Raw genomic sequence first — 143,492 nt, forward strand, 5'->3', positions numbered from 1 at the left:
GATGCCGGACGACTTGCACCCACCTCAACGAAACCTAGTTCAATCATCCGGTTCATGTAAGCTTCATTGCTCTACCTTGTCGGTGACCCATCATCGAAGATTCAACAGTTTTGACAAGCTGAATTTAGAGACCCATCTCGTCTGGAGTTGCATTGAAGGCCGGTGAGCTCTAAGCAACAAGAACAATACTGGTGACAGAACTGTGACCTCCACAAACTGCATTTTCCACCATTGAGCTTCAACTACCAAACCAAGAAGCTCACAGCAAACAACAACCCGAATTCTGGCGATTCAGTCCGGCAAGATTCACATTCACCCAGTTCAGTCCGGCAAGCTTCACATTCACTCAGTTCAGCGTGCTCCAACTTAGCTTCATCTACATTAACAACAGAGAGATTGAAATCGATAACGTCCACGCAAGCTCCACCATCTACATGCACTACCACTGGTGACCAAACTAGTGAGCCTCAAAGATGAGCCAACAGTGTTCTTCATTGAAGAATCATTCTGGCTGGAGTTACATATGAGACCCATTTCTGACGTACTCCACTTCAGATCAGCGAGTTGCACTTAAAGACTCGACAATTTCGATGATCTTCAGTTAGACCCAAAAGCTACTTCAACACTATTAGCTTCAGCGAGCTTCGTTCAACAATTCGGCGAACTTCAGTCGTGAATTGTAGTGACCAAAAGCTTCAATCTGGTGACAATCAGTTCGGTGAGCTTCAATCTTAACATTCAATCATTGCTTCTTCACGAAATCAACAATAATCGAAGCCTTTATCAGCAATGAGATTTTTATCAGCCTTAATACTCTTAATTAGGCTAGTAGTTTCCCCGGCCTCATGGTTGTCTTCATCATTTATCGATGATAAAATCCGATCGTCAAGTTCTACTCCTTGATTTGAATAAGGAAATTGGACATTTTAAGCTATAATTTCATTTTTTTTTTGCCGCTGGCCTTCGTTTCCCTTTAGTTTGTGAAGGCCGATTCTTCAACGGAGAAATTAACGGAGGAAAAAAAAAAAGAATTGAAGCAGACATGCATGGAGGGAGGGAAAAAGAGAGAGAGAGACACACACAAATTGGGTTTAGGGTGGGGGTCCTTCTGTGCACAAATGGTGAGGGCCTTTTATGCACAAATGGTTGTGCACAGAAGGACCTTGTGACACTGAAAACACTTAACCCATATATATAACATTGTATTTTCAGTGTCACATTATCTTTTATGTAATCAAGCATAATAAAGTGCCTCAAATTCAATAGACGATCTACATTCCCATTAATCCAGTTTCTCACAAATATAATGCTCACATAAAAAACGTAAAGCAAATGCCAAGGAAATGACAAATAAAAAGGGATTAATTTGCACATAAAATATTTATACTATTATATTTTAATCGAAAACGGTAAAAGTTGACCTAATATGAATACTTTGAAATCGAAAATTTAGAATATATTTTTTTTTCAAAAGACAAGTCTTTCATTATTTATTTATTTATTTTTTTTACAAATATTGGCATGTGTTTTATAAATATAGAGCTTAAAAACATCACTTAAAACATATAAAATTTAAATGTAAATATATATTAAGTGATAAACAATTAAACATAGGTTTCACACTTTTACTTAAAATAAATTTAAATGTAAATAAAATTTAAATTAATATTACAGATCTAACTCATCTTTTTTGGAACTGGAGTTTACTTAGGGCAAGGACATGCACTACGCTCTATACCCACATATTCTTTTGAAGGGCCTGCAGTTTAATTTGTCCCTCCCAACTATTAAAAAATATTGCAAGTTGCAACATCTCAAAGGAATAACATTTTTAATAGTTAAAGGGCAAATTGCAATAAGTGGGAATTTAAAACTTACAAAAACTTTGTACTATTTTACAAGAATTTTTTATTTTTTTTTTAAAAAAGGAGGGATCAATTCAATTGTCTTTTTCAATCAGTCCAAGAAGATGACATTATCTAATTTCGTTTGCTTCGACAAGCAATATTTTATTGTTGGCGACAAGCGGCAATTTTGTTGATGGCCACTGATGAGTCAGACCGCTTCACACAATATATATTCATTACTCGTACTTTCATTGTCATCTCAATCTGTGATTTGCAGACGAGCGATATGGCCGATACTTTGCTTCCCACCGAAATGGCTCCTTCCAAATCTGCTCAAGAATTGTTCATCAATGGTGATGAACCACCCCCTCGCTACATAGTTAAGGAAAGCAATTTTGGGTCTATAGATTCTTCTCCTCCATTAGCTCCAATTCCAACCATAGACGTCAGTCTCCTCTTGCCCTCATCATCACCTTCTTCCATTCAAGAACTGGACAAACTAAGATCAGCTCTCAGCTCATGGGGTTGCTTTCAGGTTTTCATTTCTTCATAATTTCTAGAAAATTTTCAATTTTATTGTATTTTACTACTTTGGTATTGATTAATTTTCAAGTTCATTGTGTTTTTCTACTTGGGTACTGATTATTTTTCAATTTTACAATTTTCATTGTGTTTTGCTACATGGGTAGTGATTAGTTTTCAATTTTTTTGTGTTTTGCTACTTGGGTCTTGATTATTTTTCAATTTCATTGTGCTTTGCTACATGGGTAATGATTAGTTTTCAATTTTATTGTGTTTTGCTACTTGGGTCTTGATTATTTTTCAATTTCATTGTGTTTTGCTACATGGGTAGTGATTAGTTTTCAACTTTGTTGTGTTTTGCTACCTGGGTCTTGATTATTTTTGAATTTCATTTTGTTTTGCTACATTGGTAATGATTAGTTTTCAATTTTATTGTGTTTTGCTACTTGGGTACTGATTTTTCTCTCTATATATTCTTGTGATTCTCTGAACTCTGATGATATTTGTTAGGCAATAGGCCATGGAATATCAGATTCATTATTTGACAGAGTGCGTGAAGTTGCCAAACAGTTCTTTGAACTTCCTGTGGAAGAGAAAAAGAAGTACTCTAGAGCAGATGATGAAGGTGAAGGATGGGGAGGTGACTTGATTGTTTCAAGAAAACAAGTTCTAGACTGGTCGGACCGCTTAGTTCTTAAAGTACTCCCTGAAGATGAGAGAAAGCTCAATAAATGGCCACAATATCCAACTGATTTTAGGTACTTCTATAAAATGTTTTATATGTATATGAAAATTTTGATAAAATAGCTTACTTTATTATGTAATTGGTTTAGTTATGAGTTATTTTGAAGACTTGTATTGATAGATGAGGATTGGTATATGTTGTTGCAGTGAGGTTTTACATGATTATGCTTTGAAGGTGAAGTGTGTTTTAGATATTCTCTTTAAGGCCATTGCAAAGTCATTGAATTTGGAAGAGAATATCTTCTTGAACCAGTTTGGAGAGCGGGCATCTTTGATCAGTAGATTTAACTTCTACCCACCTTGTCCAAGACCTGATCAAGTTCTTGGTCTCAAGCCTCATTCAGATAAATCAGGGATGACAGTTCTACTGCAGGACAAAGAGGTGGAAGGTCTTCATGTTCTCAAGGATGATCAATGGTTCAAAGTCCCCATAATTCCCCACGCCCTTGTGGTTAATGTGGGCGATCAAATGCAGGTACAATTTTTTGTCTCAGTGGTCAAATGGAGCTTTGCTGCAACTCATTTACCTAATTTTGGCATGTTAAAATTCATTTAAGGAATGTCACTATTAGATTACCATTAGGCCACTTATGAATCTTGATTAACGTTTGTGTGCCTATGCTTGTAATGGAGGTGTGAGGAGGGGAAATCAACACATTAACATTACAGTTCTTTTTCCATAATTGTTGTGAGTTAATTTATACTAAAGTAGTATAGCTTTGGAAGAAAATTTAAAGCTAAAATTCTTAACTAGTTTTATATCGACGCTTGCAGATAATGAGTAATGGAATTATCAAGAGCCCGGTGCACAGAGCAGTAACAAACCCTGAGAAGCTGAGGATTTCTGTGTCTGTATCTAATGAGGCAGAAGAAGAAAGAGAGATTGGACCAGCAGATGGCTTGATGGATGAGAAAAGGCCTAGGTTGTATAGAAATGTGAAAAACTATGCTGCAATCAACTTTGAATGCTTTCAGTTGGGGAAGGTAGCAATTGATACTGTCAAGGTCTAGTTCATGCAGAATGATGTTGAAATTTGAAGTTCTATGAGAATTGTAGTTCTTTTATAAGGAATAAATCTGCACAAAACTGCAGCGTTTTGCGTAATGCTGCAAAAGCGCGGTGTTTTGATGTGGCTGTGTTAGAAAAACTGAATATTGACATGGTTAGAAGTGTTGTGTATTAAAGTGCTGCTGTTTTTAGTACTTGTGTAAAAATATTGTTTGAAATTGTGAGTTTAATGTGGATTCTGTTCTATGTCTGTCTAGATAAATCCTTCGATCAACTGAAATAACTTGGAATTTTGCATGTTATACTAATAATTATAAGCTGATTAGAGAATTTCAGTAGTCTTTTAACCTACTTAAATCTGTTTGTCTTGCTGGACTTGAACTCTCATCTAAGAGCTCGATGAGATATCACTGACACTAAGTGCCCATTTGGCATGCGCTTTGTTTTTGGCATTTTGTTTTTTACTAAAAAAAAAAAATAGTGTTTTTGCTGTAGAAGCGTTTTTGAAAAAAAATTAGAAACACGTTTGGGAACGATGTTTTAGGCTTTTTGTTTTTGGCCCCTGTTGCACTGTTTTGGTTTTGGGTCATGAACAGTTGTCAAAATAAGAAAAAACAATTTTTTTGGTGTTTTGGTTTTGGGCCACTGTTCACGAAGTGTTTTAGCAAGGAGTAAAATAAAATAAGGTCGCACCAAATATGTTTTTGCTATCAAAATTGACACTGTAGCATTCTAAAAACAAAAACAACAGAAAAACGCATGCCAAACGGGGCCTAAGGGCCACAACCTTGAACTCTCACCTCCCATTTTTGTAAATATGTGTTGAAAAGGGGAAATTCTAAAGTATGTAGATGGGTTGAGGTTGAAGTTCCTATCATTCCTCCTGCACTTGGTGTCAAGTTGTCAACCTATAAAATGTGAAGACGAGGGGAATGGACGGAAATCAGGTGGACCATATGGCTGGGCAGTGATCTCAAGCCATCCCACACACAGATGAAGACGGACCAAGGATAGGGGCTGGGCCACTGCACATAAAACCCATTCAAAAGAAGTTTGATCTTTTCAAATGGGTCATCAATGGTCAAAAGACTCAAAACCCATTGGACAAACCAGCCTGCCACATCATCTGACGATACATGCCAAGCTTCAATTTTATTATTATTATTTTTTTCGGATTAAGTAAATACTCACACAACTATAAAATTGCTCACTGTGAAACTCGAACTCTACTCTTCACAAGCTGGGCTATGTGCCACGCTTCACTGGAGAAGAAAATTTGGAAAGTTTTCTTTTTTTAAAGAAACCCCTCTAAAAACACAGGCTTCCAAGGAAGAAGAAGATGCCTTGGACCATACACAACAACACTACCTTAATTTATAACCTAGTGTAATTCTTAGCTTAAGCTGGATGGAATTGAGTTCTGGAAGCCAATACAGGAACATCGTTATAATTTTTATTTATGTCACGTATGTAAATGAATCAATCTACACTAAAATTCATTGCTTGAAGAAAGTAATAAAAAACTGAATTTTGTAGTTGTTGGTATACATAAATGCATGTAGTAGATATTGAGTAATAATAGAATATACGAATGTTATGTAGAAGTAGAACAGTGAAACCCTAACCTACCAAATAAATAAATAAAACAGTGAAAAAATATGCTGCTACAACTTATAAAGCTTTCAGAAAGGTTAGTAGTTTATCCAGGTCTTATTTGATTCTCACTCAGCAGGAATCAAAGTTTCTTAACGTATCAGAAAGATTAAAGAAGACTCAATTTTTGGCCACAACATTTAAAGGGTTTTAGGTACCAATCAAATAGTACTTAATAAAAACGGAACACTGTCTCAGCAAAATGAGAAATTTATCGTAGTACATCATGTCTGTCTCACTTCTATTGGTGGAAATTACAGTTATTGGTATGTCTCCTTCCTTCCTCATTGTCCAAACAACTCAATAAACTTCAATCTGCTTTCAGCTCATGGGGTTGCTTTCAGGACAAATTCAGAGAACCTTTTCATCAAAGACTTACTTGCGGTCTTTTAAGAGCATGAATCCAGAATGCATTTTATCATCTGGTGTTCGCATAAATCTAAAGAATAATGTAGAAAAAATGGCAGAGAAGAGAACAACAACAATATTAGTAAAGATTAGTGAACTTTCACAAAAAATGAGCACACTTTATTTCATTTCAAAGAAAGATCACAAGAAGAAAATAACAAAACGTACAGAATGGAGTATTTGTACTTGCTATGGATGTACTCATTTAAATTGATAAAGTCAGTAGAACAGGCCAGAATACAACAAATGGAGTGGGGGAGGGGCGAAGAGAGAGAAGAAAAAGAAAAGAAAAGAAAACTACAAAATTGATGACTAAGAAGTCATAATACCACAACTACAGGAGAGTAAATGGACTTCTGTACTGCAGCACCGGAATGTCTTCTTGATCATTGGTTCCCTTTAACCAGCTACATCAAGTTATAAATGCATCGACGGATCTTCACGGAGCTTTAGACCAAATAATAAAACCTGTTCAATCAAAGGTGTAATATTAACTAAGATAATTTTATAAAAATCTAGGACATAAATGTACTCAAATGTATACAAATGAACTAATAATCCCTGATGTTTCATTTTAAGGCAAACATGTGTGCGCGCGCGAGAGAGAGAGAGAGAGAGAGAGGAGGGGGAGGGGGGATGGTGGTGTAATCACTCTCATGTGGCCAGCAAGTTTCAGTGCTTGTGTGTGTCTTGATGGAAGTTTACAGTTAATTTCTCCACAAGTATGATTATTTACTTTGGAGGATCTCATAGTAGTCCACTAGCCCAGTTAGAAATTGCTCTGTCCCAAGGAACTAGGAAACTACATTTGAAATCATAAACTCTATTAAAATGTTAACAGCATGCACCAACACACACGCCAACACAGACAACATCACAGCATTTATGCAAGGTTACAAGAACAATCAAACGGATTAAAAACTGTCAATTTGCATGACTTTGAACAATTCCTAGTCAAGCTCAGACAGCTGGACGCAATGCAACATTCGCATCACCGATGGAGCACTTCTAGTATGTGGTAAAGTAGGTCTCCGTCATTATGATGATTTTGTAGTTCAAGCCACTAAAACAATAAATCCGGTCACAAATAGAAGTTGCAGACCCTCAGAGGATAGAAAAGAGAAGCAATTGATGAGAGTATAACTAAAATTTAACATGTCATATATTCTGTTTTAGTTTTACTACTTCTTAGGCCACTTGATTCCAATGTGATTGTATTAAACCAAAAAACAAAACAATAATACAACACAACTAGAGGGCACACCCTCATAGTACAATGTTACTTGAATAGGCCCATTTCCAAAAGCCAAGAAGAATGAAAAATAACACGCAAAAGTGGCTAGCAGTCTCATCTAGACTAGTCTCAATGCCACAGGGTTACCCTCTCCTGCACTTAAACAGGAAGAAAACATTGTCACGATAGAAATACAAAGTTCCAATTAATCATTCACCCAATCTTGGATATCAGTGAGATGCACAACCCCAATTTCAAACACTTCCAAGCAAATCATTCTAGCCACCTGAGCAATTGAAGTAGCTTCACCTTGATACAAATTAAGGGCCTGTTTGGTTGCTGTTTTACTTCAGGTGTTTTTGTTGCAGGGCTTCATTTCAGGCCCAAAACATGTTTCGTAGCTATTGTTTTGTTTTAAACAGTACTAAAACATTGTTTTAAACAGTACTAAATTTGGGCCCAAAAGTGAAACACCAAAATGGTGCTTTTTGTTGTTTCAATACTGTAGCCCAATAAAAAACACTGTAGCGGAAGAACTAAGTTGTGTCTAACATTGTAGCGGAGGAAGTAACTTTAAAAGGCATTTGCAACATTTGGCCCGATTTTTTCTCTCTCCTCTGAAACCCTAGACGTCTGGCGATTTGGGAGGCGACGAAAAGGAATCGCGATATTGTGGGTAAGAGTACTCTCTCTTCTATTTCTCTCCTGTTTAAAGACCTTTCCTTTGTTGTTTCCTTTGATGTTGCTTTACTTTAAAGTGGATCTGACAGATCTGTTGAATTACATGGTGCGCGATGCTTTTCTGGATTTATTTGTGTTCTTGAGGGTTTCTGAAAACCGATAGGAGTTTTAGACCCAATTACCCATTTCATCATTCTTCGTCCACATCTGTTCCTTCAAAGAATTTTCAATTGCTAGGGCTTTGTTTCAGAGAACGCACGTTCGATTGGGTTCGACATCTTCATGGTACTAATTGAATCCTTCTTCAATCTCATTTTGGGTTGACTCTTGGATCTCATCCATCTATTATTTCTTTCCTATGTTTTTTTTTTATTTATCTTTTGGTGGTTAATTTTGATGTAAAATATGATTACATATTTTCAGGGTTTCAAAATTGCCTAAAGGCCCAACAATTGAAGTGAGAAATTACAGAATCTGGTTCTTATCATCTGAATCATTGAGGGAAGTTTCCATCTCACCCATCTGTTCTTAGTTTTTTTATTTTATTTTTGCTGTCCTGTCATTTTTATTTTTATATGTTTTAATATCTTCAAGTCTCTGTCATGTCATTTTTATTTTTATTTTTTTGTTATCAACACTTTATTTACTCTCTTTTTTAACTCGCTATATTTGTTAGATGGATTACAAATTTGGCTTCATCGTATGTTGTTATAATAAGTGAGTTTTAGGAAATTTTTAATTTTGTTCCTAAACTCATAGGAGAGATTAATCCTATTGCATTTAATCTGAGTAGATTATCAACTTTGTCGCAATTTGAGACTTGATAATAGATACTGTGACTAGTCTGTGAGGCTTAGCCGAAAATTGTATCTTGTGTTGGTGGGTTTTTGTTTTTAGGGCTGTTGAGGATGAATTGACCTTCAAGTTTTTGAGATGTGCATCATTCATATTTGTTTTTCTAGTAATAATCTGCTTGCTTTCAATTTTACTGAGTTGTATCTTGTTTATTGCGAACTTAATCTTTTAATTTGTGACGAAGTGGTAATTAAATTGGAAATTGTACTGATCGAATTGTTTTCTTGGTTGAAAATTGTAGATTCATATTTTAAATTGCTAAGTTTCTCATTTAAAGTCTACTGGTCATATATTTATATAAATCTGTGAGTCTTTTTACATGGTTTTCGTATTCTTCTAGAAATTTCTTGGCATTTCCTAAGCATTGAATACAATTCATTTTGAAAATCAGTGAGTCTTTAATTTATGTAACATTGATATTCAAGGTCATACCTAGTCCTTTCGTATTGTTCATGTTTCTAGAGTATGATTTCCTCCTTTTAATGAACTATAGTAAGAATGTAATTGCTTTAGTACATTGCCGTGAATTCCCCATCTCCAGTAAAGGGACAAAAGTATATATTTAACATTATATATGCTCCTTTAACTTACATTAATTATCCATTATAAAGGTGACCTTTGAAGTGGGCATATATGCCAATGAAACTAATTTTAATCAATTAAATAAAGAACTTGCTGATTGTTTGATCAACGTACTTAGGTGCTTCATTCAGAATACTTGGTTTTCGCTTGATGGCTGATTAGCAATCAATTGAAAGTGAATATGAAGATTCATGTGTGCGTATCACAAATAGATGTGAAAGTTACTTCTTGTTAATTGAAGCTTGCCAGAAAGACAATTATGTTTTCTCCAAATTTTGTTTATACTGATCTTACTTGTGTAAATTAATGAGTTGCAGTAATTTGGAAGGGGTTGTAACTTGTAAGCATTAGCTTGTAATTGTGTATACCATGCGTATCTTAATTTGTTTCTTTAATAATGTGGCATATACCGATGTTTATCTTTGTATCTTTAATAATGTAACTTCTAAACTTAAAATGTTTTTGTTGATGGTCTTATTGTAATTGATTATTTGTTTGATCACAATAGGTATACTGATAAGAGTGACAGCTTCAACTTTGGTGTTATATTGGGTGTTCTGTTAACTGGTAGAGACCCAATGGATCCATTCTTTGAGGGAGCAGTCACTGGGGGAAGTTTCGGACAGTGGCTTCGGCATCTGCAACAAGAAGGGGAGGCCCGAGAAGCATTAGATAGAAGTATCTTTGGGGAAGAAGTAGAAGAAGATGAGATGCTGATGGCAGTGAGATGATGTGTGCTGTTATGAAGATGACGTGTCCTACTATTGAAGCTTGTTCCATGGAAGTGAAATTTGTGTTTTTTGAAGTATGTCTCCTGTAAGATCTTTTGAGTTTTTCTGATACCTTCCTAACAGTTAAGGAAAACATAAGGAAACATCTTTTTATTTGTTAAGCATCTTTTTCTTCGTTTTTGGATCCTATTGTTGAAATTTGTAAACAATGAAGTGAATTGTGTTTGAACTTTGAATTATATCTCCTTTTTAATTTAATCTACTGTTTAATTTGTTCTCAATTTCTTTATCATTTTTCCTAATATAGAAGAATGAGTATGATTTGAGAAGCTTCCATTCTAGCAGGGTGCTTTTTTTATATTTTATTTTTATTTTTATTTTTTATTTTTATTTTTTATGTTATGACTCCTTGATAGATGTTTTGTGAAGTTTGACTCCAAATAGATGGATTAGAAATGAAAAAGGTGATCTTAATATCTAGATCATAAGAATACAGTAAAAAGATGGAAATTTACATGTCATCAAGACTCAAGTTGATGCCAAAACATTGGTCTCGGGATGGAAAAAAATAGGAATTTTGTAGTGCAATTATTAGAACTAACATTCTACATTTTCGCTGAAGCAGTTGCTTCTGTAATTACACTTTGGTTATATATATATATGTTTGTGTGTTCAAATTTCAATATATTTATTAAAAATATATAGACTATTTATATAGAAATAAATTTATAAATAAAATTTTAATTTATAAAAATAAATTAAAAACAATGATAACCAAACATGTTTTTTGTTTCTGTTTTATTTTTTTTTACAATAGTTGGAATTACCAAACATGTTTTGTTTTCAAAATTCTTGAAATGCATGGCTTACCAAACATGTTTTTCATGTTTCTGTTTCCGACATTTCCATAGCAAAACATCGTTCCCAAACGTGCTTCCGATTTTTGCCAAAACACTCCAATAGTAAAAACACTGTTTCTGTTTTAGCCAAAAATAAAAAGCCTAAAGCGAAACGCATGCCAAACGTGCCCTAAGATTTCTAGCCAATCAATTGATTTGATCATCAAGTCTATTTTTTAATAAGGACACTCAACAAACTCCTAATTAATGCTTAGGAATAATTAAAATTTTATTTAAAAGCAAATAATGTGATAAGTGCTTCATCTTTTATAGGAGGAAACATGTTTCATCTTTTATAGGAGGAAACATGTTTCTTTAAAGATAACTCACCTGGTATGGACACATCATCCCCCAGTTAATTTTTTTATTTTTATTTTAAAAAGGACAATTTCCATATAGTAAAAAGGCTTCTCAAGACTTACGAATAATATAATGTGATCCCAATCTTTACTTCCAAATCCTTCCTCACAAATACTGGGTCCTCTGACAAGAAAGAGACTTTCTCTAGGATTTTCTCTACGCCTTTTCATCTCACCCTTGTCAACAACACCATCTTTACAACATTTTTACCCCCTCATGGAACTTGAGATTCTCCAAGGTTTCCATAGACCACTCTTTAAAGACATTGAAAATAGGGTAAAGTGCAAAAAAACCCCTTGAACTATTGATCAATTAGCAACAAACTTCCCTGAACTACAAAAGTTGCAAAAAACCCCCTTGAACTATACATTTTTGTTGCAAATAGCCCAATCCGGTAATGCAACGGTTGAATCTCACCGTCAAAACACAAAACTTTAAATTAAAGACTATACTGACCTTATAAATACGAAAGAACACTAATGCCCCAATTTGTGACCTTTGGATCCAAACACCCAATCAACTCATAATTGAGAATTACCTTTCAAAAATAAAAAAATAAAAAAACTTATAATTGAGAATTTGAGACACTCCCAAACACCCAGTAACCTAATTTCTCAAAATCCCTGAAACCCTCTAATCCCTCTCTCTGTGTGTCTGTGTGTGTGTGTGTGTATATATAGTCTATCAGTTAGAATATATAATGGTCCCTCCGCCTGTGTATATAAATATATTCTCTCTGTCTCTCTCTCTCTCTCTATATATATATATATGTATGGTGCAATGCCGCTTGGAACAAAGGCTATATCTGATTTGTTCTTGATCTCGGACAATTCAAAGAACAAAGGCTATGAAATTAATGGTCTGATTCACACTGCCGTGGCCGCCACCAAACTTGCCAATGGAAGCAAAATCACATGGTCGGAGAGGAAAGAAATATAAATAGATCATCAGAAACAAAGTCCTATATTTACATATCAACATACAAAAAGAAATTGGAAAAAAAAAATAATAATAATAATAATAACTAGATGATTGTGAGTAAGTATGGTGGATTTATAAATTATTTTACTTTTTTTTATTTGTCCATCTATTAATGTACAAAAGAGGAACTTTAGAGAGAGAGAGAGAGAGAGAGAGAGAGTTGGTTGAGAGGTGATAGAGGTGGAGAACAGGTGTTTGCTGTTGACAGTGGAGATGAGTGTGTCATTATGTAGGAGAGATGGAACAGTTGTGGAATGATTTGGATTGAAGAGAGAGATTTGAGTGAATGAACACCACCAGTTTTCAAACAAATTAGGTGCAAAATTAGGTGCAAACTGATGGAGATGGGTGTGAGAAAAGAAGACGAAGAATAGTGTGTGTAACATTGGGTGCTAAACAAAGTACAAAAGAAAAGAAAAAGGTTGGATGAGTTGTCACGTTCTTATTGGTTGTTCAGATTTCTTCCTTGCACATCATCATTTTAAGTGGATAACTGTCAAACCCACGCCGTTTTGATTAGGGGTAAAAGAGTCTTTTAGCATTTCCGGTAATGGGAGTTGACCGGAATGTCCTTGATTGCAACAAATTAATAGTTCGAAGGGGGTTTGTTGTAGTTCAGGGGGGTTTGTTGCAAAACGCTAATAGTTGAAGGGGGGTTTTGCACTTTACCCTTGAAAATATTCAAACAAGAGAGTTGTCTCAGAGATCAAAAAGGTCTCTCTCAAAAACATTGAATAATCCCTTTTATTATAAGTTTAGTTAATGGTCCACATCCAGGATAGTTAAAACTATTTCATAGATAAAAAGATTAACAAAATAGCTCCTAAGGGAGTGCAACACTACAGATATGGAGCCAGAGGCAGAGAAGCCACATAGAAGAGCCATATTCTCATCTCTCCTCCAAAAAAGGAAAATGATATGTAGTCCGACAGTTGGACTAATCCGACTGTTTTATGCGAGTTGGGGAGATGCGTCAGACTTTCGGATGTTGTATTTGTATCACGACTCTCCACGACTCTCCAAAAATTAACAAAAGAATAAGACTTTCTAGAACCAAAAGTACAGGGTGCTTAATATCATATATTACGATTGCGGGATCAGTAATTCTAAGCACTCAAAAGAACGCTTATTCCACTCCTTCCAAAGACTCCACGAAAGACGCAATCTGCCACTTAAAGAAATAATTTGGCCTTCCTGGGCATGCCACACCTCGTTTGACTACTTAAACCTCAAGCACTTTGTTGGGAACTGCTTAATGAACCCTTAAAGGGAGACAAGAAAATCCCCCAACTCCCTAAGCGTTAGGCAAAACAAAAAAAAATGATGCATTGCTTTCTTAAGATCCTTCATGGGTTTTTTAAGCCATTCGATCAATTTATTTTTATGATCAAATCTTCAAAAAAAAAAAAAGCTACCAAAACCTACACTAGAATACTCTTCTTTGTCAATTCTGCACAATCAATTTATGCTATTGTAATCACACACACTTTGCTCTCCTTTTTTTCTTTTCTTTTTATTTTTCGTTTTTATTTATTTATTTATTTATTATTATTATTATTATTATTTTTTATACGTACTATTTGTCTCTCTCTCTCTCTCTCTCTCTCTTTTTTTCATCCCAAAAACATAATTCTTAGCCCTAGGATATCCTATATCCTTTTAGCTTCTACTTAACAACCCAAAGTCCAAACCCACGATTAGGTGAACAATTTGATGGATGTCTAGAGATATTTAATTTATAGAGGAAACAAAGGAACCTTTATTTATTTATAACTTGGAGTTCACAGTAGAAGTTTTATTTTTCTTTTTTCTTTTTTCCCCTAATAAATGGATTATGTTCTCATCCTCCATTTAGAAATCAGTTTATTCTAGATCAGCAAACTTCCACAGCGAGAGCTTTTGTCCTTTCTTGTGCACCACCGTAGTTCTAAAAAAAGTTTCTATCAAATCTTTACATAACAGAGGCACATCAAACATCTTTTAAAAAAAAAAAATCATCATCACATATCACCACCACCACCACGACGAACCCCATGCTCCATTATAGTTTTTGTTGTTTTCAGAAAAACTAGAGAAAATCAGTTTTCTTTGTCATTGTTTTTTGCTGTATCTACCACAAAGCATACATTTAGTCCGTCTATATTATCTAAATTATATTAAAATAACTGTGATTGACATGAAAATGAAATAAAAAATAACATATGCTTGATTAAGAATGTTCAACATGAGACCATTTCATTTATGATTCTCAAAGAGTGGATAATTAACCAAAATACCAATTCAAGCGTTAGTCCATCAAATAACAATTACAGTAAGCCCAATTAAAAATTAAACCTATGAATAGATAGTAAAAAGAAAAATAACTAAACAGTCAGTGAATAATATCAGGATCATATTTACTAAATTTGATTTCAAGTTTTTATATTCATGCAGCAGAAAATAAGCATAGGTTTAAATAGCGATTAAAACCACAATTAAATAACAAAATACGAACCCACATGTCTTACCAGATATAAAGAATCTAGTTGGTCTCTGATTTCAGAGTTTCTGAAGGAGGCGGCAATGCAGCACCATTATGTGGCAACTTCGACAGCACAGGTCTCTCTCCGGAGAAATCCAACCCCTCTGCCTTCCCAAACAATTGTTTCCTCAGAACTTCATGCAAATGCCCAAACAATTCCTTCTTCAGTGACTCAAACGCCAAATCCAGCCTCTCCAACTGCTCCATTGCATTCTTATTATACATAAACAACCCATAATACAAATCAAAGCTGTCACTTGCTGTATTTTCGACCAAATTCAACAGAGTCTCATACCCTTTTGTGTTAATTGGAGTAGCATCCAACCTCAACTTCTCCAGAATCCTCCCCATTGTGTGTGTGATAAATTGCGACCCAGCAGCATGCCGGTCGTGCTCTGCACATAACATCTCCACCATCCTACAACCTTCTTTTGCAAAAATTTCAAGAAATCTGTCACACCTCGAAACCCTAGACTCCTCATCCCCAACCCTAACCCTATCATACACAAATGGAAGCCCAGTCCAACCATCCTTTCCACTCTCGGGTCCAAACATAGGATGTGTACACAGAATATCAAAATCCACTGGCAATATTTGCATAAACAAGCTCCTAGGGAACTCTTTCACTGACAATACATCAACAAACAGTGTACTTCGCTTTAACCTCTGTAACGGCAATGAACGAAGAACATTTTCGGTTGAAATTATAGAAGTACAGACGAGGATTACCTCGGGATGTTCTTCGCAGAGATCATCCGCGTCGGAGAAGAAAGAGACGCCGAGTTTGCTGGCGATGTCGGAGTAGTCGGATCGAGAATGGGCCAGGACGGTGTGGCCTTGGCGGACTATGGTTTTGGCGAGGAATTGGCCGAAGTTGCCGAAGCCAATGATGCCGATTTTGAGCTTGGTGGATTTGGCGATGCGATCGGAGATCTGGGACTCGTAGTCGAAGGGCTGGGCGGCGTCGAGAGAGTGAATTCGGAGGCGTCGGTGAGAGGTTGAGGAGGTAAGGGGGTTGAGAGGGAGGCGATGGGGTGGAGGGGAGAGAGAGAAGCGGCGATAGGGATTTGGGAGGGAGTTGGAGGGAAGGGAGGAGCGGGAAGTAGTAGAAGGTTGGAGAGAGGAGAGAGAAAGCATATTTATATATGTGTGCGTATATATATAGATAGAGAGAGAAGCACTGGAGAAGACGACGGAGATTTGCAGCGGTGGAGTTGAAGACGGAAGAGGGAGCTTGGCGGACTTGGTGTTGCGCTGTCGGTGGTCGTAATTTGGAAGTGATTGGGAAATGAAACGTACTAGTCCGTCCTGCAGTTTTTGGTCACGTGGAGGTTTTTTGTTTTAGCATGTGGAGGTTTAATTATTACTGTAATCCGTATGGAGTATTATTATTTTCATGTTGCATTGCTGGTTTTTACTTTTCTGGGTTAGTGACAAAAAAATAAAATAAAATTCCTGGCAAAAAATTATTTGGTTGTCAATTTAAAAAAATTATTTTTTAAGAACTGAATTAAAAAATAGAGTAAAGTACACTCACACTTTCTAAAGTTTGACAAAAGGATACCTAGAAAAAATTTAGCTATTTTTTGGATAAAGACACCCCCTAAAGTTTCAAAAATGGACAAAGACACCCCTTTACATGAAAAATTAACCAAATTACCTTTTAACAGTTTAGGAGACTTTTTAATTTTACAATTTAATAAATTGGACTAATCTACTCTCATGATCAATTTATGCATAAAAAAAAAACTTTATATTGTTCATTTTTTTTTTTTTTAAATAACCCAACTTCTTAAAAATGTAAACGTCTAAATTGATTTTTTGATCCGATACATATATTTCAAATAAATTATATTTTATTATTACTTCTTTTCTTTTTTCTTTTTTATTTTTAAATTAAGATGCATCTAAAAAAATTAAATCAATCTTTTTTCCTTAAAAATAAAAAATATGGTACCAGTATAACTTTATGCATCTTAAATTATATATCAAATATTATGCATTTCCCAACATAAAAAGGGAAAAAACAATAATAACAAAACAAAGGAAAAAAAAAAAAAAAACAAAACAAAACAAAGGCACGCATAAAGTCAAGATGCATATAAAGTTATACTAGTAACTATTTTCTTTTATGTTGGAAAATGCATAATATTTGATATATAATTTAAGATGTATAAAGTTATACTAGTACCATATTTTTTATTTTTAAATAAAGGAGATTGGTTTAATTTTTTTAAATGAAAGAATTAAGCATCTTAATTTAAAAATAAAAAAGAAAAAGAAAATAAATAATAACAAAATATAATTTATTTGAAATATATGTATTGAATCAAAAAATCATTTTAGACGTCTACATTTTTAAGAAGTTAGGACAATTATAAAAAAAAAAAAAAAAAAATGTAAACAATATAAAGTTTTTTTTTTTATTCATAAATTGTTCATGAGGGTAGATTGGTTCAATTTATTAAATTATAAAATTAAAAAAGTCTCATAAAAGTTCAAAGGGTAATTTGGTTAAAAAACAAGTAAGTTTCCTCTAAGTGCTTTTTTACCGAACCTCAGGGGTGATTTATCCTAAAAAATAATATTGTACTCTATTTTCAAAAAATAAAATTAAACAGGCTCATTTTATCTACCATGTTCTAAGCCTGTAGCTCGGTTTGTTTAAAGCCCGTAGCCCACCATCATAAAGCCCAAGGTCCAGGTTCAGAATTAAAAAACTACGTACATAAGCCCAGCCCTGCCCTGCCCGTTATGCACCCTCACCCAGACAAAGCTGAAACACACTTTTATCTTTAAATGTACTTTCTTATTCCTCTCTCCCTGATCTGCTTTCTCTCTCTTTATCTTCCCCGACAATAGATCCAGTTTGAACGTTCAGATCTAGAGTTCTCTTTCACTCTATTGGACTCTCCTTCGTTTCCTGTTTCTCTCCCCACCGGCCGAAGGAACTAAGGTATGATTTCTTCTCCATTTTTATTCATGATTTTGAAACTCCAATTTCTCATTATTTTTTTTTCTTTCCCTAAAATTTTGTTTTCGTCATTTTCAGAATTTTAAAATTACTCATTTTGAATACCTGATTTGATTCGTATGATATTGGTTGTTTAGTTTCATGTGTATGGGTTAGATGGCTTTCACCTTGATCCTTGCTAACAATTGAACAACCCCATACCGAAAAATTCCTTTTGAGTTTTTTTTTTCCCCAAAATTCCTCCATTATTTCTTCTAACCCCACTTTAGATTTATTTACTAGCAGAAAAATTCGTTTTATATATTTATTTTTATTTTTGTGTGTTAAGATAAATTATAATGCCTTGGGTTGGAAGCCATTAATGATTAACCCGGTCATGCCATAGATGTGGAAGGATGGAAACTTTCTGGGTGGTTTATAGGTGTATTTATTCTATGAATAATGATAGAGGAACCGAAATATTAGCCTACCGAACCTGACAGGCCAAGCGACGTCAGATTGTTTAACGTTTAGGAGAATAAAACTTCCTCTCTCTGAGTCACTTGGAAAAAAGAAAGAAAAGAAAAATGCTGGTTGAAGATCAACGACGGGGAGGGCGTATCCCGGCCAAGACTAATTTCCCATGCCTGAGAAAAGGGAAAAACAAAACCCCTTGAAGATCGTGATAAGAGAAAGCTAAGGAAGTTGGGAAGATGCTGGATTGGGTTGAAATCATTTGTTATGTCCTGGTCCTCACCATCACTATGGGTAGAAATATAAACACAATTTTGTGAAATTTGTTCTTCAATCACTTCCATTGGTTTTTGTTTCATGATTGCATTAGCAAGCAACTAAGAAATATCTAGAGTCAAAACAATCTCACCACTCTCTATCACAAAGTTTACCCAAATGATAATTCAGAAATGTAGAATGTGTCCATGGCAAATCATCATGAATTGTCCTACAGATTATTTTGCGAATGTGGGTGATGTTGACTCTTCACTACAATTGCGAATGTGGGTGATATGGACTCTTCACTACAATTCCCTATTATTGCTATTATTCATATTTTGCTCCGGCAGGAGAAATTAGTCTTGGCTACGCCACCGCTAAACTGCCAGCGGCGGCGGTGTACGCTCTCCATCCCCTCCTCCTCCGCCGTCTCCAGTAACCTAACGCAGCAGCAGCGTTGGTTTAATGTTTAAACAAGGCTACGTCAGGTTCGGTGAAAGTTTTGGACTAATATTTTGGTTCCCTATCATTACTCTTATTCATTTATCATTTTAGGTAGATGGTGACTTTTTGGGCGGTGTACTGTAGTAATGTTTGCTTGCAACAGTATCATTTTTTTACCTTAGGTAGGTTTGGTCGGTCTTTTCCTAAAAAAATACATATTAACTTATTATTATTATTATTATTATTATTAAGGTTAAGCAAATGGCATATGTATTTACATAAGTTTGGGCTAGCCTAATAATACAAAAGATATGTAAACAAACAGTAAGGCCCATGGCCCAAACAAATGGACTGAGCTAGATATTTCGTTTCTGCCACACATTTGGGTAACTACCCACCTTAACGATTTTTATAGGAATATATTTTTAAGGTTTTGAAATTAGAAAAGAAAAAAAATGCTTAGATATATGTACAATGTTAGAATTTTACATGTCTTGTCGTATTTGATTTCTGTAGAATTTTTTTTTGATAAATCTTTTAGGGTATCAATAAATATTTTATTATAGAAAAATCTTTTTTATGGTTCCCAATAGATTCTCTACTATTTTCGATAAACCTTTTAGAGTATCAATAAATATTTTACTGTTTGAAACTGTCACATATATTATTTTGTCACACCACTCAAACACAATTGTTACACGTTAAAACATTGTCATACTACCTCAGCACTGAATCTCTTTTGACCCTCATAATCTCTTTAGTCCCTCAACAACCATCTTCTCAAAACTTACCTCTTCTGACCCATATCTGCTCCCTCAACAACCATCTTCCCCTCTACTCAACACTCATCTCTTTTGCCCTTCATCATCTGTTGACTCTGATCTTGTATGCTAGGGACAGTTGGTCCTTAATGCTTTGTTTGGTTGGAGGGATGAAAAAACGGAGAGAAGGGAGAGGGGAAGGGATGTACGAGGCATCCCTAGGAAAAGGAAAGTGTCTCTCTCATTTTTTTTTGTTTTGTTGAATGAAATAGATAGTAGAAAGGATGGATGTAGCAACACTTTTTTTTTATTTGGTTGGAAGGAAGGTAAAGAAGGTTTTATATTGTTTTTACTAATATACACATTATATAAAATTATAAAAATTATATATCCATTACAAATTAGGCAACAAGGTTAAAAATGAAAATTAAAAATTTGTTGGTTATTATACTTCTTTCTCTCTCCTATTCTCCCCAATTTTGGCCAGATAGAAAATTACAAAGGAAGGATCATCCCTCCTTGCTTCCTCCCTCTTTTCTCTTCGCTTCAACCAAATACAAAAAAACACTTCTTTTATACCCCCTCATCCATCCCTCCTTAATCCTTCCCTTTAACCAAACAAAACATAGCACAAGTCTATTTCACGATATCATCTACAACAAAAATTTCAATGGATTTCACGAAACATTCTTTTTAAGGCAAGTTTTGTAGAGAGAGGTTTCTTCTAATGAGAATTTTTAGTTTTCATTTTTTTCTCCAACTAAAAGGATAGATACTTTTGGGTTTCTATGATCATTTCATGTAAATTTTTATTATTATTATAAGAATCAAGTGTGATCACCTCTACTACCCACCTAAACTCCTTTTAGTATTAATAGATAATTATTATTTTTGTTTGTTTACATATCTGTTAGGCTGCTATTTTTTTGCCCTAGATGGAGATATAGATAGAGTGGCCTTTTTGAGGATTCTTATTGTAACATGCATCTATCTTGACTCGGATAGACCTCAAGATTTATTCTCTAGTAGGTTACCTTCTCTCTGAACAACAAAAACCCAATGCACGCGTAAATATTCAGCTATGGATTTCTTTTAAAAAATTCAGCTATGCTTCCCTATTTTTTTTGTCCTCGTTCATCAATCTACATTCTTAACTGAAATTTATGCCATGAATTTCCTCCATGAACAAGGACAAAAAAAAAAAAAATTATGCTTGGCATAAATTTTGGTCAAGAATGTAAATTGATGAACGAGGACAAAAAAAAAATGGGAAGCATAGCTGAATATTTGAAAAGAAATCCATAGCTATTTACATGTGCATTGGGTTTTTGTTGTTTAGAGGGAAGGTAACCTACTAGAGAATAAATCTTTTCGGCCATGCAAAGTCATTTGATTCAAGAAGGGGTCTATCCGACACAAGATAGATGCATGCTACGATAAGAATACCCGTAATACGAAGATTGGCAAGGCAATGTGTTGTACCATTTGAGTGAGAGAATCCCGATGAACTTGACTCGCTCGAGCAGGCCGAATTCTTTGCCTTGAAAAGGTCTGCTGTTGTTGCTGTGACAGTCGAAAACAATCACCAACTTCTTATCGCCCCCTCTTCATAGCCCCTCAAAAATAGTTTTCAACTGTGGAGGCGTATTAAATGCCACGTGCCCTGGCAAAAAGGGTAGAGAGCCCTGTTGCACATACCCTAAATGTTATGGGTTAGTTTTATAGTGCTCCTTTTTCTTTATTTATAAATTTTATTTTTTTATGTTATATTATCAAAAAAGTACTTATAAGTACTATTTTAAGTTTTAACAGTCAATAGCAGCAGACTATTGTGCTCAAACCACCATGGAGGGAGTGCCCTGGTACAAAAAAAGAATGCAGCATGTAAGCATGTAAGTTATCAACAAGCTATTTTTTATCAACAAGGAATGATGGTCTCATGGTATCAGGACATCTTCTCCATCAACTTGTCTGGACCAAGCGCTTTTGCGTCAATCTATACCTCGATTTGGTCCCGTCTTAAAATGCAAAGAACTTAACAACAAATTTGTAACAGGTCAATCCCTTCATGGCGGTTTGACTCGCAGCGGACTATTGTGCTCAAACCGCCATGAAGGGAATGCCCTGTTACAAATTTGTTGTTGAGTTCTTTGCATTTTAAGAGAGGACCAAACCGAGGTAGAGATTCACCCAAAAGCACAAGTTGATGGAGAAGATGTCCTGATACGTCAGGGTAAAGACCATCATTCCTTGTTGATAAAAAATAGCTTCTTGATAAATTACGTGCTGCATTCTTTTTTTATTTATTTGTTATTTTTTATCATTAAATAGATAACAATCAATAGCAGCGGACTATTGTGCTCAACGACCCCACTGGTGTGGCAAGGTGTTATCACCATCCTAGATTTTCTCTCTTTGCTAAATCTCATTTACTTTATCTCTCATTTCCCTTGTTGTATTTGATTTGCTATTTTGTTTGTGTCAAATGAAATGACACAGAGACATAAGGTTAGCTTAAAATTGCATATAACAGTATTTTTGTTTGCATTTGCTGATATGATTTCAACCTTCCCGGATGAATTTGATCGCAAGGGAGGATCCAAGCAATGAAGATTCGCTGATGTAACAGAATTTCTCTCCCTCCCTCTCTCTCTCTATATAGATGTTATAGCATTTACTTGAAATACTGAAAAGTGAAGGGGAAGGACAAATTAGGAATTGCAATTTCTGTGTTTGATGCCTTCTTGTGTGGATTGAACTTCACTGTCTTCCATTCTTGAAGATTTTAGTATGTCTCCTCGGGTAATAGAAGATGGAACACCCCAAACATACCTGCATACTTGATGTAATCCTTTATCATATGAACCCTCTTCTAAAATAAGTGCACTTATGGTTTCACAGTCCCTTGATTCTTAATTTTTTAAATGTTCTTTTACTGTGGTTGTCTTTGATTTTGTGCATTAGGTTGGTGAGTTTTGACAGAAAGAACCGGAGGAATTGCCCCCTTGAATATATATTTTTTATTATTACTATTATGGCCCACTATTTTTGTCATTCTGATATATATATATATATATAAATGAAATATTACCTTTGCTCCCCCTAAAATTATTTTAAAAATTCAGTGTTGCCCCCCTCCCTTGAGTTTCTGAGTTGTCCCTAGTTATCATCAGTCTCGCTTTATCAATTGTCGTTATGATGAGACAACGTCTTACTCTAATATTAGGAAGTTAGAGGATGTTGAATCTTTCGGATGTTTTCTTCTAAAAAGCACTTTACAATATGGAGTGTTATGGTAGTGGTATAATTCTCTGAACTTGGTTACTACTTACTACTAATTCACAAGTATTATATGGGTTTTTTTTTTTTTTTTTTGGTGTTGGAAACCATTGTTTTTGTTTTCTGGTATTGTGTTATTGGGGTGTAAAGAAATTTAGTTTTTTGGGCGATACAAAATTATAGATTGATGAATAGAGGAGAAATAATTGGTGATGCGTGGCATCATTATTGTAAGAACCACTGCACAAGGAAAGTCTTACTAATATTTGCATCTCCATAATGCCGTCTCTAAATAAAATTTTTCCTAGATAACACAGATACCAAGATAAATATTTCTTCTTTTTTAGTTGTTTTTTAATATACTATTTATGTTTTGATTTAAGTTTTTCAATTTGATATGGTAGTCTGAAATTTTGTTTGTCTTACGGGCCTGGCCCATTTGACCCTTGATCCATTTATGACCTACTTTTGATGGGTAAATAATGAGTTACTACGTCCATTCAAAATCGGTCCAAAACTCATCCAAACCCTCTCGATTGACACCCTAGATGTGATTACTAAATTTTAAAGGCAGGATTGTACTGTTAGCAAAGAAGTGATGTATGTGATGGTATGTCACTATTTGTATTTTTGGGGCTAATAAACTTTTGTAGAAGAGTTTTTGTTAAAAAACTTGTGGGAAGAGTAGTGCGGGCTAAATAATAATGTATTTTTGGGGCTAATAAACTTTTGTACATAATGATGTAATTCTGGGGCGAATAAACTTTTGTACAAGAGTTTTGTAAAAAACCCCATTGGGTCTGTTTAATAATTCTTTTACTTTCTTACTTTTACTTTATTCAAAAGTAAAATCAAAAGATGAAATAGAAAGTAAAATGATGTTTAATAAGAAGATTTTATTTTTAATATTTTGAAAGTGAAAAACAAAAAGTAAGTTTAATAATTTTGATTTTAATATTGCTTTTCTATTATCTTTCTCTTTCAGCGGTGGACTAAACTTGGTCTGCTCCGGGGAGCCATTATTCAATTGGGTCTCTCAACCCAGATGTAAGGTGTAAATTGGGTATTTCAACTTGCCTCTCCTCCGATATTCAATTGGGTTTGGAGACCACATGAAGACAAATAAATCTCTATGAACTCTCTCTTTCTCTCTCTCTAACACCGAATTCGTAGAGTAAAACTGTAAAAAAACAATTAGTGAACCAGAGATTCCCAAAGATCTACAAGCACTTTCTTGAATTCTGTTTAAAAAAAAAAAAAAAAAAAAAAAAGAAGCCTAGAAGAACTTGAAGGCTCAAGATTTTGTTGAGAAAACCACGTAATAATGTAGAAAAATTTCGAACCAAACAAGCAATTAATCACAAGATAGAGCTACAAACACAAAAATCGATCGAGTATTTTAATGAATCTCTACGCTAAAATGAACTCAGAGAGAATTTAGAGAGAGAGAGAGAGAGACTATTATTACAGAGAATCTCTGGTTTTCATGCATTCAAAGAACCTTCAATTTTACAAAGCACAAACTCAGAGAGAGAAAAAAGGGATTTAGAGAGAGAAAGTATGAGTGAGTTTAGAGAGAAACATATCTCGTCTCAGAGATCTCGTCCTTGTTCACTCTTGCCATGACACCAACAAACAGCAACAGAAGCAGAAACGAACACAGAGAAATTCACTTTTTAGAACCGCCATTGCCATTACACAGTCGCAGAGATCCCCTTCTTTTTCTCTCCCTAAACTATCCTTACTTTCACTCTCTAAATTGGAACCAAATAACAGATAGAGAGTGTGGGTGCAATTTCTCACACCCGAACACTTAGAGAAACAAATCAAAAGAAAATATACAAAATATTGATGAAACAATTAGCAATTTTTGAAGAGAATAACAATGATGGGAATTCGACGATCTTTCATTTTCATTCAGGCTCTATTTATAAGCTTTTTTCAGAGAATTTATATGGACCCGTTTTCTGGCTTTATTCCCAGACGTGGGTATTTATGCCTACTTATCGTGTGCATACTTTTATGGCAAGCGTTATGGACTTATGGACCTGTCGAGATTGGGCTATCCATTCGGCTTTTATGTCAAGTGAAGCTTCCTTTATTTAATTGGGCTGAATTGGCATATGTATATGGCTTCTGTTGTTGGGCTTCCAACTGATGGTGGGCTTCCGAGTGTTTTTAGTTTAGTAACGGGCTGCTCTTTTGATGCCATGTGGTGTGTTAGGATTGGTGGGGGGTTTTTTCCTCCATATTTTGCTCCCGATTCTTTTTATGAATTCGATTCATATAAGGAATTATAATTGCTTTTGGAAAGTGGAAAAGTTTTTGCGGCTATTACTGCCTGTCATTACCATTTGTACTGCTTATTTTAGGGTCTTGTGCTCGCCTTTTCGTTATCCGCCTCTCTTTGCTTATATATTGTGTTCTCGTCATTTGGGTGTCTGCACCTGTGATCTTGTTCCCGAGTTTTAGTGAGAGTCCGATTATTGCTACAACATCTCCTTTCATCCGTCGAGGTTAGTCTTTCTTTTGTTCCCTCTTTCTTACATTATGAGTTAAGAAAGTAGCGAACGAACTCAAAGTGTTCAAATGTCTAATTCTTAGTCGGGGACTGGGGCGGCGAGTCTGAGTGATTATGCCAAGGGTCCCATAATCCTCCCTGTGGATATTGTAGAAAAGAAGTCTTTTTCAATTGCTCAGTTGAGAAAGAAAAATTGCGTTCCTTCTGACGTTACTCTTAAGAAGTACAACCATGATTTGAATTTTAGTACAGGCGAGGGTTTGGAGGAAGGCAAGATGCCCTTTTCGGCTTTACATTTTCCTGCCTTTCGATTTCCCCTTAATCCTTTCTACCTTCAAGTCCTGTCGGTGTTGAATTTGGCTCCCATCCAGATTAACCCCAATTTTTTTCGCATCCTCTCATGTCTTTTTGCTTTGAATAGGGTTTGAGGTTTGACTTTGAATCTTGCCAATCTTTTGCTTTGCTATACACTTGATAAAACGAAGGGTGGAGAGGGCAGATTTCACTTTCATTCTAAGCCGGGTAAGGCTCTTTTCTCTCACCTTAACACTTCTGACAAGGAGTGGAAAGACAAAATTGTTAAAGTCGGAGGGCCGTGGCGATCTTCGTTTGCTCGAGATTTATTCGTTTGATCGAGCTTTCATGCCCTATTCGTTCTTGCACTTGATGATTCGGGTGAGTCTTCCTGTTTTGTCTGCATCATAAGGCATTTTTGCTACATTTATGGTTTCTTGGGTCACAAAACTGACTTTTTCTCTTCGAAATTTACAGATAGCCGTCTTGTTTATTTGCAGGAGAAAGTCTGGAGCGACGTTCCTTCTACTAGGGTTCTGCTCTCCTCTTCTCTTCTTGAGACAATCTATAGAGATTCTCCAATGATTGTTTGAAATCCTAAGGAGCCCATTGACCTTGAGGCTTCTAATTCCGAGGCTAGCTTTTTATTGCCTGCCCCTTTCTCTTTCTCAATCAGCGATGGAACTTCCTCCTCTAAAACCTCGTACAACTAGGAAAGAGAGGGAGGCAGCTGCCAAGTTGCTGCAGGAGAGAAAGAACATCCTTGTTGAGGCGAGTAAGCTCCCCTCATCTCAAAAACAGAAAGGGATTCAGTTAGGGATCAAACGTTATTCTACAAATGATAATTCTCCTTCGTAGCGCCCCAAATTTATGGCTGGGGCTTTCGGGGGCAAACGTGCCCTAATTCCTTGTGCTGCTGACGTTGCCGAGGGTGATTTTGCGGGGTCCACTAAAAAATGGTTCCCTGAAATGCTGAAGGCTGATGGTTTTCCTCTTATCACCATCGGCGATTCTGGGGCTAAAGACCCGAAAACGCTGATGGGTTTAGCCAGAAGGATGTGGCCGCCCAAGGACGAGATTTTGCAACAACAGATGAGTGTCGACGATCTGCTTTCTCTTGCTCCCAAATCTATAATAGAGGTAATCTTTCCGACTCCTCTTTCCTTCTTTTTTTATATATTGGTTCCTTGACAATCCTCTGTTATTTTTCCACAGAGCTCTTTCTTGATGTTTGCTCTTATGAAAAAGTTGTCAGTTGACTCCCTTCAGGCGAATCAGACTGCCGCTCTTCAAAAGAAGGTGGGTCTTTTGGAGGCTTCTCTTGCCGAAGCGAAGAAGGAGAAGATCCAGCAGCTCAAGTCAATTGAGTATTTTGACAAGAGGGCCAAGGATCTCGAAAACAAGGCGGCTGAGCTTGACTTACAGCTCGGAAAAGCGAATTCTCTTATTCAAACCTGTAAGGATGGGGGTTTGGAGATATTCAACCGCTTTTCTCAGATTGCGAACCTTCGCTACGCTAAAGGCTTTAGGCTTGGCTTTGTTCGTAGCTTCCCTCTGAAGAGAGAAATTATGGTAATGCTGATGAGCATAATGCTGAGCAGGGGCTCTTGGTTGCTAGTGAATATACTGATCCCTCAGCTAGCCCTAGAGAGAACGAGTTCACTGCTCTACTAAAGGGCGAGGTGGTTACCAAGGTTTTGCCTCCTCTCCAATATCCTTTGGGCTCTCAAGGGTTACCTACTCTGTCGTTTGATGCCGCTTCCTCTACTCTAGTTAGGGTAGAGTTGGGTGGCGCCTTTTTTTTTTTTTTTTTTTTTTTTTTTTTTTTTTTTTTTTTTTTTTTTTTTGAGGTGTAAGGTATGTCCTACCTCGTTTGTAAAAACTTCCCCCCCCCCCTCCCCCTCTTTTTTAAGGATATGAAAGTTTCTCTTGCAACTTTCGAGATCATTTTTGCTTGAGCTCCTTCTTATGATTTGATTTTGATGCATTTGTTTATTTATGTGACTGGTTTTTGTGGCCGTTCGACTTTTTTGGGCTTGACCATTTTTATGATCAAATCTGATTGGGCGTTCGGCTCTTGGGGCCTTTGCCTATTTTTGTAATCGGTTCTTGTGACTGTTCGATTTTTTGGACTTGATCAATTTTCTGACCAAGCCTGATTGGGTGTTCGCCTCTTGGGACCTTCGCCTATTTTTGCGATCGGTTCTTGTGACCGTTCGATTATTTTGGACTTGATCAATTTTTTAACCAAATCTGATCGGGTGTTCGGCACTTGGGGCCTTCGCCTATTTTTGCGATCGGTTCTTATAACCGTTCAGTTTTTTGGACTTGATCAATTTTTTGACCAAATCTGATCGGGCGTTCGACTCTTGGGGCCTTCGCCTATTTTTGCGATTGGTTCTTATGACCGTTCGACTTTTTGGACTTGATCAATTTTTTGACCAAATCTGATCTGGTGTTCGGCTCTTGGGGCCTTCACTTATTTTTGCGATCGGTTCTTGTGACCGTTCGACTTTTTGGACTTAATCAGTTTTTTTACCAAGCCTAATCCAGCGTTTGGCTCTTGGGGCCTTCGCCTATTTTTGCGATCGGTTCTTGTGATTGTTCGATTTTTTGGACTTGATCAATTTTTTTATCAAGCCTAATCGGGCGTTTAGCTCTTGGGGCCTTCGCCTATGTGTGTGTGTGTGTGTGTGTGTGTGTGTGTATGGGTCTATCCGTTAACAATGGGTCGTAACAGGTCTCCATTTTTAAGGGAGTTAACCCGTTGATATTGAAACCGAATGATTTTGTTTTATCAATGGAGAAAATATTTTTTTCCTATTCAGAGTGGGATACTGATTTTAAAGGAAATTATTTATCCCAAAAGAAAGTGGGGAAGGCTTTGAATTATGGACCCTCTGATAATGGGCTGGGACTATCCATGGGTCTCATAATTCAAGGCCTCACCCGCTGGTTTTATACCCAATGGGTCATGCTTTAATAATAAAGGAATCTTTTCCTTTTTTGTCAATGTGGGATCTTGAGTTCTAAGAATAGGAAAACATCTTTTCGTTTGAAAAAGATGTGGGGAGTGTGTAGAGACCTCTGACAGTGGGGCATTTCGATGTCGTAAATGGGTTCCCATTGTCAATGGGTCCCACACACTGATAAGTAAGTAAGTGAGTAACCTTATAAGGAAAGCTTAGAAGTTTATCTTTTAAGCGATGTGGGACATCATTTCCTGTGAGTGAAGAAGTTTTATCTTTCTATAATAAGATTAAAAAGTATGAAATGGAGACCCTTGATAGTGAGTCCCATTGTGGGTTGCCTACTATTAGGGGTCCACTCCATTGTTTTTATTTTGTGTTATTTTATTTTAAATAACGATTAGAAGTTTTGTTTTTATCCGATGTGAGACTTTCAAAAAAGACAAATGACAACATTATTTGTTCAAAAGTAAAGTACTAGAAAGCAATGTACAATTACTTTATTGAAAGTACCTTTTCAAATTCATTGCATTCCTTGGTTTGGCTATTTTGGTGCCATCCAGGTGTTGGAGTCTGTAAGCTCCTTTTCCAATCACGTATGAGATTCGGTATGAGCTTTCCCAGTTAGGTCCCAATTTGCCAACATACTTTTATGATTTCAGGAGCACCAGGTCTCCTGGATTAAAACTTCTTCCTCTGGCTCTTTTGTTGTAGTTATTTGTTATCCTCTGTTGATAGGCTGCTAGTCGAATGTCAGCCGCTTCTCTTTTCTCTTCCAAGAGATTTAGATTGCGCTCCAAGAGTTGATTATTTGACCTTTGCTCCCAGGTTAAGCTTCGGATGGTAGGTGCTACCATTTCGGTGGGAATTACGGCTTCGGTTCCGTAAGCTAAAATGAAAGGAGTCTCGCCGATGAGGCGTCTCGGAGTAGTTCTGTATGCCCATAGGACATTTGGCAATTCGTCTAACCATTTTTCCTTCTTATCCTCGAGCTTCTTTTTGATGCCGGCAAAGATTGTTGTGTTAGTTATTTCTGCTTGCCTATTACCTTGTGGGTGATATACAGCCGATTTTTTTTTTATTGACTCCGTATTTGTCGAAGAAACGCTGAGTGTGTCGATTATCCAAATTTGGTCCAATGTCCATAATGATGGATCTTGGGATTCCGAATCTACATATTAGATTGTTCCAAATGAACTTTTTCACTTGGACATTAGTTACACTGGCGTATGCTTCTGCCTCTACCCATTTGGTGAAATAATCAGTAGCCAATAGGATGTACCTTTTTTGTGACACAGCTGTAGGTAGAGGTCCTACTACGTCCATTCCCCATTGGGTGAATGGCCATGGGCTGCTCATGGTGTGCATTTTTTCTAGGGGCTGATGGACAAGAGAGGCATATCTTTGGCACTTGTAGCATCTTCGGGAATATTCTTCTGCTTCTCTTGCCATGTAGGGCCAGAAGTAGCCTTGAGTCAGAGCTTTGTGAGCTAAAGATCTGCCTTCGGAGTGATTCCCACATTCCCCTTCGTGCAGTTGTTTTAACACTTCCCTAGACTCCATAGGGGTTAGGCATTTGAGGTAGGGTCCAGAATGCAATCACCTAAAGAGCTGTCTTCCTACAATTGAGTATTTGGCAGCCTTTATTCTTAATTGTCGGGATGCTTCCTTGGAATTTGGAGTTCCCTTCTTTCAAGGTAAGCTAGTATAGGATCTATCCAACTTGGTTCCCATGGGATGACTAATACCTGCATTCTTTTTGCGATACTTGGTGTATTTAGGACATCAATGGGGATGACTCGGGTTAGTGATTCGTCTGCTATGGATGCTACGCAGGCTAGGCGATTGGCCATCGGGTTATCTTCCCTCAGGATTTGCTGAAACTCAACTGTGTCGAAGTACTTCGCTAGTTTTTCAACCTCTTCTCAGTACACACACATTCTTCTTTCTTTAGGGATATACTCTCATGTCACCTATCTGGTGATGAGTTGTGAGTCACTATAAACTCTAAGATGTTTTACTTGGAGTTTCTTGGCCAGTCTGAGCCCCGCCAATAGTGCCTCGTATTCTGCTTCATTGTTCGTGGTCGGGAATTCTAATCGGATCGACTGTTGGAGTTTGGTCCTCTAGGGAGTTCTTATTTCCAAACCTGCCTCGGCTCCGTTCTGGCTGGAGGAACCATCGACGTATAACTCCCAGCAAGGGTTTTCTGTGACTTGTTGCTCTTCTCCTAGATCAGTATCCAAGAGAAAATCAACAATCACCTGTCCCTTCTTCGCGGTGTGTGATTCGTACTGAATGTCAAAGGAGCTCAACTCAATTGCCCATTTGGTAATTTGACCTGATAGATATAGTTTACTGAAGATTGCTCTGATTGGATGCGTTGTGGGAACTATTATCTAATGAGCCTCGAAGTAATGCCGAAGCTTTCTTTTAGCGTGGACTAGGGCGAGGATGATTTTTTCTGCCATTGAGTACCTGTTTTCTACGTCAGTCATGGCCTTGCTAGAGTAGAAGACCGGGTGTTGCTTTTTTCCCACTTCTCTTGCTAGAGCCGAACTGGTCGCTGATTGAGATATTGCTAGATAAAGGTACAATGGTTCTTCGGGCTCCGGGGCAGATAAAATTGGGGGATTTGTTATGTACTCTTTGAGTTTTGCGAGAGCTTCTCGTTGCTCTGCCCTCCAAATTTCTCCTTTTCTTACTTTGATTGCATCAAAGAATGACTTGCATTTGTCTGACAACCTGGATATAAAACGGCTGAGAGCCGCTACTCTTCCAGTGAGAATTTGGACTTCTTTTATGGTTCGAGACTCTTTGCTTTGTAGCAATTTTGCCAACTGGGTGGGACTTGCCTCAATTCCCCTCTTGTTCACCAGGCAGTGGCGGATCTAAGGGGGGGCTTGAGCCCCCCCCCCCCCCCCCCCCCCCCCCCCCCAAAAAAAAAAAAAAAATTTAGTATAGGTATATTTAGCCCAATGTTTTAAAGAAGAAAAAATTAGTAGTAGTATTAGCCTCCCCAATTTTAACCCATCCAAATAAGCCCAATATCTAAGTCACAATTTTAAAACAAAGGCCCAACTAAATAGATTTAAGCCAAATAAGCCCTAAACAATCAGTAAGCCGAAGCACAGAGAACTCCTAAATTCTTAATCTTGCAGAAATTAGAGAGCTCACTTCTTCTCTCCTTCTAAAGTCTAACCCTATTTCATCTAAAATTTTCATACTCTTTAATCTTTCAATCCCCAATTCCCTCTTGTTTAATATTAAAACCCCAATTAACAATTCCTGGATTCGCCCTTGTCACCAGGTGACCGAGGAACTGGCCTGAGGATACCCCGAACGAACACTTCGATGAATTTAATATCATTTTATTTCTTCTGAGAGTATCAAACACATCCTGCAGGTGTTGCCGATGATTTTTCTTGTCTTTGTTTTTTACAACCATATCGTCTATGTAAGCTTCAACTGTTCGGCCAATCTGCTTTTCGAACATTTTGTTGATTAACCGTTGATAAGTAGCCCCTGCGTTTTTCAGTCCGAAAGGTATGACTCTATAACAGTAGGTCCCACGTTTGGTAATGAAAGAAGTCTTCTTTTCTTCCGAAGCGGTTATCGAGATCTGGTTGTAGCCTGAATAAGCATCAAGGAAAGTTAGTTTCTCATACCCAGTCATAGCGTCTACCATCTGATCAATTTTGGGAAGCGAAAAGCTATCCTTCGGGCAGGCTTTGTTCAGGTTAGTGAAGTCGATGCATACTCTCCATTTGCCATTCTTTTTCTGGACAACCACTACATTTGACAACCATTGAGGGTACTGGACTTCTCTGATAAACCCTGCTTCTAAAAGTCGGTTGACCTATTCGGCAATGATTTTGTTCCTTTCGGGGGCGAATCTTCTCTGCTTTTGTTTCATTGGGTGATGGCTCAGGTCCATGTTTAGGCTATGACAGGCTGTCCGTGGGTCAATTCCCGGTATGTCCTAGTGATTCTAAGCGAAGATATCGGCATTCTGCCTTACAACCTCTGTCAGCTCCTCCTTTTTATTGGGTGATTGGAGCGAAGTTAACTTGTACTCATCCCCTGCGACTATCTGTATGGCCTCTAGGGATTCTTCGTTCGGGTGTTCCTCTTCTGGCTCCTCCCTCTCCTTGGGGGAGGAAGAGCCCGGTAATTGCTATTTCAGCGATTGCTTGCCCTTATCAGTTGGACAAATCGTTGTGTGGTAGCATTCCTTTGTCGTTGTTTGATCCCCCCAAATATCGATGACTTCTTTACCGTTTGGGCCAAGGCACCTCATAACTTGATGTAGAGTTGATGGGACTCCTTCCATGCGGTGGATCCACCCTCGACCCATTAACAAATTGTAGGTTGGATAAATATCCACAACCACAAAGTTCTCTTTCAGGGATCTTTTAGCCGCAGTGACTGATAATGTGATTACACTTATGGGCTCCACTCTTTTGCCGTCGAATCCTACCAAGGGGTTGTTGGTGGGGCAAATTTGATCTGTGGTCAGTTTTAGCTGGTCGAAAGTCCACTTTGTTATAATGTTGGCACTACTGCCGGGATCGATCAGTACTCGTCTGACCAAGCAATTGGCCACTAGCAAGCTGATTACTAATGGGTTTTCATGTGGGTGTTGTACCCTTCTGAGGTCTCCCTCATGAAAGGAAACCTGTGTCGGAGTAGGTCTGCAACCAACAACATTGATTTCGCTAATCCTTCGTAACTTATGGGCTTGCTTGAGTTGAATCCTGTAAGAATTCTTTGGCTGCTCGTCCTCCTTCAGACGGCCATGAATCGTATTGATTTCTTGGACATGATGGTTTTCCGCCACAGTCTTCAGGGTTGTCTGGGTTCGCTCAGATTACCTTTGTTGTTGCGAGTTAACTAGGTAGTCTGCCAATTCGCTTTTGGCTATTAGTGCCTCCACTTACCTTCTCAGGCTCCTATAACCATTGGTTAAGTGACCAAAATCACTATAAAACGCACAGTGCTTACTTTGGTCTCTTTGCTCCATTGGTTGTTTGATCGGTGGTGGGATCTGAAAGATGTTTCTAGCCTTAGTCTCTTGATACAGTCTGGCCAACGTTACTTTGAATGGTGTAATTTTTTCGGCCGTTCGAGATTTCTTTTCGGGTGTTTTTCCTTCGACGCTCGGGGGCTCCCAATAGACCCTTGATGCGCTCGGTCGTTCTTTTAGCCGACTTTCCACAGTGACCAGAGTCGCCCTTTGCTGCCTGGTTACTTCATTTTTTTCGAGTCTGATGTAGTTTTGTGCTCGTAAGTTCAACTCTGACATGTTAGTCAGAGTTTTCTTCACCAGAGAGGAGTGGAAACGCGAGCCTTGCACCATGGCTATCTTGAATGCTTCTATAGCTATATCCTGATTTCAATCTGGAATACCAGAGGATTCCATGTTGAATTGAGTGAGGAAGGCTTGCAGGCCCTCTCCTTTCATCTGCCGAATCATGAAGAGACTGTCAATGGTTTTTTTTTTTTTTGTTTCTTGTTTCCGCAGTACTGGGCAAGAAACGCTACGCACAATGATTCAAAGTTTGAGATTGACTTGCATGGGCGATTTTTGAACCACTCTAGGGCTACCCCCGTTAGACTAGATGGGAATATTTTTCACATGAACGGGTCGTTGTGTGCCTCTAGAGTCATTTCCTGAGTGTAATGGTTTAAGTGCTGGAGAGGGTCTCCAATTCCATTAAATTTGATGAACTTTGGCATTATAAATTTCTTAGGTCTCGCAACCCGTTCTATCTCATCGGTAAAAGGAGTCTTCACTATTGATGCACTGAATTCCCTCGCCATGTCTTCGGGCATTTGGGCCTTCAGTCCTTTGATTCATTCGTCCATTTCCTTTCGGAGCCTAGCGATAAAGTCATTCCCTGAAGATGGTTGATCAATTGCTGGGACCTATGCTTCCTTCCTACCTGAATCAGCATCATCCGATGGATGGACCTTGGTGGCTCGAGGTCCTCCCATAGTAGAGTTTCCCAAGATGCGGGATTAACTTGTTGTATCGTTGGTATCGTTCAATGCTCCGTTGAGCTGTTGTCGTGGAACCCTCTGCTGGAGAAGAGGGTTATCAGGACTTGGCTCCAGAGGAGGATTTTCGCTCTACCGTTCGGGCGGTGGTTCGATTGGTGGATCATTCCGCCTAGCGTCTCCCCGAAGTCTTTCGTTTTCCTCGCGCAGAGTGTTGATTTGCACTGCATTGGCTTCTTGAGCCTATCTTAGTGCGTTGATCTGCTCAGTACTGGCTTCATTGGCTTGTCGAAGGACGTTAAGTTGTGCTTGCATCTCTTCACATATTTACTGCATGGTTTCTAGTTGTTGTGGTTGTGCGGCGTCTGATCCCGTTGCCATTCTGGATCAAAGTTGCATACAAGTAATAAAAAACGGATTTTTTATATTGAGTTCCCACAGATGGCGCCAAAGTGTGGGTGCAATTTCTCACACCCAAACACTTAGAGAAACAAATCAAGAGGAAATGCACAAAATATTGATGAGACAATCAACAATTTTTGAAGAGAATAACCATGATGGGAATTCGATGCTCTTTCATTCTCATTCGGACTCTATTTATAAGCTTTTTTCAGAGAATTTACATGGAGCCGTTTTCTGGCTTTATTCCCAGACTTGGGTATTTATGCCTACTGATCGTGTGCATACTTTTATTGCAAGCGTTATGGACTTATGGGTTTATCGAGATTGGGTTATCCATTTGGCGTTTATATCAAGTGAAGCTTCCTTTATTTAATTAGGTTGAAATGGCATATGCATATGGCTTCTGTTGTTGGGCTTCCGGGTGTTTTTAGTTTAGTAACAAGCTGCTCTTTTGCTGCCATGTGGTGTGTTATGATTGGTGGGGAGTTTTTCCCTCCACAGAGAGTGAATTAATAAAAAAGCAACAGAGCAAAAATGGAGTCAAAGAAGTAAAAGGAAATTCGTAGGGAGAGAGAAAGGGCGAATAAATCTGAGAGCTACAGTAAAAGGAAGTAATTCCTTGCTACAGTACAGAAAATAGAGAAAGTGAAGATTTCTCACTTTCTCTTCTCTTCACAAAATTAGAAAGTACTTCCTTAAAGCGAAAATGTAACTAAACATGATTTTCACTTTTGATTCTTATTTTAGGAATTGATAGTAGAAATCAGGAATTAATTCCTGTTACTAAACAGGCCCTTTCTGTGTTAACAAAGGGTTTTTTTTTTTTAATTTTCCAATGTATCGTAAAGGCCACTTTTGCTTCCTTATTTGGCTATTTTGACATTTATCTGTCAATGCTCTTGTATTATCATTTGGAGAGAGAAATTATTCCATTGTCTTCGTCTAATAAAATATAGATTCTACAATTAAATGTAATGAATCCGCAAAAGTGTACAAATGTTTTTTTTTTTTTTGCACAATAATTCCTGGCTAGGCTACAATTTTATGTATTTATATAATTTTACATCGTTTCTTAACCGTAGTTAGTTCTCCCTCAACTAAAGGGATAATTTGCAATAAATTGAGATTGTATTGTTATTAACAAGTAAATAAGTAAGGATGATATTTTTTTAACTTTCTGAAATTACAAGGAGGTCCTGCAAGTCTGGGTGTGCCTGTAGAAGTTAGTGGCTGGGCATTCATTATTGGGTAAAGTACATCAACACCCTTGAGGTTTGGCATAAGAATAGGTAGATGAAAGTTGTCATATTTTTGGACAATCACACCCCCTCAAGTTTGATAAAATGGACAAAGACACCCTGACAATGGTGAATTGACTTTATTACCCTTTGATATAAAAATTGACAAATAAAATTACTTAAATTCCCTTGAATCAAATAAGTTTAAATGGGTTATTGGGTAAAACCCATATGATAAATCCAACTTTTTTCTATCTTTACGCTGTGTGTGTGTGTGTATATATATATATATATATATATAGTCTGTATAGACACGCGGGCACATATTTCATGATCACCACCATAAATCAGCCCCATTGCCGCATCATCATCATCATCAATTTATCAACGGTGACGAGCAAGGGAAAAGAATTCGAAGGATGAAGGCTTGTAATTAGTGTTTATTTTAATAGAGAGAGAGTGTGATATATATATAAACCTATATATATATATTTACAAATTTTAGGGAATTATAGAGGGAGAAATGTTGGCAGTGGTTGGGGGGTGAAGGAAGAGAAGCATTTAACATGGAGAAGGATTTTGATTCAAAGCTTAGGATTCAGAATGATTCATCCAATGTTGAGAAACTACAGAGATCTAGGAGCTTTGCATTCAGGGCACCACTGGAGAATTTTACCATCCATGACTATGAATTGGGCAAAGTATATGGGGTTGGTTCTTATTCCAAGGTTAGGTTTTTTTTTTTTTTTTTTTCTCTCTCTCTCTCTGTTGTTCTTCTTTTTATTTATATTCTGTATATAGTGATTCTTTTTTGATTTTGATTGTATTAATCTGATTTGTGCTCATTATAGATTATGGTTTGTTCTGGTTTAAGAAGATTTACCTTTTAATATTTGGGGAACTTCGAAACTGTATAGTGGAGATTTGAGATTAAATTAGAATAAATGATAGAGAAGATTTGCCGTTGAAGATGGTGAGCCGCTCGACGGGCGGTGGTTGGAAGGTGTGGAGGTGGTGCCATGGCCGAAGTTTTCGGGTCTGGCTTGGGAGTGGTGGTGACTGTTGTGTGGTTGTGTGTGTATATATATATTTATATATATAGGGAGATGAAAAGGGTAATTTGGCCATTTAAGTATTTTGGCCATTTAAGTATTTTGGCCATAATTAAATTAGAATCTGTGCAGTGGAGATTTGAGATTAAATTAGAATAAATGATAGAGAAGATTTGCCGTCGAAGATGGTGAGCCACTCGACGGGCGGTGGTTGAAAGGTGTGGAATAGGTGCCATGGTCGAAGCTTTCGGGTCTGGCTTGGGAGTGTTGGTGACTGTTGTGTGGTTGTGTGTGTATATATATCTCTATATATATAGGGAGATGAAAAGGGTAATTTGGCCATTTAAGTATTTTGATATTTTATAATTAAAATTAATAAAATAGTGAAGGATAAAATGGACTTTTCACATGTTTTAAGGCTTTGTTTGGATGGCAAATTTCACAAGGGGTATGGTTGTCCAAAAATAGACAAACTTTCATCTGGGTGTCCTTTTGGTAAACCTCAGGGGTTGTCTCTGTGCTTTACCCTAAGATTTAATTGGTTTCTTACACTATCGATTAATTGAGGTAGTTGGATTTAATATATAATTAGGAAAAAAAAAACAAAAAGAGATAATTTTTTTTTTCATAGTTGGTACTCACACGCACATGCCTTCATAGAGACTTAAACCATTGACCTCTCTTTGGGAAATAAGAGTCTGATATCGTTAGGTCATTGACTCGTTAGTAAAAAAAAAAACTAAATATTTAATTATGAATTAGTTAGTCCATGACATGCCAGGATTGCAATTAGGAAAAAAGAAAAATAAAACATTTGCCATTTTTATTTTATTTTATTTTTTTATAGCATGAAAACGATATCATATATCATTTCAAAAGCACAAAGGCCAAGCCAACGACAGTACATAGGCAAAAAGTCAAGTCAGAAAGGGCATACAAATCATGAAGCAAAGCAATAAAATAAAGAACATGCTCCAAATTTGTGTACAAATCATGAAGCAAAGTAATAAAATGAAGAACAGACTTCAGATCTGTGGAGAAAATAAAGTCTAAAACTCTACAACGAAATCACCAAGGGAGAAACGCAACAAATTAGAATAACCCAAAGGTTAGGCCATCATCAAGGTAACAACTCCAAAACTAGAGCCACAAGCCTATCTGATGAATGTAGTTACTTTTGGAATGATTTGACAATTTTACCCCCTTATTTTAACAATAAAAAATTATTTTGTAAAATGACATATTTTGCCTAATCAAATATTCCCCTATTCTTTTCTCTCCTTAGACCACTCAACCTCCTACAACCAGAACCGATTATATATATATATATATATATTTTGAGAGTAGTAGTACACTCATCTTTTAACTGTAGTCTTAGAATTTAATCTTCCGGCAATTAGTTGATTGGTTTTTTCTTTTCATATTTTAAAAAACTTGCTCTTTTTTATCTTAACAAGAATGACAAAATTAGCTATGTGATTAAAAGAAACTAAATTAATTTGGCTAGACTTTTCATCTCTATTACTTGCCGTTTCTTCCCCCAAAAAAACTCCCTTCAACCATATAGAAGCTAATTAAGAGATTCGCGGTGCATGAAAAAAAAAATAATAATAAATAAAATAAAATAAAATAAACAAAAAAACAAACATTATTCTTGATACAAAATATTAGTCTATGTGAAAGTCTAGCTGATACAAAAGTCCAAGAATTTGAACGGTGAAGGAGTAATGTGAATCAATTTTCTAGGTGGGCACAACTATCATTAATTCTCCTATAAAGAAAAAATCGGGCAATTCAAAAGGTATGACATTAATTGAATATTTAATATTTTTTTAAATTTGAACGGTGAAGGAGTAATGTGAATCAATTTCCTAGGTGGACACGACTATTATTAATTTTCCTATAAAGGAAAAGTCGAGCAACTCAAAAGGTACCACATTAATTGAATATTTAATATTTTCTTAAATATTCAATGATTAAGTATTAACTTGACCGTCAGAATACACCAGTTTACAACACGCCGGTACTCTCTTTTGTCTTACCGGATACATACCCCAAGTCCAGACAAAGAACTCTAGGCATCTTGCTGTTTTGGAAACCTTCTGCTTCTTGTAAGAGAGCAAGGGAGGAATTATTAATGGGCTAACCTGGGCTATTGCCCAAGTCCAATAAAAAATAAAAATTGGGTCTACTGTTCATATAAGCCTAGAATTGAAGTATTACTCTTCCTCCTCCTATTAGCACAACTGTTCATGTGTTTATATGGGCTATATGCTGCTTCTATCCTTTTTCTTTGAACTATTCGTGTGTTTATCTTTGATTTTTCTTCCTTAAGCAAGAGTATAAATTATGTTAATTAGAAACCACAATTCAAAAAGTTTACAACTACTAGAAAGTGAAAAAACATCCAATTTTTTTTTATTCAAATTAGGGCATAAACCCATATTCCTTATAACATGAACAGTTTTATTTCAAAATCAATTAAACAAAAAAAAAAAAATTGTTGAATAGATGTTCAAGATTCAATTGGATAATTTTTTATTTTTTATTTTAATTTTTATCCGAAAAATGAATTCCAATAGGTACTTTGATGGGGTATAACCAACATGCTTTTATACTTGATTTTAAATTGAGATCTAAACTTGGTAAATTAGGTTTCTATGTCCTCTTGGATTTGATCTTCGGTAAAAATACAGTAAGACTATATTAAACACAGTATACCCTTACCATATCTCACTTTTACAAGGCAATTTTCTAATATTTTACAACTTTTATTATGGTCATTTTCAAATTTTCTCATCTTTAATTTCCCTATTTTGCAATCCTGACTCCGGTAAGAGAGATTCGTCTTCTAGTGTCTTGTGACCATTTGAATAACCAAACTGTTTCTTTAACAAAATGTAATTACACTGCAACGCACACATATTGCTCTTCCCTTATTTTTTTATAGCCATTAATATACTATTCTGAACGTATGGAAATGCTACATTAATGGATTTTCTTTCAAGAAAATCAAAATCAAAATCAAAATCAAAATCAAAATCTTTCCCTTTGCTACCGCTTTACGAATTTCTTTATTAGTATGCTTGCGTTGGGAAATATTTTTTATTTTTTATTTCAAACACCACTAGTTTGCAAATTTTTTAATTAGCCAATTAATGGGGGGTTTAGCGGGGGAAAGAAACTTCAAGTAATAGAGACGAAAAGCCTAGTCAATTTAGTTTAGTTTCCTTTCCTGTTAGTCACATATCTAGTTTTGTCATTTATTAACGTTTAGTCACGTAGCTAGTTTTGTCATTCTAAATTTCTTAAAATATAAAAAAGAAAAGCTGGTTAACTAATTAGGATAAATTAAATTTTATCAATATGTACACTGTCAATTTACACTTAGCTTTCTTGTGATCAATGACAAAAAAATATATATTGATGTAAGTAATTTTATAACTTTCAAATTTTAAATTTTATTTTCGAAAAATGTGTTTATTGTAATAAAATATAATATATATACAAAACATGATTTGCAGTCGTAATATCGGTTGCTGGTCGTGGTGTAACGGATTCGGACGAATATCAATATAAATTAGCCAATTCATAAAAATATGTAATAGTAACGAACCTTAAAAAAGCTGTTACAAACCGACTGGTCATGTTTCGAGTTACAAACTTGATATATTTAACAAGATCATATCATGTAATTTGACAAACAAAAGGAAGATTGCTAATATCGTGTACGTCTTTTCAATAGGGGTGGGCAAATAATTTGTAAATCCACGAATCCGATTCGGTTTGTGCAAATCGGATCGGATTGCTACATCCACGAATTAGTGGCGGATTCAAAAAAATCAAATCCATAACTCAGATTGAACTGTTAAAAATCCAATTTGATCCGTAAAATTTATATATATATATATATATATATATATATATATATATATATATTAAAAAAATATCTTAGTTAATTTAATTATTTAATGATAAGTTAATGTACTCTAAGGATGTATTACTTAATAATTATTTAAATATATGAATTAATATTAATAAATTAAAACTTTATGTATTGGGTTAGGGTTAAAAGATAAATAAATAATAAATAATATTACTTATAAAAATAAAAATAATAATAAATAATTTAGATAAAATTCATTCCGTCGATTTAACCCGACTCATTATTATACAAATTCGATCTGATCCGTAAAATAGTAAATAAATGGCGGATTAAATTTTTTTTTAATTCGTTAAAAATGGATTGAATTAAGATGAATGCTTAATCCGATCCATCCGATCCATGACTATCCTACTTTTCAACACGCAACTACATATAGGCCGCCTCAACCGTGTTTTTCCGCTCACCAATAAATGCATTGTACTTGGCTACCAAAACAAAGAAAGACACGTATATGACCGCCATCACTACCATCCAAGCCTTCCTTCCATTTCTAATTTTATTTCGCTTCTCTAGTAGAAGGGATTACGTGTTCCTTTCCATCCAAAACGATAAACTACCATAAGAAAGAGAAGCAGACAGACTACAGTATAACCTTCTTTACAACCCAGATTTCCACCGTACGGCTGATGCGCCAATTCAGTTGGTGTCACTACAAAAATGTTCTTATGAGCCTCTATGCAAACTCTTGTTCATTTTAATCTCTAGTACATATCTCCGTCATGGCTGATTAACGTCGACCGAACTTTATGAACAGGTCTTCCTCACAGATCTGACTTACCATACCAACTATCATCACTTCCATAAGCCGTAGATCAACACTGGTAGACCACCAGTGTTTTCCAGGTGGGTCAATGGCACCCACCTCCTTGTATCAGCGCAAAAATAATAGAAAAAAAGGAACATACATGCAAATCGAAACATATCCAGACAATGGAAGTAGTAAACATAGTTAGATCACAAGCAGTTGTGTTACTTGGAGGAAAGAATTATAAAGCTGTTCCAACTCTTCACAACATCATAATCATCATCATCATCATCTTCTTCTTCATCATCATCATCATCTTCTTCTTCATCATCATCATCATCATCCACCACATGAAACAAAATATCTCTACCTAACTCATCCTTTGACCATGTATTTATAATTGAGATAAAGTTAGAAAAGAAAATGTGGAAGAGAGGAGAGAGAGGAAATTGGGGAAAGAAATGGTCAGGCGACACATGTTGGCACGGGGTGGGGGAATTGGCGCGGCATTTTCTGCAATCTAAAAGATCTTGAAGAGCAGGCCACCGTGTGTGGCGAAAAATGGTGCAAACACAAGTGATTCAACTGCCATTAGCTTGATAAGGATGTTCAGCGATGGTCCAGAAGTGTCCTTGAGTGGATCTCCAATGGTGTCACCGATCACAGCTGCCTTGTGTGGGTCAGATCCTTTTGGACCAAGGGTCCTTGCATGGTCTGAAGCACCAGCCTGTCATCCCACAATCAATTCAAAATTAAGCCCCTATTAGAATTTAAGATATCTGATAAGATCACAAGAATAGTTGTAGGAATCAGGTTTACTACTTTACCTCAATATATTTCTTGGCATTATCCCAGGCACCACCAGTGTTGGACGCAGAGATTGCAATCTGCAAAATATAGACAAGAGCGACGTATGATCAGAGTGAGTTCTCCAATAGTATTAGATCACAGCAACAATTATTTCATTAACTAATTAAAATCAAACCAGGGAACCAACAGTTTGTCAATGACATTAAGGCCATTTTTTGGTCTACGGATTTAGTGAGAGAAGGGAAAAGGAAAAAACTATTCTCTCTCATATTATTACTCATGCTTCAACAAAGTATAAAATTCAGGGAAAGGAAAAAGGGGATTGACATTTTAAATTAAAAAATTCTCTGTACTTTCCCTTAATTTATTTTCCCCACTGTTTTCCATGGTAACCAAATAAGGAAAATTGACTTTTCCTCTAGTAAATAGTAAATACGCAAATCAAACTCAACAAAATATTTGGTTAGAGGCTGTAGAACTCGTAGGTCCTAATTGGAAATTTATCAAGCAACCGCTTCAGCATTACCTGGACACCAGAGACGAGGGATCCGGCAAGGACACCAGATAGTGTTTCCACACCAAAGAAGATGCCAACAATGAGGGGTGTAAGCATGACAAGGGCACCAGGTGGGATCATCTCTTTGATGGACGCATCTGTGGAGATCTTGACACAGGTGGCATAGTCAGGCTTGGTAGTGCCTTCCATGAGGCCAGGAATGGTGTTGAATTGCCTTCGCACTTCCTCAACCATCTTAAGAGCGGCACTCCCCACACTCTTCATTGTCATGGCAGAGAACCAATAAGGAAGCATTGCACCCACAAGCAAACCAATAAATACTTTAGGTGTCAATACATCCACCTTCGAAATTTCTGCCCTGCTAACAAAAGCACCGAAGAGGGCCAGTGACACAAGAGCTGCCGACCCAATTGCAAAGCCCTAACAACAAGAGCAGAAAAAATTTATTAGGGGTGTCCATGTTAACCATGACAACATATATACTTGACCAAAAAGAACAAAAGAGTTACAAAAAGAACTACATTTAAGAACTATATAAATATATATATGACCATTACCATATATATTATTGCACGAATAAAGGGAAAATAGATTTATATATATATATTATTACCCGAATGCGTTTTCTTCTTCAATGAGTTCTTTACTTGATCCAAGGCACACAGTTTTATTAGGCAATCTTATTAGAGCAAAGTATCTTTCAATACCAACAAAAAGAAAAAAGTAGCAGTAATATTTACTAAGCTTCAAAAAGACAACCCAACATTTATACTAAGGCTTTACTGAAAAGAGCTTCATGTCTCTCAGAAAGTATTAATGGTTACAAAACATTAACCTTATGGCACACAGCCTAAAAGGCCAAGACACAAGGTTACGGTAAAACTATTGTAGAAAAGAAAGTGGTTCCAAGTTCCAACTTGACTGAAAAGTAATTATATACCTTTCCAATAGCAGCCGTGGTGTTTCCGGCAGCATCAAGAGCATCAGTTCTCTCTCGGATTCTGTGACTCATGCCAGCCATCTCAGCAATGCCTCCAGCATTGTCACTAATGGGACCATATGCATCAATAGCCAATCCAGTAGCAATAGTGCTCAGCATACCCAAGGCGGCTACTGCAATACCATACATTGCAGCAAAACTAAAGCTAACAAAAATGCTAATGGCAATAGCAAAAATAGGAATGATAACGGATTTATATCCCAATGCAAGGCCAAAAATGACATTTGTAGCAGCTCCAGTGCGGCATGAATCAGCAACATCTTGCACAGGGCTGTTATATTGAGAAGTTAGAATTATAACTAGCAATCAATTAAGAAAAGTATATCAATGAGAACCATATATTCTGCCAAAACCAGGTACCTGTATGCATTGCTGGTGTAGTACTCGGTCACAAATCCAATAATAAGGCCAGCCCACAAACCAACAGCAACGCATAAGAACAGTTGCCTGCACTCCCCAATTAATGTCAGATACTTGGAGGGGCCATTTCAATGTCCTGTGTAAATAAAATATTTCCATTGTGTACAGAAAATGCGATATGAAAATGGATCTTCTCTGAACAATTCCCTTTTCAGTTTAATAGTGTTCTAGATAGCATTGGTACAAGGAATTCTATATACAACAATTAATAAAATTTCAGCATAGTTTTGGGACAAACTCATTCTTTTTTCCTTTTTCCTTTTTCTTTTTTCTTTTTTTATTTTTTTATCTGATCCATATGTTCTAAAGAAAGATAAATGTTTCCAAGTGCTATAAAAAACATCTCATGAACACCTGCAGATTTAATGCAAACAAAACAATCCAGAATGTAACTACTTATATAATAACTGTTTTCTGACAACACCGAGCATAAAATTTAAATCCCAAAAGAAGCAGTAATGAATAGGGCTTACCAGTTCTTAACTTCTTTCTGGAATCCAAAATTGAAGATAGTGAAGGAAGATGGAAGCGCGACCCAACTAACAACTGCAATACCAACAGTCATAAGCACAGTGGAAATAATGAGTTGCTTCTTCAATGCTGGCTCAATTTCCTTTACAGCCTTGATCTCGAAGAAATCGGTAGCAAATAAGGTAGTGAGCAAACAAACAAGAATGCCCATGGAACTGATGAGGAGAGGATAACACATTGCAGTAAAATCGTGATTGATGCCAAAAGAAGAGATGGAAGCTACAACGAGGGCAGCACAGGATGATTCCGCATATGAGCCGAAAAGATCAGACCCCATACCAGCAATGTCCCCAACATTGTCACCAACATTGTCAGCTATCACCTGGAAAAAATGGAAACAGAATTATAAAGCCCAAGAAGCAAACAACTTGAATAACCCTAAATCTCCAAAAACAATTATAGTTTACCGCTGGATTTCTGGGATCATCCTCTGGGATGTTCCTCTCAACCTTGCCCACAAGATCAGCACCAACATCAGCAGCTTTTGTATAGATACCACCACCCACTCTACCGAAGAGGGCCATGGAGGATCCACCAAGGCCATAACCAGTTATAGCCTCGAAAAGGCCTTCCCAGTCATTACCATAGTACAGCTTGAAGAGGTTGATGGCAATGTAAAGCACCAAAAGACCATTTGCAGCAAGGAGGAAACCCATTACTGCACCAGATCTAAAGGCGATGATAAAAGCCTTTCCAACACCCTTTCTGGCCTCCAAGGTGGTTCTGGCATTTGCATAGGTAGCAATCTTCATTCCAAGAAAGCCAGAAACCACTGAAGTGATACCACCAAGCAAGAAGGCTATGGTGCTGAAGAGAGCAGTGGCAAGTGCAGGCTTACACATTTTGCTACTGTCATAAGTACAAGCCTGGCTCTTTGTGCTAAAACCCTCCACAGAGCCAAGGAAAAGGAAGATCAAAATGGCAAAAGCAACCATGAAAACACCAACATACTGATATTCAGTAAAAAGGAAGGAGGTTGCTCCTGTAACATACACATATCTGTTACTAGAAAACCCCAAACCTCTCCAAGTCAATTGGAGACATAAATTAAAAACAGAGGATTAGCACAAATAAGAAAATGAAAAATTCATAAATAAGACCAAATCACGATTTCAATGAGTGTAACAAAATCCAAACTTAAACAAGTGTGTAAAGAAAAATGGTCAGTAGCTCACAAACAAATTAGTTTTACAGCATTCACACTAATAGGAATCAAATTCCATGGTATTCATTTGGCATCCAAAGAAACACAAATCACACACACAGTATGACCATTAATAATCAACAACATATACTGTTCTTGTGGTTAAGAAAGGCTCCTGGTTTCACAGATTTGTATCCTATAAGAAAGTTTGTAATAAACAAGTAAAAATAAGGCTTAAGTGACAGGATTGACACTACTGACTAGACTGCTTATGGCTTTTTTAGAATAATTAGGAGGCACCACCTAAAATCGAGTTAAGGTGTACTAAATCACCTAAAATCGAGTTAAATGTGCTTTCAAATTTTATTTGGAAAAGAGAACATTTTGGTTCTCAGAAAAAATTAATAATAACTAAAAAGCTCATCCTACTGAAGATGGAAATTTGAGTCTAAGCTTCTTCTTTTTTTCCTTGGTACTCACACACCCATGCCTCCACTGTGGCTTGAACCCCGACCTCTCTTTGAGAAGTAGGGGCTTGGTACCGCTAGGTGACCGGCCCGTTGGTAAGTCTAAGCTTTTCTTGCCTTCTGAATTAGACTTTTCCAATTTTTGGACCAAAAAAAAAAAAAAAAAGTGAACAGCTAAATAATTTGTCTAAAAGCTTTACTAGATATGATGAGAAAACTATGTGCTGGACAAACTAGTCACTTCTGTTCTAATCATAGTCCATGGTAGCTTGTAATCTTAATTCTTGCATTGACTTTCATACCATCATGTTAAGCATAACAATGGGATGTAACATTGTCTGGTGCATGATTTTGATTGTACTACCCTCCTTTTTTAAGATAGGAGCATAATGGAGTATCTAATGTTGACAACATTTTGACTGCCCACAAATTAATATTCAAGATTGAACATTAAGGGTAAAAGAAGTTTGAGGTTAAGAACAAACACAAAGAAAAAGAAAAAGAAAAAGAAAAAGAAAAAAAAAAAGGATGGATTTTGAAAAGGAAAAAACAACAATTATGGAGAGTCTTGTTATCTATGGGAGTAGACAGTCCCCAGGTTTCGTGAAATCCCACCATTTCTTTTTTCTTTTCTTTTTTTGGACCCGAAAAACCCACTACGTGCTGCATGTTCTTATGACTTTTATTTTATGTGGTAACGCCAATTTATATACACACACATATAATTATTTATATATTGATCGCAACAGGGCAATTGAATTTCACTGGTAGCCTATCAGTACCGTTAATGAGAACCAAAAAAAATCGTTTGAAACTACTGTTGTTTAAGGATGGCAGCCCCACTGGATGGTGGTTAAGCAGGCTAATAAAAAAAAAAAAATCTCAAATTGCATAAAATCACACTAAATTATCCAATTATGACAAAGAGGTAAGTTCAAAGACACAAGCCTGTGTCATCACCATACACGTGCCAATAAAAACTAAATATTAAAATTACCAACAAGAATAAAAAAAATAAGTTAAAATAACAGCAGAAATTAGATCTCAAATGAATTTCCTAAAGTAAACAAAGAAAGTTAGCAACAATAATATAAATGCTGATTATAACATATAATAAAACAACCCGTGCCGACATGTCCTACATTCCATTAACAATAAAGATAATTATTAACTAAATAGCTTCAACACGGTCTAGATTGTCCAGCTTAAACTACAATTTAACCATCAAAAATTAAAAACAAAAAATAAAAGAAGACATTCGTGTTCATACAAACAGAATTCAAGTAAAGAGCAAACAAAACAAAACAAAAAACTCTATGCCATATACAAGTTTCAAAAGCAAGCTATTATATACATTTACAAGCATAAAGTTCAATAACTCGTCAGAAACATATAACCACATAATACGTATGATACTGTATACAGTATACGGACTAACGCAACATAAAGTTCAATAATTCGTCAGAAACAAAATCAAAACCAGAGCATTACCGACGAAATGCAAAGTGACGAAATTCAGAACCAGATCTACCAAAAAAACAATCAAAAGCCTCCGAAAACAACAAGATCTAAGCTAAAAGTTTCACCTTCGGAGATAGCGTTCTGAATTTCGGCGCATTTCTGAACGACGGCGTGGTCGTTGATACCTTCCTCCTCCTCAATCAACGATTCAGTGAAGCCGTTTTTTCCGTTTCCCTCCGGTGGCTGCTTTTCCGGCGAGAGCTTCACGCGCGAGACGATTAGCCACTGGACCAGAGAGAACGCAATTCCAATGACGGCGCAAACCGGAATCACGATCTCCGTGCCGAGATCTGGTAATATCGCCGCCCCCATGGCAGAGTCGTTTTTGGTGGCGCAAAGCGGAGTCCGACGGAGTCTCACCGGAAAATCAAAACAAACGAATGGAGTGAATCGTATGTGTGTTTTTGAGTCCTCACGCTCTTTTATGGTGATATCTGAGAAATATCTATTTATATACAGAGAGAGAGCATTGATTTTTGACGGACAACAGAGCGTGTGATATTTTTTTTTTTACAGTATTATTAAAAATAGAAAAGGCAGAATTACTACTACCAAGGTAAATTCGTTGATTTCCAAGGCACTGTAACAGAAAATGTCAACAAATGGTGGAATTAATGGTAATGACAGGTCAGTTTTATAATATTTTTAAAAAAAAAAAAATAGTAATGACAGGTTGGGATAATATAATAAAGGAATGTATTTTCTCTAGGTGTTAAACATAGAAAATAATAAGTTAAACTCCTTTTAAGTCATTTCCAAAATAAATGAGCAGTTAAATTTGATTATTGGATATACCAAATATTTAGGAGGTGGCACCTAATAATAGCATTGGGGGAAAAATAGGATGAGATTTCACTTTGCATGGGACTTAAATTTTAAAAACCAAATAGACTAATTATAAAGTTGTAAAATAGACTAATTATTGATATTAATTAAATTTATAGTAATAATCACGTCAAGTCTCTTAAAACATATGTATCAAATAATTACCAATTTTTATTCATCTTTTTATTTTTTATTTTTTGAAAGTGATTTTTAAAAAATTCAAACCCCCGACTTTTAAAATGTGAGATTTCATTTTTTTTTTTTTTTTTTTTTTGTGGATAATTAACTTTAATACTGAGATAAAATTGTGTGTATTTTTTTTAATCTAAATTATGTGTAATTTAACTTTGAATATTAACTTTGTCCGTGGAATGTTAAAAATAGATCCGTAACAGATTGTCTTGTTATCAGATTATTATCCAGATTAACATCCACGTCAGGGATAAGATTAGTTTCCAATGGTGTGTATTATATATCAGGAAGCAACAAAACGTTATCGAGAATATATTAGCATACGACGCCGTATATGAAATTTTACGTGCTACAAGGAATCTTCTTTTTAGTAGAATAAAAATGGCTGAGGTGGCATATATATTCGGATAACTCTGAGAGCTTGTTTTAGACGCACATTTTGAGGGATCTGATTGATGGATAGAATTTCATTGTCATGCATTCCATGATATACCAAAACATGCATGTCATAGGTGTGGCCCACCATTATAAGGACAGTTTTGGGCAATCTGGACCTTTCATTTAATGGGGCTATGGATAGAATATCTCTGTCATGCATCGCGTGCGACACAAAAGTCATGCCCCATTCTAGGTATGGCCCACCGAGATGAGGACCTTTTCGGAATTTCAGGTCAATAATGATGGAGTAGAGTAACACAAATGACAAAGCACAGGAATTCATTTATTTGTCCTATGATAATTTCATGAATGGGAATCATTCTTAATCCATTACTTTATCATGGTCGTGAAACAATCTTCAAAATCAATATAAGAATATTGGAACCAAGTTTGAATAAAAAGGGGGGAAAAATTAAAAAGTAATAAAAACTTTTTAAAAAGAATAATGCGATAATTAACTCTAAGTGGAATTATGAATTACAGTACTCAATTAGATAGAACATACGAAAATTTAGAAAGGGGTTATTTGGAAACATAATTCTAATCCATTTTGTCACTTTTTATTTATTTGGAAATTTTTTAATATAAAATTAATGTGGTATTTCACATGTTCCAATGTAGAACTTTTTAAGGGAACATATAATTATTACATTGTTTCATTTGAAAAATATTAAAATATTTTTTAAAAAAAATTTGAATATATATACAATTTAAGTTTGAAATTTTTAAGCACTTCAAAGATATTTTTTGAAAAGAAGTGAAGAATGTTGTTTAACTTTGATAAGTGATCATTTTGGGACAAATAAAAAAGAAAAGATGGACAATTAAATTAGAGCATATTTTTTCTTTACTTATGGAGTAGAGAATTTTTTTCACCGGTTCAAAATCATAAAAAAAAAAAAAAAAAATTAATAATAATAATGCGCAAGAAATACGTGTCCACTTTTTCGTTCTTACGAAAATTTGAACCATTAACCTTTTATTTTTAAAAAATAAAAAATATCATTTGATTAGAGGCCTTAATCATTCGAGAGCAAATTCAATTATGTTGTTACATATTTTTCTAACATATACAACTTTTGGAGAAACAGAATTTCATATTGAATAAATTATTTGGGTTAGGAGAGCATAGCTACAAAAGTGAAAAGACCATAAATATCTAGGTTGGCAACAATAATTTAAGAATATTGACTGTTGACCTCAAAAGTTTGTGTGTCCACCATACATTGGATACACATGTATGATTTTTATTTTGTTTTTATCTTATAATTTTTTATGGTTAGATATTGACGAGATTATTTAACAGCTTTGGGATGTTGAAACATTTGTTGTATTTTTATGTTAATAATTGTGCTTTTCCCATAAGAACAAACAAACTGGTTGAGTGAGTGAAGAAGGTGGACTGTGACATCATTTCTGGTCCGGGTTAGTGTGGGACCCTAACCATGCTGGTTTGGTTCAACCCACACCTTTTTGTTGTGGACTTCTCAGATCTATTCTGTACCTAGCCCAGATGCGATGCAATTGGTATATTCTCAAGTCACATTTGTTGGGTTATTTCTGGGACCCTAACCATGTTGTCCCTCGTGGTCTTTCTAGTGTTTGTTTGCAATTTCAACGGATGTTTTATTATTATTATTATTTATTTATTTTAAATATAAAGGGACCTTACCCAATTGTGCAATTTGAACGCAATTACAATTTTAGTGCATTTTAAAACCCTTTTTTTTTTTTTAATTATCAATGGACATTAATCCAGTTAGCATGATCTTTGCCCTCTCATTTTGAGAAGGGAGGATGAAAGTTAATGTTGAACTTACCAAAAATAAATAAACCATATTAATTAACAGTTTTACTTTTATGACTAGGATTTAAAAAAATGAGCCAAATTTAATAACAGACATATTTGAGTACTATCAATCTTTTGTTTGCTTTAACTTTTGGTAAAAAAATATCCATAAAAAAGAAGAAATCATAGTTATTTGTACTCATTTCAAATTGAATCAATTGTTTACTTACAAACAATTACTTTATTTACTTATGAAAAAATTGAGCCAGATTTAATAACCGATAAAGACATTTTTGAGTAATACCAAGCTTGATTTCTGTAATTGGAGACTAATTAATGATTCGAAATCTAAATGATTGTTCAATAAAATATAATAGTGAGTTCTAATACTTTAGGCCCATTTGACCAAAATGTTGGACTAAAAACATCTAAGTCATTGGATGCTATAGAGACAGACTCTCTATAGCATTCAATGGCGGAGGTATTTTAAGCCCAACAATTCAGCCAGAGTGGTAGGCATAAGTATCATTTTCGATACCTAATATAAAACTTGAATCTGTTAAATTTTAGATTGATGGCTGTAATTACATGCGAAGTGTATAGCTCAGATCACTTCCCCAGGAGAGCCAAGTCCATAATATCAAACCTAAAAAATGCTTAGCATATTTTGCTAACTGGTCAAAAACACAATGCAGACTCATCCTAGAGCTCTTCAAGCCGGTCAGATGGATCAATAGGGAATAATGGAAGAAAAGCTGGGCCAGTCGTGCAAGAATGGACCTGATCAACATAGAGGGCTAAGATCCTTGCCCTAGAAAAATGCTCTTTGTTCCAAGTGTCTTTCATCAAATGCTCTTTGGACTAAACTCGAGATTTGAAAATAACTTGAGCAAATCTAACTAAACAGTTCAAGGTTCAAGACAATGTCAAACTACATTACATGGTCTAATGCCACCACAACTGCAAAAGCACATCCAAGCTAGAATAAAGAGAACATGAGTCCCCGAATGATTCTACGAACTGTACAGAAGGACAACTTACAAGAAGCAAACACAAGAACTAAAAGGTAAAACAGACCTTCTATTGGAACGGTGAGCACTTACAGCTGAATTCTCTTATGAAAGCTTACCTTGAAAGCACATCATGCACTTCACCAAACCGATGAGCAAGCGAAGAAATAGCTTCGTATGCTAGTCCTCCATTAGTCTTAGAAGCGGATTACATGAAGAAATTGCTTCGTAGGCTAGTCCTCCATAAGTCTTGCATGTAGCCTTATTATGCCCTGTTTCCTTGCAACGACTGCAAGAAACTACCTTTTTAGATGCTCCTGGTGATGTAGCCCGTTTCTTCACCACCAGCTGGCCTGATGGTGGTCGAGACGGGCAAGGAGGAAGTACATGAACAGTGTCAGAAGAAGACCCTTCTTTGTCCGCTTCTTTCTCCACTTCTTTCTCCGCAGGTTTGCTGATGCCAGGCACAGGATTTATGGACTTGGAATACGTTGAGCGGAAGCTATCGGCTGTGAAGTATCTTGAACAATAATCATATACATTCTTACCTGTATATTTGAAGACGCCAATAGCATGGTGGCAAGGTAGCCCAGCAGTCCAACCCAGGCAACTACAGTCCCATTTATCAAGATTCACAACATTAGTGGACCCATCACGAACCTCAAATAGGGTATCAGATGAGATTAGCACCTTAAGTTCACAAGCTTTAGAAATTTGTTCTTGCAGTTTTTCCTCTTTAGATGGAGCGAGTGTTGAAGACCATTTACTTGAATCCATTCGGCGAGTATTTATCAACTTCACCATCATACCAATTAGTGCTTCTATCTTCTGTATTATGGGTAATTCCCGCATTTCATCCATCAACTTTGTGTATGACTCCCCAACATTTTGTGTAATATGGTTAAAGCTCTCGCCCTTAAATGATGATTTTGTCCAATACTCTCGCTCAATTTGCAGGACCCAATCGTGAGCTTGTGAAGAAACCCGTTTTATTTGCTCAGTGTAGTGCTTAAATCTGTCGAGTCGAACTGCGTGGGCAGCAGCCACAAAAAATCCAGGTAAAGACGCCTTCCCATCTCCATGGAAAGGACCCTTCAAGTTTTTCTTGAAGCTATCTAATAGGTGGTACATAGAGTAACCATGGTAAGCATTCCCAAATACCTCGAGCACAGATTCCTTTAATCCCTTCTCTCTGTCAGAGACGAATGTTATTGATATTGAAGTTGAAACTGCAGATTTCAACTGCTCCAGAAACCAATGCCAATTATCATTGTTCTCAACATCCACTACAGCGAATGCTACAGGGAAGAAACCATCATCCCCATCCAGTGTGGTTGCTGTCAACAAAATCTCTTGAAACTTCGATTTTAGAGATGTAGCCTCAAGAAAAACAAGGGGACGACAACCATTCTGGAAACCATGTATTGAGGCATGAAATGATACAAAAAGGCGTTGAAATTTTTTTTCATCATTGACGATGAGCTTGGCAAAACTACCAGGATTTGTCTCCACCATTTTCTCACAAAAACCAGGTAACTGATCATATGCATCTTTATATGATCCCTGGAGTTGCTCCCTAGCATCTTCAATTCCACGCCATACTTGTGTGTAATTCAACTCGATTCCAAAGTCTTTGAAAATGCCATTAGCAATATCCTTGGGTTTGTGACGTGGGGAATCCCGTAACCTGTCCTTTATAATACTGACCAACCAATTTTTTGTTGGATGAACGGACTTCCAAGATTCTCCTCCACACGTGTGTGAAGTATTCAACTTCTTTATCCTAAATGATTTTGCAGCCGGGACCCAAGATGCATGAATCCTCCAAGAACAACCTTCAGTAACACATCTGCCACTCGCACGGTTAGTGTCATTCTTCTTTAACCTGTACACAAAGCGATGTGCGATAGCATATTTCTGCAATGCATCTCTAAACTCATACACACTTTTAAAGTCCTGGCCTATACCAGTAATGCCATCTTTCCATGAAGCAACTAGTTTTTCCAGTGACACATCATCAGAGATGGTGACGGTAGATGGAGTATCAAAATCCTCTCTAGAAGTTACAACATCCCATTTCTGCTCCATCTCATCAGCTAATGCAACAGTACTGTGACTTCGGCTGTTCTTCCGCGATCTTTTCTCCCCACCATCATCAGCAATGGCAACAATGGTAGGACCATTGGCACCAATTTTCCAAGAGGCAGTACGTCTTCGCTTCTTGACAGTATCTGCAGGGGTACCACTGATATCAATTTCAAGTGGGCTGTGAGCAACTGCATCAACAGCAGCAGGAGTGTGCAGAACAGCACTGAAGTCATCATCACTATCAGCAGAGGAAGGAGAAGACATTGAGTCAGGGGTAGCTGAAGGAGTAGCATCAGTAGGTGGAGGACTTGTACCAATGGCAGCACAAGAAGCAGGAGTCGCAGTGATGACGGCATCAGGTGGAGATGTAGTAGCACATGGGACAACACGTTTTACAGTCTCAGCTGGCTTTATACCACTCTCCCTGCAATTATCAGTTATATTATTGCATGCAAGCATGTAAAAAGCAAGTGGTCAGCAGCCAAGTGCTAATCCTTAAGCATGCCCCAGTAAAGAAGGAGAAGTTTTACTTTGAGGAGAGGAACATTCTTAGGGGTTCATCTGTGCTACCTTTTTCTTTATGCAAGAGTTCCTCTGTACTTGGACGTGGCATGCAGTGATTGGCAATGGGCTGGTGACAACATTGAGTAGTATATTTTTGTACAAAACAAAAGGTGGCAAGATAGCTAGATTAAAAATATGATGGTTCATGGCATTGTCTTTCAAAAAGTCCACGTTACCCCTTAAAAGTCAAAACCGTCTCTCTATAGAATTTGATGGTTCACAACATTATATTTTAGAAAGACCAAACTATCCCTTTTAGAAAAACTCTCTCTGTGTTACCTTGATTTGGGTTTTTAATAAGGTTTGCTTTATCAAATAGAGCTAATTATTGATTGTCTTTCCAATGTTACGGTTTGACCCCCTGCGTGTCTGAGGGAGATAGAGAGAGGGATTATGGTGCTGGTTTAATTTGGAAATTGCAGCACCATTGTGATAAGCCACTCCAGTTTGATGGTGAGGTCCCCCACTGCGTGTGTGCGGGAGATAGAGAGGGATTATGGTGCTGGTTTAATTTGGCAATGGCAGCACCATTATGATAAGCCACTCAAGTTTCATGGTGAGGTCTCCATGGTCATATAGTGATGTGAGAATGTAGGTAGAAGATGGGACACCAGTTTCAACTTTCAACCTCTCAGACTTCTTTATCATACTTTAGTATGGGCTAAGACGAGGAAATCTACATTAGATTAACCAGCAGAGCAGAGTAAGTGTTCTATCTGAAACTCGCCGTGAGGACCAGAAGGTGTGAGGGATGGAGAATTCAGTTTTGAAAAGCTTTGACTTTGAAAGGGGGAGAGGAGGGGGGCATTGCCTGGTGCGGAGGTATAAGTTTGGACGCACGTTTGCTTCTCAGATCAACAATTTTGTGCAAAATATTGACAATTGTGATTTCTATCTCAAGTATTTCCTCCCACCACCTCACATATGCGGGACTAGCTGGGAATAGCCTTTTTGACTTAGAAATGACATTCTAGTTTTTCAGAAACAACCGAAAATGAGCCATGGATCCATCAAATTCATCTCTAGAAATCACACAAACCAGAATAATAAAAATAATAATAAATAAAAATGAAAATGAAGGTAGGGTTATATTCCTACAAAAGCAATGAACCTAAGACAAACCTGTTGGCATATATGTTCAAGGCATCACGATCAAAACCTTCTCTTCCCATAACAAAAACATCTGCTGTTACAGAGTTTCCATGGAAATCAACCATCCTCTTAAAGTCTTTGTCATTTGATAAAGTTATGAGAGTTCGCCTGTTTCCAGGAAGGAAGTACTTAATGAACAAGGTTTTATATTCCAAGTTACACATCTCAGCCAATTTTAACTTGAGGTCAACAAACAGTGTTTCACGATTAACATTTACTGCATGTGCCTCTCCTCCAGCATATGTCAAGGACCCATCATCATTTGTCACAAACTCACCACCACACTGGCAAATTAATATAAGCTTCGCCCTTGCCATTGACAAAATCTTCAGAAGTTCCTATAAACAATCAGAGAGTTAGTTTATCCCTCTAGTCTTAATATTTTCAAATCATGTCTTTGTGGGGAAAAAAAATTGTCAAGTTGCTAAATGTAGGAATAAATAAGAAGTTTGAAATGTATTTGGGTGCAAGAAGGATGCAGCATTGAAAATGAATTTGTTCATAATGATTAACAGGGCAAGTGTAGAAATTTGGGTGCTTGAAGGATGCACCATTGAAATTGAATTTGTTCATTGTATTCTATAGGACAAGTGCACCAGTCATCTTGAAATGGACAAACGCCCTAGAACTGTACGATACAATCAGAATATGATTCGCATAAAATAACATACCGGATTTCAATCTGTTTAAACCAAAAAAGAAAGGAAACTAACAACAATAAGATTGAATACAGAACTAACATCTAACTTTATTTGCCCGAAATGACTGCCCTTAAATTTGGCCACATTCTGACACCTGACATCTTGAACGTAATTTCAATGCAATTGTCTGCAACATCTTAAACAACATTCACTCACTCAGTCTCCTATTGGAAAAAAAATCTATGCTTCCACAAAAGATCCAATTTATAAAATAAAACCCTAACCCCACCCATCCCTTGATGATGCAATGAGTGCACCAATGTGCTATCATTTTAAAAAATATATATATATTCCATCAAGCTGCCCCCGACTCCAAAAATTCTAGTTCCAAACCAACAAAAAAGTAAAGTCACGTATTATTATACGGATTAATAATTAGGGTCAAGTATTAATGAATGTCTAAATAGAAAGTCATGTATAAGAGTCTAAAGGGGCATCCGGTGTACAATTGACTAGAAGAATGCACAGAAAATAGGCATACTAAAAAGAGTGCAGCATAGAAACCCAATAAACAACATAGCAACAGGGCCCAAGAAATAAGCAGGAAACTACGTACTTACTATTTAGCAGAACCACGGGGACAGGGACGGACCCCAGTGGTGCCCAGTGGGGGCGAACACCCCCAATGAATTTTTGTTGTTTGTATTATTGCCTATAAATTATGTAAAATTTTGAATGTGCACCCACTAAAATTTTGAAATTTCAATATGTAAATCTGCCCCCACTGATATTTTTGGACGTTGACCTAATCTCAACTCCCTCTCTCTCATTTATATTTAATTTTTGTATATATAGATTTTAAAATTCTAAAACTGCCCCTTCATATTTTTAATGTTTTTATTTTTTATATACATAATTTTTGTTAGGATTATGAGTCTATAGTCGACCAAAACACATAAATGTAATTCTAGACTATGTTTATTCCGTTCAGCTTTTTAAGTGTTTAGAAGTGATGATTTGAGTCTAGAAATAAAAGTGATGGTTAGATGAACCGTGAAGTGTTTGGATGAAGCTCCTACTTCCACAACAAACAGATTCTACAACTTCATCAAAAGCAAGGGTATAAAGGTAAATTTACTTGTACAATCATCTATCACCATTTAGGAACATGCATACAAGTTTATTAATCAAGTTTCAAAGTTTTATAAACTTACTTGATCATTTACAACATAATTTGTATTATGTACGCTCAATTCTCTAAAGTCAGCTAAAACTGATAATACACTCCTAGATTGATGATGAAGACTTAGTTATACACTTATCAAATAGAAAAAAAAAATAATTACGTATCAAAATAAATTAAGACTTAGTTATACTTTGATCTAGTACGAGAATTGAACTATCGATTTATAGCAGAGGAAGCTGATCGATTGATATTCCTCTAGTAGGGTTCGATCAAAACACCCTTATATCTCGATCAATCAACCTCTCTACATATATCGATTGACAGGAGCAGAAATGGGAAAGTTTCATATACTTGGTCGCAAAATTAGAAGGCTGGAGTTGTTCAATAAGGCGCTGTTGGGAAAATGGCTTTGGAGATTTGGGGTGAGAGGAATAACCTTGGGAGGCGTGTTATTGCATGCAATTACGGGGAAGGAAATGGAAAATTGTCCTATAATTCCCTATAAATAGAGAGTTTCTGTCTAAGAACAAAACATATACATAGGCATATACAAGATAATTGGAAATGTCACGACTCTTATGTTTTTAAAGGGTAAATTTATTTGAAGTTTCTCATAATTTCAACTTTTCATGTGTTAAATTAACAGTGACCTCAGTTATTAAACAGTTTTTAAGTGGACTTGTTGTAAAATATTGTTTTGCATTTTGTCATTAACTCTAAAAAATATATATTTAATTTACTGAAAAGATTAAGAACAGGATTAATATTTTTAATTTTCATTTGTTGTCATTAGAAAATTTTCTTGTTGGCTAAAGTGAAACCCCTATTGGAGTGGAAGTATTTTATCACCAACATGTTTTGGTTTCGGAATAAATCACAGTACAACAAAAAAATATTATCTCTGCTTTGTATACACGGTAAAAAAATAAAAAAACAGAAGGATATATATTCGATTATGCATCCAAGTGATAGGTCATTGGTTCTATTAGTCAAGTCCTTGATTAATTACCCTTGAAGAGAAAACCAAACATTTATTTAGTATAGAATTATTAGATATTCCAAAGTAACATGAAAGTCCAAAGACCTAGCCTGAGAAACAAAAAGACTCCATTAAATTCAAGCCCTCAACTAAACAAAAAAAGATTTCAATCTCCCCAACTAATTAAACAATAAAAGAAGTAGCTAGCCCTTTATTTGTGCATGTTCTCAGTGCATGCCTACGCTCCATGAATACTTGGTGCTTGCACAACTTTAGCGCAATAGTCCTTAATCAATGCTGAAAATTCAGGTAGAAAGGGAAACAGTCTAGGCCAGCAACCGTCCACAATTTTAGAGATGTCCTCAAAACATTCTGTGATTAGACTGGTGAACTGGCCTTTGAGAAGAGCCTCATGAATATCTGTTATACACCCATTAATCTTTGTTATAGATGACCAGCAACTCAGTAGTTCCTTGTTTGACCATCTGGGTGGTAGTACCCCTGGACCACCATAAAACACTCTAGACTCACTCGGTGGATAGACTAGTGTTGTTGGTTCAGAAGTTGCCATGCAAGCAACCATTGAGATATATTAGCATTGAGATATATAGTTTTGCCACCATAGTTGTGTATATTCTAGCAGATTAGTAGAACTACATGTAATGTTGTAAGTGAAAGTTCTGAGAGGCTTGTGGGGAGGGGTTCTGTGTTGTGGGGGAGAGAGAGGTGGGGGTGGGATTTATAGTGAGTTCAGAGAATAACATGCAAATTAAAATCGAAACACTTGATTTTACTAAGGTTTTTTTAATTTAATTAAGATGGTATTAATTAAATGAAAGTAACAACAAATTGAAGGTTTAATTAGAATTGTAACATTTGATGTTACTAAGGTTTTTTAACTTTAATTAAGATGATGTTAATTAAATGAAAGTAACAGCAAAAAGTCTATTAAGTCATGACATGGACTAGCTCAGTAAATCAAAGTTCACAAATTCATCTTTTACAAGGACCAGTGCTATTCATGGAATTATATTATGTCGATAACTATCCCCAAAATTTTACTATACTAACAACAAAATAAGCTCCTCATGTCATATGGTTAGAGCCTTGTATTTACACATTGGTCCCTGACCCAAAAAAAAGAGAGACGATTGAGTTAGCATCTTGGTAGCCAACATAGAAGTTTTGTAAGGTGTATATGTGAACATGAGTTTTTAAAATCAAAAGTAGGGTCTAACCTTTTCTTTTTCTTTCTTTTCCCAAATGAAGGGTGTCCCCACTCATTGGAGGACAGTACTAATCCCTTCAAATACCCGCAATCATCAACCACAACACGGGTACCAGGTAAGCTTAGGACGAAGACTTGACACCCCAGGAGTTGAATGCAACACCTCTAGGTGTGTATTACCCAGTTAACCCAATAATAATAATAGTAGTAGTAGTAGTAATTAGCATTAGGGGAGTGAACCCGGATTCTCTCATGTGCCATTTCATCACGTGTCATTACATCGCTTATGCAACAATTTCACATCACTTATGCAACAACTACGTTACATTGCTTATGCAACAACTTCTTTTTCATGTATATATCAGGATCCCTTTCATGGGAGGGGGTACGGATTCCAGGGTATAATACTTGCGATGTAAAAAAGTAAAAATAAAATACTACTTATGATCTTAAAAAATAAAATAAAAAATAATGGAACTTCTGTTACTAGTCAACTCAAACCACAGCTCTAGCAGCAAAATTGACATAATCAACTTGTACAATCATCTAATCAATAACCCATGAACCAAGCATGACAGAAAATTATATGTCAAATTACATTAGTCAACAATTTTTCAAGAACCGTTATTATTAGCATTGTTCGGGCAGATTATTGAATGTGTGCATGAATCTATCTTATATCGCAAATGGCTTATGAGAGTGCGTGTAAGAGAAAAACTAAACAACTTTTGTCCCTTCAGAATTATGAACATCTTTCTAGCCAAAGGGTGAAAAGCCTGTTTTAAATTGTCAAGTTGCAAACAATTAGTTACCCCATTAACCAAACAAAATATGAAGCTTCAATCGATGAAAAGCCAGATCAATAGTAAAGATTAAAAGAAGAAAATTGAAACCTTGATTGAATAAGACAGAGATCGAAGGGACTTACCGGAAAATTTAGATGCAGGGACTTTCCGGTGGACTAGAACCCTTAGAATTGGGGGCTTTCTGAAATTAGGGGAAAGAAGAGAGTAATCGGGCAAGGGCGTGCTTGGAAAAGTAGTATTAAAAATCGGTCTAGAGTTGGAAACAATAAATATTAATAATAGCGATTTGATGTTACTAAGGTTTTATAAATTTAATTAAGATGATGTTAATTAAATGAAAGTAACAGCAAAAAGTCTATTAAGTCATGACATGGACTAGCTCAGTAAATCAAAGTCCTACAAATTCATCTTTTACAATGACCAGTGCTATTCATGGAATTATATTATGTCAATAACCATCCCCAAAATTTTACTATACTAACAACAAAATAAGCTCCGCATGTGGCATGTTTGCCATGTCTTTACGCATTTGTCCCAGACCCCAAAAAAAGAGACGATTGACGTATCTTGACAGCCAACATAAAATTTTTGTAAGGTGTACCGTGTATATATGAACATTAGTTGTTAACAACAAAGAAGGGTCTAACCTTTTCTTTTCCTTTCTTTTATTTTTTTATTTTTTTTATTTTTATCCAAATGAAAGGGTATCCACACTCATTTGAGGACAATACTAATCCCTTCTGACACCCGCAATCATCAACCACAAGGGTACCAGGTAAGCTTAGGAAGAAGACTTGACACCCCAGGAGTTGAATGCAACACCTCTAGGTTCCTATTACCAAGTTAACCCAATAGTAATAGTAATAATAATAATAATAGTAACTAAGTTAGCATTAGGGTAGTGAACCGGATACTCTCCTATGTTATTTCATCATGTGTCATTACATCGCTTATGCAACATTTCACAGCATTTATGCAACAACTGCGTTGCATCGCTTATGCAAAAACTTCTTTTTCATGATATCCGATCCCTTCCACCAGAAGGGGTCCGGTTTTCAAAGTATAGTAAAAAATTAAAATTAAATAATACCTGTAATGTTAAAAAAAAAAAATAAATAAAAAAAAATAAAAAATAAAAAACCTACAATGGAATTTCTGTAACTAATCAACTCAAACCAAACCACAGCTAAGCAGCAAAATTGACATAATCAACGTGTACGATCATCTAATCAATAACCCATGAACCAAGCACGACTAAAAACTATATGTCAAATTACATTAGCCAACAATTTTTCAAAAACCATTATTATTAAATAACATTGTTCGGGCATATTATTGAATGTGTACTTGAATCGATGTTATATCGCAAATGGCTATGAAAAGCAATATCAATAGTAAAGATTAAAGGAAGAAAATTGAAACCTTGATTGAATAAGACAGAGATTGAAGGAACTTACCGGAAATTTTTGATGCAGGGACTTTCCGGTGGACTAGAACCCTAGAATTGGGGGCTTTCTGAAATTAGGGGAAAGAAGAGAGTAATCGGCTAAATGAGAGGCAAGGGCGTGCCTGGAAAAGTAGTATAAGAAATAGGGCTAGGGTTGGAAACGACAAATATTAATAATAACAATTTGGTGGGGGTTGTTTTGTAATTTGGAGAAAATAAGAACACTCGTGTAATGAAATGCTAACTTTTATTTTTTATTTTTAAGTAGGGCAATGTGAGATCATTTTTTAAAAAATGTACACTATTATAAAAAGTGTAGTGTTTAGACCCGCTTTTTATTTTTTTCCTTATGAAGTTTTATTTTTAATTTTTATTTCTCTTCATCTTCTCTAAATGCCATTTTTAAAGCAAAAATTACTAACTTACGGAAAAAATAATAATAGTAATTAGGCAAAAAAATTAATTTTGACAAGGACATGATCATAAAATTTTGACAAGGACACGTTTCTAGGCATGTCATTACTTTACCATTATGCTACAATAAGACCAGGAATGATAAATTTATTACTTTTTATATAATAAGGATGAACATAAAAATAAAGAAATACATCCACGAAACAGGATATATATATGTTATTACATATATATTAAGTATGAACATAAATCACACACGCACAAATAAATAAATGTATATGTATGTTTTTACATATGTAAGTAATGTACTAATGATGGTGTTGTAATTTCAAAAGCAAATGGTATAATTGGAAATGAACTCTTCCTATGTTATTAAAAGGTAAATTTATTTGAAATTTCTCATAATTTCTATATTTCATGTGCATTAAATTGACTGTCACCTCAGTTATGGTTTTGAAGTGGTCTTATTGTAGTGTTTTATTTCGTTATTTTGTCTTTAATTCTAAATATTTGTCTTTAATTCTAAATATACATTTTAAAATTTACTGAAAAGATTAAGGACAGGATTAATAATTTTAATTTCATAAGAAAACTTTTTTGTTGGCTAAAGTAAAACATTTATTGGAGTGAAAGTATTTTATCACCCATATATTTTTGTTTCCAAATAAATCACAGTATAACAATTTTTTTTTATTTTTTTTGGCTCCATGTGCATAAAAAGTAGAGACCAAACATTTATTTAGTACCGAATTATTAAATATTCCAAAATAACATGAAAATTTCCCAAAGCTAGCATGAGACAAAAGGACTCTATTACCAAGTACTTTCTCGCCATAAAATTCAAGCCCTCAACTGAACAAGAAAAGATTTCAATCCTCTCAACTAATTAAACAATAGAAGAAATAGCTAACTCTTTATTTGTGCATCTTCACAAAGCATGCTTACACTCCATTAACGGTTGGCGGTGCTTGCACAACTTTAGCACAGTAATCCTTGACCAATGATGAAAATTCAGGCAGAAAGGAAGCAGTCTAGACCAGCAACTATCAACAATTTTAGAAATGTCCTCACAACATTCTGCTCCTAGACTTGTAAACTGACCTTTGAGAAGAGCCTCATGAATATCTATTATACACCCATTAATCTTTACTATAAATGACTAACAACTCACTATCTCCTTATTTGGCCATGATCTAGGTGATAGTAGCCCTGGACTATCGTAAAACGATGTAGGCTCATTCTGTGGAATGACTAATGTAGAAGTTGTCATGCAAACAAACATTGATAATATAAGCAGTGAGATATATAATTTTGCCACCACGGTTGTGTATAATATAGGAGAATAGTAGAACTACAAGTATAATTATAAGTGAAAGTTGTGAGAGGTTTGTGGAGAGGGGTTGTGTTGTGAAGTAGAGAAAGGTGGGTTTTATAGTGAATTTAGAGAGCGAGAGAGAGAAAGGTGCAATTTAGAATTGAAACGTTTAATGTTACTAAGGTTTAAAAAAATTAATTAAGACTTTTAATTAAATGAAAGTAACTACAAATTGAAGGTTTAATGAAATTTGGTGTTAACCTCCAGGGAAAAAAAAGTGTTTGAATGCAGGTTTTTACCTTAAATGCTTGAGGTAAATGGTACCAATGGTTGGCAAGAGGTATTTTTAAGGACCAGAATACATATATATATATATAAAGGAAAATTATAGAAGATTGATATTCTAACCTATTCAAAATGTGTTCACCCTTAATTGAAATACTTTGAGAAGAGAAACTCTATTTTTTTATTCACTGTTGACTAAGAATTCTTGTTAAACACCCGTTATTCCCCCAGTTATAGCATTACTCAAATAGAAATACTCCGTAGTTGCTAAACGAACCAGATTAACACAATGAAACTGAATCGGGTCCTTGACCTCCATGGACAAATTCGTAAAATCATTTACATGGAATGGTATAGTATTGAACTTAGTTACACAATTCGTCCAAAGAGGTTCCGCTCTCAAATTCTGCACAAATTCTGCATGCGAATTTGCGATTTAGGAGCGAATTCGCACAAAATCCACAAATTCAATTTTTGCAATTCGCAAATTTGTTTTTCTAATTTGTGATTTTCATACAAATTCACTTTATACAGCTAAATTTGTTAGAGTCCTAATGATATGAAACACCTATATTACCATATATGCATTTATTATTTACACTATTACTCAATATATACATTAAATACTTAAACTTCATGTGTGCCCTGATGCATGGCATTGCTATACTACCACACACACACACACACACATATATTAATTATACATGTTTGAAAATATACTACTAAAAAACTTTACAATTGGAGAATATTACAAATAAATCACGCATTTATTAGTGAGAAAAGTTAGCTTATTTATTACATTTATCATTAATGAAATAAATAATAATAAATATATAGCATATGGAATTAAAAAAATAAAAAAATATAGAATATATATATTATGACCTGATATAATTTTATTTAAACTTAATATACAGACGGTTCTGTTTTCAAAAATTTTAGACTTTGATGTTTTCGTGCTCTCACACTCACTCACACAGACACTCCTCCCGCTCTGTGTGACTTGGGTACTACTGAAATAATGGCAAGGGCGTGCATGGAAAACTAGTATTAGATTTTGGGATCGGGTTGGAAACAACATATATTAATACTAACGATTTGGAGGGGACAGTTTTGTAATTTGCAGAACTTAAAAAACACTCCATGTTATGAAATTACTGTAACTTTTCTTTTTATTATTATTATTATTTTATGCCAATATGATATATATATATATATATATATATATATATTTAAATAAAATTTTGAAAATTGTATAGTATATTGTAAAAAGTTGAGTGTTCAGACTGCCTTTATAATTTTTTTTTTTTTTCGTATGAAGCTTCTCTATTTTTTTCATCTTCTCTAATGTCAATTTTAAAGCAAAAACAAATTAATTTTAATAAGGACATGATCATAAAATTTAAATTTATAAATTTTTATACACTAAGGATGAACATAAAAAATAATAATAATAAAAAATAAACACAAACACAAACACACACGCACAAAATAACATATGGAGTATATATTTTTACATATATAATAAGGACGAATATAAAACACACACACACAAACACAATATAAATAAATAAATTGATATCTATGTTCTTACATATGTAAGTAATGGTAGTGTTGTAATTTCAGCCAATGGGACAATTGGAAATTTCATGACTCCTCTGTGTTAAAGGGTAAATTTATTTGAAATTTCTCATAATTTTGACATTTCATGTGTTTTAAATTGACAGAGACCTCTTTATTGGAAATATCATGACTCTTACTGGTTAAATTTGTATTTTATATTGACAATGACCTCACATACAGTTATGAAGTGATCTTATTGTAGTATATTATTTTATCATTTCGTCTTTAACTATGAGACATATTTTTTTTTAAAAATAAAATTTTTAAAATTGTACAATATTGTAAAATGTGGATTGTTCAGACTGCCTTTTTTTAAAAAAAAATTCCTTATGAAGCTTCTCTATTTTTTCCATCTTCTCTAATGTCAATTTTAAAGCAAAAACAAATTAATTTTGACAAGGACATGATCATAAAATTTAAATTTATAAATTTTTATACACTAGGGATGAACATAAAAATAATAATAATAATAAATAAATAACACAAACACACACAAAATTATATACGGAGTATATATTTTTACATATATATTAAGGATGAACATAAAACACACGCACACAAACACTAAATAAATAAATAAATTGATATATATGTTCTTACATATTTAAGTAATGGTAGTATTGTAATTTCAAAAGTCAATGGGACAATTGGAAATGTCATGACTCTTATGTTATTAAATGGTAAATTTATTTGAGTTTATCGTAATTTTGACATTTTATGTGTTTTAAATTGACAGTTACCTCTCGATTGGAAATGTCATCACTCCTATGTTATTACAGGGTAAATTTATTTGAGGTTTCTCATGATTTTGATATTTCACGTGTTTTATATTGACAATGACCTCACTTACAGATTTTTTTTTTTTTTTTTTTTTTTTTCAAGGTCACTTACAGTTATGAAATGATCTTATTGTAGTACAGATTTTTTTTTTTTTTTTCAAGGTCACTTACAGTTATGAAATGATCTTATTGTAATATACTATTTTATCATTTCGTCTTTAACTATAAATATATTTTTAAATTTTACTGAAAAAAGATTAAAGACAAGATTAATAAATTTAATTTTCACATGTTGTCACAACAAAACTTTCTTGTTGACTAAAGTGAAACATTTATTAGAGCAAAAGTATTTTATCACCCACAGGTTTTTGTTTCCAAATAAATCACAATATAACAAAAAATTATTTTTTGGCTTCAGGAATATAAAAAGTAGAGAGAAAAGTTTAAAAACCCAAACATTTATTTAGTATCAAATTATTAGATATTCCAAATAACATGAAAATTTCCTAAAAGCTAGCCTGAGAAACAAAAAGGCTTTATTACCAAGTACTTTCAAGCCCTCAACTAAACAAGAAAAGATTTCAATTCTCTCAACTAATTAAACAGTAGAAGAAATAGCTAGCTCTTTATTTGTGCATGTTCACAATGCATGCTTACACTCCCTTAACGGTTGTTGGTGCTTGCGCAACTTTAGCACAGTAATCCTTGATCAATGCTGAAAATTCAGGCAAAAAGGGAAACAGTCTAGGCCAGCAACTATCAACAATTTTAGAGATATCCTCACAGCATTCTGCGAGTAGACTTGTGATCTGGCCTTTGAGAATAGCTTCATGAATATCTATTAGACACTCATTAATCTTTGCTATAGATGACCAGCAACTCACTATCTCCTTATTTGGCCATGATCTAGGTGATAGTAGCTCCGAACTATCGTAAAACGATGTAGGCTCATTATGTGGAACGACTAAATTAGAAGTTGCCATGCAAACAAATATTGATAATATAAGCAATGGGATATATAATTTTGCCACCATGGTTGTGTATACTACAGGAGAATAGTAGAACAACAAGAAGTATAGTTGTGAGTGAGAGTTGTGAGAGGTTTGTGGAGAGGAGTTAAGTGTTGTGAAGGAGATAGAGGTGGGATTTATAGTGAATTTAGAGAGAGAAAAAGGTGCAATTTAGAATTGAAACTTTTGATGTTACTAAGGTTTTTAAAAATTTAATTAAGACTGTTTTAATTAAATAAAAGTAACCACAAATTGAAGGTTTAATGAAATTTGGTGTTAACCTCAGGGGAAAAAATAAAAGGTGTTTGAATGCAGGTTTTTACCTTAAATGCTTGAGGTAAATGATACCAATGGCTGGTAAGAGATATTTTTAAGTACCAGAATACACACACACACACATATATTGTTGAAGGATATTAATATTAAAGTTACACCATCTCTAATAGTTTAAGTTTTTGGAGTAGATGGTTGTTAACATGATATCAAAGTCAAATATCTCAAATTCAAACCTCACCCTCACCCTCACCCTAATTTAAAAAATTGAAAAACACGTGTAGAACCAAAAGAATGCTACACGTGATGGGGCTTGTTGAATGATATTAATTAATATTATTAAAGTTACACCCTCTCTAATAGTTGAAGGATATTAATTAATTTTGAAACTACACCCTCTCTAATAACTTAAGATTTTATAGTAGATGGTTGTTAACACACACACACACACACACACATATATATATATATAAGAGGGATTTTCAAATAAAGATCTTGATTCATGTGTAGAGACAAAAGTTATATGCATGAAAAATATGATAATCTATTTGATTAGAGATATAAAACTTAAATTAAGGTTTGAGTAAACCTTAAATCTCTCCTCTAAAGTAAATGTTAGCACTTGTTATAGATCCCTTTACTAGATGCCTCTTCCTTGGATCTTCATCTTCTTTGTAATGATCTTGCCTTTCGGAATCACCCATAAACCTTCATAAATGACCTTAGAGAGCTTAACTTGTGGGAGCCTTCATGAGATGAGAACACTAACCCTAAAATCTTAGAGAGAGAAAATATTTTCTTGTCTTCTAAAATTAATGCACAAATGCGTAACATTAAATATGCATGGACCCCATGTATATAAAGGCAAAATATTAAAAATAATAATTGAAGACAATATATTTTTCTCAATTTCTAAAATTCACGTGGTATCTCAAATCTAATGGGCCTCCAATATCAAGTTAGGTTATGAGTTAGAATCCTTTGGGCTTATTATTGTCTTGGTTACAATGAATTAATAATTGGCCCGATTCATTATACCATGGACCTAATTTAATTAATTTATAAATTAAATTCTACTCCACTAAAAGAAATTAACTGAACTCTAATTAAATAATAAATAACCTCTAAGTTAATGTTGTATTTTGACCCTTCTATGCATAATTAGTTATCGAATAAATAAAGTCATCAATACGACTACTAAATTAATATATTTATTTTGGTACCTTTGATTTTTCTGACTTGATCACAATAAAAATTTGTTTGACAAAAATAATAATTTAAATAAATAAATATGTAGAAAATCATTTTGTCTAAAACACACGAAGGCCTTCGAATTTACTTTGTGATTAACCATAATCAATACAAAACAAATACAAGTCGCAATGATGCAAATATTGAAAATATAACCCTCTAACTATTAATTACATAATTACCCAAAGTGCCGGTCTATGAATTCCGAATAATCCGCCGAATAAATTAAAGTAATTACTAATTAATAATATAGTTTATATTTCGCTCATGCTCAAGAGTCAAATGTTGATCATGACAGTAATAGGGAGCAATTGCATACGACGGCTCTCGCAATATATCTCAACCTAATGCGGATCCAGTTCAAGTCTTAGTTAATAATGAGTTCATCCATAATTACCGACTATAAACTATTTATATTCATGTATTGATAACCATTACATACATATAAATATCTCTTATAATCAAATGGACATTATTAATTCCATAATGAATAGAAACATAATACAATAAATTCACCAATTGTATAAAACATAAATATTTTAGATATATTAGGAACATATGTCATTTTAATTTAAATAGGAATTTGCTATGTCAAGACATACAAATTCCAACAATATATATAAAGGAAAATGATAGAAGATTGATATTCTAACCTATTCATAATGTGTACACCATTGATTAAAATACTTTGAGAAGAGAAACTCTATTTTTAATTCATTGTTGAATAAGAATTCTTGTTAAACGCCACCTATTAAAATCAATATAACCAACCCATTCCCTAGTTCTAGCATTTACTTCAATAAAAATACTCCATAGTTGTTAAACCGGCTAGATTAACACAATAAAACTGAATCAGGTCCTTGACCTCCATGGACAAATTCGTAAAATCATTTACCTGAATGATATCTACGAAACACAAATGATAAAGTATTGAAATGGTGGCAAGGGCGTGCTTGGAAAACTAGTTTTAGAAATTGGGCTAGGGTTGGAAACAACAAATATTAACAAGAACGATTTGGAGGGGACTGTTTTGTAATGTGGAGAAAATAACAACACCCCATGTTATGAAATACCAGTAACTTTTCTTTTTAATTTTTTTAAGTAGTGTCAATATAAGATATATTTTTGTAAAAATAAAATTTTGAAAATTGTACAGTATAATGTAAAATGTGGAGTGTTCAGACTGCCTTTTTAATTTTTTTTACCTTATGAAGCTTCTCTATTTTTTTCATCTTCCCTGATGTCAATTTTAAAGCAAAAACAAATTAATTTTGATAAGATCATAAAATTTAAATTTATAAATTTTTATACACTAAGGATGAACATAAAAAAAATTTAAAAATAAAAAACACAAACACACACATACACAAAATGATATACGGATTATATAATTTTACATATATATCTTACATATGTAAGTAATGGTAGTGTTGTTATTTCAAAAGTGAATGGGACAATTGGAAATGCCATGACTCCTATGTTGTTAAAGGGTAAATTTATTTGAAGTTTTTCATAATTTTGTCATTTCTTATATTTTAAATTGACAGTGACCTCTCTATTGGAAATGTCACGACTATGTTATTATATGGTAAATTTATTTGAGGTTTCTCGTAATTTTGATATTTCATGTGTTTTATATTGACAATGACCTCACTTATAGCTTTTTTTTTTTCAAGGTCACTTGCAGTTATGAAGTGATCTTATTGTAGTATTATTATATCATTTCGTCTATAACTATAAATATATTTTTAAATTTACTGAAAAGATTAAAAACAAGATTAATAATTTTAATTTTCACATGTTTTCACGAGAAAACTTTCTTGTTGGCTAAAGTAAAACATTTATTAGAGTCAAAGTATTTTATCACCCACATGTTTTTGTTTCCAAATAAATCACAATATAACAAAAAAAATATTTTTTGGCTTCACGTATATAAAAAGTAGGGAGAAAAGTTAAAAAACCCAAACATTTATTTAGCATCGAAATATTAGATATTCCAAAATAATATGAAATTTTCCTAAAAGCTAGCCTGAGAAACAAAAAGACCTTATTACCAAGTACTTTCAAGCCCTCCACTAAACAAGAAAAGATATCAATCCTCTCAACTAATTAAACAATAGAAGATATAGCTAGCGCACTCTTTATTTGTGCATGTTCACAATGCATGCTTACACTCCATTAATGGTTGTTGGTGCTTGTGCAACTTTAGCACAATAATCCTTGATCAATGCTGAAAATTCAGGCAAAAAAAGAAACAGTCTAGGCCAGCAACTATCAACAACTTTAGAGATGTCCTCACAACATTCTGTGACTAGACTTGTGAACTAGCCTTTGAGAACAGCTTCATGAATATTTATTATACACTCATTAATCTTTGCTATAGATGACCAACAACTCACTATCTCCTTATTTGGCCATGATCTAGGTGATAGTAACCCTGTACTACCGTAAAACAATGTAGGCGCATTCTGTGGAACAACTAATTTAGAAGTTGACATGCAAACAAACATTGATATTATAAGCAAGAAGATATATAATTTTGCCACCATGGTTGTGTATACTTTAGGAGAATAGTAGAACAACAAGAAGTATAGTTGTGAGTGAAAGTTGTGAGAGGTTTGTGGAGAGGAGTTAAGTATTGTGAAGGAGAGAGATGTGGGATTTATAGTGAATTTAGAGAGAGAAGAAGGTGCAATTTAGAATTGAAACGTTTGATGTTACTACAGTTTTTAAAAATTTAATTAAGACTATTTTAATTAAATAAAAGTAACCACAAATTGAACGTTTAATGAAATTTGGTCTTAATCTCCCCAAATGCAGGTTTTAATGTTAAATGCTTGAGGTAAATGGAACCAATGGCTGGTAATAGCTATTTTTAAGGACCATAATAATAAACACACACACATATATATATTGTTAAAGAATATTAATATTAAAGTTACACCCTCTCTAATTCCTTAAGACTTTTGGACTAGATGGTTATTAACACGGTATTAGATCCAAAGATATCAAGTTCAAACTTCACCGTCATCGTAATTAAAAAAAATTAAAAAACACTCCAAAAAAAGGCTACACATGATGGTGTGTGTTAAATGATATTAATTAATATCAAAGTTACACCCTCTCTAATAACTTAAGATTTTATAAAATACAAATGATCTAGTATTGAAATGGTGGCAAGGGCATGCTTGGAAAACTATTATTAGAAATTGGGCTAGGGTTGGAAACAAACAAATATTAACAATAATGATTTGGAGGGACTGTTTTGTAATTTGGAGAAAATAACAACACTCAATGTTATGAAATACCTGTAACTTTTCTTTTTTATTTTTTTTAAGTAGTACCAATATGAGATATATTTTTAAAAAAATAAAATTTTGAAAATTATACAGATTGTAAAATGTGGAGTGTACAGATTTGCCTTTTTAAATTTTTTTTCCTTAAGAACCTTCTCTATTTTTTTCATCTTCTCTAATGTCAATTTTAAAGCAAAAACAAATTAATTTTGACAAGGACATGATCATAGAATTTAAATTTTTAAATTTTTATACACTAAGGATGAACATAAAAAATAAAAAATAAAAAAAAAAAAAAAAAACAAACTCACACACACACACATAAAATTATATACGGAGTATATATTTTTACGTATATATTAAGGATGAACATGAAACACACACACATAAACACAAAATAAATAAATAAATTGATATATATGTTCTTACATATGTAACTGTAAGTAATGGTAGTGTTGTAATTTCAAAAGCTAATGGGACAATTAGAAATGTTATGACTCATATGTTGTTAAAGGGTTAATTTATTTGAAGTTTTTCATAATTTTGATGTTTCGTGTGTTTTAAATTGACAATGATCCCTCGATTGAAAATGTCATGACTCTTATGTTATTATGGTAAATTTATTTGAGGTTTCTAATGATTTTGATATTTCACGTATTTTATATTGACAATGACCTCACTTATAGTTTTTTTTTTTTTTCAAGGTCACTTACAGTTATGAGGTGATCTTATTATATTATATTATATTATCATTTCATCTTTAACTATAAATATATTTTTAAATTTACTGAAAAGATTAAAGACAAGATTAATAATTTTAATTTTCACATGTTTGTCACAAGAAAACTTTCTTGTTGGCTAAAGTGAAACATATATTAGAGCCAAAAGTATTTTATCACCCACATGTTTTTGTTTCCAAATAAATCACAATTTACTAAACAAAAATTATTTTTTGGCTTCATGTATATAAAAAGTAGAGAGAAAAGTTAAAAAAACTCAAACATTTATTTAGTATCAAATTATTAGATATTCCAAAATAACATGAAAATTTCCTAAAAGCTAGCCTAAGAAACAAAAAAGCTTTATTACCAAGTACTTTCAAGCCCTCAACTAAACAAGAAAAGATTTCAATTCTCTTACCTAATTAAACAGTAGATGAAATAGCTAGCTCTTTATTTGTGCATGTTCACAATGTATGCTTACATTCCCTTAACGGTTGTTGGTGCTTGCGCAACTTTAGCACAATAATCCTTGATCAATGCTGAAAATTCAGGCAAAAAGGGAAACAGTTTAGGCCAGCAACTATTAACAATTTTAGAGATATCCTCACAACATTCTCCGACTAGACTTGTGAACTGGCCTTTGAGAATAGCATCATTAATATCTATTATACACTCATTAATCTTTGCTATAGATGACCAACAACTCACTATCTCCTTTTTTGGCCATAATCTAGGTGATAGTAACTCTGGACTACCGTAAAACGATGTAGGCTCATTCTGTGGTACAACTAATTTAGAAGTTGCCATGCAAACAAATATTGATAATATAAGCAGTGGGATATATAATTTTGCCACCATGGTTATTGTCACAGGGCTAAATTACACCACGAATTTTTGCCTCTGCAATGGCACTTGGGGCCACCAAGTCTCAGCCAACACAACAACACAATACACACAATATAGAAATATAAAGAAGGCACACACAGTTTACAGGGACAAGCCCCAACCTTTGCTCATATTAAACATATTACAAAGGAACATGAGTTCGTACAAGGAACAACCAAGGCTCACACCCTCTTCTCTATTCCCTCTACAAAGCCCACCTTAGCATTATATAGGCCACTCTCAAAACCGCCCATAACTGCCCACTAAGATGATGGATGACACCCCCATCCACCTAGGGTCGTGCTGGCACCCTCTAAATGAGCCAGCACTATAATGTAGTTGACAAGCCTAACTGCTAGACTTGTTGGCATGTGCTGCTCATGCCACATAACCACAAGAAGTTAGATTCTGCATGGTGGAGGAAACCACCCTTAACCGCCTGTGTGTTGGTCCTCTCAGAATTGTGCCACATGTTTGGGAGGTTACTCAGCACTCCCCCACTTCCCATGATGAGTGGGAAGTGCTAGTAACTTCCCCCAACCAACCGAGCCCACTAAGCCACCACCTCTTGTAACCGCAAGCCATGACTTTGTGTTATCCATGCTCTAGCTACATCTGAGTCAACCCTGTGAACCTAGCCCAAGCCAAGTCCACCAATCTGCACCCACATATATATGTCTCTGAGTGCACGGCGTGCCAAGCCATGCACGCCCGTGCGCACGCTCGGGTGCACACCAAAGTGCACGCCGGCGCACACACTAGTGCCCTTCTTCGCGCACCATGTTTGTACCCTCATGCGCCCGTGGCTGTACACCCACCTGGACGCCCATGTACACGCCGAGCTAGACGCTCGCGCACACTAGGTTGGACGCCTACCCGCACGCCCACCTGCACGCCCGCACGCACGCCGTTGCACTCAGCGCGCGTGTCGGTGCACACTTATTTGCCCTTCAATATCTTGGATGCTCCCCACTTGTGCAACCATCTTGGAGTGGTGCAACACGTGCCCATGCACGTTGGCTAAGCCCTCTGAGCAAGCCATGCCATAGCCCAACCGATGCGCTCAACAGACTCCTCTCTAATATAGTCTTAAGGAAATCCAGCACTCTGACAGGAGTAAACATCACCCATGCTTGAGGAGTCATAATGGCCTTTCAGACCTTTCTCGACATCCAAATTGAGTGCCGTCTGCGCCAACCAGCTTCTATGGACTCAAGGTATCTCCCATAAAGATCCCGAGTCAAAACTCCAAGTTTCACTTTTCGCCATATTTACGAAAGTGCCACTGGGCACCCCCAGTGCACGCCGAGCATCCTTTTAAGCATCTTGTGTGCACGCTAAGCATCTTGTGCACGCTGACAACCCACTGAGCACCCTCATGGCTGTCTAATCAAAGCCAAAGTATTCCTAAGACATGGCATGGCCTTGAAATGCCCATGTCTTCCCTTGGACAACCGTCAAGGGGCTAACAAACCACCCCCACCCGAAGAAGTCGATGCCCTCATCGACTTGTCCAAGTACTCCTTTACCTGTTTCTCAAACTGCCATAATGTCACATCTCTTTCCCAACTAGCCTTTGCTTCGCTGCATCCTTTCCATTGCACCAAGTAATCAGTTCTGCGATTTTTCTTACTCTGACCCTGGGTCCGGTGAGACAAAATCTTCTCCACCTCCTTGTTAAACTGCAACCGAATAATAGGTGGGGCTCTCTTAGCCTGCTGTCTTGATGTATCTGCAGTGTCCTCATGAAAAGGCTTGAGGAAACTCACATGAAAAGTAGGATGGACCTTCAGTCTCTCAGGTAACTGTAATCTGTAAGCAACATTCCCAACTTTCTTCACAACTTCAAATGGACCATCATACTTCTGAATCAGCCCTCTGTGAACAGTCTTGCTGCTTATCTTCTTCCAAATCTGTGGAGTCAACTTCAACAGAACCTTGTCTCCCACTTAGAAGTCTAATGGCCTTCTCCCTTTATCTGCATACTTTTTCATCCTTCTCGCAGCCTTGGCAAGGCTGTCCTGTGCCTCCTCCACCATCTCTTGCATGGAACGGGCATATCGGTATGCTGCAGGACATCTTCCACATGTCCTCTGCACTGCCACCTCCTGTGGTGTGCGAGGTTGTTGCCCTGTTGCCAACTCAAAGGGACTCATTCCAGTTGCTGAAGACCTGTGCAAATTATAAGAGAATTGTGCAGTGTCTAGCAACTCCAGCCAATTTTTCTGACTTGCAGTGACATAGTGCCTCAAATATTCTTCCAATAACTGGTTCATCCTCTCAGTCTGTCCGTCAGTCTGAGGATGGTTGGCTGTGGAGAACTTCAGTTCAGAACCCATCAAGCCAAATAGCACTGTCCAGAACCTTCTCGTAAATCTGGTGTCACGATCACTAACAATATCTTCGGGCAAGCCAAAATATTTCACCACAAACTTATGAAATAAACCAGCAGCAACTTCCGCTGGGCATGCATGTGGTGCAGTAATAAAAATTGCATACTTAGAGAATCTATCTACAACCACAAAAATAGATCTCATACCTTCCACCTTGGGAAAACCAGAAATGAAGTCCATTGAAACTGACTGCCATGGACGCTCTGGTATTGGCAAAGGTTGCAGTAGCCCTGCATCCTTCTTCCTTTCATGCTTGTCTTTCTGACAGACCAAGCAAGTCTTGACATATAACTCTATGTCATCCTCCATCTTGGGCCAGTAATATGATCTGGATATCAACGCCAGCATTCTATCCACCCCTGGATGTCCAGCCCACTAAGGATCATGCATTTCCCGCATTAGTTCCCGTCTCAAACCTCCAACAGGAACATATAATCTACCTCCTCTGGCATAGAGTAGATTATCTTCAATCCAGTACTTTCTGACTTCACCATCAGTAACCTGTTGCTTTAGTTTCTGATAGGCATTGTCGGACTGAGATTGCTCTTTGATTCTGTCAAGGAAATCAGTATACACCGTTGTCAACGACGCCACATACTCCTGCACTTCTTTCCTACTCAAGGCATCAGCAACCTGATTCTGCTTTCCAGGTCTGTGAACCCACACAAAATTGAACTCCCCAAGAAACTCTTGCCAACGAGCTTGCTTTGGAGTAAGCTTTTTCTGTGTCTTGAAGTAGGTATTGGCCACATTATCAGTCACCACTGTAAACTTAGTACCCAACAGATAGTGCTTCCATGCGTCAAGACAACGTATCACTGCAGTCATCTCCTTCTCGTGAGTTGTATACCTCTGTTCAGCATCCTTAAGCTTCCTGCTTTCAAAGGCACATGGGTGTCCTTCTTGGACTAGAACCCCACCAATTGCTCTATCAGAGGCATCAGTATGCACTTCAAATGGCAAACCAAAGTCAGGCAGTCTCAAGACCGATTCTGTAGACACTGCCTGCTTAAGCATCTCAAAAGCATTCTGGCACTCCTCAGACCAAACCCACTGTTTGTCCTTCTTCAGTAAGTCCGTTAAAGGACTAACCTTCTTGGAATACCCCTTTATAAACTTTCTGCAGTAATTTGCCAACCCTAGAAAAGATCTCAACTCTGTCACTTTAGTAGGTGCAGACCAATCAAGGATGGCTTTCACCTTTCTCTCATCCATTCTGACATGGCCCTTACTGATCCAATGCCCCAAAAACATCACTTCTTGGCGACAAAACTCACACTTCTCCTTTTTGACAAATAACTGAAACTCCTTCAGTTTTGAGAAAACCAATCTCAAGTGTTTTAAGTGATCTTTCAATGACTCACTATAGACTACAATGTCATCCAAATAAACAACAACAAAGCAATCGATGTAGTCATAAAACACATTATTCATTAAGTTGCCGGGGCATTAGTTAGCCCAAACGGCATTACAAGAAATTCATAAGACCCATAACGAGTTACACATGCAGTTTTGGGTTCATCTCCTTCTGCTATACGCACCTGCCAGTAGCCTGCACGTAAATCCAGCTTAGTAAAATAGGATGCCCTTGACAACCTGTCAAATAAATCTGCGACATTGGGCACTGGGTACTTGTTCTTCACAGTCACCTTATTCAGAGCCCTATAATCCACACACATCCGCATTGAGCCATCCTGCTTCTTCTGGAACAACACTGGCGCGCCATACGGTGCCTTAGATGGTTGAATATAGCCAGACTCCAGCAACTCATCCAACTGTCTACGCAGTTCAGCCAGTTCTGAAGGCGCCATCCGGTATGGGGCCTGAGCAGGAGCCCTTGCACCCGGCTCCAACTCTATCTTATGATCAACAGCACGTCGAGGGGGCACTTGCTTAGGTAGTTCTGGTGGCATCACTTCTGCAAATTCCTCTAGAATTTCAGCAACAGAATCCAGAACTTCAACAAGCTGGTCCGGTTTGATCTCTATCATAGCTGCAAGAAAGGTAGAGTCTCCTCTCTTCAAACCTGTTTTCACTTGCAATGCAGAGATTATTTCGATGCAACCATATTTACGATCTTCCTTCTTTTGGTGCCCATAAAGAGCCACTGATGGAATAAAACATGGACAACTCCTGTCCTAAATAAAAACTCCTCCCAAATATGGCACAACTACCACTCTGGCTTTCGTAAGGAACTCAATTCCAAGAATTAGATCAAAATCATCTAAGGGAACAGCCATAAGACTAACTACGCCCTCCCAACAACCAACTTTCATAGAAGTGGTGGCCATGCCTAAAACAGGCTTGGCTTCAGAATTCACAGCTTTCATCTTATTAGCATGTGGAATTAACTTTAAATTAAAGTTACTTACTTCCCTCTGCGCAATGAAGTTATGAGTGGCCCCCGTGTCCACCATTGCCAAAACTTCCTTGCCGTTCAGTGTCACCTGAATGAACATGAGCCCTTTCAACTCCATGGACTGTTCTTCAGTAAGAGCATTCAGCATTTGCAGAGGATTAACTCGGGTTGGACCAGATTCCGAGTCTGAGTCTCCTTTTGAATCAGCAACAATAGCACTCAGCTTCTCCCTCTTGGGACAGTCCCTAACACGATGGGGACCATTGCAGATGAAACAATCGTAGTTGGGCTTAGTCCCACTACTACTCCCTTTGTTGTTGTAATCTGCCTTGGCCTTGACAAAGCCACCGCCTTTATCCTTCTTTTGATTCTTGTCCTTCTTTTTGTCCTTGAACCTAAAGGACTGGCCTTTGTCTTTCTTCCCCTCCTTGGACTTCTTCTTGTCTTGTGTAGTAGACCCAGTCATCTTGAAATCTACAAGACAATCTGCCGCTGTCATGGCAGTAGGAAGGTCCCTCACACCTTGCCTACGAAGTTCTGCCTGAGCCCATGGTTGCAATCCGGACATGAAATTGAACAGCTTGTCCTCCTCTGACATATTTCGAATGTCCAGCATCAAGGAACTAAAGTCCTTCACATAGTCACGAACGGTACCTGTGTGCTTCAATTTCTTCAGAGATTCCCTTGCAATCCATGCAGTGTTCTGAGGCAAGAACTGGTCCTTTAATTCCTTCTTGAGGGTCTCCCAAACTTCAATCCGAGGCCTACCCGCAGAAGCATCGTCCTCTGTCCGTGTGCGCCACCATAGCTTTGCATCACCAGATAGATACATGCTTGTAATGGTCACCTTCTCGCCATCAGGGATCCGAGCAGCCTTAAAGTACTGCTCCATGTCCCATAGGAAATTCTCCAACTCTTTGGCATTTCGGGTACCACTGAAAGACTTGGGATCCGGCACCTTGATCTTCTGCGAAAGAGGATCACCACCGCCTCTGGAACTCCCATGAATGGCCCTCTTCACCAAGGACACTTCATCTTCAAGGTCTTTCAGGTTCTTCTTGAAGACGTCAGTCAGTGACTCAACATCTTCAGAGATACGGGACAATTGCTCTTTGGTGGCCTGCATGAAGTCACCAAACCCATCAGGATCAGTCTTCAAGATCTCCAATTCAGAAGCCAAGTTTTCAATTCGAACAACAAGGCTCTCTGCACCATCTTGTACCTCTGTTTCTGTAGGAAAACCCACGAACTCTTCCAAATGGGAAACTCTTTCACGAGTATTACCTCCAGCCATCGTAGAACGGGGCTCTGATACCAATTGTCACAGGGCTAAATTACACCACGAATTTTTGCCTCTGCAATGGCACTTGGGGCCACCAAGTCTCAGCCAACACAACAACACAATACACACAATATAGAAATATAAAGAAGGCACACACAGTTTACAGGGACAAGCCCCAACCTTTGCTCGTATTAAACATATTACAAAGGAACATGAGTTTGTACAAGGAACAACCAAGGCTCACACCCTCTTCTCTATTCCCTCTACAAAGCCCACCTTAGCATTATATAGGCCACTCTCAAAACCGCCCATAACTGCCCACTAAGATGATGGATGACACCCCCATCCACCTAGGGTCGTGCTGGCACCCTCTAAATGAGCCAGCACTATAATGCAGTTGACAAGCCCAACTGCTAGACTTGTTGGCATGTGCTGCTCATGCCACATAACCACAAGAAGTTAGATTCTGCATGGTGGAGGAAACCATCCTTAACCGCCTGTGTGTTGGTCCTCTCAGAATTGTGCCACATGTTTGGGAGGTTACTTAGCACTCCCCCACTTCCCATGATGAGTGGGAAGTGCTAGTAACTTCCCCCAACCAACCGAGCCCACTAAGCCACCACCTCTTGTTACCGCAAGCCATGACTTTGTGTTATCCATGCTCTAGCCACATCTGAGTCAACCCTGTGAACCTAGCCCAAGCCAAGTCCACCAATCTGCACCCACATATATATGTCTCTGAGTGCACGGCGTGCCAAGCCATGCACGCCCGTGCGCACGCTCGGGTGCACACCAAAGTGCACGCCGGCGCACACACTAGTGCCCTTCTTCGCGCGCCATGTTTGTACCCTCATGCGCCCGTGGCTGTACACCCACCTGGACGCCCATGTGCACGCCGAGCTAGACGCTCGCGCACACTAGGTTGGACGCCTACCCGCGCGCCCACCTGCACGCCCGTACGCACGCCGCTACACTCCAGCGCGCGTGTCGGTGCACACTTATTTGCCCTTCAATATCTTGGATGCTCCCCACTTGTGCAACCATCTTGGAGTGGTGCAACACGTGCCCATGCACGTTGGCTAAGCCCTCTAAGCAAGCCATGCCATAGCCCAACCGATGCGCTCAACAGACTCCCCCCTAATATAGTCTTAAGGAAATCCAGCACTCTGACAGGAGTAAACATCACCCATGCTTGAGGAGTCATAATGGCCTTTCAGACCTTTCCCGACATCCAAATTGAGTGCCGTCTGCACCAACCAGCTTCTATGGACTCAAGGTATCTCCAATAAAGATCCCGAGTCAAAACTCCAAGTTTCACTTTTCGCCATATTTACGAAAGTGCCACTGGGCACCCCCAGTGCACGCCGAGCATCCTTTTAAGCATCTTGTGTGCACGCTGAGCATCTTGTGCACGCTGACAACCCACTGAGCATCCTCATGGCTATCTAATCAAAGCCAAAGTATTCCTAAGACATTGCATGGCCTTGAAATGCCCATGTCTTCCCTTGGACAACCGTCAAGGGGCTAACAGTTATTTATATTATAGGAGAATAGTATAACAATAAGAAGTATAGTTGAGAAAGTTGTGAGAGGTTTCTGGAGAGGAGTTAAGTGTTGTGAAGGAGAGAGAGGTGGGATTTATAGTGAATTTAGATAGAGAAGAAGGTGCAATTTAGAATTGAAACGTCTGATGTTACTAAGGTTTTTAAAAATTTAATTAAGACTGTTTTAATTAAATAAAAGTAGCCACAAATTGAAGGTTTAATGAAATTTGGTGTTAACCTCCCGAAAAAAAAAAAAAAAAAGTGTTTGAATGCAGGTTTTTACGTTAAATGCCTGAGGTAAATGGTACCAATGGTTGGTAAGAGCTATTTTTAAGGACCAGAATACACACACAGACAGATATATATATATATAAATATTGTTGAAGGATTTTAAAGTTATACCTTCTCTAATAGCTAAAGGCTTTTGGAGTAGATGATTGTTAACATTGTATTAGAGTCAAAAGTCTCAATTTCAAACATCACCATGTTGGGCCAAAAAAAGACATCACGTGATTGGACGTGTTGAATGATATTAATTAATGTTAAAGTTACACCATCTAATAACTTTAGATTTTATAAAACCAAGGATAAAGTGTAACAAACCCCCTTAAACTATACCTCAATGAGCAAAAAACCCCACCTGAACTTCTAAAGTAGCATTAAACCCCCTAGACTATGCTGTTTGGTTGCACTTCACCCAATCCAGCCACGACCGATTGATTTATAGCCAATATTTTTCTAAATGACCATAGAGCCCTTATCATATGTAAAAGACCATAATGATCTTTGACGTTCAGATTTACCATTTCAGATTTTGCATATTCACGTCGTTGCCCTCCCTTCCCTTCTTTCTGTCCTCTCTTCATCCATTACATCGCCGTCGTTGATTCTCTCCTTGGCCACCATATGTCTATCAATGGCAACTGCTATTTTTAAGATTTTTTTTATTTTGGTTACTGTTATTGTCATCCCACCCCTCACAATCTTTTGCGAATCATCATCCATCCCATAGTAGGCGACAATCGTCGAGCAGACTCAGTATAGTTGGACCCAATTAGTGTCTAAACAAGCCCCAACGTTTATTTTCTTCATCGATCTGTTATATATAAGTTGCCCTAATTCATTCATTATCATTCTTCCTCATCGATTTGTGGCACTCCTCCTTCAATATCATTGTATCGCATCTCTGCATATGCCTATATATGTATATATCGTTCAATTTTGGCATGTTTATCTCTCTCTATACATTATATACACATACACACACATATATACTATGTGTTGTAATTTTTTTTTTTTTACAGAGAATGAGTTCCTCTATATCTTTTTATATATGTATACATAGTTTAATTTTGGCATGGGATGTGTATGCGCCTATCTTTGTATATACAGAGTGATATAATTGAACAATCAGAGTCTGATATAATTGAACAAGCAATTCATAAAGGAATTGATTCAAATTCTATATATAGAACAATATATATATATATATATAAAGGATTTTTGGGAAGAAGATCTATATATATGTATTATGTGTATATATAGAAAGATATAGAAAGATATATGTTTATATATATATATATATATATATATAACGATATATCTCTATATATTGAGAGAAAAGAACTTTCTAATTTTTTTTGGGAAAAAAGGTTAAAACGATGTAGTCTTTGATAAGGGTAAATTCGTCTTTCTAATTTTTTTTTTTTGGCACCGAAAGATGACGTGGTAGGGTAACTTGCAATAAATTCATAGTTTAGGAGAATTTTTTGTAGTTTAAGAGAGTTTATTGCAAAATCCCAATAATTCAGTGGGGTTTATTGCACTTTACCCTAAAACTAAATTAGGTCCATAACCTCCATAGACAAATTCTTAAAATCATTTACCTGAATGATATCTACGAAGCACAAATGATATAGTATTGAAATGGTGGCAAAGGCGTGCTTGGAAAACTAGTATTAGAAATTGGGTTAGGGTTGGAAACAACAAATATTAACAATAATGATTTGGAGGGACTGTTTTGTAATTTGGAGAAAATAACAACACTCCATGTTATGAGATACGAGTAACTTTTTTTTTTAATTTTTTTAAGTAGTGCCAATATGAGATATAATTTTTAAAAAATAAAATTTTAAAAATTGTATAGATTGTAAAATGTGGAGTGTTCAGACTGCCTTTTAAAGTTTTTTTTTTCCTTAAGAAGCTTCTCTATTTTTTTTCATCTTTTCTAATGTCAATTTTAAAGCAAAAACAAATTAATTTTGATAAGGACAGGATCATAAAATTTAAATTTATAAATTTGTATACACTAAGGAGGAACATAAAAAATAAAAAATAAAAAAATGGATCGACAAACAAACACACACACAAAATGATATATAGAGTTGAAGATGCAAGAAACTTCTTCTTCTTTCTCTCTCTAGAATTCTTCTTACACTTCAACAGAAAAAATATCCCCCCTTTTCCTCTCGCAATGGTCTATTTATATGTAATTACCAGTGCTGTTAGAGTGTTGTAACTAACTTCTTATGTAGGGCTCTTAGCTTCGGGTCTCCTTCCTTTTGGGCCTGACTTTGTTCGGTGGATCCCGGATGTTAGGCCTAGTCTACAATGTTACAGTATGGGCTGAGTCCAACTGTTCGATTCGATGCTTCCTTCGTAGGTCAAATCGGGCCCACTTAATCTTCGGCATCCTCAATTGCCCCCATAATTATTCCCTATTAAATATGGGGTAATTATTAATGGCTGTTAATTATGACTTGACGGCTCAAGGAGATCGCATGGGAAATCGAACGGTTGGATCTGGAACCGATGCCTTGAAACTTGCAAACTCCTCGTTTCCCTAACGTCTCGACCTCAGGGCCCACTTTGCCTTTATAAACTCCAAAGAAACTCCATTGCCCTTCTTTACTGTCTCTATCTCACTTCGCTGTCAATTACATCGCTACTTGCTATATTTCAAAATAAGTCAAACTTCCTCCGGCGAATACCTGCAAAAGTTTCTTCTTTTTTAGCGATCCCGCAGTGTTCTTTGCGATCTTCAACCTCTGAGGTTAGTTTTGTTTCTACTTCTCCTTCTTTTATTTTCTCAGAATTTCTGTTTACTTTCATCATGTCTATTGATTTGGACGTCCTACGTATGAAACTTCGACTTCCCAGTGATGTGCATCTTAGAATGTGTCCTAAGGATGTCAATGTTAGAACTGGTGCCGGTCTTCTTCCCGGCGAGGTTCTGTTTTCCCATCTTTATCTTAACATCATTACATTCCCACTGCATCCCTTCTTTAGCTTTGTTTTCAACAAATTGAAACTCTCCCCTCTGCACGTAAACCCAAATTTCCTTAGGGTTCTGTCCGCTCTGCTGCTCCTGAATCATGATAGGGGTTTAGATCTTGACATCATAGATCTTCTCCTCTATTACAAGGTCAGTAAAATCTGGCTTGACGAACCATTCTACCATTTCTATCTGATTGATAAGAGATCCATATGTAAAGATAAAATCAAATCTGAGAAAGGTTGGAGAAAAAACATAATAGGGGTTAGTAGGGCCTGGTCCTCTCCAGCTGCAGAGGATTACCCAATTCCGAATGCTTTTAGCGAATGTTCTGTTTCCTCTTATAAGAAATTCAAAACTCATAAAAATGACTGCGCTTGTGAAATTTGCATTCCCCGCTTCTGTGCTTTTCTATGCCATTCCCTAGGCATTCCTTATAACGACTTGGGATATTGTGTTTGCAGGGATATGATCAACTACTTGAACGAGTACGTTCTAAACAACGTCCCTTCCTGCTCCGACCTTCTTGTGTCCGATAACCTTACTGACATCTCTATCCTTGGCAAAACCATGAGTCAACTTCAGATTCCTTCATTCGACAGAAGAAAAGATCCTTTCTGAGTCACTGCTGTTGCTGCAACAACCTCTTCCCCTGCCTCGGCATCTTCCTCTGCCACTATTTCTAACTTCACTCCGAACGTTGTGGCCATTGATCCAACTGTTAGGGTTCTTTCTACCAATCCGAACACATCTCCTCAGGTCAATACCTCTTCTGCTATCACTATGGGTGCTTAGGACAAAGAGCGAGGCAAAAGGCCTTAGCCTGACAGTGAACCCAGCCTTGATGACATCCCTCTAACAAGGAGGATTCGGACCTCTGGGCCGAGCTTACCCATGCACCAACCAGTCAGACCTACTGCCCCCTCTGGGCTGCTATAATTTCTACATCCACTTCCGTGATGTTACCGTGGACTCCTCATTTCGTCCGAACGGATGGGTCAACTGTGAAGTTGAATAAGACCATGTTCAAGGATGGTCAAACCGCTATGGCATTTTACAGGAACATGTGGACTCCCAAAGATATTGAGGTAGCCAAAGGTCTATCTCAGAAAGAGGTGTTCAGTCGCTTTACCTTATCTGCTATGGAGGTAATTTTTATCCCTCAATCAACAGATCTTCACATAGTCTTTATACTTGAATTCCTCTGACCATACGTTCGGCTTAACCAGTGTTCGCGCATATCTCTGCAGACTTTGTTCAGAATGATGGCCATGCAGAAATAAGTGGAGTTGGGAAATGCCAGGGCTCGTAAATTTGCTGACAACCTTGATGCTGCCAAGAAGGAGAATAAGATCTTGAGTACCCAGAATGCTGAGTTGACGGTGCAACTGAGCAAGGTAGAGAATGAAAGGGATACCCTAAAAAAGGAGACAGACTCCCTTCAGGATGAGAAGGATGCTCTCCAAATTGAGAAGAGTGTCTAGCAGACTAAACGAGAGTCTCTTAAGGCTGAGAAAGAGGAACTTCAGTGCCTACTAAGTGATGAGCAAACTGCGTGGATGGCTTTTGAAAAGAGGGCCTTGCATGAGCGCAACGCCTTGCTCAGCACTATTGGTAAAGTGAATGGCGGTATAATGGCTCTTATTGCGCGCTTCTCCAGGATCGGTGCCCTCAGGTATGCACAGGGGTTCTGAAAGGGTTATATCGATCGTGTTCCTGCTGAAGGTCAGACCGGTTCTTCTCCAGATGAGGTTGATAAGGAGTTAGATATCGACCCCCCAGGAGTCTATGTTGATCCAGACTCTACTCCTGCTAAGCATATTTTTGATGAGTGTCAGGAGATTGCCTCTTCCAGGGTTGCTTCAATCAATACTATGCACATTGATAAGGGGAGAATCACTCACATACTTATTCTCATTTGATGAACACATCAATGAATTGTCATCATCAAAAAGGGGGAGATTGTTGACCTTGAATCAAAGGTTTTTGATGATCATAATTCATTAATGATGCTCTATGATTACTAATGTCTTCTTGAGTGAAATTACAGAGTAAAGCATTCATCAAAACAAGTACTACAATACAAGGACAAAACTGAAGAAACAACACTAAGGCATAAGCAAAGGACTAAGCAATCAAAAGTCAAAGTCAAGTCATCACAAGACATCAAAATGGGGTTAGCTAAGTTGGTGAGTTTCTTAGGAAGCTTTGTTAAAGTGTATATGAACATCTTGAAACTCAAACTCTCCAACATTATGCATATCATCTCAATTACCGTGACTATGGAATAAAAGACTTAAGCATATCCTTATCTGAAAATGTGAGTCCATTTCAGTCTACCAAAATGGGAAGCACTAGTGTATCAGTCTACCGAAATGAACCAAGAGTTAGGATTAAAGCTTCAAGTTATTTCGGTCTATCGAAATAAATCATCATTTCATTTCGGTCCACCGAAATAAATATACAGATCCAACTAATAGTTATTTCGGTCGACCGAAATAACTGAGAGTTCATTTCGGTCTACTGAAACAGAAATACCGAGAGGGTGAAGTTCAATCCTGAAACTATTTCAGACAACCGAAATAAACATGGGTTCCTCTTCGGTCTACCGAAGCTAAGATACTGAGAAGGGTGTCCAACCAGAAAACCATTTCGGACGACCGAAACTCAAGGGAGTTTTACTTCGGTCGACCGAAGCTGCGTATTTTAAAATTCAAACAGGCATTTCTGTCTTGGGGTGTGTGTCCAACAGCTAGAAAAGTATCAGACATCATCTAAAAATCTATATAATGACTGAATAACTTCATAAAAGAAAGTTACATTTATTGAAAAAGATCCATTAGCAATCAAAAGCTTTTCATCATCATTTTACACACATCATACATCATAAAAGAAAGTTGAGCTTCAAGTTATTCATACATACTCTAGAGTGAGCTAAATCTTGTACTTCAGATCTGAGAGAGAGATCATCTTGTATTTCATCTACATATTTCAAAAACTTGTAAGAGCTGGTGTGGCTCAAGGAAGACTAAGAGAAGGTGTATCTCTTAGCACTTAAAAGCTAGAAAGTGTTTCTTGCTTCTTGTAAAAGGTTTGTTGTCCACCCGCAAGGAGAAGCCTTAGTGAATTGGGAAGTCTCAAGAGGGGTCTTGAGCCGAAGAGTAAGAGTTTCCGAACCTCGCTAAAATCGCTAAGTACATGTTTGCAACTTCTATCTTTATCTCTCATATTTATTGCTTCATGTATGTCTTGATATGCCTCTTTATAAATATTGACAATTAAAGCTTAAATTCAGTTTGCATCATTCAATATTTGTCAAAAAAGTTAAGTTTAACTCTAGTTGATAAATCAATATTGAAAATTTGACCTTAGTTTGCTTAGACTCTATTCACCCCCCCTCTAGAGTCTATACTTGGGCAACAACTTGATCAAATTTTAAAGAAAGGTTAGAGGATCTAAGCAGATTTTAAATTTCTCTTTCTAGATTCTCTCTCACCAACCCCGAGTCATATTAATTCCCCCATCAAATCCTATTAATTACTACTAGTTCTTGTGCACCCTATATATTTTGTTCATTGACAAATTTGAAAAAAAAAAAAAAAACAAATTGTAAATATTTCACATCAGTATAGATAGAGAAGTGATTAATACAATTTTCTTTAGAATAGTATTTGCCTCCTCACCACTGGTGCGTCACAATAATAGAATTACATGTATTTATTTTGAATTTAAAATTTATAATTAAAATGAACACGTATAATTTTTTCACCGTGCTACATCAATGGTGTTACATCTGAAAACTCATCGATCATGAGTCATGAATGCAGTGATAAGGTGGTGAACGAACTATGATGAAGTTCTCAAGGAATAGATTGTTAAAGCGTCGATTTGGAAAAAATGGATTCAAAGATAAATAGTTCATAGCAACATCTCCAAACTATGTGAGAACAAACAAGTAGAATATAAAACCGCGAATGGGAAGTAAATTTTAAGGCATTATCAACTATCATCATTCATCAACAATATCCCTTAACTGGAAGAGGAACAGGCCATCAACAAAAACCTGCAAACAAAACATAACAAAGACAATTTAGGCATAAAGATCTTGACCAAATGATGAGAAACACAAAAATACCCATCCAAAGAAAGCACCAACAAATAAATTGAAAACTTATGACAACTCTATACCCTGCAAACAAATTGGAGATCATTTATTTTTAGGGCATAAAATGTTGACGAGTTTTAGTATTTTAACTATTGCAATAATTGTAATGATCCAAACTCGTAGGCTGTGACAAACATGGTTCATAAACCTCCAACTACCCCAATAACAATGAATCGTACAAGAATCAACTTCAACTCTTAAACAACAAACATTCATAGTTAGGGGTGAAGAAACACTTTCTGAACACAACTAATAAATAAACAATTGATGTTCCCTATTTGAAGCAGCAGTTAATTGAAAATCTGTAAACAATATTCATTTTAAGTCGGAGTAGGGCAAACCAAAATTATTCTAGGTTGAGCTGAAAATAAACCCTTTCGATAAACTTCACTCTTTGAAAAATGTAAGAAACTGAGAAAATTCCAAGGCTTTGATTTTTTGGAAAGTACATACAAATGTCTCAAAATTTGGAAATTTTGATAATGTTTTGATGTTGAAAGGGTAACCAAGTAAATCATCCAAAATTTGTTTTTCAGTAGTGATAAAAAAACGAACATGTTACATATCCAAAAATTATAAAATCTTACATAAGAACTCTAGACACGGAAAACAAGAAAAATTTTGTCATCAATTTTGACATAATTTTTATAAAAACCCCAAAATACCCTTGGGGAATTTTAGGTATTTTTTTTAATAAATAAAAAATTTTAAAATAAAGAAAATAAAAATAAAAATAAAAACAAACAAATAAATAAATAATTTTAGGGTTTTAATAAAAAAATTTCAAAAATGGCCTTACTTTTTTGTTGTTTATTTTAATTTTTTATTATTATTTTTTGTCTTAAGAGCATTTTAGGTATCTCAATTTGCAAATTCAAGAATTATCTATATTTGCTCAATTTAAAATATATATATATATATATTAACATTAAAAAGTATTTGTTAGGATATGTGTGCCCTAGCATAACAAATTCTTATTTGAATTGTAAAAGTTCTGGTTCCTTATCCGAATATTATTATAAAGGCATTATACAATTGGTGAATGAAATGTATTATTTTTTCGATTCATTATGGAATTGATTATGTCCACTTGATTACAAGATATAATTTATATATGTATGTAATGGCAATTAATACTAAGTTATAAATTAGTAATCATAAATGGTTCAAAGTCGGTTATTATGGATGGACATTTAATTTATTAAGACTTGAACCGAATCTACAATAAGTTGAGATATATTGCGAGAACCGTCGTATGCAATTGCTCTCTATCACAGTCATGGCTTTTAACTTTCAAGCATGAGAAAAGTATAGACTCTTTTATTAATTAATAATTACTTTGATTTGTTTGGCGGATACTTCGGGATCTTTAGATTGACACTTTGGGTAGTTATATAATTAATAGTTAGACGATTATATTCTCAATATTTGCATCAGTGCTATTTGTATTTATTTTGTATTGATTGTGGTTGATTACAAATTAAATTTGAAGGCCTTCGTGTGTTTTAGACAAAATATTTTCTATATATATTTATTTAGTAAATTATTATTTTTGTCAAACAAATATTTTATTGTAATCAAGCCGGAAATAATCAAAGGTAACAAAATAATTATATTAATTATGTTGTTGGATTGATGGCTTTATTATCCGATAAATAATTATGCATAGAGGAGTCAAAGTGCAATATTGACTTAGAGGTTATTTACTATTTAATTGGAGTGCAATTAATTTCTTTTAGTGGAGTAAAAATTAATTTAAGAATTAATTGAATTGGGTCCATGGTTTATTGGACCAGACCAATTATTAATTTATAGTAGCCAAGAAAATAATAAGCCTAATGAATTCTCACCCATAACCCAAGTTAATATTGGAGTACTATTAGAATTGAGATATTTGAATTAGAGATGGAGAAGGATTTATTATTTTCTTTTCTTATTTTTGTTTTGCCTATATATATATAGGTCCATGTATATTTTAGGTGTGACTTTTAGAAGAAGAAAAAGAAATATATTTTCTCTCTCTAATTTTTTTAGGATTTGATATCTCTTCTAAAGGAGGCTACCACAAGCCTTGACTCCAAGGTCATTCATTGAGGCATATTGGTGATTCCTAAAGGCAGGATTACAATCAATAAGAAGGAGAAAGGATCTTGCTAAGGAATGTACAATAAGTGAGAACATTCACTTTAGAGAAAAATTTAAAGGTTTATTCAGACCTTTGATGTAAGTATTCAATCTATTAATTGAATGATATATCATATTTCATTTTTGCATAAAACTTGTCTCTATGTGATGAATCAAGATCTATGTATGAAAGTCCATTAAAAAAATTTTAAAACTTGCACGTTTCCCAACAGTGGTATCAGAGCATGGTTTGATTCATTATTGGAGATATATATATTTATTGATGTATGTTACTATATATTGGTACATGATGATATATGTATAATTGTGAATTGATGATGATGTGTGTTTGGATCATGGATGAAGCTTATAGGTTAATTGAATGTAATTTTATCTTTGGATGAATGTAATTAAGGCTTTGATTTAGTCGTTTGAAAGTTCAATGAAGTAATTTAATTTTTTTTCATTGTATTTCAAATTGTAAATATTTATTAAAGCTATGTAATCTTCATCAAAGGATGCTATGAAGCTTCAAGAAAGTCCAAAATGGTTAAATTAGGCTTTAACAATTTTTTAGAATTTTTCCGGAATTTTCAAGAATTTTTCTGGAATTTTTTTGGGCTTAATTTAATTTTTTGGAATTTTTTTCTATTTTTTCGACGTTTTTCCGGCACTAGAGGCTCCAGAGCACCACCGGCAGCAAGGAGGATCGTTGAAGGAGGACTAGGATCCGGTGCGGCGTACCTGTGATGCAGCTAGTGCGTGAAGAGCAAGTACCAGAGTCAACAGCTTGCTGGCGCGTGAGGAGCACGCACCAGTCCAAGCTATGGAGTTCCATGCGCGTAGAGGCGCGTCCCTGCGCGTGCCACACATCGCAGCGCCTCCCAGGCGCATGCCAGCGCGTGGAGGAGTGTGCCACGCGTTGTTGCACCCCCCCCAGGCGTGTGCCAGCGCGTGTGAGGTCCTCCGAGCATGTTCCAAGCGTCATTTTGCTTCTCTTAGTACGTACCAGCTCCTTACAAGTGTTTACAAGCTGTTGGAGGACGCCCGTACAGCAAGAATAGTATTTAAATGTTAAAAGTTGATTCCATTGGCCATTTATTTTGCTTTTTTCTGTTGATTACTTAGTTATATGATGCATGGAATAATTAATTGCTGATTATTATTGTTCATCCATTGGATCCATGATTTTTTTTATCTAAATGACTTGATTTATATTAATTAAATTATGAAAATTTAATTGGATTTGATTGCTAATTAATTTGAGGGCATTTATTGGGAAATGAAAAATTATTTTAAAATTATTTTTAAAGTGTGCCTCAAATTAAATATTAGTGAATCATTTCAAAGTCCAGATATTTTCTAAATTTAATTGGATTAAAATCAAGGCGTTTTGTATGCATTAAATCATGAATTGAAAACCCTAATTTTAAATAATTAAAAATTGAGTGGGAGCGGGGATTTTTATACATTACCCCATGGCCTTCGTTATTATAACCATTGTGATTAGATCTTTAAAAATAAGGCCCACGCATGATTTAAAGAATCTAGATTACAAGAATGGTTGTCTCACGAAAATATATTTATTAAATGTCCATTATAGTTAAATCTTTAAAAATAAAGCCGTACGCATGATTTAAAGAGTCTAAGCTATTAATGGCAATATATTTAATTTTTGTTTTTTCGTTGGAGCATTAATAACGTTACACACTCAATCTAAAATCAGTAGTACTAACTCCCCAACGGAGTGGTCTATACTAGGTGATTTTAGAAAGGCTAAACTAAATCGGGAATTATTTCATATATAGATAAGGCATTGTTTAAAGAGATATGAAAATAATGGGTTTTTCTCACCAATAAGTAATAATGAATTCCGCCAACTAGATAAGTTATTGGCATATTGATTGTCTGATTTTTCATGCAATGTGGTTAAGGGACCCACAATTAATTAATTATTTTATTTTGTACGATTGTTTATATTAACCTTATTTATTGTATGAATGCTTTTTTTTTCAGATTTATCATGACTAGTCCAGTCAGTCCCCTTGCAAACATACTAAAAGAAAATCAATTAACTGGACCTAATTATATCGATTGGAAAAGGCAACTAGATTTTGTACGCACATATGAGGGGTTCAATTATGTGCTTACTACTCCCCGACCTTCTCCATCTTTACCTAAGGATCCTCCTGAGGAACATGAAGTTTTTAAGAAATGGAATAAAGCAGATGAGATGACTAGGTGCTACATTCTTGCTTCATTCTTGAATGTACTTCAAAGTCAACATCTTCATTATCTCACTTCTGCAGACATCATGCTTAACCTCAAGGAAATGTTTAGGCAAGTTGGTAAGAGTGCACACCAAACTGTTATGACAAACTTGATAACCAGTAAGATGGTCCAAGGTACTCCAGTTCGGGATCATGCTTTAAAAATGATTGGTTTTTTAAATGAACTTGATATCCTTGGTATAACGACCCAGGTTCTTCAACCTGGTGCGTCAGTGATGACCCGTAAGTTAATTCGATAACGGATCCGAAATGCGGAAGCAAATGATGAAACTAAAGTCCTTTGAGATATAAATCATTTCTAAGACACCTACATGACATTCCCTGAAACCACGGGATTCAAGGAAAGGCGAATGAACAAACGAGAGTCAAAATGAGCAAAATCCGTCAATTAAGGGCAAAATGATCAATTTACAATTGACAAGGGAAATTTAACTCTAAACCAGTCAAATAAGGTGAATACAATCTAATCTAATCATTTTACAACATTCCAAGAGGTTTCAAGAACTTTGGACAAAAATCCCACAAAACGCCCTTTCTCGGTTTAAGCGAAAACTGACACTATCCCACTAAAATATTAATAACTCTCATTGTGATTTGAATCTAAGAATGAAATAGGTACCATTGGAAAGCTGACTCAAAATCCTTGAGTTTAGGCTTAAAAATCACCCTATTTGGGTTAGAAATGAAGAAGTTATGGCATTTCGAAGTTGGACCATCAGTGCTGGAACAAAATCTGGAAGACAGGCGCGTGAGGGGACTTTTGGTCAACCGAAATAAAGGTTCGGACGACCGAACTGGACAAAATACTTTCTGAAGACATGTTTTTACTGTTCATTCGGTTCGGTAGACCGATTTGAGCCATCGGTCGACCGAAATAGAGTTTCGGTCGACCGAAACTCCTCGAAAAGCTGTTGTAAGGTCTGTTGCAAGCCCAAGGTGTTAAGGTTCAACCTATACTTTGATTCCTATGATGCTTTGGTTCAAAATTGAATGTTTAAAACTGATTTCTAATGAGATATGGATGTGTAGACATGCCAATAACCTTAATATGAATTGTTTATACGTAAAACAACGGCTCATGGCCCCATACACATCATTTACAAAAAAACTCACATGCTAAACCTCCAAAGTTTGTTTAAATACATTCTTAAAACAAAAGATGGTACCAAATGACTACAAGTGCTAAATTAAACATGTTTGGCCCTTGGCCTCAATACATACATGTTATTTAAGCATCAAAAAGTGTACTTAGGTACACATTACATATTTCAAAACAAAAATAGCATTTTACACCAAAATGATACTACATGCTAACACCTACATGTTTTAAAAAATATAACAAACTACATTAAGACTTTAAAGCAACTTAAGGATGTAATGCATCCCAAAATAAAGTTTCTTTACCTACAAAATAACCCAAACAACTAGGGTGAGTTGTAATACCCCTAGTTTTCAAAAGGGATAAAATGGGAATTTAAATTTAATTTATGTGCATTTTGTTCTATTAATGGGAGTTTGACTTATGTGTGTAATTGTGGTTTTATATGAATTAATTATTTATTTGTGTTGACTGATCTGTTGAATTATAATTATTTATTTGTTTGACTTTATTTATTTGTTTTAATTGTAATTATTTATTTGCTTGACTTTATTTATTTTTTTTAAATGTATTTATTTAATTTCTAATTACAGTTGTGCTATAGGGTGGACGTAATTGTTTAGTCATTGGTTTAATGTATCGTTTGAGTTATAATTAAGTTTAGGATTTATGTTATATAGCCGACATATAATGAGTCATGGAATTAGGATTAGGGTTTTAATGGAGCCTATATATATATAAGTTGTAGGTCTGGCAAGGGGTTTTAAAAACAAACTCTGTTCCCGTAACTAGAGAAAAAGAGAAACAGAGAGGCTGAGGGGTAAAACATGAAAGGAAAACTGGGAAGGGCTTTCAACAATGGAACTGAAGGTCATATTAAGGAGGAAGGAATGGTTTACTGTGAGATAGAACTGGAGCAGTGATTAGAGGAAGGAACAGTCTTGGAGAAATTCTGAAACTTAGAAACGACGATGAAGATTTCAAACCGAAATCTTAAGGCAAGTTTCAGTTTACTCATTTCCTGTAAACTTGTGTTCAGTGCATCCTATATAGACTCTAGGAACTTAATTAAACTATTAAAATGGATTTTAAGCATGTTAGATTATTTCAGTAATCTGTTCTTCGTTCTTGAAATTAAAACTGGATTGTTTCATAAACTGTTCTGTGGGGGTTTTGGTTTTTGTCAATTACATCACACTGGAATATGTAGGGTTTCTAGGACTTTAGGAACTTGAATATAACCCTAAGAATGCTACAAAGGTTTGGGCTAGGACACTGGATTTCGCCAGAATCACAGACGACAACCGGAAGAAGAAGAACGAAGCAGAAGAAGTAGAGAAGGCTCTCAAAGAAGGAGAGCCGGCTCTAGGAAGCAAAGAGCCGGCTCCCACTCTATTAGAGCCGGCTCCAAGGTTATGGGAGCTGGCTCTAGGCAGGTTAGAGCATGCTCTATTTGTTTTGGGAGTAGGCTCTATGTTTTTGTGTGTATACTGGATCAGTTTGTGCACGGTTTAGTTCAACTGTAGTTTTTGAACTGTGTTTGGCTACTGTGATAATTTTTAAACACTAATCCATGGAGTATTAAAGCCCTGGGATGCATTAAAATATTTATATGCTAATGGTTTAAACCGTGGAAAAATCCGAAGCAAGTCGCAGGCTGTTTACGGACTTGACGGACCGGAAGGATTGAATTGTGTAAACGGTGTCTAGAAATTTAAAAGGGTTAGAACATGGATTCTAATCACTGTACCATGCTACATTAGAGCCACATTTGATAAATTAATGTCACTGAACTCATGGGTTTTGTTACTCAAGAATTGACTCTAGAGGGGGGTGAATAGAGTCAATGGCCAATTTTCGTAATTTATAGAAATACAATTTCTAATTAACAATATAACCTATTGTGCAATAATCAACATATGAAATCAAGATATGAAAGTAAACAATTTATAGCACAATTATAAAAGAGATAAGGGAAGAGAAATTGCAAACTATAACACGGCAATTTTTGCGAGGTTCGGAAAACTCCTACTCCTCGGCTCAAGATCCCTCTTGAGACTTCCCAATCCAATATAGCTTCTCCTTACGGGTGGAGAGCAAACCTTGATTAGAAGTAACTCCTTGCTAAGAGAAAACCTCTCTTAGTCTTCCTTTGGGTCACACCAACCCTTACAATATCCTTGCTAAGAGACCACCTCTCTTAGTTTTACATAGGCCACACCAGCCCTTACAATTTCTTTGCTAAGGGAAACTCTTCCTCTTAGTCTTACAGCAGATTTGTAGATAGCATTTGTAGTACAAGAAATCCTCTCAAGAACTGATACAAATCAAACCTCACAATAGAGTATATATGAAGTCAAGTGAAGCTCAAACTCTAAGTATGAAATGTATGAGAGATGATGAGGAAAAAATGTAGAACAAAAGCTCTGTATATTGGTAGAGCAAAAAGCTCTCTTGGATGCACTTGAATGAATGTTCTTCAATGCTCTCTCAAGTAGTATAATGAGCAAAAACTCTATGAAGATTAAAACAAGAGCAAAAGCCCTTTTGATCTTTTACTAGAATCTCTCAAAAATAGAATAAGCGTGAAATGAGAGAGAAGAAGAGAAAATGAGAACAAAAGCTCTCTTGCAATGTAATGTCTCTCAAAATGGTAGGTGCATTCAGCATGCTAGCCCTCTGTATTTATAGAATTTTGAGACTCAATATAGCTGTTACAGGTTGTTGGGATCAATTAATGAAAATATTTCCGTTGCAGTTCAAAACCCCAGAAGGAGCCTGATCTGTAAACAAGAGAGCCCGCTCTTTGTTCATTTTCTTTAGAAAGAGCCTGCTCTTGTAAAAATGTGAGCCTGCTCTTTGTTCATTTTCATTAGAAAGAGCCTGCTCTTGTAAAAACTTGAGCCTGCTCTTTATTTTGAAGATGCATTTTTCGTAGCTTGAGCCTGCTCTTGCTCTAAATGTGTGAGATCCTGAGAGTAGGCAGTTGATACTATATACGAAGCTTGCTCTTCTTTGTGTAGAGACGGCTCTTTTTCTGAATGGAGCTGGCTCTGCTGCTGCTTGCTTCACTGCTGTAATTCCTCTTCTGAGGACATTCCTATTTCCTTTCTAAGCAAACAAAAACTATCTTCTTAGAGTGGTTTTGTGAAGATATTAGCCAATTGTTTTTCCGTATTGACAAAAACAAGTTCAATGATGCCCTTAGAAACATGATCCCTAAGAGAATGGTACCTAATTTCTATATACTTTGTCCTTGAATACTAAATAGGATTTTTAGAAGTGCATATTGCACTTGAATTATCACATTTGTCATCTAAGCTAGAACAAAATGTTATTTGAATAACTTATTCCCAAGACTAAATTGTCAAATAGATGAATGAATTTTATTTTCATGATGCTTAAGGAGTTTTAATCCTTAGATAAATTCATGTTTACTCAACATGCTAATTTAAATCATTTTGCATGCTAGAGGTAAACTTCTTTGCACAAATCATGAATGTTGATTCAAGGATAAAATTTAAGTGCGATCAACATATTTGGCTTTGAAAGTTATGATATATGAAGATATTAAGTTTGTTTCAAAAGCCGTCATTCTTTAGAAAACCACAAAGCCTTTTGAAAGGAACTCTATGAGCTTATTTTTAAACACATAGGCTAGAGATCATTTTAAACATGTAGTGCAATTTAAATCCGTGTGGTTTATTTTTAGAGACCTTTGAATTTAAAGTCACTTAAAAATGCATTTGATAAAAATCATTTCATGCAAAAACATATAGCATTTTTGTTCCTTTAATCAAAGTCACATGTGCACAAAGTCATTCATTCAATTTCTTCTTCAAGGTTGAAGACTTGGAGAGATATTCTAGCCTAGTTGCCAATGATGACACACGTTAACTATCATGATGTGAATGAAAAGAAACATAGATAAAAGTTTACAACTTTAAGAGAGAATCAGATCTTTATCAAGCACATATAGAATGTTCTCCAATAAATGATCACTTGGATGGTGGAAAACACTTCAACTCTTAGGAAGGCATTATAAGTTCTCATTCTTAATTTTTAATGAGATGGCTCTTCCAATGAGATTTGTTCCTTTAGGTATTCAAGATAGGACCTATATGATTTATCATTTCTCAAGACCATCTAAACCTTTTCAAGTTGAACAACCTCATTTCTATATGCATGAAAGTGACACAATTAAGTATAGATAAAACATTTAAGATCATAAAAGCATATAGATGACTTTTTATACATTGCCACTTTAATACATTTGATAAGGTTCACATGAAATAACATTGATGGTCTACATTAGATAATGTATGCTTTCATTTGATGGCATATCTTCCAATAAATCTTTCACAAAGATTTGGCAAAGTTAATCTAAAGATCATTTGAAAGATGGAGAATCATTTTATGTTAGCATGTTCATAACTCATATGCCAAGACAAACTACTTTTATGCAAAATATCAATACATAGATATTTTTATATCTATTAGGAACAAGTAGCATATCAAGAGCATCATGCTTAGAATTTCATGATTGAATTCTTCATATAAAAGCATATTAATGAGAAAGGAATTAGTTACCCATGTTACTAACTTCATTAGCTTGGTGGTAGTTTTTCAAAGTGATGCATCCTTTCCATTTTGTGATTGAGAAATTCTTGACATGATATTTCTTTTGTGCTCTAGGCACCAACTTGAGAATCCACTTGTCCTTGCCCTTGAAGTTGTTCCTAAGAGTGATGCTTCCTTCATAATCCTTAATTGATGCCCTTAAGTAACCCTATAAGAAAGGGTTGCATGTTCTTCTTTTGGTACCCAAAGTTTCTTGGGTCCATATGAGTTAGGCAATGGAACATAAGTTCCTTTTGGAACCCAAATCTTCTTTGACCTCAATTTCTTTCTATATAAACAATCGTGAATCATATGTCCTAATCTTTTACAATAATTGCATTTAGAGGTTTGGGTACAATTCTTGACAAAATCATCATACAAAGGCCTTTTTATTCTTAACAAGCATGCATCTTTAGTGTGAGGATCATATTGTATCTCATTTTTGAAAAAGACATCTCTTTGATTTCTAAGTATAGTACTCAAATTCTCTTTTTCTTTGGTAAGCTTTGCTAACATGTCATTTTGATCATGAATTATTTTCTTTAAAGACTCATTTTCGGGAATAAGATCAATTGATGAAGATTCTTTAGAAAATACACATTTCATTTCATTTTTCAATGACTCATTTTCAAATTGAATCTTTTCTAATTTTTGCACAAGATGATGATTTTCCTTTTTCAAAAAGTCATTTTCCATTTGAACTTTTTCATGTCTTTGAAGGAGATCATGGTTTTCCTTTTTAAAGGAAGCACATTTCACAAGCATGTTTTCTAACACACCTTGTAATTCTTTAAATGCATCAAGTAATTCATTGTGCTCATCCACTAACTTATTATAGGAAATATTTACATCAAAATCATCATGGTTAGAATTTACCTCATCTTTGTCGGCCATGAGACAAAGATTAACCACCTCTTTTATGCTACTTACTTCTTTGCTAGAAGCTTAGAGGTCTATACTCTTCTTTTGCATTGCTTCATTTTCTTCACTATAGGAATAAGAGTAAGTTCTACTAAGAAAGTTCAAATGATTAGTAATGTTAGTAGAACTAGAATGCATCTCACTACTTGATTCATTTTCATTTATGATGGAAGACGCGTCTTTTTCAATAAGCATAGGCATATATGATTCCTTACCACGAATTGATCCTCCATATGCTAATTCAAGTGAGTTCCAAATTTCTTTAGCCGTTTTACAAAAGATAATTTTGTTGAACTCATTTTTGCTTAATGCACAATAAAGATAACATGTGGCTAAAGCATTACATTGAACTAATCTATGATCATTTTCATCCCATTCACTTTTTGATTTAGGATTTTCATTCCCTTCAATAACTTTGGTTGGGATATGATCACCAATTTCAATAACTTTCCATAAATCAATATCAATACTTTTTAGAAAGGCTTTCATTCTAATTTTCCAATAGATATAATCATTTCCATCAAAACAAGGAGGTTGATCACTGGATTGTCCTTTTAAGTGTGTGATACTACCATTGTTGGCCATGATCGTACTCTAAGACGATTAAGTTCTTTAAATAGAATTAGGCTCTGATACCAATTGTTACTCAAGAATTGACTCTAGAGGGGGGGTTGAATAGAGTCAATGGCCAATTTTCGTAATTTATAGAAATACAATTTCTAATTAACAATATAACCTATTGTGCAATAATCAACATATGAAATCAAGATATGAAAGTAAACAATTTATAGCACAATTATAAAAGAGATAAGGGAAGAGAAATTGCAAACTATAACACGGCGATTTTTGCGAGGTTCGGAAAACTCCTACTCCTCGGCTCAAGATCCCTCTTGAGACTTCCCAATCCAATATAGCTTCTCCTTACGGGTGGAGAGCAAACCTTGATTAGAAGTAACTCCTTGCTAAGAGAAAACCTCTCTTAGTCTTCCTTTGGGTCACACCAACCCTTACAATATCCTTGCTAAGAGACCACCTCTCTTAGTTTTACATAGGCCACACCAGCCCTTACAATTTCTTTGCTAAGGGAAATTCTTCCTCTTAGTCTTACAGCAGATTTGTAGATAGAATTTGTAGTACAAGAAATCCTCTCAAGAACTGATACAAATCAAACCTCACAATAGAGTATATATGAAGTCAAGTGAAGCTCAAACTCTAAGTATGAAATGTATGAGAGATGATGAGGAAAAAATGCAGAACAAAAGCTCTATATAATGGTAGAGCAAAAAGGTCTCTTGGATGCACTTGAATGAATGTTCTTGAATGCTCTCTCAAGTAGTATAATAGAGCAGAAACTCTATGAAGATTAAAACAAGAGCAAAAGCCCTTTTGATCTTTTACTAGAATCTCTCAAAAATAGAATAAGCGTGAAATGAGAGAGAAGAAGAGAAAATGAGAACAAAAGCTCTCTTGCAATGTAATGTCTCTCAAAATGGTAGGTGCATTCAGCATGCTAGCCCTCTGTATTTATAGAATTTTGAGACTCAATATAGCTGTTACAGGTTGTTGAGATCAATTAATGAAAATATTTCCGTTGCAGTTCAAAACCCCAGAAGGAGCCTGCTCTTTGTTCATTTTCTTTAGAAAGAGCCTGCTCTTGTAAAAATGTGAGCCTGCTCTTTGTTCATTTTCATTAGAAAGAGCCTGCTCTTGTAAAAACTTGAGCCTGCTCTTTATTTTGAAGATGCATTTTTCGTAGCTTACTTGGAACAAAAAAAAACCCTCTCTTTCTTTTAATTGAGCCTTCTCTTTTTAATTGAGCCCTCTCAAATACTGAAGTTGTGGAAAAGAGCCTTCTCTTTCTTTTAATTGAGCCCTCTTTTTTCTTTGAGCCTTCTCTAATTTTTCGTTAAAAAGCCTACTGGAATTGAAAGAGCCTTCTCTTTTATTTCATGGAGCCTTCTCCATCTCATTGAGCCTTCTCTAATTTTTCATGGAGCCTTCTCTATTCTTTGAGCCTTCTCTAATTCCCATTGAGCCTTCTCTAAATTTCATTGAGCAGGCTCTATTAGCCTTGAGAGAGCTGGCTCTATTTCTTATAGAGGTGGCTCTTGTTTCATGAAGGCTGCTGCTAAATTAGATTGGACAGAAAAAGTGCATGACTTCAAATGGACATAACTCAGTCCATGAAACTCCAAATGAGGTGAAATTTGAGTCTAAATTTATTGCCTTGAAGTCAGCTTTCTAATGCCACTAGACTTGATCAAAAATTCTAAACACAGAAATGGTTATGGCCATTTCAGTGAAACCTAGTCAGAATTTTCGCAGAGCAAAATCAGTCATCTTGTGATGGTTATATCTCTCTCAATTCAAATCCTTTTTAGGTGAAATTTGAGTCTAAACTCAAGAGCTCGAAGTCAACTTTCTAATTCCACTAGCCTTATGTAAAAATTCCAACTACACAAATAGTTATAGCATTTTGAGTGCAAGCTGGTCTGGAAATTTTCTAGGCTGAAAATTGCTTCTTTTGAGATATTCATTTTTCTAGCACCTAGGACTTTGATGAATGATTCAATTTAGTTCAAGGCCTGTTTCTAGGAGTCTAGGGACATATGAAGATGTTAAATTTCAAGTGCATTGTGTCCTAGAGTCATTTACCAAATTATGGCAATAAAGGCTTTAAAGATGAAATATAAAATTCAATGCCTTTTCCTTTTCTTTCTAGAGACCAAAATAAGTATTGTGATTAATGTGCATGGTCCTAGCATTTCTAGCTTAAGTTGAGTTCTTTCAAAGCTTATGTAAGCTTGAACTAACTCATTCTTAGCAAAGACTTCATATGTTAAATATATGTGTATTGAAGTTCAAAGTCTATTGCTAATGATGTAGGAGCATATGATGTATGATATGCATGGTCCTATAGAGATGAGCTTCAAATGAATTCAAGAATACTTTGACATTAAATCTTAAGCTCTCACCATCTTATCTACCCCTTTTCTTCATTTTTGACCATGATCGTTTAGGCTTGATGAAGACTTGCTTTCTTTCTTTGAAATGCTTTGTGTGATCTTTGAAGTCCGAACTTTTCTTCAATTTCTTGCAACTTTGAGGCTTCCTTGAATCCATAGCTTGAGTATTTGTAATGCTTGGAATGGATCTTCTAGCTCAACATTGAGGATTGAATATTGATCAACTATATATCACTCAATGAAAACATTAGTACTTAAACATCATTAATGGTTTGTAATCATCAAAACATAAGATTGACCTTTAGATAAAATCCTTAGGCCAACAATCTCCCTCTTTTTGATGATGACAAAACATTGATGTGTTTATTGTCAAAGAGGAGTTGCATTTGATAGAATGCTCCCCCTATCAATAAGCATATCTTTGAATATCATATCATGCTTGATTCTACAACAATTATATTAGACAATTTGAGAGCATTTAAATTTCTCAGACATTTTTACAAGTCTCTCCCTTTCAATATGCATCTAATATAAGTGAAAAACAATATACGCACAAGCATAACAAACATAATGAATCACACATCTTTCTCCCCCTTTGTCATCTCAAAAAGGTGGGAGGATGAACTAGGTTCTCGCCAAATTTTGAAGTAGTAGTGCATGAGAAACATGAAAGATTTAAACAAATAGGAAGAAATTTGAAGCAAATTTTCATTTTACATATATGGAAGCCATTGATAATTTTAGGGTTTGGATTGAAAATACACAAAAAAACAAATAGAATGGAAACCCTAATGAAAACACAATGTAAATTCCAAATCCAAATTCATTTTGACTGAAGATATATAGTAGTAATAAAAGGATTTTGAAACAATAAAACAACCTAGATTAAAATTCACATCCAGTCAAAATTTTGATACCAAATGCTAAGAAAAATTTATGCTTGAAAACCCCAAAAAAAAAATTTAGATAATATGATCTAGGGAATAAAGTTTACAAATTCATCTTAAAAGTTGAAATTCAACAGAATTTTGAAATGTACTGCCCAGATGAATTATAAACAACATATTTTTAAAATTTATTCAAAGATAAATTCAAAATAAAAGGGGTTTGATAACAAAAGTTATGCAATATATTTCTAAGATTTGATAAAATAAATTCATAGATTAATCACAAGGCAAATGCATAACCACTGGAAATTTTGAATTAGCAAACCAAGGGTTAAACAATTTCTACTGGAATATGTTCTTTTCATATGAAGGAGAAACTCTACAGTGCAATCAAGGGTTTCATGGATGAAGGATTAAAGATGATGAAATTAAGAATTAATGATTAAAAGTTCAAGTAAAAGGCAAGCACTCATGAATTTTAGATAGAATTTGATGAAATTCACTTAATTGTGAAGATGCCCAAGTAGAATGGAATGTTGCCTAGCAAAGAAGCTCTCTGGAATGAAGTTCATTTATGTCTGGAATGAAGTTTTTATTGCAAAATAGTGAAAGAACCAAGAATGTGTATATATATAAGCAACCTACTGTGTACTTAAGTGAAGAACCGAGAGTAATGTAAGTGGGTTACACTGATGGAGCCGGCTCACTTGTTCATAGAGCCGGCTCAATGAAGTTCTTTGGAGCCGGCTCTTCTAGTTCCTAGAGTCGGCTCAATGCATTCTTCTAGCCTGCTTCTAAGATTAATCTTGAGATGCCGAGACTATGCATCAAATGAGCAGGCTCTTCTTTTTGTATAGAGACGGCTCAAACCATTTTTTTTTTTTTTATTGAGCTGGCTCAAGTAATATTGGAGCCGGCTCTTTGCAATCTGCTTGAGATGCTGAGAGACTGATGCTTATAACCATCATGGGAGCTGGCTCTTTATGTTGTATAGAGCTGGCTCTATAAATTCCTTGGAGCCTGCTCTTATTTTATAAGGAGCCGGCTCTCTCTCATCATTTTTAAGATCCTGAGAGCAAGCAAGTAAATAGTCAGTTTGGGAGCTGGCTCTTATAAGAATTGAGCCTGCTCTTGCTCTAAATGTGTGAGATCCTGAGAGTAGGCAGTTGATACTATATACGAAGCTTGCTCTTCTTTGTGTAGAGACGGCTCTTTTTCTGAATGGAGCTGGCTCTGCTGCTGCTTGCTTCACTGCTGTAATTCCTCTTCTGAGGACATTCCTATTTCCTTTCTAAGCAAACAAAAACTATCTTCTTGGAGTGGTTTTGTGAAGATATTAGCCAATTGTTTTTCGGTATTGACAAAAACAAGTTCAATGATGCCCTTAGAAACATGATCCCTAAGAGAATGGTACCTAATTTCTATATACTTTGTCCTTGAATACTAAATAGGATTTTTAGAAGTGCATATTGCACTTGAATTATCACATTTGTCATCTAAGCTAGAACAAAATGTTATTTGAATAACTTATTCCCAAGACTAAATTGTCAAATAGATGAATGAATTTTATTTTCATGATGCTTAAGGAGTTTTAATCCTTAGATAAATTCATGTTTACTCAACATGCTAATTTAAATCATTTTGCATGCTAGAGGTAAACTTCTTTGCACAAATCATGAATGTTGATTCAAAGATAAAATTTAAGTGCGATCAACATATTTGGCTTTGAAAGTTATGATATATGAAGATATTAAGTTTGTTTCAAAAGCCGTCATTCTTTAGAAAACCACAAAGCCTTTTGAAAGGAACTCTATGAGTTTATTTTTAAACACATAGGCTAGAGATCATTTTAAACATGTAGTGCAATTTAAATCCGTGTGGTTTATTTTTAGAGACCTTTGAATTTAAAGTCACTTAAAAATGCATTTGATAAAAATCACTTCATGCAAAAACATATAGCATTTTTGTTCCTTTAATCAAAGTCACATGTGCACAAAGTCATTCATTCAATTTTTTCTTCAAGGTTGAAGACTTGGAGAGATATTCTAGCCTAGTTTCCAATGATGACACACGTTAACTATCATGATGTGAATGAAAAGAAACATAGATAAAAGTTTACAACTTTAAGAGAGAATCAGATCTTTATCAAGCACATATAGAATGTTCTCCAATAAATGATCACTTGGATGGTGGTAAACACTTCAACTCTTAGGAAGGCATTATAAGTTCTCATTCTTAATTTTTAATGAGATGGCTCTTCCAATGAGATTTGTTCCTTTAGGTATTCAAGATAGGACCTATATGATTTATCATTTCTCAAGACCATCTAAACCTTTTCAAGTTGAACAACCTCATTTCTATATGCATGGAAGTGACACAATTAAGTATAGATAAAACATTTAAGATCATAAAAGCATATAGATGACTTTTTATACATTGCCACTTTAATACATTTGATAAGGTTCACATGAAATAGCATTGATGGTCTACATTAGATAATGTATGCTTTCATTTGATGGCATATCTTCCAATAAATCTTTCACAAAGATTTGGCAAAGTTAATCTAAAGATCATTTGAAAGATGGAGAATCATTTTATGTTAGCATGTTCATAACTCATAAGCCAAAACAAACTACTTTTATGCAAAATATCAATACATAGACATTTTTATATCTATTAGGAACAAGTAGCATATCAAGAGCATCGTGCTTCGAATTTCATGATTGAATTCTTTATATAAAAGCATATTAATAAGAAAGGAATTAGTTACCCATGTTACTAACTTCATTAGCTTGGTGGTAGTTTCTCAAAGTGATGCATCCTTTCCATTTTGTGATTGAGAAATTCTTGGCATGATATTTCTTTTGTGCACTAGGCACCAACTTGAGAATCCACTTGTCCTTGCCCTTAAAGTTGTTCCCAAGAGTGATGCTTCCTTCATAATCCTTAATTGATGCCCTTAAGTAAACCTATAAGAAAGGGTTGCATATCCTTAATTCATAATCCTTAGCCTTGAGAGAGCTGGCTCTATTTCTTATAGAGGTGGCTCTTGCTTCATGAAGGCTGCTGTTAAATTAGATTGGACAGAAAAAGTGCATGACTTCAAATGGACATAACTCAGTCCATGAAACTCCAAATGAGGTGAAATTTGAGTCTGAATTTATTGCCTTGAAATCAGCTTTCTAATGCCACTAGACTTGCTTAAAAATTCTAAACACAGAAATGGTTATGGCCATTTTAGTGAAACCTAGTCAGAATTTTCGCAGAGCAGAATCAGTCATCTTGTGATGGTTATATCTCTCTCAATTCAAATTCTTTTTAGGTGAAATTTGAGTCTAAACTCAAGAGCTCGAAGTCAACTTTCTAATTCCACTGGCCTTATGTAAAAATTCCAACTACACAAATAGTTATAGCATTTTGAGTGCAAGCTGGTCTGGAAATTTTCTAGGCTGAAAATTGCTTCTTTTGAGATATTCATTTTTCTAGCACCTAGGACTTTGATGAATCATTCAATTTAGTTCAAGGCCTGTTTCTAGGAGTTTAGGGACATATGAAGATGTTAAATTTCAAGTACATTGTGTCCTAGAGTCATTTACCAAATTATGGCAATAAAGGCTTTAAAGATGAAATATAAAATTCAATGCCTTTTCCTTTTCTTTCTAGAGACCAAAATAAGTATTGTGATTAATGTGCATGGTCCTAACATTTCTAGCTTAAGTTGAGTTCTTTCAAAGCTTATGTAAGCTTGAACTAACTCATTCTTAGCAAAGACTTCATATGTTAAATATATGTGTATTGAAGTTCAAAGTCTATTGCTAATGATGTAGGAGCATATGATGTATGATATGCATGGTCCTATTGAGATATCCCTCGGATCCGAGACACGGGTTGATCAGGCCCAGGCCCAAACCCGAGGGAATATTAAACAATTAATATTTTATAATGAACACAGAATACAAAATAAATTGAGAAATGAAATTAAAGCTGGAAGGAACTAAAAATAGAATCCGCAAAATATTATAATTATTAAAATCCATCAAACCCAAACTCCAAAACTCCATCAGTTTACAACTTGGGAATCCATCTCTAGTGCACCCCTATTAAACATCCAAACGGAAGATAGAACAATTGTAATAAACGTCCAGAAATAAAACTATAGAGAGAGTCCTACATCGTCGAAAGAGTGAATAGAGACCTCTGCTCAGCACGAACACGTCTAAGCCTGGAACTGTCGTGTACCTGAAAAATAGAAGTGGGTCTGGCCCACGCGCAAGTTCTATACTACTACAATCCAAACAGAGGCCCGATACGCATGTACATCCTAAACAATTCTACAATAGCTAATAGTCCGTAAATATATATATAGTCACACTAAAGGACTCTCACTGGACTACAGGCCGGTCTCAACCTGAATAGAGGTAACATGTTAAAACGCACATGAAGTGGGCATATGTACCTATACCTAAACAGGGTACACCTCCAACCATCGTAGCCAGCTACATATCCCAATACATATACGCTCCCTAGCCATCGGTCCTGAGGCTCAAGCTCATACCGAGGCACCATAACAGTACATATATAAAATCCATCCAAAATCCCTGGTATTGCCGCTCAACAAGTAGTTGCCATGACAATACAAATCCACGGGACTTAACTTTTAGTTAATCCCATCCTTATTCCAAGTAGGTGGGTAATGGTATTGTTTTAAAAACCAAACCCATCCTTAGTATGCCACCGTCCCATACCGGTGCCTACTTTTCAATCCTCCAGTAGTCAATAATACCAATAAATCAAGTATATATCAACTAAATTCCAACATCCAACATTCAATGTTAGCAGTGATAAAATAAGCATTGATAAACAGGGTCACAACAACAGCATATACATGCCCAATTTAAGTTGTTCCCTTTAGTCTGATATAAAGACAGAATTAATTAAAACTTCCATTTAACACCTTACAAATGACATACAGATATGTAGGGTATGTATCACAAAATCCTAACCTCCACAGTTGATACTAACTGTGATAATGTAAGCATCAAAACAATATTCACAGTATGTATGTAGACATGCTCAAATTATAGTGTTCCACAAAACCGATCTAGTGTTACACTCAAATCCTCCTAGTATTTAAGTTCCAACAGTTGCTATTACAGAAGTTAAGATAGCTATCATCTAGATCCATCCTTCCAATAATTTATACTAGTAGTGGTAAGGAAAAATGTGAACCACAGAACCATAATGCATCCATAAACATGCTTAGTCTAGGTTGACCATGCAAACAACACTACTGTAACTACTAGTTTCACAGCAAAACAGATATCATTTTAGTTTGGTTTAATCTTCATTAATCCTGGGATCATTTATGAGTGCAAAGAGTATGAAGCCTAAGGGAAAGAGTAAGGATAGAATCTTGCCTCAGAAACTTTTGTTCAAAGTTTCAACGTCGTCTTCTTAAAAAAAAATCCCGACGAGTTCCAAAACCCGGTTACTGTTCACGGGTACGAAACACTATTCCCAAACTCAAAATCTGATCTCCACCGTTCAGATTGTGCGATACTGAGTCATGAACCTATCCTCCAAATTTCAGCTCGATCGGACCACGGGCGAAGCAGGATCGGATGTTTGATGAAATCTGGGCAGAATGGAAACAAAACCTGTGCGACCCAGTTACTGTGCACGAGTACGAATCACTGTTCCTGAGGTCAAACTCTGATCTCCACTGTTCAGATTGTGCGTCACTGAGTCGTGAACCTCTCCTCCAAAATTCAGCTCAATCGGACCACGGACGAAGCGGGATCGGAGCTTTGATCAAACCTTGGCAGAATGTGAAAAACTGCGTTTTTCCTTCTCCACTTTCACAAAACGTGTGCTTTGTTTAAAAAAAAAACCCTACACAGACGTCTACCTTATACTTATAGAGTTTTCCTAAACCCTAGGTTCATTTAAGTCCAACTCACAATCCTAACCGGCCCATCCAATTAACGTAGAAACCTACGACGCCTATAATATAAAACCCTAATTTATACTGTAATTAAAACTCTAGTTAGATGTATTTACCTAATTACCCTATTCACCATTAAATACTTAACAAATAATCTAATTGAACAAAATAATAATTAGTAAACCCAATTAAACCAAATAAGATACACATAAAATAAGACACACATAGAATAATTAAACCAATTACACTTAAACCATTAATGCCAATTAAATAATTAAAACACTAACAAGTAATTCCAATCAAATAACTAAAAATAAATATCATTTAAATAAATTAAATCACCACAAAAGAAAACAATTAAGCACCTAATAAAAAAATAATGACACATAATCAAATAAAATGCACTTAAATAATAAATTAAATACCATTAAATACCAGGAATATCCTTTTTAAAATTAGGGGTATTACATTCTTCTCCCTTAACAAAAGGAATTCCGTCCTCGGAATTCACTCTTACCTTCTTCTAATATTTCAGGAAACTGTGAGCGAATAACATCCTCTCGTTCCCAAGTGGACTCAGACTCATTGTGATGACTCCACTGAACACGAACCAAAGAAATAACCTTATTACGAATAATCTGATCTCGTCGGTCTACAATACGACACAGTGGCTCTAAATAAGTTGCATCCGGCTGCAACGCAATCTCCCCAACATCGATATGCTGATACCGATCCTCATCTCGAAGAAATTTTCGCAACATGGAAACATAAAACACGTTGTGGACGCGATCCAAAGTATCCGGAAGTGCCAACCGATAAGCAACAGCTCCAATGCGATCCGTAATCATGAATGGACCAACAAATCGCGATGACAACTTCCCTTTCTTCCAAAAGCGCATAACACCCTTCATAGGAGACACTTTGAGTAGAACCTAATCCCTAACCTGAAACTCCAAAGCCCGAGTACGACGATCAACATAGCTCTTTTGCCTACTTTGGGCAGTACGCATGCGATCTCTAATAAGAGCAATCTTTTCAGAGGTATCCTTGATGAACTCAAGACCTAAGAATCGATTCTCTCCAACCTCCATCCAACAAACAGGTGACCGACACGGTCGACCATACAATGCCTCAAATGGTGCCATACCAATAGTCTTCTGGAAACTATTGTTATAAGCAAACTCCACAAGTGGCAAATATTCCTCCCAGTGGCCCTTGAAATCCAGAACACACGACCAAAGCATATCTTCCATAATCTGATTCACCCTCTCAGTCTGTCCGTCAGTCTGAGGATGATAAGCAGTACTCAGGTGTAACTCCGTACCTAAAGCCTGCTGAAAACTCTTCCAAAATCCAGATACAAAGCTCGAATCCCTGTCCGATATAATAGACAATGGAATGCCATGTAGCTTCACAATCTCTGAAATGTAAAGCCTCGCCAACTGCTCCGAAGTGTAGTCAGTGTAAATAGGCAAGAAATGAACTGACTTGGTCAACCTATCCACAATGACCCATATGGAATTATGCCCCTTGAAAGAATTTGGCAACCCTTCCACAAAATCCATAGATATGCTCTCCCATTTCCACTCCGAAATTGGTAGTGGCATCAGAGCTCCTGGCGGCCTCTGATGATCAATCTTAACCATCTGACAAGTACTACATTGAGAAACAAAAAGAGCAATGTCCCTCTTCATACCTGCCCACCAAAACTGCCGCTTCATATCTTGATACATCTTATCGCCTCCTGGATGAACAGAGAACTCAGAGTGATGAGTCTCAGTCATCACATCCTTCCTCAAATTATCAGCAGAAGGTACCACTAACCGTCCCTTGTACCTTAAACCTCCATCAGCCCCAACATAGTAGAATGGAACCTCTCCGGAAGCTATCTCTGCGACCTTGTCGACACACTGCTGATCGGTGAGTTGTGCTTGTAAAACCTTACGAATGATGGAAGGTGTAACCACCATGCAAGCCATAAAAGCATCCGATAACTCATCCACACTCTTTAAAGCATTCCACTCAGTAGTGAATAGAGCAGAAAGACTACCAACAGGTCGGCAACTGAGTGCATCCGCCACTACATTCGCTTTCCCTGGATGGTACTGTATAGAAAAATGATAGTCTTTTACAAACTCTAACCACCTGCGCTGTCTCATATTTAGCTCCCGCTGAGTAGACAAGTACTGCAGACTCTTGTGATCACTAAATAATCTGAAGGACTCACCCAACAGATAATGCCTCCAAATACGCAAGGCAAAGACCACTGCTGCCAACTCCAAATCATGTGTTGGATAATTAAGCTCATGAGGCTTAAGTTTCCGAGATCCATAAGAAATCGGTCGCTCCTCCTGCATCAATACACATCTAAGACCCTGCAACGAAGCATCCGTGTAAACAAGATACTCTATCCCGCTCTGCGGAGTAGCCAGAACCGGTGCAGAAGTCAACTTCCTTTTTCAGCTCATCAAAAGCTCACTGACAGTGTTCATCCCACACGAACTGTACACCCTTCTTGGTCAGATGAGTGAGTGGTCCTGCTATCTTGGAGAACCTCTGGATGAATCTCCTGTAATATCCTGCCAGACCGAGAAAACTCCGAATCTCAGTAGGTGATGTAGGCTGTCCCCACTCAACCACCACTGAAACCTTGGCCGGATCCACTGCTATCCCCTTTTCTGACACCACGTGACCCAGAAATTTCACCTCCCGCTGCCAAAATTCACACTTCTCGAACTTGGCATATAACTGGTGCTCACAAAGTGTCTGCAAGATTATGCGAAGATGTCTAGCATGATCGTCCTCCGACCGAGAATAGATCAAGATGTAATCAATAAAGACAATAACAAACTGATCCAAATAAGCCCGGAAGACTCTATTCATTAAGTCTATGAATACTACAGGTGCATTAGTCGTCCCAAACGGCATAACTTGAAACTCATAAGAACCATATCGCGTGAGAAATACTGTCTTAGGAACATCCTGCTCCCTGACCCTCAGCTGATGATACCCAGAACGCAGATCAATCTTGGAGAAATATGTGGCTCCCCTTAACTGATCAAACAAGTCATCAATCCTGGGCAAAGGATACTTGTTACGAATCGTAACCTTGTTCAACTCCCTGTAATCTATACACAGACTAAGCGAACCATCCTTCTTCTTTACAAACAGAACCGGTGCTCCCCAAGGTGATGTACTCCTACGAATAAAACCCTGGCTGAGTAACTGCTGAATCTGGTCCCTCAGCTCTCTCGTCTCTACTGGTGCCATCCTATAGGGTGCCCTAGCAATAGGCGCAGTTCCTGGAGCTAAGTCTATCACAAAATCGATCTCGCGACTAAGTGGCAACCCTGGAATCTCCTAAAATACATCCGGAAAATCCTGTACAATTGGTATGTTATCCAAAGATACAGTAATCCCCTCCTCCGTCTTCTACTCTACCCGAAACAAAAAAATATAGGTGCTATTGTCCCCGCTAGAGCGTGGCATAGCAACGACGTAAATATCCTAACTAGGTATGGTGAACACAATAGACCTTTCCAACACAAATAACTTGAGCATGGTAGTGATAACCAATCCATCTCAAGTATCACGTCATACGTGTGCATGTCTAGGACCAAAAGACTTGTTAGAAATCCGAGTCTACCAATATCTAGTGTCACAGGACCATCCTCCTATGTAAAGTGGTGGTATTGCCAAAAAGGTGTAGAAATACCCTGAGGTCTATTGCATACATGTGTCACCAACTTAAATCCCAACGATTCAAAACACGTAAAATAAACAAAATGCTCCAAAATCTACTCAGAGTTAGAACGTCACTCTATTTTGAGAATCTTCCTTCTATACCAAACCCAACATATTGAGTTTACACAAGTTCTTTTATAACTCCTTGGTAATCATCCTATTTCAAGACAATGAACCTATAAGCAAAACTTTGTTTGCTTGTCCAAAAACCAATCACCCTACTGTGACTGACTTCCTTTCCTTATCGCAACGTACACATTCCAATACAGTTTAATAAAACCATTCATGTATACATCACAACACAACTTCCAATAAACAAAATTGAGATAGCCAAAACCACAAGTTTACTTTATTAAGAACTTTTCAAAACAAAACTGTCAAACAAATAACCGTAAGGTGTTCTTTAACATAATCCTAATGTACGTGATTAAATCCGTACTACATTCTTACTAATACCTCCTCCACTACTAGTAATTAAAAGTACTCTTAAAAGAGCAGTCATCCTTGAACTCCGGTGCCCTCCATCTCAGATGCTCCGGTATCTCCTCCATCCTGCTTTTCTTCGGGGTCTTCCTCTCCCCTTGGCTCAGCTTCAAGCACCACCGAAGTTGTGTTAAGTCCACAGTATGGTGGCCAATCCCGCACTCCGAAGCAACGCCTATTGGAAACAACTCCTTGGTCTCCAATTTCGCCTTCTTGATCGGCCTTCGTAGAGGAATCACCGGAATAACCTTCCTCGACCTTGGGCCCTTCTTTGCTTTCATCGTGGCCCTCATCCTCTTCCTAGTGCCAAACATTCTGCAATTACAGAATACACTTGACATCAGTACTTTCTAAACGAACCGTAAAGGAATTCAACGAATCCTAATCCTAAAGCTCTAAACAAGAGAAAACGTTACGCGGAAGTCCTATACGATAGAATCCTAGAGACACTTGAACCTGGAGTGCTCTCATACCAACTGAGATACCCCTCGGATCCGAGACACCGGTTTATCAGGCCCAGGCCCAAACCCGAGGGAATATCAAACAATTAATATTTTATAATGAACACGGAATACAAAATAAATTAAGAAATGAAATTAAAGCTGGAATGAACTAAAAATAGAATCCGCAAAATATTATAATTATTAAAATCCATCAAACCCAAACTCCAAAACTCCATCAGTTTACAACTTGGGAATCCATCTCTAGTGCACCCCTATTAAACATCCAAACGGAAGATAGAACAACTGTAATAAACGTCCAGAAATAAAACTATAGAGAGAGCCCTACATCGTCGGAAGAGTGAATAGAGACCACTGCTCAGCACGAACATGTCTAAGCTTGGAACTGTCGTGTACCTAAAAAATAGAAGTGGGTCAGGCCCACGCGCAAGTTCTATACTACTACAATCCAAACAGAGGCCCGATACGCATGTACATCCTAAACAATTCTACAATAGCTAATAATCCGTAAATATATATATAGTCACACTAAAGGACTCTCACTGGACTACAGGCCGGTCTCAACCTGAATAGAGGTAACATGCTAAAACGCACATGAAGTGGGCATATGTACCTATACCTAAACAGGGTACACCTCCAACCATCGTAGCCAGCTACACATCCCGATGCATATACGCTCCCTAGCCATCGGTTGTGATACCCCCTAATTTTGGAACACAGATTGATCAAGTCCGCGCACAAAATCAAGGGATATCAAAACAATTTAAGTATTTAACAAGCACATAATACAAAGATGAATAATAAAGAATAAATAAACCGCTGAAAAAAACTAATAAATAAATATTACTTAATGATTCTCCAACAATTACAATTCGAAAATCCCATAACTCAAGGACCCCTTAAAACATTATCCAATAATCCAATACTATTTAAAAGTACACAAGATGAATAGACGAATGACAGTCTCCCAGCTGCGGATCCTCAACCTCGAGACTGGAACCTCTAATAACCTGAAAAATAAATCGTGGGTTAAACCCTACGAGCAAGTTCACTCTACCAGGCCTCTGAAAACCAATAAGCAGATCATCTCTGATCAAAACCAAACCTAATAAAGTTTTAACTTTAATAAAGCACGATATACATGTCTATATATAATTATATATACTATACTAATCACATACATTAATAGGTTTATTAAATTTTCATACCTATTAAATAATTATTAAAATAATATTCATACCTAGACCAATCTACCATTTCATTTTATAAAAACTCCTTTGACCTTAATCCCATCCTAGTCAGTTGTCTAATCATTTAAACAACAAATTATAATAAAAGAAATACTCTATTTAATCCCAACCCGATAATGATTTTAACTGTTTAAATCACATATCCAAAATCCAAGTTTTGACAAATCATCCACGTCTTCCTCAATATTATTTTATTAATGTAAAATAATACACTAACCAGTAAGTACTAAACTATTCTCATTTAAGAATATCTAACCTTAATCCAATCCATACATACGACAACCATAGATGATATTTTAATCATCTAACACATAACAACGTAATTATGCTTTGGCAAATCAACCATGCCATTGTAAATATTTTTATTTATATATTGGCAATTCAACCATGCCTCCATAAGTATATTTATTTATACATTGGCAATTCAACCATGCCTCCGTGTATGTATATTTATACATTGGCAATTCAACCATGCCTCCACAGGTATATTTCTTCATACATTTAATTAGCAATTCATCCATACTTTCCATATATGTATTCTATTCATACAAATATTTAGGTAATATATTTAATCATTTGACAATTCATCCATGCCTATACTTTAACCATGAATTAACTTTAAAATTAACAATACGCTAAATCATACATAGCCATCACATGCATATTATACGCATATCATTAATTTAACAACCAGCCTATTAAGATATGCCAAATAAGAATGATAATATTAATCATCTTAAATGATTTATATATATATATACCTACACATATGTTATTTAATGTATATATGTGTTTAACACCTTCTTTAATAATTCTTGATTATTTAAAATCAATATACATACATACATATATATATATATATATATATATATATATATATATATATATATACACTTCCTTCCATAACAAATTATTAATTTATTATATTTACACAAATTAGTGCAACTAAATATGTCAGAAATAGTTTCCTTTAAATACTCCATACCGGTTTAAATAGTTTTCCGACACCGTCTCACTAAAATGTAAATATCTCTTATTAGGATAAGAATCTGATAATGAAATTGGTACCATTGGAAAGAGGACGAAAAATCCTTGAATTTGAGCTCAAGAATGACCCAATTTCGATTTAAGATGACTAAGTTATGACCGTTTTAATTTTATGTCACAAACAGACAAAATAATTGGCTAAGCTCAAACACTACTGTGAGCGCGCCCACACTTAATTAGCTCACTTGAGCTCACACAAACGCACCCACACCAGATTAGCTCACTTGAGCTCACATGTATGCACCCACACCAGATCAATCTTCTGTTGACCAAACTTAATCCATGGTCCAGATTCACATGCGCACTCTTTTATGTACACCGTAATGCACCGAATCATTCCACTTATATTTAAACTATTCCAATGGCCTAGATCAATGATGTAACCTTTTACTATGCATTCTACCACACTAGATCATACCTCGAATCACCCATTTATGCGCCGATTCACACAGAGTGCATAGAATTAATTTAAAATTTAATAAAAATAATTCTAAAATAAATTCCAGAATATAAAAAAAATTACAAAACAAATTCTAAAAATATTCTGAAAAGTACAGAAAAATTCCAGAAAATATAAAAACCAAAATTAATCCCCTTAGGTCACAGTTCCACCTATACATTGATTTTAATATATATATCCAACATCTACATATACAAATAAAATCCAATAATCCAAAATTAAAAATATATAATAATTCATACTTTTAAATAATCATATCTAAACACGATTTAATAAAATAAATTAACTTGATGCTTTTAATTAATCCAAATTAATAATTTAATTAGAGCCTTAATACTTAAGATGAAATCCTTATAGGTTCTAAGAGGAAAAATAGAGAAAACTCGCCTGAAGGTTTCGAAACGAAACCGACGCTTCAAGCTTTAATTATCTCTTCCAATTCCGACGTCCTCCTTTTCAGATCCGACCTCCTCCTTGTCAGCAGCCCTTCTTCTTCCTCTTTCTCTGTCTATTTTATTTTTCTAACGTATAAAACCTTTAACCCTAAAGCTTTATGTGTATTTTTATACACCTTAAATTCCAAATCCTATTCCAACTAGTATTATGAATTAAAATAATAACCTTTAAATAATTTATATCTATAAACATATATTATATAAATATATATTCCTTCCATAATTAACTCATTAGTTAATTAAATCATATATACTTATAAATATCAATAAATATATATCTATATATATATCTTTCCATAACAATTATTAATTAATTATATTTATATATAATTTTATATATATATATATATATATATATATATATATAAATATAATTGATACAAAAGTGATCATTTAAATAATTAAATAACCACGGACCTTCATTAATTAACCCAATAAGGTTTCATACAAGCCCAAGACCACATCTTTTGGTCCAACTTTCCTTAAGCCCAATCCAATTAATTTAAATAAATAAGATAATTAATTAAATACAGAAATTAAAATAACTAATTACATGAAGCACATAAACAAACAAGAATTTACAACTAAGTCATATAATACCAATAAAATCAACACACCAATAATTCAATCAATAATCAACCACACAAACAATCAATCATCATACATAATCACGAAATATAACTTAATTAAAATAAGATAATTAATCTAGCACTCAATAAAATAAAATAAATCATTGAAAAATAAAATAAAATAATTAATCCTAATTAATAAATCTTTTAAAATTATCGGGGTATTACATCGGTCCTGAGGCTCAAGCTCATACCGAGGCACCATAACAGTACATATATAAAATCCATCCAAAATCCCTGGTATTGCCGCTCAACAAGTAGTTGCCATGACAATACAAATCCACATGACTTAACTTTTAGTTAATCCCATCCTTATTCCAAGTAGGTGGGTAATGGTATTGTTTTAAAAACCAAACCCATCCTTAGTATGCCACCGTCCCATACCGGTGCCTACTTTCCAATCCTCCAGTAGTCAATAATACCAATAAATCAAGTATATATCAACTAAATTCCAACATCCAACATTCAATGTTAGCAGTGATAAAATAAGCATTGATAAACAGGGTCACAACAACAACATATACATGTCCAATTTAAGTTGTTCCCTCTAGTCTGATATAAAGACAGAATTAATTAAAACTTCCATTTAACACCTTACAAATGACATACAGATATGTAGGGTATGTATCACAAAATCCTAACCTCCACAGTTGATACTAACTGTGATAATGTAAGCATCAAAACAATATTCACGGTATGTATGTAGACATGCTCAAATTATAGTGTTCCACAAAACCGATCTAGTGTTAAACTCAAATCCTCCTAGTATTTAAGTTCCAACAGTTGCTATTACAGAAGTTAAGATAGCCATCATCTAGACCCATCCTTCCAATAATTTATACTAGCAGTGGTAAGGAAAAACGTGAACCACAGAACCACAATGCATCCATAAACATGCTTAGTCTAGGTTGACCAAGCATACAACACTACTGTAACTACCAGTTTCATAGCAAAACAGATATCATTTTAATTTGGTTTAATCTTCATTAATCCTGGGATCATTTAAAAGTGCAAAGAGTATGAAGCCTAAGGGAAAGAGTAAGGATAGAATCTTGCCTCAGAAACTTTTGTTCAAAGTTTCAACGTCGTCTTCTTAAAAAAAATCCCGGCGAGTTCCAAAACCCGGTTACTGTTCACGGGTACGAAACACTATTCCCGAACTTAAAATCTGATCTACACCGTTCAGATTGTGCGACACTGAGTTATGAACCTATCCTCTAAATTTCAGCTCGATCGGACCACGGACAAAGCAGGATCGGATGTTTGATGAAATCTGGGCAGAATGGAAACAAAACCTGTGCGGCCCAGTTACTGTTCACGAGTACGAATCACTGTTCTTGAGGTCAAACTTTGATCTCCACCGTTCAGATTGTGCGTCACTGAGTCGTGAACCTCTCCTCCAAAATTTAGCTCAATCGGACCACGGACGAAGCAGGATCGGAGCTTTGATCAAACCTTGGCAAAATGTGAAAAACTGCGTTTTTCCTTCTCCATTTTCACAAAACGTGTACTTTGTTTAAAAAAAAACCCTACACAGACGTCTACCTTATACTTATAGAGTTTTCCTAAACCCTAGGTTCATTTAAGTCCAACTCACAATCCTAACCGGCCCATCCAATTAACGTAGAAACCTACGACGGCTATAATATAAAACCCTAATTTATACTGTAATTAAAACTCTAGTTAAATGTATTTACCTAATTACCCTATTCACCATTAAATACTTAACAAATAATCTAATTGAACAAAATAATAATTAGTAAACCCAATTAAACCAAATAAGATACACATAAAATAAGACACACATAGAATAATTAAACCAATTACACTTAAACCATTAATGCCAATTAAATAATTAAAACACTAACAAGTAATTCCAATCAAATAACTAAAAATAAATATCATTTAAATAAATTAAATCACCACAAAAGAAAACAATTAAGCACCTAATAAAAAAATAATGACACATAATAAAATAAAATGCACTTAAATAATAAATTAAATACCATTAAATACCAGGAATATCCTTTTTAAAATTAGGGGTATTACACCTATAGAGATGAGCTTCAAATGAATTCAAGAATACTTTGACATTAAATCTTAAGCTCTCACCATCTTATCTACCCCTTTTCTTCATTTTTGACCATGATCGTTTAGGCTTGATGAAGACTTGTTTTCTTTCTTTGAAATGCTTTGTGTGATTTTTGAAGTCCGAACTTTTCTTCAATTTCTTGCAACTTTGAGGCTTCCTTGAATCCATAGCTTGAGTATTTGTAATGCTTTGAATGGATCTTCTAGCTCAACATTGAGGATTGAATATTGATCAACTATATATCACTCAATGAAAACATTAGTACTTAAACATCATTAATGGTTTGTAATCATCAAAACATAAGATTGACCTTTAGATAAAATCCTTAGGCCAACAGGTTTAATCGTAGGAATGTATACAACGGTACAGACGATTAACGGTTGGAAGAGGTTTAATTACCTAATTTAGTTTTAGCAATTTAACAGAATATGTTCATATTTATAAATCTTGTTGGGGTTGCATGCTAAGATCATTTAATTAACAAGTTTGATCTATGCATATCCTGGATGTTAATTGTTGAAATACTAATTACTTTTCTGCAATGCATGGATTTAAGCTTGGAATCTGAATTGCGGTAACATTAAGCATTTCACTGCAATTATTTGGGTTAGGGTTTGGACTTAAGTTGCTAAACTAGTACTTAGGTTCTGTCAGTCTAATTGGATGTTGGCCTGGAATTAATTGAAGAATTAAATGTATATTGTCTGTTAATTACTTGGATGGATGCTGGAATTTAACTTGACGAATTAGTAAGCTTTGTCTCGTTTAATTACTTGGATGGATGCTGGAATTTAACTTGACGAATTAGTAAGCTTTGCTCGTTTAATTACATGGATGGATTCTGGATTTTTAATTGATGACTTGTTTAAATTCTGTGTTTATCAACTATATGGATAATGTGGACTTTATTTGATAACTGTATAAAATGTTACATCATTTATGGATCATTTGCATGTATGCACAAGTATGGGACGGTGGCATACGGAGGGATGGATTAGGTCACAACACTAATCCTTACCCATTCATACATAAGGGATGGATTAACTAAAATAGTTAAATCCTACATGGATGCATGTCCTTTCAACTAAAATAGTTGAACGACATAATGGATGGTTGTTTTACTTTTCAGTACTATGAAGGAATTTATATATATACTTATGGTACCGTGGTACAAGCTTGAGTCTCCTGATCACGGTTAGGGTGCGTATATCGTATAGAGGGATAACTGGACCTAAAGACGTTCCCTGGTAGGTCTGGGTGTGCATGACGACGCAACAGCGTTTTTGCGTGTTACCTTCTACTCAAGTGTGATGACTATAGGTTAGTGAGTATCCTATAGTGTGTATATATATATATATATATATATATATATATATATATATATATATATATAGACTATCTTTAGATATTGCCGAGCTATCTAGGATGTATCTGCGTATTGGGTTTATGTACGGATTGTAGTAGATTGGAACTTGCATGTGGGCCCGACCCACTCCTATTTTTCAGGTGTTCGCCAGTACCAAGCTTAGAGCTTGATCGTGTTGATACAGATACAGACACTCACTCTTCCGTCTACATAGGATGTTCTTCCTTTTTAGTTTTGGATTTACATTCTGTAATATTAATTATAAGTTTGGGATTATTAGGGGTCCACTAGATGGATTCCCGAGTTGTACGTATTGGAAGGATTTAAATGATATTAATTTATTATTTAAAGTTTGAGGATTTTTATTTTAGATTTCTTTCAGCGTATTATTATTTTATTCTTAATTCAGTTTTTATTCCTGCTTGTTTACATATTGATTATTTGGTATCCCTCGGATTTGTGCTCGTACTTGATCACCCGTGGCTCTAGAATCGATGGGTATCACATGAGTAATCAAATTACTCGTAGGATGTGATGCATGCGCATACCCTATAGTTTCAAGTATAATGTGAACCAAACATAGACCATCACAAGGATGCATTCCACCTAACGTCTATGTTTCCATGGTACTCTAAAGGATCATCTCAAGCTATTTAAATATTTGAAACGATAAGCACATAGCATCCAAGTTTACAAGACAAGTACACTAACCACATTATAACTAAGATTACCAAATCATAAGCTACAAGAAATCCATGATTTACAACTTGAAAAGTAATACAAAATCAAATAATAGAAAGACTAGGATATGTGGCCACGAGACCATACAAGTTATTTTGGGTAATTACGACCCACAAGGTACTACCTAGTGCGCAATATGACTTAGGAGAAATTAATGGCAATCAGAACTCTTCGTACCAGGCATTCTGCCACTGTCAGGCTGACGACTAATGGATCCTCATGAGGAATTTGAACACGTAACAGATTTGTCTTATCAAACTTTATTTGTGTTGGTGTGCTCTACTGGTGCAGAATGTTCACACTGCCTACCCTCCTTTTCATTTGCGCTTGGCGAAGACGCGTTTGGAGTAATTTGCCTGACTCCTCGCTTAATTCAGGCCGACCTTGAATCACATTTATTATCCGAACTGGTTGTGTGTTATGGGAGCTCGGTTTCTAACTCCTTTTTACTTGCTCCATCGGTCAGTTATGTTCTGCTGCAGGCCCTTGAATATAACTTGCAAATTCGCCTCTGGCGATCAGCATCTCCACCTGCCTCCTTAAGTTCCTGCATTCGCTAGTCTGGTGACCAAAATCGCTATAGAAAGCATAATGCTTAGTCTGATCCCTCTGTTCGAGAGGTTGCCGAATTGGCAGAGGTGGACGGAACTTATCTTTGTTTTCCTGGTATAGCCTCGCTAGAGTGACCTTCAGCGGAGTGATCAACTCTTCCTCTCTAGGCCTCTTTTCTGCCTTCTAGAGGGTCTGACGCTGCGGCTGAGCCTGCTTTTGCTTAATCTTTGCTTTGGTTTTCTCTTCTGTTGATATGATGGATGTTTTTCGAGCGTTGGCTGCTTCTTCCTCTTCCAGACGCACGAAACCATCAGCTCTTTCATTGAGTTCGTCCATAATCTTCGGTGTGTTCACTACCAGGCTTGTGTGGAACGGAGTGCCACGAGTCATGGCCAACTTGAACGCTTGAACCACTGTTGTAGGATGGCATTCAATCACCATGCTCTTAGTAAGATTAAACCTGGTAAGAAAAGCTTGGAGGCGCTCGTCTTCATGCTGCTTCATCATGAACAGGCTCGAAATGTCTTTTGCCGGACACTTATTTCCATAGTACTGGTTTATGAACCGATCGCATAAACTTCAGAAACTATCCACTGAGCCCCTCGGCAGGTTCTTGAACCAATTGAGCGCTGGTCTAGCTAAACTGGTAGGAAAGCACTTGCACAATAAGGAGTCATTCTCGGTGTTCAGGGCGATTTTTAACTGGATATGATATACATGATCAATCGGATCGGTTGTTCCATCAAACAGGATGAAAGCAGGCATGGAAAACTTCCTCGGGTTTGGGGCATTCAAGATCTCATCAGTAAACGGTAAATCAACCATCCTTGCTGCTGAACGGAGGGCCTCATTCTCTCTTTGGAACCTTGCAGCTGTTCTTTAGTCTGTAAGTCTGCTTTCCGAACTCCTATAATCGTATGTGGCCATCGAAGGCCGATAAGGTGGATCCAACGACCTTTCGTCAGCAAACCCCTTTTGCCACAATGAGATAGGCTTGTAGTGATCAAACTCCGTAGCCTGTCCTCGATTGTGCCTTTCCTAATTTGGATTGAAAACCGTAGCTTCTTCTCGCCTCGTCTGCTCACGATGCGGATCTAGGTGTATAGATCCTTCTCGATCTTCGACTCGACGAGGATTTGGCGGTAGATCCTCCAACCTGACCTCCTCGCTATGAAGATCCTCGTGGTTATCTCCTTTTCGCTCGTCGCGATGTACTTCATCAAGCTGTGCACCTCTTTTTCTCACCGGAGGCGATCGTGGTACACCCGGACCTTCTCGATGCTGCCTTTCAATTCTCAACTCTGCGTTTCCTTTCTTAGAGCCTTGATCATGCTCATCAATTCATCGAACTTCATCTGCTAACCATTCTCCACTGGATTTGAAATCTCGCCTCCGATCATCATTCCGGATCGAAGCAAAGTCATCAACTGCAACACTTTGATCAGATCTGAGTTTCGCTAATGCGTTCACACCAGATCTAGATTCGAATCAGCTGAATTATGACCTCGCTTGACCTAATCCCTATCTCATCCATCGTGAACCTGTCAAGTTAAGCTCTAACAGATCAATTGCAATCACGATCAAATCTACGCTGCGTTGATCGATTAAACAGGCACAAATCAAAGCTGCGTAGATCGAACGCAAATCTCTGTAAAATCAAGAAGAATCGGAATTCGGCCAAACAAACAACGATGCCGCCGATCTTGATCTAGTTTTCATAGATCAAGATTCTTCTCCACAAATCATTCCTGATCAAATTACTTTTAACCGATCGAAAATCAACCTTCTTCGTTCCCACAGACGGCGCTAATTGAAGATGCAAGAAACTTCTTCTTCTTTCTCTCTCTAGAATTCTTCTTACACTTTAACAGAAAAAATATCCCCCCTTTTCCTCTCGCAATGGTCTATTTATATGTAATTACCAGTGCTGTTAGAGTGTTGTAACTAATTTCTTATGTAGGGCTCTTAGCTTCGGGTCTCCTTCCTTTTGGGCCTGACTTTGTTCGGTGGATCCAGGATGTTAGGCCCAGTCTACAATGTTACAGTATGGGCTGAGTCCAACTGTTCGATCCGATGTTTCCTTTGTAGGTCAAATGCGGCCCACTTTATCTTCGGCATCCTCAGGAGTATATATTTTTACATATATATTAAGGATGAACATTAAACACACACACACAAACACATAATAAACAAATAAATTGATATATATATATTCTTACATATGTAAGTAATGGTAGTGTTGTAATTTCAAAAGCCAATGGGACAATTGGAAATATCATGACTCCTATTTTGTTAACGGATAAATTTATTTGAAGTTTCTTATAGTTTTGACATTTCATGTGTTTTAAATTGACAGCGGCCTCGCTATTGGAAATATCATGACTCCTATGTTATTACTGAGTAAATTAGTGTTTTATATTGACAATGACCTCACTTACAATTATTTATTTATTTTTTTTCAAGGTCACTTACAGTTATGAAGTGATCTTATTGTAGTACATTATTTTATCATTTCGTTTTTAACTATTAGATATATTTTTTATTAAAACAAAATTTTAAAAATTGTACATATATCGTAAAATATGGAGTGTTCAGACTGCCTTTAAAAAAAAAAAAAAATTCCTTATGAAGCTTCTGTATATTTTTCTTCTTCTCTAATGTCAATTTTAAAGCAAAAACAAATTAATTTTGACAAGGACATGATCAGAAAATTTAAATTTATAAATTTTTATACAGTAAGGATGAACATAATAAAAAAATAAAAAACACAAACACACACACACACACAAAATTATATACGGAGTATATACTTTTACATATATATTAAGGATGAACATAAAACACACACACGTAAACACAAAATAAATAAATAAATTGATATATGTTTTTACAAATGTAAGTAATGGTAGTGTTGTAATTTCAAAAGTCAATGGGACAATTAGAAATGTCATGACTCCTATGTTGTTAAAGGGTAAATTTATTTGAAGTTTCTCATAATTTTGACGTTTCATGTGTTTTAAATTGACAATGCCTCTGGATTGGAAATGTCATGACTCCTATGTTATTACAGGGTAAATTTATTTGAGGTTTTTCATGATTTTGATATTTCACTTGTTTAATATTGACAATGGCCTCACTTAGAGTTTATTTATTTATTTTTTTTTCAAGGTCACTTACAATTATGAAGTGATCTTATTGTACTATATTATTTTATCATTTTGTCTTTAACTAAAAATATATTTTTAAATTTACTGAAAAGATTAAGGACATGATTAAGAATTTTAATTTTCACATGTTGTCACAAGAAACTTTCTTGTTGGCTAAAGTGAAACATTTATTAGATCAGTCAAAATATTTTATCACCCACATGTTTTTGTTTCCAAATAAATCACAATATACCAAAAAATTATTTTTTGGCTTCATGTATTTAAAAAGTAGAGAGAAAAGTTAATAAAACCCAAACATTTATTTAGTATCAAATTATTGGATATTCCAAAATAACAAGAAAATTTCCTAAAAGCTAGCCTGAGAAACAAAAAGGCTTTATTACAAATACTTTCAAGCCCCAACTAAACAAGAAAAGATTTCAATTCTCTCATATAATTAAACAGTAGAAGAAATAGCTAGCTCTTTATTTGTGCATGCTCACAATGCATGCTTACACTCCCTTAACGGTTGTCGGTACTTGCGCAACTTTAGCACAGTAATCCTTGATCAATGTTGAAAATTCAGGCAAAAAGGGTAGCAGTCTCGGCCAGCAATTATCAACAATTTTAGAGATGTCCTCACAACATTCTGCGACTAGACTTGTGAACTGGCCCTTGAGAATAGCCTCATGAATATCTATTATACACTCATCAATCTTTGCTATAGATGACAAGCAACTCATTACCTCCTTATTTGGCCATGATCTAGGTGATAATAGTAGCTCTGGACTAACGTAAAACGATGTAGGCTCATTATGTGAAACGACTAATTTAGAAGTTGCCATGCAAACAAACATTGATAATATAAGCAGTGAGATATATAATTTTGCCACCATGGTTGTGTATACTATAGGAGAATAATAGAACAAGAAGAAGTATAGTTGGGAGTGAAAGTTGTGAGAGGTTTGTGGAGAGGAGTTTAAGTGTTGTGATGGAGAGAGAGGTGGGATTTATAGTGAATTTAGAGAGAGAAGAAAGTAATTTAGAGAGAGAAGAAGGTGCAATTTAGAATTGAAACGTTTGATGCTACTAAGCTTTTTAAAACTTTAATTAAGACTGTTTTAATTAAATAAAAGTAACCACAAATGGAAGGTTTAATGAAATTTGGTCTTAACCTCCCGAAGAAAAAATAAAAAGGCAAAATAGCAAAAAACACCCCTATACTATACCATTGTTGCATAATGCTCCCTGAACTATTTTTGGAAGCAAGTTGCACCCTTAATTATTAAATGCAAGCAAAATGCCCCCTTTAAAGTCATCGGAGACAACTTTCCGACCAGCAAAGGTATACAATTACTAATTTACCCTTAGTTATTAATTTATTATAAAAAATATATAATTCATGAATTTGAAATACCAATAATACCCTCATATTTTTATTTTATTTCTTTTCCAATAAGGTAAAAATTCCTTGCACCGTTTCATGTAAGTGCAAACTCTAATTTTTTTAATCCTACCCCAGAAATTGGATATTAATTATGAGGTCTTGAATAAAAATCATCAAAATATTTAATGAAAAAAATAAAAAATCATCCTCACCTGCAGAAAAGGCTTTGCTGTCTGTGGCACTGTCCAAGGTTCTGCATTAGAAACTGCATGTAGAGCCTGAAATACAAACAAGCAATTACTCACTGATCTGGAAGAGTCTATGTGTTTTGATTATTATTATAAGTTATTAATACATCTCCAGGAAAGGAGAAAACAATTAGTGAAACAACCCTTAAAATTGATGCTCGTATGCATTCTAAATTGCTCAACTTTAACAAAATTAGAATTACAAGACCAAAGAGCAACATAACCAGTTTAGAATTTGATTATCAAATCCATGTTTCAATTTAATCACTTCATATAGCCCATTTGAACCTGAATAAATTATATAAGGATTATAAGTATGGGCACAAGATCTCCCATCTTCTTTTCTTTCATCATTATTTAAATGAATTATAACATATTTCATTCATATCATTTTCTGGTGATGGGGTACTGAGGCATACCATAAAGTTTCCCTTGGAGAGCCCAACTACCGAGGTATTACCTAACAGCTCACACCATTGATCTTCAAGGGATACTATTACATTCAGTGAGACTGAGATACAACTCAGTCAGAAATTGGAAAGACCAAAGCATCTATATATTTCGGTAACTGATACTGCCAGAGATAGAGAGTATGGAAGTGAAAGCTGAGAATTTGATGCTTAGTTCGACTGCCCAAGATCGACATATGTGAGTTGCAGTCATAACAGCACATGAACTTAACCTTGTAGTTGGTTGAAAGAGTCTCATCCCACGTTGTCTGTCTCTTGCAATTGTGGCGAGGAGTTGACGGAATCTGGATACAAAGAGTTCGAATAGTTCTCATTACTTTGATTTTGGATGGTTAGGAACTTAGAATTTGTCACACTTTGTTGTGTTACGCCATGTGAGACAGAGAAATTACAGAGAGATTCTTTCAACTTTCGTCGCCGGCATGGACCATTTCGATCGATTTCTGGATCCTCTGCTCCTACTGGTCTGCGTCATCTCCGACGACGACGCGTCCTCTGCATCTGGATCGTCTGATAAATCACACGGTACGTTCTCCAACCTTTTTCGGCTTGTATCCGGTGGAATCGTGAAACCCGTCCAAGCCCTAGGTCAATTTCATTGTTTGCGTTCATGGGTTTGCAAACCGCGTTGCCGGTAGCAAATGGTCTTCGGCTTTCTACAAACCACACCGAACAGTAGCGGGGAAGACCAAAAAAAAAAAAACTGAGGGTATTATCGAAATTCTACACCCATGATATTTATATTTTTTATAATAAATTAATTATTAAGGGTAAATTAATAATTGTATACCTTTATTGGTCGGAAAGTTGTCTCCACTGAGGTATTTTGCTTCCTTTTAATAGTTGAAGGGGACAACTTGCTCCAAAAAATAATTCAAGGGGCATTATGTAACAATGATATAGTATAAGAGTGTTTTTTGCTCTTTTGCCAAATAAAAAAAAAAATTGTTTGAATGCCTGTCTTTACCTTAAATACTTGAAGTAAATGGTACGTTTGATGTTCCTAAGGTTTTTAAAACTTTAATTAAGACTGTTTTAATTAAATAAATATAACCACGAATGGAAGGTTTAATGTAATTTGGTCTTAACCTCCCGAAAAAAAAATAAAAAATAAAAAATAAAAAATGTGTTTGAATGCCTGTTTTTACGTTAAATGCTTGAGGTAAATGGTACCAATGGTTGGTAAGAGCTATTTTTAAGGACCAGAATACATACATACATGTATATATATATATTTTGTTGAAGGATATTAATATTAAGGGTTAATTACACTCACGCCCCTTGATGTTTGATATATTGACAATTAGATGAAAATTAGCTATTTTTTGTATATTGACACCCCTTATAAGTTTTTTCCTTTAAAAAACATGTGAAATGTCTATATAACCCTTCATTAGTTAATTCATTAAAATATCAGAAGTGCAAAATGACCAAAATGCCCATTATAATTATTTATTATTATTTAATTCATTTTACTACTTTCTCTTTCTAACCTATCACCTAATGGAGGCGCTGTCCTCTGGACACCCACTAATTGGTTGCATCCCACGGCGAGATTTAGGGGATCTAACCGTAGACGCCAAGTCCTTTGAGTCGACGTAAAAGAACGGGTCGAATTTGGAGATCTGATCGAGCACCAGAGTGATGATTGAGTTGCCAGAGCAAGCCGTGTTGAAGTGTAGAGTCGACGAGGATGTGGAATCGTGGACCATAAGGCTGTACAAGAATGACGACTCTTTGATTTGAGAAGAAATGAGAGCGAGCCGCCGCCGATTCTGAAGGCCGAGGATACGAATCCGAGTTGCTTACCAACGATTACAATATTGTGTGCCAGTGCAAATCGTTGATTTGATGAGTTTTATTATTATTAATTTTTTTTTTATTGAGTTGGATTTGGCTGGTTTCTGGGGATTTGAAGCTTTCTCATCGGAGATTCTTTTGGTAAGCTCAGATCTCATCTTCTCTTTCTTATGATCAGTGTGTTGATTTATTTATGAATATATATTGTATTGGGTTTAACTATACTCTCTCTCCTCTTATATATATATACATATATGATCAGTGTGTGTTGAATTATTTATGTATATATTGTATTGGGTTTCAGTTAAATTCTTCTCATTTTCTCTCTAACTCAAACTTTTTGATGTTTAATTTGCTGCTTGGACAGCCCAACAAGAGGTACAGTAAGTTTATAGGGCAGTTTGATGGTGGTCTTGGTTAATTTGATTGATTACCTTTGGAAGGTTTCAGTTTCAAAAGATTTTGATTTTGATTAAGGGTTGATCTTTAATAAGTTGATAGTCTGAGTTGTTGTGTGCTTTTTTTTGAGTTTAAACCTTCAAAGATTCTCTAAAATCAATTTCGATGGATGGTGGTGGGGATTGCCAGTGCTTTGTATATGTGTGTGTGTGTGTGTGTGTGTATATATATGTTTTTGTGGTGAAGGACTATGATGGTGGTGGTGACTGTGATGGTGGTGGTGTCGTCTATGGTGGTAGAGGTGGAGATAGAGAGAGCGGGTGGACAGTTTTGTGTAGAGAGTGAAAGGGGAGACAAGATGAGGGTTAGTTTGGTCCAATAAAATGACATATAAAATTCAAAGGGTAATATTGTCAATTCACCATGTGACAAGTGACTATTGGGGTGCTTTGTTAACTTTATCAAACTTGAGAGGGCTCATTGTTTAAAAAGAGGCAAATTTTCATCTGACTGTCAATAGGGCAAACCTTAGGGGGTGTGAGTGTAATTAAACCTAATATTAAAGTTACATTCTCTCTAATAGTTTAAGGTTTTTGGATTAGATGGTTGTTAACATTGTATTAGAGCCAAATGTCTCAAGTTCAAGTCTCACCGTCATCCTAATTAAAAAATTTGAAAAACAAGTATTGGCCAAAAAAACAGGACCTGTGACCTCCATGGACAAATTCGTAAAATCGTTTACCTGAATGATATCTACGAAACACAAATGACATATAGTATTCAAATGGTGGCAAGGGCATGCTTGGAAAACTAGTATTTGAAGTTGGGCTAGGGTCGGAAACAACAAATATTAACAATAATGATTTGGAGGGACTGTTTTGTAATTTGGAGAAAATAACAACACTCATGTTATGAAATACCTGTAACTTTTCTTTTTATCTTTTTAAGTAGTGCCAATATGAGATATATTTTTTTAAAAATAAAATTTTAAAAATTGTACAGATTGTAAAATGTGGAGTGTTCAGACAGCCTTTTTTTTAAAAAAATGTTCCTTAAGAAGCTTCTGTATTCTTTTCATCTTCTCTAATGTCAATTTTAAAGCAAAAATAAATTAATTTTGACAAGGACATGATCATAAAATTTAAATTTTTAAATTTTTAAACACTAAGGATGAAGATAAAAAAAAAATTAAAAAAAAAAAGAGAGAAAAACACACACACACACACAAAATGATTTTTATACACTAAGGATGAACATAAAAAATAAATAAAATAAAATAAAAAGACACACACACAAAAAATGATATACGGAGTATGTATTTTTAATTTTTTACATATATATTAAGGATGAACATAAAACACACACACACACACACAAACACATAATAAATAAATAAACTGATATATATGTTCTTACATATGTAAGTAATGGTAGGGTTGTAATTTCAAAAGCCAATGGGACAATTGGAAATATCATGACTCCTGCGTTGTCAAAGGGTAAATTTATTTAAAATTTCTCATAATTTTGACATTTCATGTGTTTTAAATTGAAGTGACCTCTCTATTGAAAATATCATGACTCCTGTATTATTATTGGTTAAATTTGTGTTTTATATTAACAATGACCTCACTTACAAATTTTTTTTTTCAAGGTCACTTACAGTTATGAAGTGATCTTATTATAGTATATTGTTTTATCATTTCGTCTTTAACTATGAGATATATTTTTTTTAAAATAAAATTTTAAAAATTGTACAGTATATTGTAATATGTGGAGTGTTCAGACTGCCTTTTAACCTTCTTAACTTTTTTTTTCCTTATGAAGCTTCTCTATATTTTTCATGTTCTCTAATGTCAATTTTAAAGCAAAAACAAATTAATGTTGTCAAGGACATATCATAAAATTTAAATTTTTAAATTTTTATACACTAAGGATGAACATAAAAAAATAAAAAACACAAACACACACACACACACAAAAAATTATATACGGAGTATATATTTTTACATATATATTAAGGATGAACATAAAACACACGCACATAAAAAAATAATAATAATAATAAATAATATTCACAAACACATACAAACATAAACACAAAATAAATAAATAAATTGATATATATGTTCTTACATATGTAAGTAATGGTAGTGTTGTAATTTCAAAAGCCAATGGGACAATTGGAAATGTCATGACTCCTATGTTGTTAAAGGGTAAATTTATTTGAAGTTTCTCATAATTTAGACGTTTCATGTATTTTAAATTGACAATGATCTCTCGATTGGAAAATTCATGACTCCTATGTTATTAAAGGGTAAATTTATTTGAGGTTTTTCATGATTTTGATATTTCACGTGTTTTATATTGACAATGACCTCACTTACAGTTTATTTAATTTTTTTTCAAGGTCACTTACACTTATGAATTGATCTTATTGTAGTGTATTATTTTATCATTTCGTCTTTAGTTATATATATATATTTAAATTTATCGAAAAAATTAAAGACCCGATTAATAATTTTAATTTTCACATGTTGTCACAAGAAAACTTTCTTGTTGGCTAAAGTGAAACATTTATTAGAGTCAAAGTATTTTATCACCCACATGTTTTTGTTTCCAAATAAATCACAATATAACAAAAAATTATTTTTTGGCTTCATGTATATAAAAAGTAGAGAGAAAAGTTAAAAAAAACCCAAACATTTATTTAGTATCAAATTATTAGATATTCCAAAATAACATGAAAATTTCCTAAAAGCTAGCCTGAGAAACAAAAAGGCTTAATTACCAAGTACTTTCAAGCCCTCGACTAAACAAGAAAAGATTTCAATTCTCTCTACTAATTAAACAGTAAAAGAAATAGCTAGCTCTTTATTTGTGCATGTTCACAATGCATGCTTACACTTCCTTAATGGTTGTTGGTGCTTGAGCAACTTTAGCACAGTAATCTTTTAGATATGTCTAGGCCAACAACTATCAACATTTTTAGATATGTCTTCACAACATTCTGCGACTAAACTTGTGAACTGGCTTTTGAGAATAGCCTCATGACTATCTATTATACACTTATTAATCTTTATTATAAATGACCAGCAACTCACTATCTCTTTATTTGGCCATGATCTAGGTGGTACTAGCTCTGGACTACCGTAAAACGATGTAAGCTCATTTTGTGGAACGACTAATTTAGAAGTTGTCATGCAAACAAACATTGATAATATAAGCAGGGAGATACAAAATTTTGCCACCATGGTTGTGCGTACTATAGGAGAATAGTAGAACAACAAGAAGTATAGTTGTGAGTGAAAGTTGTGAGAGGTTTGTGGAGAGGAGTCAAGCGTTGAGAAGGAGAGAGGTGGGAGTTATAGTGAATTTAGAGAGAGAAGAATGTGTAATTTAGAATTGAAACGTTTGATGTTACTAAGGTTTTTAAAAATTTTAATTAAGACTGTTTTAATTAAATAAAAGTAACCACAAATTGAAGTTTTAATGAAATTTGGTGTTAACCTCCGGGAAAAAAAAAAGTGTTTGAATGCAGGTTTTTACCTTAAATGCTTGAGGTAAATGGTACCAATGGTTGGTAAGAGGTATTTTTAAGGACTAGAATACACACACACACACACATATATATATATATATTGTTGAAGGATAGTAATATTAAAGTTACATCTTCTCTAATAGCTTAAGTTTTGAGAGTAGATAATTATTAACACGGTATCAGAGCTAAAGGTCTCAAGTTCAAATCGAAAAATACGTGTTAGACCAAAAAAAGACTATACGTGATGGGGCGTGTTGAAGGATATTAATTAATATTAAAGTTACGTCCTCTCTAATAACTTATGATATATATAAAAGAAAATGAAAGAATTCCCAGTTCTAGCATAACTCGAATAAAAATACTCCGTAGTTGCTAAACGGGCTAGATTAACACAATAAAACTGAATCAGGTCCTTGACCTCCATGGACAAATTCGTAAAATCATTTACCTGAATGATATCTACGAAACACAAATGATATAGTATTGAAATGGTGGCAAAGGCATGCTTGAAAAACTAGTATTAGAAATTGGGCTAGGGTTGGAAACAACAAATATTAACAATAACGATTTGGAGGGACTGTTTTGTAATTTGGAGAAAATAACAACACTCCATGTTATGAAATACATGTAACTTTTCTTTTTATTTATTTATTTTTTATTTTTTTAAGTTCTGCCAATATGAGATATATTTTTAAAAAAAATAAAATTTTTAAAATTGTACAGTATATTGTAAATTGTGGAGTGTTCAGAATGCCTTTTTAATTTATTATTATTATTTTTTTCCCTTATGAAGCTGCTCTATTTTTTTTTCATCTTCTCTAATGTCAATTTTAAAGCAAAAACAAATTAATTTTGACAAGGACATGATCATAAAATTTAAATTTATAAATTTAAATTTTATACACTAAGGATGAACATAAAAAAATCAAACACATGCACACACACACACAAAATGATATACTGAGAATATATTTTTACAAATATATTAAGGATGAACATAAAACACACACACACTAACACAAAATAAATAAATAAACTGATATATATGTTCTTACATAAATAAGTAATGGTAGTGTTGTAATTTCAAATGCCAATGGGACAATTGGAAATATCACGACTCCTATATTGTTAAAGGGTAAATTTATTTGACGTTTCTCTTAATTTTGACATATCATGTGTTTTAAATTGACAGTGACCTCTCTATTGGAAATGTCATGACTCATACGTTATTATAGGGTAAATTTACAGGATAAATTTATTTGAGGTTTCTCATGATTTTGATATTTCACATGTTTTATATTGACAATGACCTCACTTATAGATTTATTTTTTTTATTTTTTTATTTTTTTTAAGGTTAATTACAGTTGTGAAGTGAACTTATTGTAGTATATTATTTTATCATTTAGGATTAATAATTTTAATTTTCACATGTTGTCACAAAAAAACTTTCTTGTTGGCTAAAGTGAAACATTTATTAGAGTCAAAGTATTTTATCACCCACTTGTTTTTGTTTCCAAATAAATCACAATATAACAAAAAATTATTTTTTGGCTTCATGTATATAAAAAGTTGAGAGAAAAGTAAAAAAACCCAAACATTTATTTAGTGCCGAATTATTAGATATTCCAAAATAGCATGAAAATTTCCTAAAAGCTAGCCTGAGAAACAAAAAGACTTCATTGCTAAGTACTTTCAAGCCCTCCACTAAACAAGAAAAGATTTCAATCCTCTCAACCTATTAAACAATAGAAGAAATAGCTAGCTCTTTATTTGTGCATGTTCACAATGCATACTTACACTCCATTAACGGTTGGTGGCGCTTGCTTAACTTTAGCACAATAATCCTTGATCAATGTTGAAAATTCAGGCAAAAAGGGAAGCAGTGTAGGCCAGCAACTATCAACAATTTTAGAGATATCCTCACAACATTCTGCGACTAGACTTGTGAACTGGCCTTCGAGAATAGCCTCATGAATATCTATTATACACTCATTAATCTTTGCTATAGATGACCAACAACTCACTATCTCCTTATTTGGCCATGATCTTGGTGATAGCTCTGGACTACCATAAAGCAGTGTAGGCTCATTTTGTGGAACGACTAATTTAGAAGTTGTCATGCAAACAAACATTGATAATATAAGCAGTGAGATATATAATTTTGCCGCCATGGTTGTGTATACCAGGGGAGAATAGTAGAACTACAAGTAATAGTTGTAAGTGAAGGTTGTGAGAGGTATGTGAAGATGGGTTATGTGTTGTGAAGGAGAGAGAGGTGGGATTTATAGTGAATTTAGAGAGAGAATAACATGCAATATAGAATTGAAACGTTTGATGTTACTAAGGTTTCTTTAAAATTTAATTAAGATGGTCTTAATTAAATGAAAGTAACCCCAAATTGAAAGTTTAATGAAATTTGGTGTTTAACCTCCGGGAAAAAAGGCATTTGAATGCAAGTTTTTACCTGATACCAATGGTTGCTAAGAGGTATTTTTAAGGACCAAAATAAAAAATAAAATTAAAAAGAAAAATGATAGAAGATTGATATTCTCACTGGCAGATAATGTGCTCACTGTTTGTAACACCCCCACATTTTCCACGCATAAGTTGATCAGGCTTATACATGAAAAACGAGGGATATCAAAAACAATTGGCAATATACAAGCATGGAATACAAAATGATGATAATAAAAGAATTTAGACAGGAAAGGAATACTAAATAATACAACATCCATCCATCCTTTATTTAATACAGTACTCCATTACAACTTGGAAATCCTATGTCAAGGATCCCTAAATATAACCCTGAGAGTTCAACGTCAAAAGTAAATAAAAACTGAAACTGAAGTAATACATAAAACTTCTACCCTGAACTGGATCGTAAGAGTAGATGAGTTCGGATGGTGGTCCCTCACTGCTAACCTCAACCTTGGAACGGGTACTGACCGTATCCTGAAATAACAACAATGGTGGGTCAACCCCACGAGCAAGTCCTCTCTACTATGACCCAAATCAGAGAATCAAATAAATTAATCATTATGAATCGGATGAGTACTATATCTGTATACATCCTAAGGGAACCATCCAATGTATAACATGACCTCAACCAGAATAGACGGTGATCACTTAGACTCACACTAGGTGGTTAAGTGTCGCCTTTCCCTACCCGGGAAATCAGCTATTATACATGGTGCACGGTATTGACAACACAGACTATAACGAACTACTCAGTGATAACACCTCTCAAAGTACTGATGAATATACTGAGCATATAAATTAGGCAACACATGCCAATAATATTACTAAATATACTGAGCATGTTAATTAGGCAACACATGCCAATAATATTAAACCACATACCCCGACAGCCACACATCTATCTATAGCAACGAATGCATAAGGTATAAATGAGTCTAAACTTATTAGCCAGCTCATATGGTTCTATATGGCAACACATCCATATAATATAAATGCGACATAATTAAACAGTCCATTTATTTCCTGAAATGCACACAGCATAATAATCATGATTTATATATCATTTAACAGTATAAACATCCCATAAGATATCATGGATAATTTATCTGACTAAAACCATGGCATTATTTAATTTAACAGTAATGTTTGATACCATTTAATAAGATAATAACACTATTTATATTTAACAATGTCGTTAAATAAATCACATTAGTATCCGTACTGTGAACGAGCCAATAAATGCTTAGAAAAGATTAATCAGCCATAAGAATAAGTAACGGGTATTAAAATAATAATTTCGTGGCCCGTTAAACCCGTAAATACCAACACAGTACCTAAAAATCCAAGTTTACGGTTCTGGAATTTACAAAACAGGCCCTAGGGGTATTCTGGTAATTTTCAGCAGCTGTAGAGACCCCACACGCGCCCTCACGTGCCTCCCAGAGCCTCCCCACGTGCAGCCCAACCTTCCCCACGCTCCCACGCGCGTCTGGCATCAGCCACGCGCGCACTAATGCATCCTGATGACGTGGCTCGTCCTAATTCGTTGGCTGCATCATCCTACTATGGGCGCGCTACACTGAATCATCTCACCCTCTCATCACTCAATCCTATGTTCATAGATCCGGGTGTACCGCGGTAACATGGACCGCGATGCACCGGATCAATCAGCTTCATCTAAGGCCCAGGATGCGCGCGCACACCCTCCTATGGTGCGCCGCATCACACCGGATCACTCCGGTCATCTCCCCCATTGCCGGCGACTGGAAAAACTCGCCGGAGGGTCGCCGGAAAATACAGAAAAATTCCGAAAATTGCCCAAAAATTCTAGAAAAAATTCTAAAGCCTTAAATAACAATTTCCTAAGTTTCAAATAATTACCTAGGCTAATAATAAATTATTTAACCCTTAAATAATTAATATCTCATTATTTTAATAAATTAAATAATTAATTTCTCATTGTCCTAGCATGGTTTCTAACCTCAAAAAAAATAGCCGAATAAATGTAATGAATAATTTATGGACTCAAAGGGGAAAAGTAGATAATAACTTGCCTTTTTGGATTTAAAATAAATCCGCCGGTTGCGCGTAGTCGGGTAAATTTCTCCTACACCGGTCCAAGCTCCTTTCTTTCTCTCTCACATTTTTTCTCTTTCTTTTCTCTAACAACAACTCTCTACTATTTTAAATTGGTTTCTAACTTACCTTCTCATCAAACTAACTAATATTTATACAAATTAAAATAATATAAATATTACAAATATCTAAATTTACATTAAACTCACCACATTCCCAACCATATGGCTTCAAGTCTTACCTATAAATATTAATGAAATCCTATCATAATCTCTAATTTCATCATGACTTATGATTTAATACTATTATTATTATTATAACTATTATTATTATTATAACTATTATTATTATTATTATTAATAAACTATTATAATTAATATTATTATATTATTATTATTATTAATAACTATTATAATTATTATTATTATTACATAAGAATACATTATATCATCATAATACTTTATAACATAAATATAATACTTTAATTAACTAATATTGCTTAATTAAACATAATCAACAAATAAAATTATTAATAATAATACATGCACAATTAAATGAATAAATTTACTATTTTAACATATACAATTAATTTACATGCACCATTAAATGAACTTAATATAACAATGTAGCATGCACAATAATAGGTAAAGAAATCCACACATAAATGAATTTAAATAAACTAAACTCTTTAATAAAATACGGGGTATTACACTGTTGATTGAAAATATTTAGAGAGGAAAAACTTTAATTTTATTCATTACTGACTAAGAATTCTTTTTAAACATCATTTATTGAAGTTAACATAAAAAACCGATCCCTAATTATAACATTACTCAAATAAAATAGTTGTAATTATAAAATCGAATAAGGTCCTTGGCCTCCATGGACAAAATCGTAAAATCATTTACTTGGAGTGATATCTACGGAACACGAATGATATGAAATGGTGTCAAGGGCGTGATTGGAAAAGTAGTATTAGAAATTGGGTTAGGGTTGGAAACAACAAATAATAATAATAACAACAATTTGGTGGGGGGCTGTTTTGTAATTTGGGGAAAATAAGAACACTCATCAACGTTATGAAATGCCAATAACATTTTTATTTATTTATTTATTTATTTTAAGTAGAGCCAATGTGAGATCTATTTTTAAGAAAAATAAAAAATTGAAAATTGTACGGTATATTGTAAAAAGTGGCGTATTAAGACCACTTTTTGTCATGTCCTTGTCAAAATTAATTTGTATTTGCTTTAAAATTGACATTAGAGAAGATGCAGTGGTCTTAATGTTATCAAATGTATGGTTAAACAAAGTTAAACCTGGTGCATGTAGGAAATATAAATTTTTATACACTAAGGATGAACATAAAAATTAAAAATTAAACGCACACACATGAAATGATATATTTTTTTTTACACACATATTAAGGATGAGCATAAAACACAGACACACACAAACACAAAATAAATAAATAAATTGATATATATGTTTGTACATAAGTAAGTAATGATGTAATTTCAAAAGCCAATGGATAATTGGAAATGTTATAACTCATATGTTGTTAAAGTGTAAATTTATTTGAAGTTTTTCACAATTTGATATTTCATGTATTTTAAATTGTCAATGACCTCGCTTACAATTTTAAAGTGGTCTTATTGTAGTATATTATTTTGTCATTTTGTCTTTAACTCTAAATATATATATATTTAAATTTAAGGACGAGATTAATAATATTAATTTTCACCTGTTGTGATAAGAAAACTTTCTTGCTGGCTAAAGTGAAGCATTTATTGGAGTGAAAATATTTTATCACCCACATATTTTTGTTTCCAAAATATATATATATATATATATATATATATATATATATATATATATATATATATATTATTTTTCAGACTGGGGGAGCTTGAATATGGAGTGTTGGAATTCTGACTGGTCAAGCCTGTGCAAGTAAAGCCTGGCTAGTTGAGTCCGAGCAAGTAAAGCTCAATTCGTTTCATTTGGTTAATTTGCAGCCTTACATTTGTCTTTTAAAAAAAAAAAAAAAAAACTTGGTGTACTTAGGTCTAGGCTGGCCTCAATTTCTTAACTGGATCATTTTCTTTATATATTTAAATTTTAGAGAGTGAGTTTTGAAATTTAAAAGGTAGAAATGAATTTTTAGAAATTTAAATTTTATTTAATTTGAGTAAAGATAATATTGATTTCATTATTTCATTTGAATCTTATCAAATAATTATAATTAGTTTAACTTTGTTTGCTTAGGACAAACAAAACATCTTTCTTTTTTTTTTTTTTAATAATATTAATTTTCACCTGTTGTGATAAGAAAACTTTCTTGCTGGCTAAAGTGAAGCATTTATTGGAGTGAAAATATTTTATCACCCACATATTTTTGTTTCCAAAAAATATACATACATATATATATATATATATATATATATATATATATATTATTTTTGCTTCGTGTACATAAAAAGTAGAGAGAAAAGTAAGAAAACCAAACATTTATTTAGTATGGAATTATTCATACAAAAATAACATGAAAATTTCACAAAAACTAGCCTGAGAAACAAAAAGACTCCATTACCAAGTACTATCTCATTGTAAAATTCAAGCCCATAACTAAACAATAAAAGAATTCAATCTTCTCAACTAATTAAAGTAGCTAGCTCCTTATTTGTGCATGATCACAGTGCATGCTTACACTCCTCCATTAATGGTTGTTGGTGCCTGCGCAACTTTAGCACAGTAATCCTTAATCAATGCTGAAAATTCAGGTAGAAAGGGGAAGAGTAATTCATACAAAAATAACATGAAAATTTCACAAAAACTAGCCTGAGAAACAAAATGACTCCCACCAAGTACTCTCTCACCGTAAACTTCAAGCCCTTAACTAAACAATAAAAGAATTCAATCTCCTCAACTAATTAACGTAGCTAGCTCTTTATTTGTGCATGATCACAGTGCATGCTTACACTCCTCCATTAATGGTTGTTGGTGCCTGCGCAACTTTACCGAAGTAATCTTTGATCAATGCTAAAAATTTAAGTAGAAAAGGGAACAGTCTAGGCCAGCAACTATCAACAATTTTAGAGATGTCCTCACAACATTCTGCGATTAAACTGGTGAACTGACCTTTGAGAATAACTACATAAATAATTGTTATACACCTATTAATCTTTGCTACAGATGGCCAGCAACTCACTATTTCTTTATTTGACCATGATTCGGGTGGTAGTAGTCCTGGACTATCGTAAAATGCTCTATGCTCATTCGGTGGAACGACTAGTTTAGAAGTTGTCATGTAAACAAACATTGATAATATAAGTAGTGAGATATACTCTGTATAATTTTGCCATGATTGTGTATACTATAGGAGAATAGTAGAAATATAAGTAAAGTTGTGGGGAGGGGTTATGTGTTGTGAATGAGAGAAGTGGGTTTTATAGTGAATTTATAGAGAGGATATATTTTAATTTAGAATTGAAATGGTTGAAGTTATCAAATTTATTTATTTATTTTTTAAAATTTAATTAAAATTGTCTTAATTAAGTGAAAGTAACTACAAATTGAAGGTTTAATAAAATTTGGGGAACCTCAAGGAAAAAAAAAAAAAAGTGGTTGAATGCAGGTTTGTACCTTAAAATGCTTGGGGCAAATGGTATGGTTGCTTAGACGTACTTTTGAGGACCAAAATAATAATAAAAAATATATAAAATGAATAAATATTTGGTATTTTCACCTATCCACTGTTAATTTAAATATTTTGGGAAGAGAAACTCTATTTTTAATATTTTTTATTTTATTTTCATGATAAGATGTT

The 143,492-nt window shown here is 35.3% G+C and overlaps 6 protein-coding genes and 1 long non-coding RNA gene across 9 annotated transcripts; 2 read left to right on the forward strand and 5 right to left on the reverse strand.

The window, feature by feature from the left end:
- Positions 1 to 1,861: 1,861 nt before the first annotated feature.
- LOC132278734 (protein SRG1-like) lies at positions 1,862 to 4,348 on the forward strand. Its single transcript, XM_059780602.1, has 4 exons — positions 1,862 to 2,382; positions 2,880 to 3,127; positions 3,261 to 3,588; positions 3,888 to 4,348. The coding sequence occupies exons 1-4, from the start codon at positions 2,041 to 2,043 to the stop codon at positions 4,122 to 4,124; spliced, it is 1,155 nt and encodes a 384-aa protein (XP_059636585.1). The 5' UTR covers positions 1,862 to 2,040; the 3' UTR covers positions 4,125 to 4,348.
- Positions 4,349 to 5,796: 1,448 nt separating this feature from the next.
- LOC132279837 (arogenate dehydrogenase 2, chloroplastic) lies at positions 5,797 to 16,340 on the reverse strand. 2 transcript variants are annotated; one of them, XR_009471407.1, is made up of 3 exons: positions 15,014 to 16,340; positions 6,513 to 6,651; positions 5,797 to 6,214 (listed from the first exon to the last, which is right to left on the reverse strand). XR_009471407.1 is itself a non-coding variant. In XM_059781885.1 (2 exons), the coding sequence occupies exon 1, from the start codon at positions 16,162 to 16,164 to the stop codon at positions 15,028 to 15,030; it is 1,137 nt and encodes a 378-aa protein (XP_059637868.1). In that variant the 5' UTR covers positions 16,165 to 16,340; the 3' UTR covers positions 6,282 to 6,651; positions 15,014 to 15,027. The 2 variants fall into 2 exon arrangements, 1 of the variants encoding a protein (XP_059637868.1); XM_059781885.1 differs by lacking the exon at positions 5,797 to 6,214 and having other exon boundaries at positions 6,282 to 6,651.
- Positions 16,341 to 17,829: 1,489 nt separating this feature from the next.
- Positions 17,830 to 24,470, forward strand: LOC132279838 (uncharacterized). The gene is made up of 2 exons (XR_009471408.1): positions 17,830 to 17,983; positions 24,182 to 24,470. It is a non-coding gene; the product is annotated as an uncharacterized LOC132279838 (long non-coding RNA).
- A 5,160-nt stretch (positions 24,471 to 29,630) lies between these two features.
- On the reverse strand, positions 29,631 to 32,656 carry LOC132278086 (uncharacterized). Its single transcript, XM_059779911.1, has 4 exons — positions 32,376 to 32,656; positions 31,459 to 31,725; positions 31,130 to 31,350; positions 29,631 to 30,151 (listed from the first exon to the last, which is right to left on the reverse strand). The coding sequence occupies exons 1-4, from the start codon at positions 32,654 to 32,656 to the stop codon at positions 29,631 to 29,633; spliced, it is 1,290 nt and encodes a 429-aa protein (XP_059635894.1).
- Positions 32,657 to 42,567: 9,911 nt separating this feature from the next.
- On the reverse strand, positions 42,568 to 49,211 carry LOC132279836 (pyrophosphate-energized vacuolar membrane proton pump). The gene is made up of 8 exons (XM_059781884.1): positions 48,839 to 49,211; positions 46,049 to 46,623; positions 45,584 to 45,963; positions 45,051 to 45,137; positions 44,631 to 44,961; positions 43,700 to 44,110; positions 43,191 to 43,250; positions 42,568 to 43,090 (listed from the first exon to the last, which is right to left on the reverse strand). Exons 1-8 carry the CDS (start codon positions 49,083 to 49,085, stop codon positions 42,884 to 42,886), a joined length of 2,298 nt encoding a protein of 765 aa, XP_059637867.1. The 5' UTR covers positions 49,086 to 49,211; the 3' UTR covers positions 42,568 to 42,883.
- Positions 49,212 to 52,890: 3,679 nt separating this feature from the next.
- Positions 52,891 to 63,259, reverse strand: LOC132279839 (uncharacterized). Of its 2 annotated transcripts, XM_059781887.1 has the most exons (4): positions 63,129 to 63,258; positions 61,794 to 61,852; positions 56,802 to 57,169; positions 52,891 to 55,539 (listed from the first exon to the last, which is right to left on the reverse strand). In XM_059781887.1, exons 3-4 carry the CDS (start codon positions 57,146 to 57,148, stop codon positions 53,208 to 53,210), a joined length of 2,679 nt encoding a protein of 892 aa, XP_059637870.1. In that variant the 5' UTR covers positions 57,149 to 57,169; positions 61,794 to 61,852; positions 63,129 to 63,258; the 3' UTR covers positions 52,891 to 53,207. The 2 variants fall into 2 exon arrangements, with proteins under 2 accessions (XP_059637870.1, XP_059637869.1); XM_059781886.1 differs by lacking the exon at positions 61,794 to 61,852 and having other exon boundaries at positions 63,129 to 63,259.
- LOC132278087 (uncharacterized) lies at positions 59,057 to 74,893 on the reverse strand. Its single transcript, XM_059779912.1, has 2 exons — positions 74,568 to 74,893; positions 59,057 to 60,227 (listed from the first exon to the last, which is right to left on the reverse strand). Exons 1-2 carry the CDS (start codon positions 74,891 to 74,893, stop codon positions 59,876 to 59,878), a joined length of 678 nt encoding a protein of 225 aa, XP_059635895.1. The 3' UTR covers positions 59,057 to 59,875.
- Between the last annotated feature and the right edge of the window lie 68,599 nt (positions 74,894 to 143,492).

Source organism: Cornus florida, unplaced genomic scaffold, assembly GCF_030987335.1.
Source record: "Cornus florida cultivar Cherokee Brave unplaced genomic scaffold, ASM3098733v1 CherokeeBrave_3.0.0_Hap2_Chr10, whole genome shotgun sequence".
Classification (NCBI taxonomy): domain Eukaryota; kingdom Viridiplantae; phylum Streptophyta; class Magnoliopsida; order Cornales; family Cornaceae; genus Cornus; species Cornus florida.

Coding starts and splice junctions, on each gene's coding strand:
- LOC132279836 (XM_059781884.1), bottom strand. CDS start 49,085: ATGGGGGCGGCGATATTACCAGATCTCGGCACGGAGATCGTGATTCCG. Junction 46,624..48,838: donor TCAGAACGCTATCTCCGAAG/GTGAAACTTTTA, acceptor TGTATGTTACAG/GAGCAACCTCCTTCCTTTTT. Junction 45,138..45,583: donor CAGAAAGAAGTTAAGAACTG/GTAAGCCCTATT, acceptor TGGGGAGTGCAG/GCAACTGTTCTTATGCGTTG.
- LOC132278734 (XM_059780602.1), top strand. CDS start 2,041: ATGGCCACTGATGAGTCAGACCGCTTCACACAATATATATTCATTACT. Junction 2,383..2,879: donor GCTCATGGGGTTGCTTTCAG/GTTTTCATTTCT, acceptor GATATTTGTTAG/GCAATAGGCCATGGAATATC. Junction 3,128..3,260: donor CAATATCCAACTGATTTTAG/GTACTTCTATAA, acceptor ATGTTGTTGCAG/TGAGGTTTTACATGATTATG.
- LOC132279837 (XM_059781885.1), bottom strand. CDS start 16,164: ATGCTTTCTCTCTCCTCTCTCCAACCTTCTACTACTTCCCGCTCCTCC.
- LOC132278087 (XM_059779912.1), bottom strand. CDS start 74,893: ATGGCAACTTCTAAATTAGTTGTACCACAGAATGAGCCTACATCGTTT. Junction 60,228..74,567: donor CCAACAACCGTTAAGGGAAT/GTAAGCATACAT, acceptor TCAATGCTAATA/TATCTCAATGGTTGCTTGCA.
- LOC132278086 (XM_059779911.1), bottom strand. CDS start 32,656: ATGACTGGGTATGAGAAACTAACTTTCCTTGATGCTTATTCAGGCTAC. Junction 31,351..31,458: donor ATGACTGACGTAGAAAACAG/GTACTCAATGGC, acceptor GCATCCAATCAG/AGCAATCTTCAGTAAACTAT. Junction 30,152..31,129: donor CCAGAACGGAGCCGAGGCAG/GTTTGGAAATAA, acceptor TCTAATATGTAG/ATTCGGAATCCCAAGATCCA.
- LOC132279839 (XM_059781886.1), bottom strand. CDS start 57,148: ATGGCAAGGGCGAAGCTTATATTAATTTGCCAGTGTGGTGGTGAGTTT. Junction 55,540..56,801: donor TTGAACATATATGCCAACAG/GTTTGTCTTAGG, acceptor TGATAATTGCAG/GGAGAGTGGTATAAAGCCAG.